Here is a 138693-nt window from a genome sequence, read left to right as displayed (position 1 = left end):
TGGATCTGGGCTTGGAAAACTTAACATGGCACTGTGGAATCCTATTGAGTATCCAAAGAACCTGAAACCCATTCCGCAATCCCCTTGTTTGCAAGGCTCCCTAGTTTTGTCTTAACTCCCGAGCAAGAAATGTTGCAGACCCCGTCCGGCAGAGTCTGCCTGTTGTGGAATGCACAGGCGACAGCAATCCTGTGTGGGAAAAAGGAACAGACATGACTACTCTCTCAAGGGGAGAGTGCCTATGGTGCCTCGGCCACTCCCTCAAGAGGGGAGCGCCCTGACCCTTGCCAAGACAGGCTTTCATTGTTTTCCTGGGGTTTTACACCATAGAAAGATTATCTATCACATAGAACATTATTGTCTACATTCTAGGTACAATCAAGGAAATAAAAATAGCATGCAGAGGAGGATGGCAATGGGCTGATTAGCTCTGTCCTTGGAAGAGTTCACACAGGCTATGGAAGTTACCTTGAGAATAAACAATATACATTTGTTGCTTTAGACCAGGGTGAGGGAGTTTTAGCAAGAGCAAGCCATAAGAGTCTGTAAGTATTTTCTAAGCCTGATTCCCACGGTAGAACTCGGTTTGAAGATCTGGCTCCTGCCTACCACTTTGCATCTGTAGGCTTTCCATACAGAGCTGAGTCACATTTGCCAGGCCAAGACAAACTGTTCCCCTACAATGCCCCCTTCTTTTTTCTTTTTTTGTTTTTGTTTAAGGCTGTTGTGGTGATGCATCCCACAAGCCTTGCTACCTCCTGGTCTCTTTTGCGACCCTGGGCAAATAATTTGTAAATGTATCGTAATATAGAAAACATCATTAAAATCAGTAAACAACCAGCAGCTCCAGTGACCCACAATCTTAGGATGAGTCCATCAAACCAGTGTTTTGGGTTTAAGGGGCCAAGATTATCACTAAGGGTCTGAAGATCTCCTGTTTAGTTAAGCATTGAATGTCCTGCAACTGTTTGTGTAACTCCAGTTGCAACTTATTGATTTGTCCTTTTAAATTAGCAGAGAAAGCTCCTCTTAGGTGAAGTTGTATATCATTCCAGGAATATTGGCTGGAGGTCCATCATAGTGGGGTGACACATAGTTTGGAGAAACCAGGATCACAGGTCAGCTGCTGACGGATGACCAGCGCATCCTGGCGCTCACCCATCCAGTTGAGTGCTGATTCGACTGCAGAAAGTCGAGTCAGGATTTCTTGATCAATCTGGGCCTGTTGAAGCATTTCTAAAGTGGCATTGCTTAAGAGAACATCAACAGTATAAGCAGTTTGAACTGACTCAATGAGGGCCGCGGCTGCCGTGGCTGCAGTAGTCTGTGACAACTATACCAGAGACAATAGATGGAATCAAAGTGCCAACAAACTGTCGGACTCTTAACGAGCAGTAGTCTGTGACAACTATACCAGAGACAATAGATGGAATCAAAGTGCCAACAAACTGTCGGACTCTTAACGAGTCCAGCGCAGTGTGAAGCGCTATTATGCCATGGGGATCTTCCTATTCTCTGGTAACATTAACTGGCACCCGTATCTGAGTTTTTCTTCTAACTATATAAACTGTAGTGAGACTTAACTGACTACTACTGAGGTGAGTAAGACAGCTGGCATATCTGGAGCCTGCCGGAATAGGCAAAGAATACATTTTTGCTGATTTATTATAAGAGACTTGAGTTGTTCCTGCAATTGTCAAAAACAAGTAAGGGTGAGAGGTACAAACTGGACCCAATCTTGTTTCAGAGGGTCAATTTGATAAAAACACATCTTTGGATACCTTTTGGGTCACATACAATTGTTATATACAGATGGATTCTAGTAATAAAAGGCAAGCCCATTTTCCAAGAATTGTAATGTCAAGGGCTAGCGTGGTTGGGAGGAACAATTCTGATTATAGGTGCCCCAGTACCGGGCCCTTCCCACCATATATTACTATATGGAATTTCAGGCAGAGCTGAAACTATTGTTGTGCCAAGTTTAGCCAGTACCTTCCAATTAGCTCCCCAGTTCTCTACTAAAAAAGGACTCTTGGGGAGAAATGCAATAGTAGCATTCGGTCCTCTGCACAAAGACCAACAGATTGAGTTTCTGTGGCTTATGTCCAAAGTACAAGATGGAATCAGAGAGGGATTGAGTATGATAAATCCTCTCCTGGGCATGCAGGCCAATTATAAGCACTATGGAAAACTGATAGTAATTACTGTAGTGCTCTTTGCTTGCAGCATAAAGTTGCCCCTTTAAAGGAAAACACAAAGTGTCAATAAGAACAGAAAAAGAAACTAGTAAGTACTTAGCAACATAAACTGCCTTTTTTTGGCACCGGAATCCGGTGCTTGTTTCCTTCTAGTTGGCCAGTGTCAGCTGGGCCACCCGGTCTGCTAGCTGATCGGTTTTCATCTCCAGGTAGCAGAGCTTGCTGTCTGTTTTGTTATAAAGCTTCACCCAAATGACTGAAGGCTTCAAGCCAATGGGCTTGTATATTTGTAGCAGATTCTCCTGCTAAAGCAGATGCATGTAGGGCATCAGAGTAAGTACCAATAGAAATGTGAATATATTTAAATTTTCCAAAGGGAGTATACTGAGTGACATCTGTTTGCCAAATCATTTGAGAGCTTAGTCCTCGAAGGTTAACTTCTATGGGTGGAGATGTCTTAGTAAGGCCTTGAAGGTCAGGGTGTTGTTTAATATTTTGCTTAGCTTGAGAATGATAAAGACACAGTCTTTTAACTCTTTCTATGACTTTTTCTATTTAGCTTTGGGGGTCGGAATGTTTGCCTTCCTGGAAGGACTCCTTTAAGCTCTTCACCTTTGGCTTTCTGGTTTGCAATAGGTAGGGAGCAATTGCCTGAAAAATAGGCTCAGTTTTAAAAGTGCCATTTTCTTTCTTTCTTTTTCTTTTACTTGGAAAGACAGGCCCTCTGCTGTTTTTGCAAGCTGCAATGAGTTAGAGCAGCAAGTTAACTGTCTTGTTCTTTTTAGGACTTTGTAGTTCTTCGGCTTAGAGTTGGCAAGGAAAATGAGGAGTATGAGGGGAGTTCTGCTCAAATATGCTATAGATAAAAGTGGTTATGTGCCAAGGGCCTTCTGTGACTTGATTGAAAGCTAATCACCAAATTAAATTATTGTGACTGGAAGTCCCTATGAGGCCCCTACACGTTTTCTTCCAAGAGAATAGCCAGTTCTTCCGCAAGGAAACAATCAGTGTTTACAGGGACTGAGTTAAAAAATGGTACTTTGTTTTCTGGGGAGAAGGGCTAGTTCCCCCAAGAAGACAGTACACCTATATCTCAGTTTTACAATAAAGGGTCACAGCTCTGGCATAAACAAGGAGGATTCTTAACATTTCTTGAACACATCACACCTCCTATCCCACGTATAGTATACTTTAGATTGACAAATTTATGAACACATTCATAACTTTTAGGAACAGTTTTTCTCTAGTGGCAAATGCATTTACTCTTTTCCCCTCTTTGGTGATTACTGCATTCTTGCAATGTGCTCCAAAGTGAGCTGTCTCATTATCTAGTGCACTTGAAGATTTTTTTAGGGAGGTTGAAGAAGAGGGAGGGAAGATATTAAGCTCAGCATAGCTTGTTTCCAGGACTGAAAGCAGTCCCTGGGTCTTCAGGAAGAGGATTCAGAATGGTTAAAAGACACATTTCCTCATTGTTTTTCTTTCCTGCATTTTTTACTCTCTGAGGGAAGTGAGATCTTTTTCTTTCTTTATTAATCAATTTAAAGTCTTTCTGAGTAGAATCTTTATGATGTAACAATATTAGAAATCTCATTCTATCTATTACAATGTTTTGAGACTGAGATGTTACTTTTAAAAACAGAAACAAAAAAATAAAATTCAGACAAACCAGTATTTTCAAATTAATCCTCTAAAGGAGGCAGTGAGACACTAGTCTTTATCTCACACCACCTGGTGCTGTTTCAACTTCTGCCCAACAAGTTTTCCTAAATAATTAAGTCTAAAGATCCCTTATCAGGGAGATATTTAGCAGCTTTAAAAAACTGCCAAATTAGCATAAAACATTGCTCTTCTTCTTTAGAGAGCCTATACTTGTTGTTAAATAGTTTCCATATTTACTTTCTTTTTCTGTCATTTCAGATTCCGCAGCCTGTATTAAACCCTAGCTAATTAGCTATTGGGGAGTATAGTGTGGTGGGTCAGAAATGTACTGTTGGTGAAAACCGTCAGGGAGGGCTGCCTGGTATCCAGGGTACCCTAACCCTGCTTATGTGTTTCAGGTTTTTCGCACTTGTCTAAGACTGCGAGGGAGGGCTCGAAGCGCCAGGTGACCAACCTTTATATCACACTCCCTGATGGAGCCCAAATTTAAATTATTGTGACTGGAAGTCCCTATGAGGTCCCTACACGTCACAGGGATTGACCCCAGACACCTCCGCAAGGCCCCTACTCACGTAGGAACACTTGAGATCTCAAGCCAGAGGGAGGATTTTGCCTCGTGTCTCCCATGCCACAGCACTCATAAACAACCTCTTAACTAACTCTGAGTTCTCAGAGCAATCTTCGGAGTCCGGTTGAAACCAAAACACTCATCTACTATCTGCTTTTCTATTTACAGGCAGGCGGAGGGAAAAGGCAGACTCAAAAGGGCTGCAGAAGAAGCTTTTAAAGAAAGAACATGCAGAGACTCTTGTAAAAAGCTCGTTGAAAGGAAAGTCCATTGCTCTCTCTCCCAAGCCTAAAACCTGAGTGGGGATTGTGCTGCGGGGATGGGCTTGTGAGTGTTTTTGACAGTGGACCTCTCATTGCGTGGGCTTTTGCTTGCAGTTGGCAGGAAACCTAGTGTTCTGTCCTGGCCCATGTCCAACTTATCCTGTCACAGATGTCTTTGTTGTGACCAGCACCCTTGTGGCTCTTAAATGCTTGACCTGTGCCCACAGGGTGTGGCAATTGCCAGAGACAGAGAGAGAGAGAGAGAGAGAGCAAGGCTTCTTCTTACTAAAGAAAATGCAGTTGCAGAGAGAGCGACCTTGGAATAGGAAAAAATACCCCTTTCCTAAAATACAACACACCCTATGCCCTCCGAAAAGCACTCGGGGTCGTCTGCCCTTACCTGGGTTTTTGTGCTCCTTGCCCTGATAGCCTTGGCTCATGGCCTTCGAGTCCCTGTTCCAGAGTGCCAATATTGCAGACCCCGTCCAGCAGAGTCTGCCTGTTGTGGAATGCACAGGCGACAGCAATCCTGTGTGGGAAAAAGGGAACAGACATGACTACTCTCTCAAGGGGAGAGTGCCTATGGTGCCTCAGCCACTCCCTCAAGAGGAGAGAGCACCGACCCTTGCCAAGACAGGCTTTCGTTGTTTTCCTGGGGTCTTACATCATAGAAAGATTCTCTATCACATAGAACATTATAGTCTACATCCTAGGTACTATCAAGGAAATAAAAATAGCATGCAGAGGGGGCTGGCAATGGGCTGATTAGCTCTGTCCTTGGAAGAGTTCACACAGGCTATGGAAGTTACCTTGAGAATAAACAATATACATTTGTGTCTGTAGACCAGAGTGAGAAAGTTTTGGCAAGACCAAGCCATAACATATGTCAGTAGTTTTTAGGACTGATTCCCACGGTATAAATTGGTGGTAGGAACTGGCTCTTACATAGCAAAGGCTCCCTACTTGTTACTTAACTCCCAGGCTAGGAAAGCTCCTTGCCAGTCAGATCGTGGAGTGCAAAATTTAACACAACACTGAAGAACCTATTAAGGTTGTTCCTGGAAGAACAATATGACGAACCTGCAAATCATTTCACCAACACCTCCCCCACAAGGCTGCCTTGAATTCTCTTACGTCCCAAGTGAGAAATTATGCTCCAGAGGTGAAACTGGGCTTGGAAAACTAGACTTGGCCCAGTTATCCAAGTCCAGTTCTTATTTTCTTGACTTTGAAAAGTTAACAGGGAACTTGAGAAGATGATATTCCATCCAAAAAAAGATTGCAACTTTTTCCACAACTTCCCGCAAGGGTCTCTACATTTTACTCAAGTTTGAGGCTAAAAAGCATCCGTTTGAGGTGGGCCACAGGTTGGAAAACTTTACACAGCACTGGAGAAACCTCTCTACCATCCGAAGACACTGAAACTCATTTCCCAAACATATTCTCAGAATTGCCGCCAACTTTTGTCCTACCTCCCAAGAAATAAATTTTTCTACTTAGGTGGTTCTGGGGCTGGAAACCTGTAATAGTTTTCTAAGCATAGATTTCCAATACTAGTTTTATTTTTCTACACTTGGAAAATTGAACAGGTGTGGACAACCTCACAAACCTCCAATGCATTCCACATACACCTTCCCCGAGGGCTCTCTAATATGTACTAAACTCCAAGACTAGGAAAGCTTCTTTCGAGGTGGATTTCGACTTAGAAAAGGTGACAGAATATTGCAGAACCATACTTACCTCCCAAGAACCTTAACCCATTCTACAACCACTCCTCTGCTAGGCTGCCTAGTTTCCTACTAAGTCTCAAGGTAGCAATTCTTCTTCTTTGGTGGATCTGGGCTTTAGAAATGAGAACAGGGAACTTGTTCCACATTTCTGAGCCTAACTTTCTCATCTCAGTTTTGGTTTTCTAGACTTGGAAGAGTTAACAGGGCACTGGAGAACCCAAGGAACCCTGAGAATATGGGGGTACCCATTCCATGAACAGCTTCTCACCAGGCTCTCTTGTTTCTTCTTAACTCCCAGGCAAGGAATACTTCTTCCGAGGTGGGTTTCAGCTTGAAAAAATGTGACAAAGCACTACAGAATCGTATTTCCCCACAGAAGATGCTGAAACCCATTCCACAAGCAACTTCTCCACAAGGCTGCCTAGTTTTGTCTTAACTCACAAGCGAGAAATACCTCCTCTTAGGTGGATCTGGGCTTCGGAAACTGGGCTTGAAAAACTCTTCCAGATTCCTAAGCGTATTTTCCCAAGCCCAGTTTTGTTATTCTAGACTTGGAAAATTAATCACGGCAATGGAGAAGCCTATCGACTACCCCACAAACCTCCAACGCATTCCACATACAACTTCTACTAGGACTCTCTAATATTTCCTTAACTCAAAGACACAGAAGGCTTCTTTTGAGGTGGTTTTGGCTTGCAAAAGGTGACAGAACACTGTAAAAGTCTATTTACCTCACAAGAACCTGAATCCATTCTACAACCACTCCTCTGCCAGGCTGCCTAGTTACCTACTAAGTCTCAACCTAGAAAGTCTCCTTCTTTGGTGGATCTGGGCTTGGAAACCTATTCCACAAGTACTCCTCGGCAAGGATGCCTAGTTTTCTACTAAGTCTCAAGCTGGAAATGCTTCTTCTTCGGTGGAAAAATTGAAACTAGAGAGGCTCCAAACTGTTCCACTTTTCCAAGCCCAGTTCTCCAAACCCACTTTTTATTTTCTCGACTTGGAAAAGCTAACAGGAACCTGGAGATGCCCATTTTTGGCCCGAGAATACTGCAACTGTTTTCACAAAGAACTTCCCGCAAGGCCCTCTAGTTTTTAATGAACTTTGAGGCTAAAAGGCTCCGGTTGAGGTGGATCTCAGGTTGCAAAAGTTACACAGCACTGGAGAAACATCACTGCCATCCGAAGTCCCAGAAATCCATTCCCCAAACACCTTCTCCAAAAGGCTGCCTACTTTTCTCCTACCTCCCAAGCGATACTTTTTTCTTCTTCAGTGGATCTGGGGTTGGAAAACTGTTCCAGTTTCCTAAGCGTAGTTTCCCAAGCCCAGTTTTGTTATTCCACACTTGGAAAATTAAACTGGCCATGGAGAAACCTATTGACTAACCGACAAACCTCCAACGCATTCCACATATACCTTATCCCAAGGCTCTCTACTTTTTTCTTAACTCCAAGACTATGAATCCTTTCGAGGTGGATTTCGGCTTAGAAAATGGGACCGAACACTGCAGAAGCCTATTTACCTCTCAAGAACCTGAGCCCATTCTACAACCACTCCTCAGCAGGGCTGCCTAGTTTTCTACTAAGGCTCAAGCTAGAAATTCTTCTTCTTCGATGGATCTGAGCTGAAAAAATTAGACTAGGAAAATTGTTCCACTTTTTCAGGCCTAGGTTTCCAATCCCACTTTTATTATTCTAGTCTTGGAAAATTGAAAAGTGCAATGGAGAAACCTGTTGAGTACCCGAAAAACCTACAACGCCTTCCATATACTCCTTCTCCCAGGGCTCTCTACTTTTTACTTAACTCCAAGACTAGGACGGCTTCGTTCGACGTGGATTTCGGCTTAGAAAAGGTGATAGAACACTGCGGAAGTCTATGTAGCTCACCAGAACCTCAACTTATTATACAACCACTCCTCCACAGGTTGCCTAATTTTCTACTAAGTTTCAAGCTAGAAATTATTCTTCTTCGGTGGATTTCGGCTTAAAAAGTGAGACTAGCAAATTTGTTTTAGATTTCAAAGCCTAGTTTTCCTTTCCCAGTTTTGTTTTCCCAGACTTGGAAGAGGTAACAGGGCACTGCAGAACCCTAGGTACCCTCAGAATACAGTGCAACCCATTCCACAAATGTCTTATTGCAAGGCTCTCTAATTTCTTCTTAACTCCCAGGCTAGCAATGTTTCTTGCGAGGTGGATTTAGGCTTGGAAAATGTGACAAAGGACTGCAGAAACCTGTTTACCCACAGAAGATCCTGAAACCCATTCCCCCACCACCTTCACTGCAAGGCTGCCAAGTTTTGTCTTAACTCTCAAGTGAGAAATACCTCTCATTAGATGGATCTCGGTATGGAAAAACTGTTCCAATTTTCCAAGCCCAGCTTTTGAAGCCCACTTTTTATTTTCTTGAGTTGGAAAAGTTAACAGGGTACTGGAGAATCCCACTTTCCATCTGAGAAAACTGCAACTTTTGTCACAAACAACTTCCCGCAAGGCCCTCTAGTTTTTAATGAACTTTGAGGCTAAAAAGTCTCCGTTTCAGCTGGATGTCCGGTTGCAGAACTTACACTGCACTGGAGAAACGCGACTACCATCCGAAGACCCAGAAACTCATTCCCCAAAAACCTTCTCTAAAAGGCTGCCTACATTTCTCCTACCTCCCAAGGGACAATTTTGTTCTCTTAGGGGGATCTCGGCCTAAAAAACTGTTCCAGTTTCCTAAGTGAGGTTTCCCAAGCCCCGTTTTGTTATTCTAGTCTTGGAAAATTGAACAGTGCAATGGAGAGACGTATTGACTACCCGAAAAACCTCCAACGCATTCCACATTCACCTTCTCCCCGGGCTCTCTACTTTTTACTTAATTCCAAGACTAGGAAGGCTTCTTTTGAGGTGGATTTCGGCTTAGAAAAGGTCACAGAACACTGCAGAAGCCTATTTATCTCACAAGAACCTGAACCCATTCTACAACCACTCCTCCGCAAGGCTGTCTAGTTTTCTACTAAGTCTCAAGCTAGAAATTCTTCTTCTTCGGTGGATCTGGGCTTAAAAAATTGGACTAGGAAAATTGTTCCACTTTTCCAAGCCTAGTTTTCTGATCCCACCTTTTTCTTTTCTAGACTTGGAAGAGTTAACAGGGCACTGAATAACCCTAGGTACCCTCAGAATACGGTGCCACCCATTCCACAAACACCTTTTCGCATGGATATCTAGTTTCTACTTTACTCCCAGGCTACGAATGCTTCTTCTGAGGTCAATTTCGACTTGAAAAATGTGACAAAGCCCTCACTAAACCTGGTTACCCGCAGAAGAACCTGAAACTCATTCCACAACCACCTTCTCCGCAAGGCTGCCTGGTTTTCTCTTAACTCTCAAGCGAGAAATTCTTCTTGGTGGATCTGGGCTTGGAAAAGGGGGTTTGACAAACTGGAACAGTGTTCCAAGCCCCGTTTACTAAGTGCAATTTTCCTTTCCTTGGCAGGAAAAATTAACAGGGCACTGTAGAAGCTTACTTACCATCCAGAAAAAACTCCCACTTTTTTCAAAAACCACTTCCTGCAAGGCTCTAGTTTTTACTGAACTTCGAGACTAGAGTCTCCATTTGAGTTGGAAATCTGTTTGGAAAACTTGGACAACACTGGAGAAACCTCTTTACCATCCAATGACGGTGAAACCCATTCCACAAACACTTCTCCAAAAGGCTGCCTACTTTTCTCTTAACTTCCAAGCGAGAAATTTTTCTTCTTATGTTCATCTGGACCTGGAAAACCATTCCAGGATTCTAAGCATCGTTTTCCACGCCCCGTTTTGATATTCTAAACCTGGAAGAGTCAACAGGGCAATGGAGAAGCCTATTCACTATCAAAGAAACCTGCAACGCATTCCACAAACACCTTCTTCCCGGGCTCTCTAGTTCTGACTTAGCTCTAAGACTAGGAAGGCTTCTTCCCAGGTGGATTTCTACTTCAACAATGTGACAAAACACTGTAGCACTTCATTTACCTCCGAGAAACCTGAAACCACTTCCTCAACCACCTTCTCGGCAAGGCTGCCTACTTTTCTCTTAACGCCCAAGCGAGAAATTTTTCTTCTTAGGTGCATCTGAGCTTGGAAAATGGTTAAAAATTCAAGCGTCATGTTCCAAGCCCAGTTTTGTAATTCTAGACTTGGCAATTTGAACAGGCCAATGGAGAAGCCTATTTATTATCCAAAAAACTTGCAACGCATTCCACAGACAAATTCTCCCAGGGCTCTCTAGTTCTAACTTAACTCCAAGACTAGGAAGGCTTCTTCCAAGGTAGATTTCAGCTTTGAAAATGTGACAAAACACTGGAGAACCCATTTTACCTCCAAAAAACTTGAACCCCATTCTACAACCACCTTCTCGGCAAGGCTGCCTACTTTTCTCTTAATGCCCTACCTAGAAATGCTTCTTCTTCGGAGGATCTGGCCTTGGAAAACTAGACTTGGAAAATTGTTCTAGTTTTCCAAGCCTAGTTTTTCAAGCCCAGTTTTTGTTTTTCTAGACTTGGAAAATGTAACAGAGCACTGGAGAAGCCTAGTTACCCTCAGAAAACTGTGCGACCCATTCCACAAACACCTTCTCGCATGGATATCTAGTTTCTACTTTACTCCCAGGCTACGAATGCTTCTTTCGAGGTCAAGTTCGGCTTGAAAATGTGACAAAGCCCTCACTAAACCTGGTTGCCCACAGAAGAACCTGAAACTCATTCCACAACCAGCTTCTCCGCAAGGCTGCCTGGTTTTCCCTTAACTCTCAAGCGAGAAACTCTTCTTCTTCAGTGGATCTGGCCTTGGAAATCGGGGTTTGACAAACTGGAACAGTTTTCCAAGCCGCGTTTTCCAAGGCGAGTTTTTCTTTCCTCGACAGGAAAAATTAACAGGGCACCGGAGAAGCCTACTTACCATCCAGAAAAAAAAAAAAAACTCCCACTTTTTTCAAAAACCACTTCCCGCAAGGCTCTAGTTTTTACTGAACTTCGAGACTAGGGGCTCCGTTTGAGTTGGCTCTCTGATTGGAAAACTTGGACAACACTGGAAAAACCTCTTTACCATCCGTTGACCCTGAAACCCACTCCACAAACACCTTCTTGGCAAGACTGCCTAATTTTCCATTAACGCCCAAGCGAGAAATTTTCTACATCGGTGCATCTGGGCTTGGAAAACCATTCCAGGATTCTAAGCATCATTTTCCAAGCCCAGCTTTGTTATTCTAGACTTGGAAAAGTTACTAGGGCAATGGAGAAGCCTATTTACTATCCAAAAAACCTGCAACACATTTAATACTCAACTACTCCCAGCTCTCTCTCTCTCTCATTTTTACTTACCTCCAAGACTAGGAAGGCTTCTTCTGAGGTGGATTTCAGCTTCGAAAATGTGACAAAACACTGTAGAATCTGATTTACCTCCGAAGAACCTGAAACGCATTCCACAACCACCTTCACGGCAAGGCTGCCTGGTCTTCTCTTAACTCTCAGCAAGAAATTCTTCTTCTTAGGTGGATCTGGGCTTGGAAAAGTGGACTTGAAAAACTGGAATAGTTTTTTAAGCCCAGTGTTTATTTTCTTGACTTGAAAAAGTAAACAGGGCACTTGAAAAGCCTATTTACCATCCGCAAAACTGCCACTTTTTCCACAAAGCATTTCCCGCAAAGCTCTCTAGTTTTTACTGAACTTCTAGGCTAAAAAGACTCCCTTGGAGGTGGATCTCCGGTTAGAAAACTTTACACAGCGCTGGAGAAACATCGTTACCATCCGCAGACGCTGAAACACATTCCACAAACACCTTCTCGGCCAGGCTGCCTACATTTCTCTGAACGCCCAAGCGAGAAATTTTTCTTCTTAGGTGCATCTGGGCTTGGAAAATGGTTCCAGGATTCAATCTCATTCTCCAAGCCCTGTTTTGTTATTCTAGACTTGGAAAAGCTAACAGGGCAATGGAGAAGCTTATATACTATCCAAAAAACCTGCAACGCATTCCACAAACACCTTCTCCCAGGTTCTCTAGTTCTGACTTAACTCCAAGACTAGGAAGGCTTCTTCTGAGGTGGATTTTGGATTTGAAAATTTGATAAAACACTGGAGAACACTATTTACTTCTGCAAAACCTGAAACCCATTCCACAACCACCTTCTCAGCAAGGCTGCCTGGTATTCTCTTACTATCAAGCGAGAAATTCTTCTTCTTAGGTGGATCTGGGCTTGGAAAACTGGGTTTCCAAAATTGTTTTCCAAGCTGAATTTTCCATGCCCAGTGTTTATTTTCTCAACTTGGAAAAGTTAACAGGGTACTGGAGAAGCCTATTTACCATCCGGAAAAAAAATGTCACTTTTTCCACAAATCACTTCTCGCAAGGCTCTAATTTTTATTGAATTTCGAGGTTAAATAGGCTCCATTTGAGATGGATCTCTGGCTGGAAATCTTTGCACAGCACTGAAGAAATCTCTTTATCATCCGAAGACCCTTTAACCCATTCAACAAACACCTTCCCGGGAAGACTGCCTACATTTCTCTGAACGCTCAAGCGAGAAATTTTTCTTCTTAGGTGCACCTGGGCTTGGAAAATCGTTCCAGGATTCAAAGTGTCATTTTCCAAGCCCCGTTTTGATATTCTAAACTTGGAAAAGTCAACAGGGCAATGGAGAAGCCTATTTACTATCCAAAAAACTTGCAACGCATTCCACAAACGCCTTCTCTCAGGGCTCTCTAGTTCTGACTTTACTCCAAGACTAGGAAGGCTTCCTCCGTGGTTGATTTCAGCTTCAAAAATGTGACAAAACACTGTAGCACCTCATTTACCTCCAAAAAACCTGAAACCCATTCCATAACCAACTTGGAACAAAAAATGGCCCAAATGAAAGAACAGATTAAAGCCCTAGAAAACACACAACTAAGCAACAAAGAGATAGACAACCCATCAGATGTACAGTTCAAAACACTGGTAATCAGCATGCTCACAGAATTGGTTGAATTTGGTCACAAATTAGATGCAAAAATGAAGGCTGTGAAAAGTGAAAAAAAAGGAAAATGAAACCAACCGTGGCAGGAAGGAAACTGTGAATCAAATCAAAGGTTTGGACCAGAAGGAAGAAATAAACATTAAACCAGAACAGAATGAAGAAACAAGAACTTAAAAACATGAGGAGAGGCTTAGGAACCTCCAGAACATATTTAAACATTCCAACATCCGAATCATAGGGGTGCCAGAAGGAGAAGAGTAAAACCGAGAAATTGAAAACTTATTTGAAAACAGAATGGAGAACTTCCCCAATCTGGCAAAGGAAACAGACTTTCAGGAAGTCCAGGAAGCTCAGAGAGTCCCAAAGAAGTTAGACTCAAGGAGGAACACACCAAGGCACACTGTAACTACATTAGCCAAGATTAAAGATAAAAAGAAAATCTTAAAAGCAGTAAGAGAAAAGGAGAGATACTTACAAAGGAGTGCTCATAAGACTGCCAGCTGAGGTCTCAAAAGAAACCTTATGGGCAAGAAGGGGCTGGAAAGAAGTATTCAAAATCATAAAAGGCAAGGAAGGACCTACATCCAAGATTACTCTATCCAGTAAAGCTATCATTTAGAATGGAAGGGCAGAAAAAGTGCTGTCCAGATAAGATCAAGTTCAAGGAGTTCATCCTCACTAAGCCCTTATTATATGAAATGTTAAAGGTACTTATCTAAGAAAAAGATGGTAAAATATATGAACAGTAAAATGACAACATATACACAGTTAATAACAACCACACCTAAAACAAAAGCAGAAACAATTAGAACAGTAACAGAATCACAGAAATGGAGGTCACATGGAGGGTTATTAAAGGGGGAGTGGGAGGGGAGAGAGGGAGAAAAAGTAGAGAGAATAAATAGCATAAATAATAGGTCAAAAATAGACGGGGGAGGGTAAGAATAGTATGAGAAATGTAGAAGCCATATATAAGCCATGAACATGAACTAAAGGCGAGGAAGGCAGGTGGGAGGGAGTATGCAGATTGGAGGGGAATAAAAAGGGAAAATGGGAGAACTGTAATAGCATAATCAATAAAGTATACTTTTTAAAATAGTAAAAACATTGATAAAACATCAAAATTGACTTCTCTGACCACAATAGTATGAAACTAACGTCACTATCACGAGGTGGAAAACCGAAACATTCACAAAAACATAAAAATTAAAGAACACATTCTTTTGTGTGTTCCAAACAGCCAATGGGCCAAGGAAGAAGTCAAAAGGATAATTTTTACAAAAATGGAAGCAAAAAATATAACAGAACGTCCAACAGCATATGGGATGCAGCAGAAGCAATTCCAAGGAAGGTTATAACAATAAAAGCCTACATAAAAGAAGAAAAAGTCCTGGCTGGTGTGGCTCAGTGGGTTGGGCACTGGACTGCAAACCAAAGGGTTGCTGGTTTAATTCCCAGTCAGGGCACCTGACTGAGTTGTGGGCCAGGTCCCCAGTATGGGTGCTTAAGAGGCAACCACACACTGATCTTTCTCTTCCTCTATTTCTCCCTTCCTTCCCTTTTCTAAAAATAAATAAATATTTTTTAAAAAACTATAAAAAAGAGCCCTGGCTGGTGTAGCTCAGTGGATTGAGCACGGGCCTGCGAACCAGATGATCGCGGTTCGATTCCCAGTCAGGGCACATGCCTGGGTTGCAGGCCAGTTTCCCGCAGGGGCCAGTTCCCTGCAGGGGATGCACGAGAAGCAACCATACATTGATGTTTCCTTCCTCTCTCCTTCCCTTCCCCTCTAAAGATAAATAAATTAAAAAAAGAAAAGAAAAGAAATAGAAGAAAGACCTCTATATAAATTTGTTTATATGAGGTCTTATATTTATATAAAGATCTCATATAAACAAACAAAACAGGAACAAGGAACAAACTAACCCCAAAGTTAGCAGAAGAAGGAAAAACAGATGAGAAAGACAGTATAAAAGATGAAAAAAATAAGAGTCCTTTGAAAAGATAAACAAAATGTACAAAACTTTAGCTCGACCAATTTTTTAAAAACAGAAAAGACCCAAATAGGTGAATTCATAAATGAAAGAGGAGATGTTACAACTGATTTCACAAAAATACAGAGGATTATAAGAAACAACTATGAACAACCATGGGCCAACATATGGATAAACCAGAAGAAATGGATAAAATTCCTAGAAACATGCAACCTACCAAGATATAATCATAAAGAAACAAAAAACCTAAACAGATCATAAGGAGGAAGGAGATCAAAGCAGGAATCAAAAATCTCCCAACATAGCAAAACCCACACCACATGGTTTCACAAGTGAATTCTACAAAATATTTGATGAAATAGTAATACCTATCCTTTACAAACTCTTTCAAAAATTGAAGAGGAAGGGAACTTCCGCCAAGATGGAGGCATAGGTGGAAACACTGTGCCTTCTCCCACAACCAAGTTTGAATAAAACAGAAGTTTGGAGAAACAAAGACACAACCAAAGGACAGAAAATTGAATTATACGGAAGTCCGACTACATCTAACCGTTCAACGGGGACGGTAAGAGGGGCGGAGCCAGCAGTGAGCAGGGTCGAGCAGGACAGGGCCCCCGACCCAGGCGCGCAGGCAGACGAGAACCAGTTGGGGTGCGGGGCAGACCGCGGGCGCATATTCGCGCACAGTGAGACGGACCTCGAAGGCCCCAGGGGGGCGAGGGCTGACGGCGGTGGCACACTCGCGAGCAGTGGGACGAAACGAGTGGGCCAAGTGACGGCACCGGTGAGGGCCGTGGCGGCAGGCGGCAGACAGGACATCATAGTCCCTCTTTGACCCCGCCCCCACATACAGCGTCACAACCCAGCGACTTAGTTGCCCTGCAATACCGGTGAGAGCCATTGTCCCTCTTTGACCCCGCCCCCACATACAATGTCACAACCCAGCAACTTAGTTGCCCTTCGGCACTGGTGAGGGCCGTGGCGGCAGGCGGCAGACGGAACGCCAGAGTCCGTCTTTGACCCCGCCCCCACATACAGCGTCACAACCCAGCGACTTAGTTGCCCTGTTCTAGTGAACACTTTAGGGCTCTGATCCTGCTATGGAACAGGCACGAACAGCCCAAAAGATGTCGCAAGAAGAACTCAAAGTCCCAGAGCCAATAACTCTAAGCGACCGAGAAATTGCCAGCCTCTCAGAAGCACAATTCAGGACACTATTTATCAGGATGCTCACAGAACTGGTAGATTATAGTCACAAATTAGAGGAACAAAGTCACAAATTAGAGGAATATATGAAGGCTAAACTAATTGAAATGAAGGGAGATGCACAGGAAACCAATAGTGATGGAAAGGAAACGGGGACTCAAATCAATGGAATGGACCAGAAGGAAGAACAAAACATCCCACCAGAAAGGAATGAAGAAATGAGAATTCAAAAAAATGAGGAGAGGCTTAGGAACCTCCAGGACATCTTTAAACGTTCCAACATCCGAATTATAGGGGTACCAGAAGGGGGAAAGAAACAGCCACGAGTGGAAAACATATTTGAACAAATAATAAAGGAGAACTTCCCCAGTCTGGCAAAGGAAATAGACTTCCAGGAAATCCAGGAAGCTCAGAGAGTGCCAAAGAAGTTGGACCCAAGAAGGAACACACCAAGGCACATCATAATTACATTAGCCAAGACCAAAATGAAGGAGAGAATCCTAGAAGCATCAAGGGATAAGGGGACAGTCACCTACAAAGGAGTACCCATCAGACTGTCAGCGGATTTCTCAAAAGAGACCTTACAGGCAAGAAGGGGCTGGAAAGAAGTATTCCAAGTCATGAAATCCAAAGACCTACAGCCAAGATTGCTTTATCCAGCAGAGCTTTCATTTAGAATGGAAGGACAGATAAAGCGCTTCTCAGATAAGGTCAAGTTCAAGGAGTTCATCATCACCAAGCCCTTATTATATGAAATGCTAAAGGGACTTATATAAGAAAAAGAAGATGAAAAATATGAACAGTGAAAGGACAGCAAACTCACAGTTACTAACACCCACACCTAAAACAAAAGCAAACCAAGAGGACAGCTAGTTCAGGAGTGGAACCATAGAAATGAAGAACACATGGAGGGTTAGCAACAGGGGAGTGGGAGGGGGAGAAGTGGGGAGAAGGTACAGAAAATAGCATAGACGGTAGGTAGAAAATAGATAGGGGGAGGGCGAGAATAGTAGGGGAAATACAGAATCTAAAGAACTTGAGACATGTGGTCATAAACTAAGGGGGGGGGGGAATGGTGGGGGAGGGGGTGTGCCGGGTGGAGGGGAATGAAGGGGGGGGAATAGAACAACTGTAATGGTATAATCAATAAAATATATTTTTTAAAAAAAGAAAGTAAGTTCCAGGAAAAGGCACAATCGCCTCTAGACTTTGTTCCTCCCATGTACCTGATTCTAATTTAGGTTATACTTATTCATCCTCGATACAGTGAAGTGGGCAGAGTAGTACATTCCTGAGCTGGCAGATTCCTAGTAAAGTGGCTGTCACCTGTGATCCAAAGGCCCCAAGCACCAAAGATGAAAAAACTTGCCAGAGTTGAGGTATCTACTGCCTCTCCAAAGAGACATGCTCTTCCTTAAGACTGAAAACTAAATCAGGACATGCATTCATGATATAGCTCATCTTTATTATTTCACAACTCAGCATACTGTCACACATATTCTCAAGAATTTGTGATATAAAGGGTTACACAAGGTACAAAACTTTTAATAGTCACAGCCGGTGCTCTTACAAATGGCTTAATCTTGAAGGTAAGTTGATACTTTCAAAACCCACAAGACACAAACCCTATCCCTCAAGCATCTATGGAGTGGTTAATAATGGAGTCATCTGGCCCTTAAGCTGCTGGGAGAACAAACCACAGTTCTCATCTCACACATCGTCCCCAGCAGGCAGCACTCACCCTTATCTGCTCACAGCTGAGTAGGGCATCACCCACCCACAACCTGGGACAGAGAGGCAGCCTGAAGTGCGAAGGCGTCACAAGAACGAGGCTGGATGGCTGGCACCAAAACTGCCCCAGCTGCCGGCCCCCAGACAAGGGGCACCGGAGCCCCTAGAGCGGTAGCCATGACCATGTGAGTCCACTGAGTGTTACCCTGATGCCAAACCCTCGGAAGGAGAGGGAGAGAAAAGTGAAAAGGAGTTTTCAATACCCTTTGCTACAGGAAATCTAGAATTATACTCAGAATCGTAAAACTTTGCTAGGTGGGCTAACCTTGGCAGTTTTACTGTGCTTCTGAGTTTTGTTTCACTCTGTTCACTCCATGTGATGACTTCACAGTACAGTGTGTTCAAACCTCACATGGTCGTCCTCCCACCCTCAAGGACAACAATGAGGGGGTGACTGGGTCCCTGTGCACTCAGCATTGAAAAGGAGACAGCGCAAGGGACAGCCACCTTGTGAGGAAAGGGCAGATCAAGGGGCCAGCAGACCCGGCAGGCAGTGGGCCACCCAAGGAGCCCAGGTCCTCCTCCCGCCTCACGCTCCCATACCTGGAGGCCCTGGTTCCTGTGTTACTATGTGTGTTCTGGCCACAGGTTGGCCTTGGCCTTGGCCTTGGTCCTGGTGTCTGTCCTGACTCCAATCTACCTACACAAATAGGAGGAGTCTGGTAACTGGATTCAGACTGAATATCAGCCTCACCTCTGAAGCCTTCCCCTTCCTTACTTCTTGCTCCTTTATAATCCCTGCTGCCTGACCCAGCCTGACAGTGCATTTACCTATGGAGAGCTGATGCTCAGCACCCCCTAACCTCAGGAACCTTCTTCCCACCCAGCAGTCCTCCCTTCTCCCACCCTCACCCCCCACCCTCAGTGGGCCACTAACTAGGAGACCCCAGGCATTTCACCCTGCTATGACCACCCTATCTTTTAAATTCTTTACAGCCCTATGGAAAACTTATATCCCAAGCACCCTTGGCATTTTTTTTACTGATGCTCCCCATGTACAAGAATATCCATGCCCTTTTTTATGGTTACATATTAGTTCACTGGCCATTTTCAAAAGGACTGCTACTTGGTCTTCCCTGGCCTGGCCAGTTTCATTGTTATTAAAAGCACAAACTTTACTCCACACTTTCTCATTATCCCCTTCACAGCTCTGTCATCTGTGTTGGCACAGTAATAGTTAATGTCCTCAGTTCCCAGGTCTTCCTTCCAGGTGAAAAGCACAATCATGCGTTTCCTGACATCCTTTCCAAAGTGGGACTCCAGCATCTTCACCACCTCTTTGTCCTCGTGAATGACCCTTCCCAGCTGGAGCACCAGGACCAGAACAGTATTCCCTCCACTGATAGGCCCATAGCGGCGGTCCAGCTCCAGCTGCAATGGATCACAGGACATCAGGCAGAGCCCAGGAGTGTCCACCACCATGATGGCCCGCTCAGCCCCTATCTTCTTGGCCTCCTGGAATGTCTTGGTAATTGGCTGGGCTTGGAGCCGAGAGAGGAAGACAGACCGCCCGAGGATGGTGTTCCCTGTGGCACTCTTCCCGGTCCCGCTCGGCCCCACCAGGATGATGGTCAGGGCACCTGTCAGGGGTAAGCAGGAGAGAGCCATGACCTCAAGTGGATCCAGGTACCCCCTTCAAAGCCCTGCCACACATTGCTGCTGAGGACACTCGGGAGCATCAGGGCCACCTCCCACCTGGCAGGACCAGCCCCAAGCATGGGGATGGCTTCTTCCAAACACACGCAAACTAGAAGCAGGACCTGGACCATAGTCCCTGTCCAGTGCTCACCCACAGACATGCTACTGCTCCTCTCTCTCCATCTGCTGTTTTCTAGTAGCTTCCTTGACTCCCTGGCACCCTGTGCGTTCATTGTTAGTCTTCACCAATTCACATGGGTCTAGACTACTCACCTCACCTCTATCTTCTGTTCCTGCTGTGACCATGTGCCCCCACTGCCAACTAATGCTAACTATAGCACAGTCTCCAGGGTGGAGTTGAGACATTACTTCACAGCATTACTTTTTGTGAAAAGGCAATGACTTGTGCCCCGTGCCAGATAGAGTGTGCTGAAAGCCATGTCTCACTACATCCACTTTCAACTCCATTGGCCTTTCATTGGCATCCAAAGGCACCTCGTGGTTATAGTGACAGTGCCCGCTGGCACTGTCCCATGTGCTGTGAAAAGGTGGACAATAAGTTTCCCCACAGGTGGCGTCACAGGGGCCATACTATGTGTGTCCTGGTGGCATCTCTCTGCCTTTGCCTGGAGAGCCCACATGACATTCTCTAAAGAGCATAGAACCTGCTTCCTGACGTGGCTTACCTTCCTCTGCGAAGCTGCAGGGCTGATCTCCGTTCTGCCACGCCATGCACACCAGCCTCTTCAGGAGCTCGTCCACCTGGCTCCGCTCCTCCTCTTCTGTGGCCCAGCGGTGGAAAACACTGGATTGGCCTCCACACTTCTGAATGAGCTCACGGAAGTCTGCGTTGCTGTTCAGAAACGTCTCTACTCCCTGGCCCCCTAGGTCTTCTTTCCTGGTGAGGAGAATGGCCATGTACTTAGTAACTTCATCTGCAAAGTTGCTTTGGAGGGTGTCCAGCAGCTTTTTGCTTCTCTCCACAAAGGAGCCCATCGGGGTCACCAGCAGGAAGGTGTGGGGGCCCTCCGGGGTTTGTTTCTGAAGATCTGACATCAGGTCCTTTGAATAGGACAATTCTGGACCATCAATGATCGTAATGTTCTTCTTCCTCCACATTCTGCTCTCGGACTTAAACTTTGTTGTTACCGGGAGGTCACTGAACTTGGTCTCAAAGACGTGCCTCCCTACCAGGCTGTTTCCGACTGTACTTTTCCCGGCACCACACCTCCCAATGAGCAGGACCTTTAGTTCTGTCGGCCTGGAGTTCATCTCAGACCCCGCGGCCAGCGGCAGCTGCTCCCCTGGCCTGTAGGATGAAAGAACAGATTCCGAGTCTCCTCTTGCAGCTGAGCACAGAGATGGGGACCGTGTGGTGGTTTCTTTTCTCTGTCAGTGTTTATAGAGAACAGTGTCAGTTCTGGGACCCAGCACAACCCTCATCCTGGTCAGAGACTGCCCGCCCACATGAAATCCACGGAAGGGGCTGTGAACAGATTCACAGCTACGTCAAGGGCTTGAAATGGCCTAGAAAGATGAAAATGTGAAACTTGGCCTCCACTGGCCTTGGTCCTTACCGTTCCTCTCATTTTGTAACCAAAAGTAAGTCCTGGTGGGCTGAAGCAGGATGAGGGAGAATGTGCGTTTACAATGACCCTGATTGGTGAACTCATAAAATCAGAGAATACAACTTAGAACTTAAAGGAAAATAGCGACTTACAGATACACAACTCAGCTGGATCTCCAGAACATACTAAGTAAAAGCCATCAGATGCAAAACCACATGCTATATGAACACACTCTATGAAGTTCAAGAACAGACCAGATTACTTGATGCTGGTAAGAATCTGGAGAGGTCATGGAAATATTCCATGTCTCTACTAGGGGTGTCCAACCTGTGGCCCACAGGCCACATGGGGCCCAGGGTAGCTATGAAAGCAGCCCATCACAACACCATAAACTTACTCAAAACATTTTTGTGATTTTGTGTAGCAATATATTTAATGTGTGGTCCAAGACAACTCTTCTTCTTCCAGTGTGGCCCAGAGGTGCTAAAAGGTTGGACATCTTCTAGATGGTGGTTGCAGATGTGCAGATGTGTACGAAGTCTCTGAGTTGTGTGCTTAAGATTTGTGCATTTTTGGACTTCCGCCAAGATGGAGGCATAGGTGGAAACACTGTGCCTTCTCCCACAACCAAGTTTGAATATAACAAAGGTTTAGTAAACAAAGACACAGCCAAAAAACAGAAAATTGGAACGCGCAGGCCCCGGTGACGGTGGCAGCTGTGGCGGCAGCGGTGGGAGGCGGCAGACGGACTGCCATTGCTCCTTGTTGACCCCGCCCCCCCGCGTACAGCGTCACAACCCAGCGACAGAGTTGCCCTGCTCTGGTGAATACCTAGGGCTCCGCTCCTGATACGTAACAGGCACGAACAGTCCAAAAGATGGCTCAAGAAGTTATCACTCAAGAGCCGATAACTCTAAACGACCAAGAAATAGCCAGCCTCTCAGATGCACAGTTCAAACAATGGTGATCAGGATGCTCACAGAACTGGTTGATTATAGTCACAAATTAGAGGAACATATGAAGGCTAAACTAATTGAAATGAAGGGAGATGCACAGGAAACCAATAGTGATGGAAAGGAAACTGGGACTCAAATCAATGGAATGGACCAGAAGGAAGAATGAAACATCCAACCAGAAAAGAATGAAGAAACGAGAATTCAAAAAAATGAGGAGAAGCTTAGGAACCTCCAGGACATCTTTAAACATTCCAACATCCGAATTATAGGGGTATCAGAAGGGGAAAAGAAACAGCCACGAGTGGAAAACTTATTTGAACAAATAATAAAGGAGAACTTCCCCAGTCTGGCAAAGGAAATAGACTTCCAGGAAATCCAGGAAGCTCAGAGAGTCCCAAAGAAGTTGGACCCAAGAAGGAACACACCAAGGCACATCATAATTACATTAGCCAAGACTAAAATGAAGGAGAGAATCCTAGAAGCAGCAAGAGATAAGGGAACATTCACCTACAAAGGAGTTCCCATCAGACTGTCAGCGGATTTCTCAAAAGAGACCTTACAGGCAAGAAGGGGCTGGAAAGAAGTATTCCAAGTCATGAAATCCAAAGACCTACAGCCAAGATTGCTTTATCCAGCAGAGCTTTCATTTAGAATGGAAGGACAGATAAAGCGCTTCTCAGATAAGGTCAAGTTCAAGGAGTTCATCATCACCAAGCCCTTATTATATGAAATGCTAAAGGGACTTATATAAGAAAAAGAAGATGAAAAATATGAACAGTGAAAGGACAGCAAACTCACAGTTACTAACACCCACACCTAAAACAAAAGCAAACCAAGAGGACAGCTAGTTCAGGAGTGGAACCATAGAAATGAAGAACACATGGAGGGTTAGAAACAGGGGGGTGGGAGGGGGAGAAGGGGGGAGAAGGTACAGAAAATAGCATAGACGGTAGGTAGAAAATAGATAGGGGGAGGGCGAGAATAGTAGGGGAAATACAGAATCTAAAGAACTTGACACATGTGGTCATAAACTAAGGGGGGGGGGAATGGTGGGGGAGGGGGTGTGCCGGGTGGAGGGGAATGAAGGGGGGGGAATAGAACAACTGTAATGGTATAATCAATAAAATATATATATTAAAATTTTTTTAAAAACATTTGTGCATTTTACTCTATGTAAATTCTACCTCAACAAATTTCAGTAAAAACCTGCACCTCAAAACTGTCTCTCCATACGTGACCTGTTCCCACCACTTCTCCTGTGACCCAAGGTTAATGCCAAAACTACACACTGAGCAAATGGCAGAGTCAGCAACTTCAGGGATAGTCACTGGTTCTGTGTCACCCAGAGCACCATGTGGACTGGCCCTCCAGACCTTGTTTGCATGGCAAGTCTGGGAGGGGAGTGAATGTGGCATTTAAAGAAAGCAGCTGAACTCTGGCTGATGTGGTTTAGTGGATTGAACACCAGTCTGTGAATCAAAGGGTCACCGGTTTGATTCCCAGTCAGAGCACATGCCTGGGTTGTGGACCAGGTGTCCAGCAAGGGACACACCAGAGGCAACCTCACACTGATGTTTCTCTCCCTCTTTCTCCCTCCCTTCCCCTCTCTCTAAAAATAAATAAAACCTTCAAAATAATACAGATATGAGCTTAACATTTTTTAAGGGTCATCTTACTATGCGGACTGTCTGCCTTCTGCAACGTGCCTTCTTTCACGCAGTCCTAGAAAATAAAGAGGACAGGTGATGAACGCAGATCTCAAATCTTCTCTTAGGTGTACATCAATTCCAGTTCAAGCATAAGCTCTCTAGAGGCGAGAGCTTGCATTCCTTGGTTATGAATACAGTTTTCACTCACGTTTTTCAGTCACAGAAACCAGGGGTGTCCAAACTTTTCGTGTCTCTGGGCCACACTGAAGAAGAGTTGTCTTGAGCCACACATTAAATACACAAACACTAATGAACACTGATGAACAAAAACAGGTCTGCACATAGTTTTCATGAGATCCGTCACCACAGATAAGCATAAAGTCCTCACATAATAACCCTGATTATGCAGCAGCCCTTTCGATAATTTTTTTAAATCACTGAGCAAGTCCCAAGTTTGTGATCACTATTATAGAAAGTGTGCATATCTAAGCAATGGAATGTCATTGATTTTTTAAAATATTTTTTATTATCAAAGTACAAGAAAAGAGGACAACCTAAAACTAGTGGGATGTTTGACACTGTACTTGAGAAACTAGTGCATCAGAATCTGGTTTGATAAAATGGTTGCAATTCTCAATAAGCTCTCAGGGTGCTCATCAGATATTTTGGTTCTAATTTTACAATTGCTGTGTTTCATTCTTGAAAATAGTTTCTCACAAACGTACATGCTGCCAAATAGCGATGACATGAGTAAGGCATGGTGGGGCGCACACGCGCACAAGTAGCACAAGCTAATGTACATTTATTTTATGTGACATTTGTGACACATAATCACAAGAAAATCTCACAATGTTTTAAATAAATGTACAATTTTGTGTTGGGCCACACTCACAGCCATCCTGGGCCACATGCAGCCCTTGGGCCCCGGATTGGACACCCTTGCCATAAACTTTCACTCTGGCTATTGTACGTAGAATGGATAGCGGTGTAAGAATGAATGAGGGGAAAGTTGTCAGCAGATTATTGGTAAACCAGTATAGGCGAGAGAAGAGGCTGGCTGAGACCAGGTGGTGTCCGTGGGCATGGAGTCAAGCAGGTGGGTTCCAGGTGCATGATCATGCAGACATGAGGATTTCTCGGACAGCAGGTGCTGGCTGGGGGGGAGGGGGGGTTATAGCCACCTCCCAGGTTTGGGTTCAAAGAGTGTGGTGAACAGCACATCCATTCACGGAGTTGAGAGAAAAACAGAAGTCTCACTGATTTAAGAGGGAAAACTAGCCCTGGCTAGTGTGGCTCAGTGAATTGAGCACTGGCCTGAGAACCAAAAGATTGCTGGTTTGATTCCTGGTCAGGGCACATGCCTGGGTTGTGGGCCAGGTCCCCAGCTGGGTGCATGCAAAAAGCAACCTGTCAATATTTCTCTCACATATTGATGTTTCCCTTCTTCCCTTCCTGTAGCTCTAAAACTAAATAAGACTTTAAAAAACAAGAGGGGGAAACCAGAAGTTTGGACACATGAAGTCTGAGGTCCTATATCAGAGCCCAGTGTAGATGTTAAGTAGCCATTGGATAAAGGACTCAGAACTCAGAGGAGAGACTGGACTAGAGCTACTAATTCAGAAACTGTTGGCAATAGATGGAGCTCAAAGCTGCTCAATGTAGCATCACCAGAGGACAGACTAGAACTAACCCAGGCAGATGTCAACTTTTAGAGCTCGTTACAGGAGGATGTGGCTACCTCCAGAGTGGCCAGAAGAGGACAGGGGGCAGGGAGGCTGAGGGGACAAGAAGAAGACAGTCCTATTGAAGCCAGGGGTATCTAATGAGCCATTAGTATCCAGAAATATGAGAGGTAAAGTCCAACAAGGATGCCGATGTATCCATTAATTTACCAATAAATGATCTGTCCAAAGGCTAATATTGCAAGTGACCTACTGTCTGGCACCTCATCATTGTAGATTATGGATAAACAACTAACCCTTTAAATAAAACCTGTGAAACTGTACCCTTGTCTGGGACTAGCTCCTTCCCACTGGCTCTAACGACAGGGAGACCCTGGGAGACCTTAACGGGAATTCTCACCTGGAATCCGCAGCCTTCGTTTCTGCAATTCACGCGATAGGGACCTCTGTTCGCCTCCACCAAACGCTTGACCATGTGGACGAGCTCCATCACCTGGAGGGCCCGCTCGGCCTCCCCCACCTTGTTGAAAGCGCAGTATCGGCTTCCATGGATTTCAACCAACTCTCAGACGGGGCTGTTTCGTCAAAGTAATCCTCCATGGACACATTCCCCAGATCCTCCTTCCTAGTGAAGATGGTAATGGTGTGCCTCCTGGCTTCCTCTCCAAACACCTTCCTGATGCCCTCAATGGCCTGTCTGTCTTCCTCCACACAGTGGCCCATGGGGATCACCAGAAGCAGGGCATGGAGCTTGGGGGCCGAGAGCTCCAGGCAGCATTTCATGTTTCGTTGCTTGTCTTCTGCACAAGCTGTGGAGGAGAACAGGTCAGGGGTGTCAATGACCACCACCTTCTCCCCCATCACGTCCCCACTCTCTCTCTGGCACGTTTCTGTTGTTGCATCCACCAACCTCGAGAACAAATGTCAGAGACTTTCAGGGTTTCAAAGATGTTACTTTATTGGCCAAGTTTAACCTGCGCAGGGGCAAACTCTCAGAGTGTCCAGAGACACAGTGCCCACAAGGGCTGCAAACGAGAGTCACGCCTAGCACTTACAGCTAAGTCCTTATATAGAGGCAAGCAAGCAAGCATTGCACAGAAGCAGATGTGGCGGTTAGCTGTTGGCTTACAGAGCCCGTGCGCGGGAACAGGGTGGGGTCTGACTCAACTGAGAGGAAAATTTTGAAACTAAACAGATGGCAATCAACTTACAGGATGTTTGCTAGGGACGCAGGCTCCTTGGGGCTGAGACTATTTTTCTTGTTCCCAACATTCCCCCATTTTCTTTGGGGGTATGTCAAACCCTTGACTCTTCATCACTCAGAAGGATGGTATAAGGTCGGGAGAGTACCATTAACTTGACTACTTCTACCCTCTCTTTGATAAAAGCAAGAACTCTATTTAGGATGATAGGCCCTACGGTGATCGCTAATAGGAGCAGTAAGAGGGGTCCAGCAATAGCAGATATAAGGGTAGTTAACCAAGGTGATGTTTTGAACATGGAGGCATATCAACTAGAACTTTCCTCCTCTTTATCTCTATCTTTTAATCTTTTGGTGAGTGTCTTGATATTTTCTCTAATTACTCCAGAGTGGTTAGCATAAAAACAACATTCCTCCCCTAATGCAGCACATAACCCACCTTGCTGGAGGAAGAGGAGATCTAATCCTCTCCTATTTTGTAATGCTACTTCAGCAAGGGAGTCTACTTGGCGCTCTAAATATATTACCTGATCTTGGAGGAGAGGGATATCTGAGGTGCTGTGCCTCTCATTGGCTGCGGGGCAGAAGCAGGTTACAGAAGGGGAATGCGGAAGTTAGACTCTCCTACAGGGCGTTCTTAGGCTAGCAGAAAACGGGCTTTTTTCTATCATTTCTCTATCTCTGTGGGTGCTTAGACAGCTCTTTCATCTGTCTCAGCATCCAATAATGGGACTCTCTGCTCTTGTTGCTGGAGCATGAGAATGCAGCTAGTGATCATCCATACTAGTGCTCCTTCTAATTGGCTGACTACTGTTCTGATGGCCCAGGGTCCTACGGTAATGACTAGGATGAGGGTGATCAGGGGTCCTAGGATGGGGGCTAGGAAGGACAGAAGAGTGTCCTGCCACCAGGAGGATGCTCCTGTCCCGGCCCTGGGCCATAGTCTGTTTTTAACAAAATAGCAACACTCTTCTCCTAGGAATATACAGGTTCCCCCTGTTCTTCGATTCAGAGCATTAATGAGGGTTTTTCCTCATCATTTTTCTCCTCCTGTGATTAACTATTAGGAGGGGTTCTGAGATTCCTTTCTCCTTCTGGAATCATATAAAGGACAATGGACGAAGGTCTCATCTTCTTATAACTACTTCAGGCTGGACATGGACGTCGTCCTACCTACCCTTGGGTCAGGGGTACCCTGAAAGAGGAGGAGGTGGGTGCAGCACAGAGGGAGTCCTTCCTGCAAGGGGAAGGACCTTACAGGGTCCTGGTCAGTTGACTATCACCAGGAATTTGTAGGGTTGGTGTCCAAAGGCTGGCATTACTGGACCGTTGGCCTTCTGGTCAGGTCATATTCTGGAGGTGACAGATTAGGCAGGTCATAGGCATATGGCCTATGTAAACAGAAAGAGACACAGGTTAATTCACAATAATTCCCAAACCAGTTGCTGTGCCTGTGAGACTGTCTTTTGGGATGACATTCCATTGCAAGGTCCTTCCTGAAATGACATTTAACAGTGGCAATTTGACAGGTCCTGTAAATTGTACATCTTTGGTGACATCACAAACCTGGTTTCAGCTCTTAAATGAAAATAAGACAGTTTTAAGACAGTTAGCTGAGCCATTCTCATATCCAATACTGAGCATAGTAATTTTCCTAGAACTGTAATTTTTCTCCTTAAGATCACCCTCACTGTTATTACAGGGACTACTTTGGGTCCCACTTTTGATTTTGACTGTTCATTTGCATAAACACACCAAGAGCAGCCTGGATCACTTTTGATCCTTAAGTCCACTTTGCTGGAACTCACACAGGGAACCTTCAGATTAACTTCTCAATCTGCCCCTCAGGGCACAGAAGCAGAGCCACACATCCGCCATCTGGCTTTGCCTGTACCAGTCATTTCACTCAAATCCTTGAGCCTCCATTGTGCCTATAGGTTCCTTTTAGCCATCTTTCAGGAAGGCAACCTTCGTTCCTTCCCCGGAAAGACTGGCACAAACCGCACAACCAACCAATGTACCAGGCTTTTCTCGTGGGCTTTTGCTAGCTTCACAGGTCAATCCCAGTTCCTCTGAGCTCTCTGGTAACGACCAGAACCCATACATGCCTCCTTCAGGTGTGACATTCCAGTCAAAGTCCTGGTTAGCAAAACCACTATTAATGACTGGTCTTATTGGTTTTATGCAAAGAAACCTTACATCATTATTCATTCCTTCAGAATGCCAGATTCTGGAGGGATCAGGTAGGGAGAAAAACACAAAGCTTGAAGGAAAATCTTTCTCCTAATACCCATCGAGATGCATCTCCATGCTTTATACCTTCTATTACTAACACCACATAATTTCTTTCCAAAATCTTCATAGTTCCATTTATTTTTATAACTTCCCACAGACTTTCTGCAATATTCACAAACCTTCTATAGCCATTTTACCTATCCAGATTTATCTATAATTCTCTTTTAATCCCTGTTCCTTTCCCACACTGGGAAGGACTATACTTAAACTCAGTATCTGGCAGCTAAAAGTCCCTAGATTCGCAGGGACATTTTTCACTTTTCTGAAGCTTAGACCTTGCAAACACCCTATAATCAGATGGTCAGCCATGGACCTCAGTTCATGACCTTCAAAACTAGAGCCATTCCTATCAGAACCAGTTACACAGAGAATCTGACTGCTACAGGGTCCACACAGCAGCAGCACACAGCTGCAAATCTATCCAGAAGCAAGAAAGCAGGGCTACTGATAGGGTAATGTTCTTTTGTTCTTACTTCTTAGTTACTTAGTTGTTTACCCCTCCTTATCTTAGTGGCTCAGCAAACGGACGAGTCCCTCTGACTTGTCTGGGCTTGTCTAAACAGGTCTCCTGCTACATCTCCCCCCTTTATCTATTCTGAGGATGGGAGGAGGTCTCCTGAAGACTTAGGGGCATTCCTAATTCTAAGTAGTTCCAGCAGCAGCAAATCTATCCAAGGTCATCCAGTCTCCTTCTCAGTGAATGATTTTAGATCTCTGATCAGGGCCTCTCCGAGGGGAGTGGCAGAGTTTCTAAAGCACTGTGACAGTCTGGTCTGGGTCTAAGCCAGCTAGGCTGAGGACTGTAGGCGCCTGTAACCCTGGTCTTTGTTGCCTGTCAGTGGGCTTTTTCTCTTCCCTTTCAGATATGGATACAGAACAAAATCCAAAACACAGAGTTCCGAAACAACACACAGGCATTCTCTTGCACCACTGCGTCCACTGGTGCCTCGCAAAAACATGTTCCTTCTGGCCCAGTCTCATGGCAGAGACATGCTGCTTTGCCTCAGGCTGAAGCACTGGTCAGCCCCAATTGACCCCTCTTGGGTCCCAGGTGGCAAAGGCATTCTCCCCAACTGGCTACAGGTGACCTTTCCCAGGTCTTACAATACAGGGTTTCTGATCAGAAACAGAACCACATGTGAGAAACTTGCTCTTTTCCCATGAAACCAGAAAACAAGTAGTTGAAGTTTCCTTTACTCCAGGTTTAAAACTTTCACATCCTTTATACATATTTCTACTTATCTAGATTTATCTATCATTTTTTTTATTCTTGGTTCCTCTGCTTAGGCAATCTGGTGGTTCCCTGGTCCCGGGAGGTGTCTGGTTTCCTGAAGGACCCACTGCTGGGCCACTCTGCTGCGACATTGTCTAATTGTTTAGACAGGTAGGCTACTGGCCTTTTCCAGGGCTCGTAGTCTTGGGTTTGCAGGCTGGCTGAGAGCCTGGTGGCCCCTTGTACTAAGACCTCCTTCCCGGTGGGGGGTCCAACTGGGACGGTGACTACTGAGTGTTCCGCTCTGGTGTCTACCATAAAGTCAATGTCCTGGCCCCCGACTTTTACTCTGACTATGGGCTTCTGGGGACCAAGCACAATGGAGCCCGGTCCTCCTCAGTCTTGCCTGAATCCAGCAAGGGCTAATACATTGGGGGCTGGCGCCAGTGGGACTGCCTGACTGTTAGATGGCTCCTCCTGCTGCTTACAGGCTGGACAATCTCGCTTCTAATGTCCTCATTCTTTGCAGTAAGCACACTGATCTTTGTCTATTCGTCACCCTTGGCCCTTTTGTGGCCCCCCTTTTCCTTTGGGAGGAGACTTCTGGGCGGCAATCAGGATCATGGCAACCTCCTTTGCCCTGCCTACCTCTGGGTCATCCCTATTTACATAAACTTTCTGGGCTATCTCCAATAGCTTGCTCCTATTCTCTCCCTCAAATCCTCTATCTTCTGAAGCTTCTTTCTAATATCTGAGGCTGCCTGAGTTACAAAGGCTATGTTTACTAATCTTCTATTTTCCTCTGCCTCGGGGTCGAGGGGTGTATATACCCTATATGCTTCCATAAGCCTTTCTAGAAACGCTGCTGGGGATTCTTCTCTGCCTTGGATGACTTCACTGACCTTACTAAAGTTGGTAGGTTTTCTCGCAGCTGCCTTGAGCCCCCTCAACAGACCCCAGCAATACTGGAGGATCGCGTCCCTTCTCCTAGTAGTATTAAGGTCCCAGGCCGGGGTCTGAGAAGGGAGAATGTCTTCTACCTCCCTCCTCCCCCAATACTGCCTTTGTGGCTTCCCATATTATCCTATCTCTCTCATCAGAAGTGAAGAGAGTTTGCAGAATCTGTTGACAGTCATCCCAGGTGGGCTGGTGAGTTCTGAATATGGTTTCGAAGAGGGAGATTAGCCTTTGGGGTTTCTCAGAGAATGGGGGATTCTGATGTTTCCAATTATATGTCACTGGTGGAAAAGGGCACATAAACTAGACGGGGGGGCGCCCGCGGAGGAGCATCTGGTGCCGGCGGCCCCTCCCGGAGAGGCAAAATGGTGGCACCTCCCGCCCGCAGCAAAATTCCCTCCCCGTAAAGTTCGCCTCCCCGGGTGTGTGACGGGCTCACACTGCAAACAAAGTGGAGAAGTCAAAAGTGCCCTCTGTGTGCCACCCTACATTAAAGGTGGGCCACTCGAATTGGCTCAAGGTTCATAGGAACTCAGGGTCTGGTGACGGCCCGCCATAGTCTAGGGCCCATCGCTGGAAATCAGGAAAGTTCTTTAAGAGACAGTCAAGTGGGGAACCAGGCACCGATTCCTGTTGTCCCATCTCGAGAAGACTGGGGATTTCGAAGGAAAGGAAACAGACCACACAGACAAACAACCAAACAAATAACACAGTTCCACAAACACACGGACGATCAGACGTGCCTGGCATACAAACTGAAACTAAACTCAGCGCAGCGCAGTGCGGGGGAAGGAAAACCTAACATGACCGGTCACAATCCGAATTACCAAAACCAAATTTCAGAGGGCGGCGTTCCACCTACTACCTCAGGGGTTATTTGCTCCGGAGCACCAAAACCAAAAGAGGATCCTCACCAAATACTTACTCAGCTCGAGCTGCCCGTTCGGTCTCCAAACCGAAACTCCGCCAAGGGAGATCTCGCTGGGGCCTCTAAATGTCGCATCCACCAACCGAGAGAACAAATGTCAGAGACTTTCAGGGTTTCAAAGATGTTACTTTATTGGCCAAGTTTAACCTGCGCAGGGGCAAACTCTCAGAGTGTCCAGAGACACAGTGCCCACAAGGGCTGCAAACGAGAGTCGCGCCCAGCGCTTACAGCTAAGTCCTTATATAGAGGCAAGCAAGCAAGCATTGCACAGAAGCAGATGTGGCGGTTAGCTGTTGGCTTACAGAGCCCGTGCGCGGGAACAGGGTGGGGTCTGACTCAACTGAGAGGAAAATTTTGAAACTAAACAGATGGCAATCAACTTACAGGATGTTTGCTAGGGACGCAGGCTCCTTGGGGCTGAGACCATTTTTCTTGTTCCCAACACTGTCACCATCCGTGCACTGAATTTGGACGTGAACACATCTTTGCCCAGAATGGTGTTTCCTGTGGCGCTTTTCCCTGCGTCCTTCTTCCCCAGGAGGAGAAGCCTCAGTTCCCCTGGGGAGTAGCCCTGCTCCTGCTCAGAAGCTTCCTCTGGACACAGATTCCTGTTGCACCTGTGGGAACAAAGGGCAGCACGTCAGGGTTCAACTGACAAGCAGGGTGAAGAGAGGAACTGCAAGAAAGTGTGCACACTCTCTTTTATTTTTAACCCTCCCATAAGGACTTTTTTCATTACCTTTTTAATTGTTTTTTTTTTTGAGAGAGAGAGGAGAGAGAGAAAAACATCAGTGTGAAAGAGAAACATCAACTAGTTGCCTCCCATATGCACCCTTGACCAGGGATTGAACCCACAACCTAGGCATGTGCCCTGACCTGGAATCAAACCCACAACCTTTCAGTTTGTAGGACAACGCTCCAACCAACCAAGCCATGCTGGCCAGGGCAAAGTGCATTCTCTTTTTGACTCAAGTTTTTCCCCCAAGTATTTAGGCTACTGAAGTCCTAGACTCAGACTCGACTGGAACAGGAAACGCTGTTTGCCAGGGTTGTGCTCATTTGTGAAATAAGCCCATACTGGTCGCATGTCACTGTGGACCTCACTAAACCAACAACCCCCTCCTCCACTCACCTTACCCCCACTTACATGCTGGGAGAAACCTAGACACACTCCGTGACAGAATAATACCCCCGCCCCCAAACACCAGGTGTCCATGTGCAAATCCCGGAACCTGTGACATCATCACCTTTAGTAATAAAAGGGACTTTGCCAATGTGATTGGGCTCTTCTGATGGACAGAGAATCTCAGATCAGCCAGCTGGGCTCCACATAAGTGCATCATGAGAGGCCTTAAAGAGGGAGGCAGAGAAGTCGGAGTGAGAGAAAGGAGCATGAGGGCAGAGCTCGGCGGGGGGAGGGGGGGGTCGGACAGGGAGAGATTTGAAAAGGCCACCCTGCCAGCTTTGGTGATGGAGGCAGACTCTACAAGCTGGAAAAGCCAAGGACACAGGTTCCCCCAAGGAGCCCCCGGAAGGATCACGGTCCTGTTCCACAACTTGGTGTTAGGAATTCTGACCCCCAGCACTGTACAGTAATAAATTTGGGGAGGGTTTTCATGACTGAGTTGCAGCAATGTGCTACAGCAGTACCAGGAAATGCATATGCTCTACCTCCCAGCCAACCTTCCAAACAGGAGTGTCCATGTGACCCACATCTAGTCAGTGACAGTTGAGGGGACATTTCCTTGGGCCTTCTAGAAATACTATTGTGCTGTTGATGCCAGGGACTGACTTCAGCAAGAGCTCCAGTTATCATGCTTCCCCCCTTTCTTTTTGCTTGGAATTTAAATGTGATGTCTGGAATTGCGGATGCCATCGTGGGGCAATGAGATAACAAATAAGATAACAAAAAGTCAGGTGTGAGCCATTCCAACCAAAGGAGGTCAGAGTAGAAGATAACAGAATCCCCAATGACATCACTGAGCCACCTCTTTGTTAAAGAAACACCTACTATTCTTACAATTTAAGCTGTTGCTATTGCCAAATGTGAGTCACCAAATTAGCAATATTGCCAGCAGCTGGGTTCCAGTGAGCACTGCAGAATCCCAGACCTCTCCCAGCCCTGCTGAGTCAGCATCAGTAACTCAACAACTTCCAGGTGGTTCCCATGAACAGCAAGTTTTAGAGTCTAAAGAGTCCAATTTCCCAGCACCGTCCCACTGAGCAGTCCCTCTGTCAGAGGCCAAGCACCCACATGTCCCTGAGTCTGTCCCCAGCTTCTCTGTTGTGCCCACTGGACTCTTGATCTCTTCCTGAGCCACAGTGTTTTCATCACTGAAACCAATGCCACTTCATCAGAATGACCTGATCGAGCGGGTGCCAACCCCTTTCTGTTGTTCGAAATTCTCTCCCTAGTCTTGGCTTTCTAATCTCCTAGAGGACTTTTAACATCAGTTGTCACTTATTTGGAGGAAACTCTGATGAAATTTTGAATGCCATTGATTGAATTCGTACTTAGTTTGAGAAGAACTGGCATCTTCACAGTGTTGCTGCTCCCTTCATTCTCCTTGTTGATCAGTTTTCAATACATTCTAATCCCAGCTGTCACTTCTTCTTGGCCCATAAATTAAGAGAAGTGATGCTCAAATTTAAAAATGTATGGGGAGACTGGCTACCATTGATTTCCAATATTACTGAGCTATGGGCAGAGAATATCTGTGTAAAATATGTATTTGTCATTGGCTGAGATTTACTTGTTGGCCCGTTAAAGTTTTTGTAAATGTTTCGTGTGGGCTTGAAGAGAATGCATAGCATGTAATTGTGGGTGCTTTTCCCAGTTGGAGACCCCACCTTGTGCCTGCCACCCTAGCTCCAGATCCCCAGAATGTCAGCCTGCCCTTCCCTGAACCCCTCTCCCCCTGCCCACCTGGAACATTCCTTTCCACTCTTCACCACACCACTTAAAAGTCACCTCCATGCCAAGCCTTTCCTGATTTTTCCAGATTGAATTGATCATCCGCTCTTTTTGAACTTTGGTCTCCCTGCTTCCAACCTTCTCCCAGAGTCTCAAACAAAGGACAGATGATAGCACTCATCAGTCCAAAGTCCCCAAGGGCTTTCCGAGTTTTGTAGTGGTTCAAGACCCCACCAATCCAGGCCCTGGATGCCTCCCCGACCTCCTCCTCTGCCCCTTCTCCACCTCAATTTATTACATCAGCCTCCCTGCTGTTCCCCAAACATGCAACCTTGGGGCTTCGTGCTGGCTATTCATCTGAACTCGGACATTCTTACCCCCCCCCGGGCTTGTGTGAGGCAGGTTCACCTGCGATAGGTTCCTACTGTATCACTCTGGTGGCACGGAAGGCCTTCAGTCACCTCTATTGAAGAGCACCCTGAACCCCAGCACCCACCGGCACACCCCATCCCCAGCACCCACTGCCCTCACCTTTCACATCATGTGCTAACTTGCCTCTCCTTTTTGTGCAACCCCACGTGTAGAAGGTAAGTTCCATGAAAATGGAGACTCACCTGTTTTGTTCAGCCCCGTGCCTACCACATAAAGAAAGCACCCGACCACCACTTGCTTGGGTCTGAGCACATACTATTTGACTTGAAGAACAAAGAAATGCAGCTGAAGAAAGTGAGGGATGAGAAAGGCCCTTTTCTGTGTCGTTGGTTGATAGCTCATACCTTTTAGAGAACAGTGGCTTGTAAAGAATGTGATTGTCTAACCACTACGCAATCTGCCTGAAACTAATAGGAAAATAATACTGCACAAAAACTGCAATGGAAATAAAAAGAATAATATATTAAGAAAGGCTAAAAAAATTATTCTAAGTAGTCCAAAGGAGGGCACATGCCCAGTTGGACTACTTGTGTTTAGTAAAGGCAAACACAAAATGCAACCACTTCACTTCATTAGTCTTGCTGAGAACACTTGTGTGCGGTAGAAGAAGAAGGGTGTGTTAAAAAGGGACCCAATGTCACTGTCAAACAACCTGAGTGTGCCTCAGCCTATCCCCTCCGATTTTAAGATACGATGATTCGAGTGTAAAGGCTTCATGGCCCCAAACAAGAAGTCACCAAACTATAGGCAATGGCCTGCCACAGGGAGGAACCTCACTGGAAGGATGGAGACAGAAGAGGCTGGAGGCCAGAGTGCTGACCCTCCTTCAAGAAGCCCCACCAGGAAGGACCCGCACCAGGCAGGAGTGAGGACACATTCACCAGGGCCAGAGACTCTTCTCTAATTTTCTTTTTAAAAATGTTAATTCTCACCTGAGGATATGTTTATTATTATTATTATTATTATTATTATTATTGATTTTAGAGAGAGGAAAGAAGAGAGAAACATCAATGTGATTGAGAAACATTCATCATCACCCTCCGCACAAGCCACGACCAGCATCAAACCCACAACGTAGCTCTGTGCCCTGACTGGGGACTGAACCTGCAACTTTTTGATGCAAGGGACGATGCTCCAACCAAGCCAGCCACCTTGCCTGGGATCTTCCCTGGTAAATTCTGGACCTCTCCTACATGACTCAAGACACACAGCCCAAAAATCACACCTCAGAACCGTGACTCCAGGAGGAAGAGACTTCTTTGTAGCCTAAGTCCAATCACTGTTGGGGGTCTTCTAAGAGCATCTTTTTGCCCTGACATTGCCATATAAAGACACCCTTACCCGAACTCCCTAATGTCCTTCATTTCCAGCATAACGCTGTTTCTATTGGGTATCCTTTACTGTCTGCTTTCTAATTTACTCTCAACTGCCCTTCATATAAAACTCCATAAGAATAAGACCTTGCCTATCTTGCTCTGTGTCCCTAGACCCTGATACAGTGTGTGTCATATACTACAGGGTAGGGCAAAAGTTGGTTTACAGTTGTGCAAGTGGTAAATAATATAATAGTCAATAATGATACAAGAATAAACTCTGGATAACAAGCAGACCTCCAGCCAAAATGCAAACATAAGTAGACACACTGTGCCTCCTCACACAACCAAAAGGACAAAAATAACCCAAAAACACAAAACTTCCAGAAAATTGAACTGTATGGAATTCCAACAACCAAGGAGTTAAAGAAGAAATGTTCATCCAGACAGGTAGGAGAGGTGGAGATGGGCAGCCGGGTGGAGAGGACTCACCTCGAGGAAGCAGCTGGCAGACCGGACTTCCTACATTTGTGCATAGATAAACTGGGAGGAAAAACTGGTGAGTGAGACAGACCACTCAACCCTGGCTTCCAGGGTGGGGAGATAAAGCCTCAAAGCCTCTGACTGAAAAAAACTTGTGGGGGTTGTAGCAGCAGAAGAAACTCCCAGCCTCACAGGAGAGTTCCTTGAAGAGACCCACAGAGTCCTAGAATGTACACAAACTACCCACCTGAGAATCAGCACCAGAAGGGCCCAATTTGCTTGTTGGTAGTCAGGGAAGTGACTGAAAAGTGACAGAGAGACCAGCAAGTGGCATTGTTCCCTCTTGGACCACTCCCCCACATATGGCGCCATAATGCAGCAACCTAGCTTGCCCGGCCCTAGCGAATACCTAAGGCTCCACTCCTTACTACCTAACAGGTATACAGAGGAAAAAAAGTATATGGCCCAAATGAAAAAACAGATCAAAGCTTTAGGAAAAATACAACTAAGTGATGAAGAGATAGCCAACCTCTCAGATGCACATAGTTAAAAACACTGTTAATCAGAATGCTCACAGAAATGGTTGAGTATGGTCACAAAATAGAGGAAAGAGTGAAGGCTATGAAAAATGAAATAAAGAAAAATGCACAGGGAACCAACAGTGAAGGGAAGGAAACCGGGACTCAAATCAACAGTTTGGAACAGAAGGAAGAAATAAACATTCAACCAGAACAGAATGAAGAAACAAGAATTCAAAAAAATGAGGGGAGTCTTAGGAACCTCCAAGACAACTTTAAACGTTCCAATATCCGAATCATAGGGGTGCAGGAAGGAAAAGAGGAAGACCAAGAAATTGAAAACTTATTTGAAAACAGAATGAATGAGAACTTCCCCAATCTAGCAAAGGAAATACTTTCAGGAAGTCCGGGAAGCTCAGAGAGTCCCAAAGAAGTTGGACCCAAAAAGGAACACACTAAGGCATATCATAATTACATTAGCCAAGATTAAAATGAAGGAGAGAATCCTAGAAGCAGCAAGAGAAAAGGAGACAGTTACCTATAAAGGAGCTCCCATAAGACTATCAGCTGATTTCTCAAAAGAAACCTTACGGGCAAGAAGGGGCTGGAAAGAAGTATTCCAAGTCATGAAAGGCAAGGATCTACATCCAAGAGTACTCTATCCAGCAAAGCTTTCATTTAGAATGGAAGGGCAGATAAAGTGCTTCTAAAGGAGTTCATCATCACCAAGCCCTTATAATATGAAATGTTTAAGGGACTCATCTAAGAAAAAGAAAAAGATCAAAACTATAAACGGTAAAATGACAACAAACTCACAACTATCAACAAACGAACCTAAAAAAAAAATGAACTAAGCAAACAACTAGAACAGGAACAGAATCACGGAAATGGAGATCATGTGGAGGGTTATCTGCAGGGAGGGTGGTGGGGAGATTGGGGGAAAAGGTACAGGGAATAAAAAGTATATTTGGTAAGTACAAAATAGGAGAAGTTAAAAATAATGTGGGAAATGGAGAAGCCAAAGAACTTATATGTGTGAACCATGGACATGAACTACAGTGGGGGAATGCTGGTGGGAGAGAGTTGCAGGGCAGAGGAGAATAAAGGAGAGAAAAAAATGGGACAACTGTAATAGCTTAATCAACAAAATATATTTTTAAAAAAGAAGAAACTCTGTTTCGCATGCGCACAACTGTTAATTTGCTTTTGCTGCATCCACTCCATAAACTAGGCAAGATGAGGTGCGCTGAGTGGGGTGTGAGGAAGGCAAAAGAAAGAGTCTGCCCTGGCTAGCGTAGCTCAGTGGATTGAGCGCGGGCCTGCAAACCAGATGATCGCGGTTCGATTCCCAGTCAGGGCACATGCCTGGGTTGCAGGCCAGTTCCCAGCAGGAGCCAGTTCCCAGCAGTGGACGCATGAGGAGCAACCATACATTAATATTTCTCTCCCTTTCTCCTTCCCTTCCCTTCTAAAGAAAGATAAATAAAATCTTTTTAAAAATTAAAAACACTAGTGGGCAAAGGAACAGAGACTTCCTGCAGGTGTGGAGAACAAAGGACTTGCTTTCCCAAGTAAGCGCCATTGTTTACATGCTCCCCATCAGAGTGTGACTAAAGGACATCCGCCCCACCCTTTCCAGCAGAAGATGCCATATGGAATCAAGATTCTCTCTCTCCCCGCTCTCACTCCCCGCCTGTCCCTCTGTCTCTCATGTGTACATTGCCCAACTCATACCATTTCCTCCCAGGCATATAGAAAACCCTTTTAAGGACAAAAGGAAACCCCAATTCTCCCCTCTCTCCCTGTCTCCTTTACCAGCCCAGTTCCCTGCGATCACCCCAGACCACTCCGGAAACTCCAGCAGAGCTCCGGAGAGGAAGAGAAAGCAAGCTCCCTCTTAAGCTCTAGTTACGACTCTCAACAGCCTCCACCTTCTTCTCAGGCCGCAGCCCTTGCAAAGCAGGGGGCGGGGGGCGGGGGCGCCAGGATTCCTCCCACCTCTGCAGTTCACAGGCACGGAAAAGGTGGTCACGGGAGCTTCCAGAGCTCGGCCTGGGGAGTCCTGGGTCAGGCATCGGGAAGAAGTGAAAGTGTGTGTGTGGGCAAGAGCCCAAGCGGCTTAAATGTAGGTGAGATCAGAAATATTATTTCTGGCTAACCTCGACCACTTTCAGGGTTCAGGTATGGGAGTCTGAGTGAGCAAAGGTTCAAGAATATTCAAAAACTGAATGTGGGAACTCAGAGTTCAAACTGCCACCTTCGTGGGGAGGGGAGAAGGCATGCTCGGGGCGGGGCGGGACGCAGCACCGGCGGCTGCTGGTGGCGCAGCCCCTAAGTCAGGGGATCCCTGAGGTGGGGACCCCATTCACTTTCCCTCTCCTACCCCTCCCACCAGGTCTTCACCCTAGTCTTGAGGGGAGCAATCCTCCCAGAATCTCCCCCACCCCAGGAAGGTGGGAGCCTCTGCCCCCACTCCCCACCCCGTGGGGCTGGGGCAACGATTGCTGAACAAGAAGGAACCATTTCTGAGGTCCTGAGAGCGCACCCTCCAGGCGGCTCCTGTCCCCTCTCTGGGTCTGGGGCCCACCGGGTGTCGGCACATCTCTGCTCCAACATACCTTGCTCCTGTCCGCTGGCCTGTCACAGTCTCAAAACCTCCACGCTGGGGTGGCTCCTTTCTCGCTGGTTGAAGCAGCTGCAGAGTGCGCTCCCGCGGGCAGAACCTTAAGCAGTGGGGGGGTGTGGCCAGGAAAGGGGGGCGGCGCCAGGAAAGCGGGGCGGGGCCAGCCCTGCGGGCGCGGAATCTTTCTGATTACCAGCGTTTCCGAGAAGGAGGAAGTTTCTATACGGGGGTTCCACCGAAACAGGAAACAGTTGCAACCCACGGGAAGCTCAGATTTAGTACCAGGCCACAGGGAACAATGTCAGGGGCGGCGGGATTAGGGAAGGCACACACCTCCCAGGGCGCCGGCCCCCTTGGGCGTTCTCAAAACAGCATGGCCCCTTGTGCAACGACAGCATGGACGGGTGGGGGACAAACGGGAGGGTCCCTGGAGATTGGCCATCGTGCCCCGGGCACCACGGGCTGTCTGGGGGGCTTCCTGCTGCTAGGAACAGAAACGATGGCACCTTTAGGGGCTTCAGTGAAGACGTTGTTCCCACCAGCAGCTCCCTGGCCTCTGTCCACCCTGAAAACAGCCTTGGCAGTGTCAGTAACAATTCCTCACCTCCTCTTCCAGGAAGCCTTCCCTAACTAAGACCACCGGCCTGAGGAACCCTCAGACTAATGCTGCTGCTTCCCAGGCCAAGAATTCTTTTCCTGGGCTAGTAAAGCACTTGAAATGCTGACATGTCCATGCTTTCAACTAGCTGATCCAACCAAAGTTCCTTGGTGAGAAGCCATAGCTTCCCAAAGCCTCCCAAGACAGAAAGAAGTGGAACACGAAGCACGATCTTTTCACATTGTATTTCGTTGTGGTAAAAACAACGCAAGACAAAGGAGGACAGGCCTGGCTGGTGTAGCTCAGTGGGTTGAGCACTGGCCTGCAAACCACACGATCGCGGTTTGATTCCCAGTCAGGCCACATGCCTGGGTTGCAGGCCAGTTCCTATCAGGGGACTCACAAGAAGCAACCATACATTGATATTTCTCTCCTTCTCTCCTTCCCTTCCTCTCTAAAGACCAATAAATAAAATCTTAAAAAAAAAAAAAAAGACAGGGGGCGGACAGGGTTGGAAATATAAGACAGAAACCTGTACTTGAACAAAAATTAAATTAAAAAATTATATTAAAAATAAAAATATATAGCTCAGTGGATTGAGCATGGGCCTGCGAACCAGAGGATCGCGGTTCAATTCCCAGTCAGGGCACATGCCTGGGTTGCAGGCTGGTTCCCTGCAGGTCAGTTCCCAGCAGGGGACGCATGAAAGGCAACCATACATTGATGTTTCTCTCCCTCTCTCCTCCCCCTTTAAAAGATAAATAAATAAAATCTTAAAAAATTAAAAAAGTAATAAATAAATAAATAAATAAAAGAGAAAAAAGTAAAAAAAAAAAGACAAAGGAGGACAAAGAATATTAAATGGACCATCATAGCCATTTTAGGTGTGCGGTCCAGCGGCCTGAAGCTGCAAGACTCATCCTCACTGGGAAACTCAAATTCCCCTCCTCTCCCCTCTCCCCCCTCCCTCAACCCAGGGAACCCCCTTCCTGCTTCCGTTCCTAAGACTTCGGTGACTTTAGATACTTCATACTGGGGGGAAATCAGACCGGGTGTGCCCTATGGAGATTGTCTTTTTTTTCCTTAATGTCATGGCTTTGGGGTTCATCCATGAGAGAAGACTTGTAAATGGGGTGCAGGGAGACTGGCCATTCCATGAACTTGACCTCACACTTGCACACCAGGCTTGGTCTTTAAAATGCAGGAGGTGCTGAGCTGTCTGAGACATGGTCCAGGAAGGAGGGGCAGACTTTCAGCAGCTGCACTGTCCCCAGGGAGCACCTTCTCCTGGCCTGGTCTTGTCCAAAAGCTGAAGGAATGGTGCCAGTGCCCACCAGGGGCTTCAGGCTACAGGCTACCCCTTGGAGGGACACTGACAAGGCCTCTCCCGTCCCCCACCCCATCTACCCCATTCTTAAGAAGGTCCCCAAGGCTCCCACCCTGGGGCATTAGGTCCACTCGCATTGACTTCCTTCAGTGAAAGGTAAGACCTCGGCCGTGGTGGCTCACCCCAGCTGTGTCACTCCCAGAAACAGAGTCAGTTCTGGGGCAGAGCCACAGGCCTAGCCAGCTAGCGTGTCCTCAAAATAGACAACAGAGTAAACTGAGTTAAGAAAAAGCGCACTTCACCTGAGGACATTTTTTCATTGCTTTTAGAAATTGAGGAAGAGAGAGAGAAACATCAATGTGAGAGACACGTAGGCGCCCGACCACCGGGAATTGAATCCACAACCTTTGTTCACGGGACAACACTTCAACCAACGGAGACACACCAGACAGGGCTTGCACTTGTTCTTAAATAAAATAGGAAGTTTTGTGGAGCACGCTGGATAAAACCAAAGCTTCAATGAACTCTGCGATGATTTGGCAGGTTTTCTGTCTGCTGCGCTGACCGTTTTTACTAAATGATCCTCCTGCACACAGATTTTGGGAGAATTGATGTGCCTGCCGTGAAGGCTGCCTGGGGTTCCGGCCGGACCTGATCTGGGGAAGGATGGAGTCTGCCTGCCCTCTAGTGGCCATATAGCTAATAACAATGTCAGGGCAGGGAGCGCTCGCTCCGCAGGGACACCCCTCCTCCCACCCCCTCCCAGACCCTGGGCAGAGGGAGAGTGGCTGTGCTTCCAGGCGTCGAATCAGCCTGGAAGACGCAGGTGTTGCCAGCTACGTGGAGGCTGCCGGGCGCCGCCCCGGACGATTCACACCACCAATCCCCGCAAGCCCTGCGAGACGGAGAAACAACGGAGTGGAGACAGTCTCCGAAACAGAAACAAATCCGTGAACTGCCGGGGACTGTGGCAGGTCCCACAATGGCGGGGATGAGAAGGGGGAAGACCTCCCCCACCCGTCCCCCGCGCCGACCCCCGCCCCGGGAGCCGTTTCTGCCCGAGGGCTGAGAGGGCGTAAGGGAAGTTCTCGGGTGCAGGACCCATGGCAGAGGGAGAAAGGCAAATGCCTGGGCATCTGGGGTGATGAGAGCAGCTTGGCTGGGGATGGGGGGTGGGGGGTGGGGGGTACAGAGTTGGGCTGGAGGTAGGAGGACCAGGTCCAGGCTACTGCAAGAGTCTAAGCCAGAAACTCAGTCGTGGACTACTATAGCGACAGTGACCATGGATGGCGGGGGAAAAAAGAACCGATCTGTGATCTACTTAGGGGAGGGAAACAATCGTTTTTAAAAGACAAACTCAGTGCTGCTGTGACAATGGTTCAGGCTGCCACGTTGAAGGGCGTGCAAGTCACAGCTAGACATTGCTTTCAGAAAAGCAATGCTATTACATGTTTTACTTCAAAGACAAAAAAATGTGTTTACCACACTTTGGACAGATGGCAGTAAAGTGTCCTGTAAGTAAATGTGTGTATTTTGACAGTTTTCTGGTAGAATTAAATGTCTCATTCAAACAGAGTCCTTCTTTGTTACAATAATTAGTGTTAACAAACAATAGGTTTCTTTTAAAACTTTTGCCCATGCTGGATAGTTCACTTGGTTAGAATGTCGTCCTAATATGCCAAGATTGCAGGTTCGATCCCCAGCCAGGGCACTTACAAGAATCAACCAATGAATGCATCAGGACTATTGATGATATTCCAATTAGAACAAGTACAGACAGTAAAGAACACTGCTGTAGGTTAGAGTTTTCAAAAAGTTTATGTACAATACATAGCAAACAGAACAATGAATTCTGTAAACGTGTAGAAACAGTTGGCCCAGATTCATGTCAAACCTGCTGCCCCCAGCAGCACCAAAGAGATACACTCTCCATTCTTGTCCCCCATGGGGATAAGGAGAATTCCGGGGGGGGGGCGGGGAAATGCAGTAGGTACTGAATGGGACATTCTGAGAAATGAAAGCTCAGGTAGTGCTCCTGGGGAGAGTGGAAGTGAAGACGCAGGCCTTGATATGAGCAGACAAGTCAGCAGTTATTTCGGAGACAAGCAAGAAGATTGGGCAGAAGGAGACAAAATCCCTCCTCCTGGGCCAGCGCTCACTGAAGTTAGTGCTGCTCAGCCCAACATTGCCAGTTTCAGGAGGGCCTTTTTCAGCAGTTACCATTGGTCTTGTGTGCCTGACTTCGCCCTTCCAGGGGCTGGGAGAGATAAGAGGGTCCATCGATGTCTGCTGCCAGCCTCATTCCACACTGCGCAGCACCCGGTGTTGGGCGAGCCAACCTCGGAAGCTGTCTAGAGGTGGCTACATGCCCTGTGTCAGTGGCCCGTAGCTGGAGACGAGGGATAGGTAATAAATGAGGGGAAAGAAAGTGTGGGTTTCCTGTCTGGTTTTCCATCGGCTTCATTCCACTCTTCAGCTTGATAATCTTAGCTGGGCTCCAAATCTCTCCCCAGATGTGTGAGGTCTGAATTTGAGCGCTCTGATAGGTAACTAAACTCTTTTTGATGTGTGTCTCCACTGATTAGCTTCATCATTGTTTTCCTGAAAGGAGGTGTTATAAACTGAATGTTTATGTCCCTCTAAAATCCAACTGCAGGATGTTGGGATTTAGAGACAGGCCTATTGGAGCTAATTAGGTCCTGAGGATGGAGCCCTCATAATGGGATTAGTGGCCTTATAAGAAGAAGACAGAGCCCTGGCTAGTGTGGCTCAGTGGATTGAGCACAGGCCTGCGAACCAAAAGGTTGCCAGCTCGATTCCGAGTCAGGGCACATGCCTGGGTTGTAGACTGAGAGGCAAACCATCAATGTTTCTCTCATGCATTGATGTTCCTCTACCTATCTTTCTTTCTCCCTTCTGCTCTCTCTAAAAATAAGTAAATAAAATCTTAAAAAGAAGACAGAAATTACACTCTCTCTCTCTCTCATATCAGGACACGGGAAGGCTGTTGTCTGCCAGCCAGGAAAAAAACTGTGAGAAAATAATTTTGTGTTATTTAAGCCACTGGGTCTATGGTACTTTGTTACAGCAGCCCAAGAAGACTAGGAAAGAGCAGGGTGAGGAAGAAAAACAATGAATGTATAAATAAGTGGAACAGCAAGTCAATGTCTCTCTCTCTCTCTCTCTCTTCCCTTCCTTCCTCTCTCTCTAAAATAAATAAAAATAAAATTAAAACTTTTAACTAAAGAAGAGGCACCATTTTCTGATTCGCATGAAAGCTAGTGGTCACCCTTGCTGATTGGCTGTGGCATCGTCTGGGGTCACAGCACTTTCTCACGGCTCTCGAAGACAGGACAGCGACAGGCTGGTGCGTTCGGCTTGGGGACACTGAGTCTGAGATATGCAGACAGGGCAGGCAGAGAAGCCTAAAACATCATGACTCAGTCCTGTTTCCCATAAGTTACTCATGCCAATCCTCCCACTGAAAACAACCAAAGGTCAGACAGAATAAAAATATGTTTAAGTCTTCTCAAAAATATCCAAAAACTGTCCTGGCCAGTGTGGCTCAGTTGGTTGAAGTGTCATCCTGTAACTGAAGGGTTGAGGGTTCGATTCCTGGTCAGAGCACATACCTAGGTTGCAGGCTCGGTCCCCAGCATACATTCCTTGGTCTGGGCGCCTACAGAAGGCAACCAATTGATGCGTCTCTCTCTCCCTTCATCTCACTCTAAAAGCAATGAAATTATGTCCTTGGGTGAAGATTTTTTAAAAGTATCCAAGAACAATAAGGCAATAAGGAACCACCAGACCAAAGCAAGAGCATGTCACCATCTTGGAAAAGGAGAACCCTTGCTTTGTGGCCTCCTTGGGAGAGGAGAATGGAAACTGAAGTCCAGGGGACGAGTCAGACAGAACAAAGGGGTCCTCAGAGCCAATGTGCACCAGAGGGCGCCACTGTCCCATTGGCATTTATTACAGAAAGTCTGGAGTCTCTCGATAGGCATCCCATTTTGGTTCTTTTTTAACAGAATGAATTTGACATATAACACGGTATAAATTTAAGATATACAACATGTCGCTTTGATACACTTTTTTAATTTTTTATTTGATTTCTTTTTTTTTAGAGAGTTAAAGTGGGAGAGACACACACATTGATTTGTTGCTCCGTGTATTCACACATTCATTGGTTGATTCTTGCATGTGCCCTGAATAGAGATCGAACCTGCAAACTTGGCGTATGGGGACAACATTCTAACCATCTGACCTACCCAACCAGGGCTGATACATTTATATATTGTATGACTGCCAAGACTCACCAGCAATATCAGCCATGTTGGGAAAATGGACTCTGTCCAAGGGACGCCATGAAAGGACAGTGACTAGTCACACCAACATCTCGGGGACTCCACATGTCAGAGAAAAGACAGAAGCACACACTCCTGGCTGATGTAGCTCAGTGGATTGAGCACTGGTCTGCAAACCAAAGAGTCAACGGTGTGATTCCCAATCAGAGCACATGCCTGGGTTGTGGGCCAAGGCCCAGTAGGGGGCACTCAAGAGGCAACTACACACTGATATTTCTCTCCCTCTCTCCCTTCCTTCCCGTCTCTCTAAAAATAAATACATAAAATTTTTAAAAAAGAAAAAATTTGGTTCCAGCTCCCAGGGCCTGTGCTTCAGAGCAGAGGCAGCCACAGCTGTCTGAAGGAGCAGGGCTGGTCATAGGGCTGGGTGGGAGCCAAGGAGGGAGATGCTGTCCAGGGTGTCTGGCTGCACACAGCAGCTGATGCACATCTCCCCAACCCACCTGGTCTCTGCTTGTCACCACCCAGAGGTGACAGCCACCTCCAATCTGCTAGTCTACGTACCTGAAAGCCCTTGGGTAACCAGCACCAGCCAGAACCGCCAAGGAGAAGACTCTAGGCATGATCTCTTGTATTTGCAAGACACTTAGACTAATGTAGCTCATTGGATTGAGCACTGGCCTACAAAGCAAAGGGTCACTAGTTCAATTCCCAATCAGGGCACATGCCTGGGTTGCCAGGTGTGCAGTAGGAGGTATGTGAGAGGCAACCACACATCGATGTTTCTCTCTCTCTTTCTCCCTCCCTTCCCCTCGCTCTAAAAATAAATAAAATATTTTTTAAAGATGCTTTGAGGGTGTAATCCTCAGACATATCCTCACCCTGCCTGAGGTCAGGGTTCCTAGAAGCAGAGCTTGAGAAGAGGACGTTGTTTCAGAGGACCAAGAATGTCATCAGGAGGTGCTCTCTGCAGGAGAGCACCAGGTGGTGAGAAAGGAGCCAGGTGGGTCATCTGGTCCCTGGGGAGCTCTGCGCTGGCCCCTGTGCCACGGTGGGGTGAGCTGGGGTCGCCCCTCGGGCCGGGCAAGGTGAACCAATAGCAGCCGACACTCAGCTTGGGAAAGGCACCAACAGCCTCCGCAGCGGCACCCTCCCACTCAGCACTATTACCGTGAGAAAGGTGAGCTTGGTAGTGCTTCATGGGGGGTCACAGGAGGGTGGCGAGGGAATTGGGGGTAGAGGAGCCACTCCAGGGGAGCCGCCTGCATTTTCACCGAGGATGGGCCCTTTTCTGGATCTCTCTCTCCTGCTCTCGGCTCAGTGGGGAGAACAAATTCAAATAAAGCCAGGCTGATGGTTTGTGCTGTGATCCCCAGGGTGGGCGGAGTGACCGAGGTCGGGACCCCGGACCGGTGGAGACACCATCTTGTCTCTACACACACCACCCTCCACCCCAGGCCTGCCAGGTTTCATTCTCCCCGATTTGGGCAGGAGGGTCAGAAAGGGAGGTGGACCAGTGCCCTTGGGCAGAGTGCCCACCCACGCGGGCTGCCTGGGGCTCTTTTTGAAATGCTGTAGCCGCCCGCCCTGGTGTCAGGGCTGCACTGGGGCATCGATAACAAGTCCCCAAGAGGGCGGCGCTGCTGGTCAGTCAGGAGCAGGGCCGTTGGTCTCCCACCCGGCTTCCTCTCACCTCCTGAGGCCTCTGTTTTGCCCCTGGTGAACTGTCCCTTCCCCACTCTGGATCCACGGACTCCAGGAGGAGCTGACCCCATGGCAGTGGCATGGACCAAGGCCTGGCCATTCACAGCACTGCAGTCCTCCTGGCCTGGCACAGCCACCAGTCTGGTCCTAGGCATGGACCAGTCCAGACCAACTGGAGCAGGCCCTGCAATTGTTCAGCCAGCAAGGGGAGGGACGGAGCCCAGGCAGGCAGGGGCTGAGCTGCTGCCCACTTCTTCCTGCCCCGAGACCTGGGAGGCAGCCTCCAGGAGGAAGAACTGAGCTGAAGAAAAGCTGCGTCCCGGGTATCACCATCAGGTCGCTGCCCTTCTCAGTGACATGAGCCCCCAGTTCGCCTTCTTGGCTGGCTGGTTTCAGCAGAGTCAGGCTCCTGCCTGATTCGCCCCCAACAACACGAAGGCCCTGTCTTCGAGGTACGCCCCTCCTTGACGGATAGACACAATTAAGGCAGCCCCAAGTCTGGGTCAAAGAGCCAGGCACAGAAGGAAGGTTCTGGAAGGAGCCTCCGCCAGGATCAGGCCTAGCCCATGCGCCACCAACAGGAGGGAGTCCCTTGCCCCAGCCCCTGCTCCCTGGCGGCGGGCCTGACACAATTGCGCCGTCCAGTGCCTTCTGCCACCGGAGCCCCGTGGGAGGTGAAAGGAGTGGTTAGCTCAGCGCCAGGGGCACCGCAGGCAGCAGGACACTAGTGACACTGCTGTGCTTACAGCTCCGTGGGGTAGGCAGAGCGGGACTGTTTTCTGTGTCACGGTTGGGGAGATTAAAGTCGAGACAGCTATGGCCACGGCCTCCTGGGGCAGACAGGCCTCTAGCCGGAACCCCTCCACCGCCCACCTCTCAGGTGCCCATGGGGACCATCTCGGCCTCACTGTGGACTCAGCAAGTGGCTGGCACTACTTCCAGGGGACCCCACCCCGTATCCACACCGAAGTCATTAGGCCAGGGGAGTGGGGAGGTGGGGCGCTGAGCTTATCCATTGCAGGTCCTTTTGAGCTAGGCTTCCTACAGCCCTTCCACACCATGTGACTTTGAATGAGACCCCTCAAGCAATGATGGAGGTAGCTGGAGGCCACCATCCTGCTCCAGCTGAGCCCTGAATGACCACTCCTCACACCAATTGATGTCAGCAGAACATTTATTCCATTCGGTCATCGCATTGGGTGTCAGTGACCAACGGGAATGTCCAGCCTGGATGACCGTTGAAGCGCAGTCTTGCGCAGCCTTAGGGGGCAGTCCCTCCTGTCCCACTGCCCCAGCTATGAATGGGACCTTTGGCCTCCTATGGCCATTATTGCCCCAGGGTGGGGAAGCCCACAGCCCAATGAAACGCCCCCCACTGCGAACTCACATGCCCTCTCCCCTCTCGCACCTCCCATGGCGGGACCCCTACGGCCTCCAGCACTTGGCCCATGAGCCAGTCACCAAGTACATGCCTAGTGGTGAGCCCAGCCCTGCGCTAGACCCTGCCGGGGTTCAAGAAAAAATGCCGTGCCCCTTGCCCTCAGAAAGCCCAGTGTTGATTTAAGACACCCTCACGCAGGCGCGCGCACACACGCACAGGAAGCTGGAGTGTAAGGCTGCATGCAGTCCCCAAGGGGGCGCTGGTGAGTTAACACAGACACTGCAGAGCTGGCAGGGGATGTGGGCTGCGAGTCCGGGGAAGTGGAGAAGAGGGCGGGCGTGGTGGGCGGTGGGCGGGAGAAGTACATTTCAAAGCGATCCCAAGGAAGCCAGAGGCAGGAAGGGGGGCGCACAGGTACAAGCTGGGGGAGGGGAGGGATGAACAAACTGACAATCTGCAGGGGTCAGTCTGTGTGGTTCCCTCCACGTTGGAGCACGTAGAAACTTCAGGAGCCAGGAATGCCCGCTGTCTCTGATCTCCCCAGAGCAGGTTGTCACCCGAGGACAAGGCACATGGCAGACAGGCCTCCCGACGACCCTGACCACACCCAGCCCGGCCCTGAGACCCGCCCCCGCCACCTAAACCCAAGGCCTACGTGACCCCCACAACTCAAAGCCATGGGCTTTGATCTCAATGCTGTGACGAAAGGCCTCTCCCCTAAATGCAACCAGCTTTGCGAAGTCTGGCTGTCGCCAAAAACCCACCCAGCCCTGGTGGGTCACACCTCTTCTGATAGGCAGTTCATACTAGGGAGGCCAGGAAGCTAGCTCCAGGCCAACTGCTCAGGCACCATGACCGAGGAGTCTGGCCTGTGCTGGTGGACACCGGGGACACACAGAAGCCCCTCGGGCAGCCTCTCTCCCTGCCTGCCTGGAGCTGGCTGGCACCAGGGGCAAGACTGTGTCTCCCTCCCCAGCCTTCCCCGCCATGCTTGGCTGAGGCTGAACACCTGGGCATGGCCCCCAGACGTAGGATTCCTTCTCCCTGGGGCTGACTCGGCCCAAACTGCTGCTTCACCCAGCGTCCACACAAGGTCCAGCTTTCTCCTGGTGAGCCAGAGCCCAGGGCTGCACCAGGAGGCCTGCAGCCTGGTCCACAGAGCCAGCAACCCTGAACAGGGAAGAGCAAGGCCAGGCCAGGGTGCCTCTAGCAACATCTGGGGAGGGATGGAGGCTCCACAACCCTGAGGCCCTATTCCTTAGATCTGGAAGAATAGAGTCACTAAGAGGGTCCCCTCCTCAGAGTTCTTTATTCCCAAACAAGGGAAAGAGGACCAGCGGGGGAGGGAAGAATGCTACTGTATGGTGGTCCCTTTGGGTCAGGTAAGGACAGGGTGGCAGGTTGGGGCCTGGGGCTGTGGTGCCAGCCTGGAGTCCAGGAGCTCCTGGTGTTGCTGGTAGGTTCTTGCATCTCTGTGAGCATGTGTGTTTTCCTGGGGAGCAGGTCCATAACCTTTGTCAGCTCCTCGAAGGGCTCCACGCCCCCAGGGGTGGGAAGAACCTCTGCTGAAAGGCTAGTGGAGGCTGCTCCTGTGGTTCACACTGGGAAGGCTGTGCCTCCAGAGCCCGGTCTGCTAGCAGTGCACTGTGTGCTGTCAGGCCGGCCACCTCCCAGCTCTGGAGGGCCAGGCAGGGGTGGAGGAGCCAGCTCTCCACATAGGCGTGGTCCCTGCTGCCACACGAAAGTGGTCTGTGGCCAGACAGCCAGGCAGCCAGGGCAAGCTCTTCCCTGGACTGGACTCCCGTCCTTCCCAGGGGGTCAGTCTGTCTTCCCACCAGGGAACAGAACCTGCCCCCAATTCTGGACTCCACCAGTCCCGTTTGCTGTCACTGCGGAGCACCTCCCAAGGTAGGTCTTCTTAGGGTGCGTGTCCTCATGCTGGGGTGCAGGCCCCCAAGGTCCCCACTCCTGGTGCCTGTGCCCAGATGTGCCTTGCACACTGCCCAGAGGTCCTGCCCACTCCACATCTGTTCACGGAGACAGAGGCCAGGGTCAGGTCCAGGGCCATGACCCAGCCCTGCCTGGCCACCCCTCTGGGGCCAGGAAAGGGTAGTCAGGTGGGCCACCTGTACCGGTCCTCGGGCACCAGGATTACTAATCCATCTAACAGATGAGGTGACTTCACTTCAGGGCACTTTGGTGACTGACAGGCCCCGGATGTCCCTGTTCCCAGTATAATCTCTCAATCTCTGCTACTAAGCAGTGGAGCACGTTGCCACAGCCACCTAGAGGTGGCAGGCAGAGGGTCCCAGAGCAAAGCCCTGAGGGAGGCCAGAGGGCAGGGCAGGACCAGGCCTACCGCACTGAGCACAGCACCGGGCCTGGGATCGGATTCTGTGAGCAAAGATCCTCTCCCAGCCCCGGCGTCCTTCCTCCCCACCCACCACTGAGGGTGCCATGTCCCCTTCAGGGTGGCCACTCCACCCAGGGATGCCCCTGCCCAAGCTCCCCACGCGGTCCCCGGTCACATCCCTGCATGCTCACTCTCTGTTCCCCATCAGTGAGAGCCTCCCTAAGGGAGGTGGGGTGGAGACGAGGGTCTGGGGGTTCAGAAGCCAAAATAGGACCTGAGCTTGCACCGCAGTCCCACTAAGTGCATTGGGGCCAGTTGGGATGAGCCTCAGTTTCCTCATCCTTCGAATGGCTGAAGAGGCCCATGTCTCAGAGCGCCACAGCGGGCTCAGAGGCCCCAGGGAAGCCTGGCTGTGCCCATTCTCACGGCACGCCCTTGGTCCAGCCTCCTAGGTGAGGAAGGCCTTGGGCTCTGACCCTTGAGCTCCTGCTCATCCCACTGCGGCCCAGCCTCGAAGAGCCTCCAGTTCTTGAACTGGCTGCCTGAGGTTGCTGCGCCCTTTTTAGTGTCTCCTCGCCCTGGCCACAGAGTCCTTTGCAGGGCAGATGTGATCCTCTGCTATCAGAGGTGGGATAGCACCCCTGCTCTCCCTGGGGCCCCTCTCTCCATCCCCAGGACCTAGTTCAAACTAATAAATGGCCTTAGGTGACACCAGTGACTACCCCCCACCCCTGCACTTTATAGTCTGTCCCCTATGATGGCCCTCATGCCCCTGGGTGAGCACCAGGTGTGGCACCTTCGGGGACAAGGCTTGTGTCTGCGCCCGCCTCCGGAGAGCCCAGCCCAGCACCACACAATGCCTGGCACACAGCGGTGTTCAAAACTGGCTCTGGACCAGCCACACCCCCCTCTCTGATCTAGTAACGGTGATTACAACCCTCACCACACCCCTCAGGCTTAGCCCCCACTTACAGATGAGCAGACTGAGACATGAAGTGAAATGACTTCCCACGGGCGCCAGATGGTACGTTCTGAAGCTGGGAGACCTGGGCCTGGGCGCTGGGGAGAGTGGCCACCTCCACCTGGCTTTCCTCCTCCCTGACAGCTCTGCGAAGGAAAGTGTAGTAAGTAGCTGGTCACAGAGACCTACATCAGACCAGCGAGCCCCCACCCCCACCCGCCTCCCTCCCAACAAGACTGGCAGCGGCTTTGACTTGGGTCTCACCTGCTCTTTCCAGGCCTGGCCATCCTGAGGAGGAAAACCAGCGCAGGGGCCCAGAGCAGCCCTGTGCAGCCAGCCCCAGCATCCGTGGGGAGGAGCAAAAGAAAGCCATGGAGCAGGGTGGCCCACTCCTCCAAGACCCCCAGCCAGCCTTCCCCATCTCCCGGGATCCCATCCAGAGGGGGGACCGCAGCCCAGTGCCACCTCCAGGGCTCAAGGATGCGGCTCGGGGTCGGGAAACAGCCGGCCCCAGGCCAGGCGCGCATCATAGCACGCGGCCTAAATGGGCGGCCGCCGGGCCCTCGGGCCCGTGGCCGTGGCTTCGCTGGTGGGTCTTGAGCGAGCCCTCGCGCGCGAAGCTCTTGCCGCAGCGGGCGCAGAAGTAGGGCCGCCGCTCCCCGAAGACGCCGGGGCGGCGCGGGTGCGGGGCCGGCATGCGCGCGTGGGTGCGCTGGTGGTTGAGCAGGAAGCGCGGCTCGCGGAAGCAGCGGCCACACTGCGCGCACTGGTGCGGCTTCTCGCCGCTGTGGATGCGCTGGTGCGTGAGCAGGTTCTGCTTGAGGCTGAAGCAGCGCCCGCACTCGGGGCACGGGAAGGGGCGCTCTCCCGTGTGAGTGCGCTGATGCACCTCGAGGTTGTGCTTGACGCTGAAGGCCTTGCCGCACTCGGGGCACACGAAGGAGGCCGCGCGGCCTGCCCCGGCGTGCGCCTTCTGGTGCCGCACCAGGCTGGGCTGCTGCGAGAAGGTCTGGCCACACAGCGGGCAGCGGTGGGACTGCTCCTCCGCGGGGTGGTGGATGACCAGGCCTCGCTCGTCCCCTAGACCTTCTTCCCCGTCCCCCGTAGGGGACCCGCCCCCTGAGGACGCCAGCTCGGTCATGGGCACTCCCAGCTGCAATCACCAGGCCCTGGGGAGACAGAAGCAGAGAGGGGAGTCAGGCGGGACCCCAGCCTCAGGTCAGAGACTCCTCTGTCCTCGCACTGCTTCCAACATCCGCCCCTTCACAGTCTTGTTCAGACCAGCGTTCCTCTCCTAGATGCCCTTCTTTCTCCTCTACCCCTCCATCACATCCTGCCCCTCCTTCAGGCCCTTCTGGAGTGCCACCTCCTCCTGGAAGCCTTCCATGACCCCACGTGGCCCTATCCTGTGCCCCTCACTGGTCACACTGCATTTGTGTCAGGCCACCTTGTCTTCTTGCCTGTGAGCTCCTCAAGGACAGAGCTGCCTCCGCCTTCATCCCCAGCACCGCGCACCGTGCCAGTGGTACAGGCATTGCACAAATGCTGATGGGTAATATCCAGGGGCTCCTCGAATTACAAGTTACCCTGCACCTGGGCACATCTCATCTCTCCACCCCGCTTCTCAAGGAGCAGGCAGGGAGGTGCACCCCAACCTGTAGGGAAGGGTAGCGAATGATTTAAAGATTTTTTTTTTTTTTGCAAAGCTCAAAGGAAGAAACAAAACAAACGCCCTTGAACCTGAAAGTAGCCTCAGTTAAATACTCAAGGCAGCAGCTCTTTGTTTAGCAAAATGAGGCCTGGGAGAGGCCCTTTGCAAGTCATGAAACAAGAGTGTGAGCTGGGGAGCATGGGGGTGGGGGCCGTCTCAGCTCCACTCCTCTCCAGGTCCCCACAGCAAGGCCTGGCCCAGGCTGAGCTGCGCTCAGTACGAAACAAGCACCCCCCAAGGAGTGCAGCTCTGTCCATCCACACTGGTTCTCCTAATGGTTCTCCACCCCACAGCCACTGTGTGGCTCTTGAATTGTTTCCCACTGTCCTTGCAACAGTCCTGAGGAAGGGGCAGGGCTCACCCAACCCCAGTTTATGGATGAGATGGGGAAACTGAAGCTCAGTGAAGTCAACTGACTTGCCCAAGGTGAGGCAGGACTAAGCCCTCATTGCTTGATTCACAGTCGAAAGCTCATCTCAGTGCCCTAGCTGGCTGCTCACCAAAGACACTCCCCTCAAAATAGACAACAAGACCACAGCCATCATCCCAGCCACGGCAGAGCCATCGATACCCAAAGGGCCACTGCTCCCATAGGGCACCGTCTGCTGCCACCACCCCCGTGCCCCCAAATACCCTGAGCTCCTGCTCCTCCTGCAGAGCACTGAGGGGGGCTCCATCAAGAGGGCGGGAGCTGGCCACTCCCCAGCCCTCCCCCACTCCAGCGGGGAAGCTGGCCGGCCCTTCCCCTGGACCTGCGTGCAGCCTCTGCACACTTGCAGATCCCACTGCTTACTGCGGCCCCAGTCCCTCTGCAGAGGGGGCCTCCGAGACGCACCCTCTGCCCCACCCCCGCACCCTCGGGCCTGGGTGGAGCCCCCTGCAGAGGGGCACAGTACTACTTGCAGTAAACCCACCCTCCCCACAAGTGTTTCCCCAAGCGGCTGCACTGACATATGCAAAGGCAGATCATCACAGAACCCTTGGCCAATCTCAGCCTGGCCTTGTCACTGGGCAGCCTTCCCTCTCTCCCCAGTCACAGCCCTAACCAAGACCCGGCCCGCCGAGAGGGTCCAAGGCCGCGCCCCCACCCCCACCCCCAAGTTTCTCCATCCTGTCCCACACTCACAGCCCAGGCTGCACCCCTGTTCCTCCGGTCTCCACCAGTGACTCTTTCCTCTAGAGTCTGTGCTGCCCAACGCAAATACGGTAACTCGCCCGCAGCGACTCCCGCGCCCCTTCTCCCTCGCCCCCATAAAGACGGCCAGCCTCCCACACCGCTGTTCTTATCAAACAGCTGTGTGAATCAGAAGAGCTGACCCCACCCACCCGACCCCGCTTTCCCCGCGCACAACCGTGCCAACTCCTGAGGCCTGAGTGACCCCAGAGGAATATGGTAAACTCTGCGTCGCAACCCCACCCCTCTGAAAACACGCAGGCCTCCCACCCTGCTGCCGCAACCCACCCCACCCCTCTGCAAGCCCCGGCTCCCTTAGGAAATGAATGCAACCCGCCCCCACCCCCCGCACCTCCCACTCCCACAGCGCTCCGGGGGAATCACGCAACCCTGGAAAAATACGTAATTAAATCGCAGCGCTCCCCACTCCCGGAAAGGGCCTGCGCAGCTCCCAGCAAATACGGTAGCGCGCCCGCAGTGACCCGCCCCCAAGGGTCCGGCACTGGCCTAGATAAATACGGTAACCTCCCGCCGCGGCCCCAGCCCCGCCGGCCCGGGACTCACGTGGCGCCGCCTCCCGAGCCCTCCACTCCGCCGCCGCACCGCAGTCGCCCCAGTCGCTGCAGCCGCACAGCAGCCCCGTGAGGCTGGGAGGTCTAACTCGCCCACAGCCCGGCTGGCAGAGAAAGGAGGGCTTCGAGCCCTGCGCCCGCCGCCCAGGAGAGGGAGCCAGGTCGGGGCTGGTTCCGGGAATGTCACCCCAAGTTCCCCAGCCCCCGTGCCCCAGCCATTCCCATCTCAGGATTCCTAAGGCCCCAGTTCAGCAGGCAGCACCTCGTCCTGAGGCGGAGCTCCCCTAGATGGGCCCACCAACTGCCCCAGCGCCTAGGAAAGGAGTCTGGAGGTTGGAAATAGAAGCCTTCCCTTGCAGGAGAGTGAAGGGGGTGAAGACAGCCTTTGGGGCACGGGCGGGGGTGGGGGGGGGTGGGGGGCGGGTAGCCGGCAGCTTTGCCAAAGCCTACCACCTGTGTGCCAGGTCGAAAGAAATCACACCCTATTGTCCCCTCCTCCTCAAAAGTGGGCCCAGGGATAACTCATACAAGACCCGGCCTAACACCCAGGGGTGGCAGCTGGTGTGGGTAGGGCCCAGCTGAATTCCGGTTCCCAACTGTCGTTAAGTGGGGCGCCTTACCTATACACCCCTTGTCTTTTTTACAAAGCCCTTCCCGGGCTGTTCTCCCGTGGGAGCTTCCCAACACCGTGTGCCGTCTAGGTTATACAGGTGTTATTTTCCCATTTCATAGATGGGAAAATAAAACCAAACGAAGGCACCGAATGGCTTCCCCACGGCCGGGACCCAGCTGCCTGAGTGGCAGAAAGCCCAGCCAGGAAGTCAGGCCCACCCCCTGCCCCAGCAAACTGTCCCCAACCACAATGGTACTGAGACCCCAAAACAGAAACCTGGTGTGACACCCGAGATCGGAAGTGATGATCTTGTCCCAAGTGAGAAAATGCCTCAGGATCTGCATGTCGTGATAAAGAAACGGAGCCCCGATAGGGAAGAGATGGTTTAAAGCCAAAGGCGCTAGAGGGACTAGCCTTCTGCTCCGTGGCCCCTCCGTAGCTGCCAGGTCCGGGAGCAGTTGGGGTTCCGAGGGGCCCAGGCAGTTGAGATTCCGCAGGGCAGGGTTCCCAACAGCAGACGGGGATGTGGCTGTCCAGGGGACATTCTCCCAACCTCACGAGGTCCCCACCACCACCCCTGAGAGCCTGAGAGCTGAAAGTCAGGGTCAACCGGGCAGAAAACCACACCCTACTCCCCATCCCAGACCAGAAGGTCAGCATTCACAGGTTGCCCCATGGACTGCCTCTCCCAGAAGGTCCACCCTGGTCACCCTCAGCCTCTTGAAGACTGGAGCCCCCTGTCCACACTGCTCCAGAGGCCCCTGACTGAGGCATGTGGGATTTCATGAGTCAGATGCCCCAAGGAGACTAGAATTTCAAATAGAGGCAACAGAGGGAATTCCAGGAGCCCAAGAACTGAGTCCAGCAGGAGGGATGGTGCCCAGGGCCAAGGGTAGAGTTTCCATGACATCGACAGCACGACCCCTAACCACAGGTGACACCCCACAGCCACCCTGTGCCCGGGTGCTGGAGCTCTGCTCACGGGACAGCCAGCCTCCCAGCTCCAGGTCGTGTTGGAAGACCTGTCATCGGCTAGAGTGGCCAGCAGTCATCTCTGCTGCAGGCTAAATGGGGACACTTATAAATGACCAGGTGTTCAAAAGCAAAATCAATAATATACCTGAGAATGTCGCCCATATTTTTAGGAGCATTTTCTAGATGAGCTGTGCCAAAATAGAAAGGAAAGGCACACAGCTGGGCGGGGGCAGGGCAGGCTGACAAGCCCACCTGAAACTCATCCCCACCCCAGTGGGAAAGCCAGGCGCGGCCAAGGGCTCCAGGAGGCCTCCCTTCTCTGCCCCAGTGTTTCCACTCCGTGTCTGTGGGTCATACACAGGCCCTTCTCCTGTGCATTGCTGAGCACAATAGAATGGCCACGTGGGAACGTGGTGGAAACGCACCCATGCTTCTTCCTACAGGCAGGGCCAGTGGCCAGGGTGGCGGTCACCACTGCTCCGAAAGGTTTGTGGACCAGCAGGACTGGGGATCCCTAACAAAGGCCTGAGCTGCTCATCACCACAGGGCCCAGAGAACAGATGGCCCGAAGACCCCTGGTGGGCAGAGGGACCCTGCACTGTATCCCCCCGCCCCAAATGTGGGGGCGTACCAGAGGAACAGCCACCACCCTGAGTGCCCCACCGGACAGCCACTCCCAGCTGCCCGGATTGGACCTGATCACTAACATCCCTCTCCTTGTGCCAACTTGAGATTGGGATCCAGTGCACTTTTGTTTTCCCACCAGGCTGTGAGCTTCAAAGAGCATGGGCTGTGTTTTCAGCATCTCTGGATCCCAAATGCCCAGCATATCTAGACCCTCGGTCCACGTCTGCTGAGTGAGCATACGCACACACGTCTGCAAGTGACCCCAAGAGCTGCGGCAGCAGGCCAGGGTGCTGATGCGTGGAAGGAATGAGGAGCAGCGGGCAGAACTGCACCCCAGACATAGCGTCAGGCTGGAAAACCTGCAGAGACCCAGGGACAGGTGTGGGGCCCCGAGTGTGAGGTCGCATCAGCTCCGAAGTTCTCTTTCCTCCCAACTAAAACCCCAGACATGACCTATGGCATCAGTTCAGCCCAGCCTTTCAGCTTGCAGCAGACCTACTGACCCCTAGGGGTGGGGAATGGTGTGTCCCCTCCAGGGACTGAGTCTGTTTGGGGAACCCCTTTCCTATTCTGTCCACAGTACAACTCCCACTTCTGCCAATGCTGTGCAGGCAGCAATGGTGACAATGATGTCATCACCATAATGACAACAGCCACCACGTATTGAGTTCCTGCTCTGTGCCAGGCGCTGTAGGACGCACTTTAAGTAGGTTACTTGCCTGAGTCTCACAGCTTCAATGACAAAGCCAGAATCCAGCCCCAGAACTACCTGACTTCATCCACCATTCCCACTGACAAAAGAAAGCTCTTTCTACATTTGGGGGAGGGGGAGCGAGGGGGCAGGGAGAGACGACCTTTCTGCTACTTCTCAGCAGGAGCGAAATTCCTAGGCCTATACTGTCCAATCGCCATATGAGGCTGTTTTGAATTTAAATTAATTCAGCACAAATAAAATTTAAAATTCAGTTCTTCAGCTAATTAGCCACTTTTAAAATAATTGTTTATTGTTTTTAGAAAGAGAGAGAGAAACGTCAATGTGTTGTTCCACTTATTTATTTATTCACTGCTTTGTTCTTGTATGTGCCCTGACCAGAGATGACGCCCGGCACACATATTGGACAGCACACAGAAGACACTTCCGTGGTGGCAGAAAGTTCTGCTGGACCAGCGGGTCTAGCACCTCCCCCTGCGACCTGAGTGACCTAGGAGACACCTTTCTCTCTCACCCCAGGGCACAAGCTACCGGACACCATCCGTTCCCCTCTCTGCTGCTCGATGGTCCATGACCAGTGGTATGGGAGAGCACACTATTTTCAGCCCCAGTGCCGCTCCTCATGACAGAAGGTCAAGGATGTTTCCTGACCAAACCCGACTACTTAAGAAAGATAAAGTCTCAGCGGCATCCCTCACTCAGCGCAGGCAGGCACTCAAGGCCAAGTCCCTACTGGTCCCACTCCCTCCAGGTTCAGGGTTCCCTGTGGTGCTGGGCAGCATCCCCTCGCCTGGGCCTCTAAGCCCTCTCTCTCTGGGGCTGGGTGGTGGCGAACCAATCCCTCCCAAGGGGGCTGACTTGAAGTTCACGGTGTTTGCTAGAGCACAGCCATTTCCCCGAGGACCTAAGTCATTTGTTCGGCTCCCAGCCTGCCCTTAACACTGAACACAAGGCTCCCCGGTAGACCCGCACCTACCCGGCCACAGACAGGATATAGGTCCTTCAGATTTTTATGTCTTTACTCATGACAGCATCTGTTCCCCTCGGCCACCTCTAATCTCAGCGTGCTCCTGAGCATTTTGAATTATGAACCACCAGGATAGGTCTGAACTTCTTGTCTTTGATTTAACAATGTGCCTCTTCCTGAATATTCTGTGACCTAGTTTCATTATTTTAAAGTGAAAGGCAATGGAAATGGAAGTTGACGAGGCCAGGGCTCCCTTGGAAGAGCCTGTGATCGGGATAGTAGATGAGGCAGAGGCTAACAGGAGGCTAGGACCCGCCAGTCCACTGGCAACATGGCCTGGTGAACGAGTGCCGCCATCCCCATCCCCCTCTCCTGTATCACTGCCACTGAGCTCGCTGCCCTGCAGGGGGGCTAAAGGAGATGAACATGCCAGCCTCGCCGAGAGGGCCAGGACCGGGCCCACTTGTTCAGGACCTGACCGTACTGGTTATTCCAAGGCGTGTGTGTATTCAAGCAATTTTTGGTGAGGGTCTGCGAGCTCCTGCCGGGAAGAGATGGAATTGCAGGCCACCAAAATCCATATTTTGAAGCCCTGCCCCCTAACGTGATGGCCATTTGGCGGTGGGGCCTTGGCGAGGCAGTTAGGTATGCATGAAGCTGTGAGTGTGGGCTGCTCCCGATGAGCTCAGCGTCGCTGTAAGGAGGAGAGAGACCAGAGCACTGTGGCCCGGAGCTCTCTCCCGCACCCCACCTCCATGTAAGGACACAGAAAAGGTGGTCATTTTCAAGGCAGAACAAGCCCTCACCAGGACCCAAATCTGCCGGCACCTTGTCTGCGACTTCCCAGCCTCCAGACCGTGTGATTTGAGTCAGCCGCCCCGGCCGACTGTCCCAGCCGACTACTCCAGGGGCTCACTCTTCACAGCGTCCCAGAAGTCCGACAGTGCCTGTCACACACCAGGCTTGGTTTGTGGTTCAGTGCCATGTCACGTGGCAGTGAACCACAAACCAAGCCTGGTGTGTGACAGGCACTGTCGGACTTGCTCCCCTAACCTGGTCAGTGGGGGCATGCACCTCAGTAATGCTTCATCCTGATGGATGTGGCTGTGTCCTCACTGTGACCCAAAGCACCATTTGCAAAAGGATCGGTCACCTGGGGTCAGGGAATGGCCATTCTCGACTCTGCTTAGAGGGAAAGGCTGCAATTAGGCCTCATTAACCCTGAGTCCTACCAGCAGGCCTGTTTGACATGACATGATGGCTGAATGCAGGCCACAAACGGAAGATGACACCAGCTATGGCACAGAAACTCCCCAGCCTGTTTCTGCAGGATCCGCCTGCCCAGCCCCTCAGGCACCCGACTCCACGGGCTCCAGTGTTTCTGCGGGTCCATTCTTGCAGACTGTGGCTCTCTAGAGGCATGGTACTCCAGGATGCCTTCCTGGAGGAGGTGGGCTCGTTCAAGTCAGCAAAGCAGCAGCAAATGACTCTTGAGCCTTTGCCAAGGTTAAAGTAGGTTTTTTTTACAATAATTTTTTCTTAAGATTTTATTTATTTATGTATCTTTAGAGGGGAATGAGAGAGGGAGAGAAACATCAATGTATGGTTGCCTTTCGTGCGTCCCCTGCTGGGAGTTGGCCTGCAGGGAACCAGCCTGCAACCCAGGCATGTGCCTTGACTAGGAACTGAACCACGATCCTCTAGGTTCACAGGCCTGTGCTCAATCCACTGAGCTACACCAGCCAGGGCTAGGTTAAAGCAGGTTTTGATGAGGCCCTTGGCCTCTCTGAGCAGCTGAGCAGCGGAGGTGGTAGGGGGAGGGGCCAGGCAGGCATGGCAGAGAGGGAGGAGCTTCTAGAGCCCGTGAGGGTCAGAGAGGGGGCCTAGGAAAACCTTTCTGATTTAGCTTCCGGCTGGTCCTGAGAGCTGACCTCTCTGATGGGCACACCCTCCCCAGCTATAAGGTGTCGCACACATGGTGTGTGTGTGACCCAAGACATGACCACAAGTCGGAGCCCTAGCTGAATGCTAATCTCTTACCAGTGCCATACTACCCAGGCTCGCCTAATTATCGTCTCCACGCATCTTTCTGTGATGCTGCAGTTGGAGCTCCCGCCGGCTGAAAGGGGCTGCACAGACCCTGGACAGGGCGGGCAGAGCCAGGGTGAACGCAGCCGCTCCTGGAGGAGGCTCGTCTCTGGAGTCACAGCCCCTCCCACCCGCTGCCCCAAAAGCCCGAGGCAGGCAGACACAGTTCATCCTCCCACAGAATCTTCGAGGTACTCCCCTTTTACTCCCACCCACCCAACCCTGGCACCCCAACTCCCACCCTTCTCTACAGTTCCCTCCCCTCCTGAGGGAAGACGCTGCAGCCCTGGGTTCTTCTGTCAGCACCAGGGCTCCAGCCGCCCCTGCTTTGGAAATGCCTGAGGAGCGACAGGTGGAGGGGTGTGTGGGAAGTGATCACACTGCAGGAAGAAGGGAAAAAGCACTAGGCACGGGAGCTGCTGAGTTCCCGGCCAACACTCCCGATTCTGGTCCTGGGCAAACGGACCCCTCAGAGCCCTGCCAGACCAGGAGTTCAGGAAAGGAAGCATAAAAAAAGACAAGGAGACCACACAAGACCATCCATCCTTCATTTTTCCCTCTGCAACACAGCCACTGATGCCAGCCAGCCATCTGGCATGCCCCAGCCCACAGGGCGGAACTGCACACCAGCTCTTCCCAGCTGCAGGCCCCTCCCCAGGCCACCGAACCTCAGCTGAGACCACCCACTTTGTGGCCCAGACCCTGACCATCACACACACTAGTCCAAGGGATACGGCCACAGCACAGCGGGGCACTCAGGGTTGAGAACCAGAGAACCACTCACTCCTGCCAAAGCTCTGTGCTGAATGGCCAGGCACTGCCGAGGCACTGGGGGCACACCTGCCCCTACCCAGCCACAGCTGCCAGCTTTGACCCTTGTATCACAAGTCTGTTGAGGTTCCAGCACCAGGACGGCCCCCGAGCCATGCCAAGTATGACAGGCTGGTGTTAGAGCTGGCAGTTCAGACCCCGGGCGGTGTCACACGGGGAAGCCTCTCCCAGAGTCCCCAGCAGGCCTGCACCCAGGGCCCAGGGGCTGGGGTCCCACCTAGGAGGTGTCAAGCTGGCCCTCCACCCACATCAGGCTCCAGGGTGAGGGATGTCTGATCTCAACGCTCCCTTGGCCTACCGGACCTTTTGCAGACCCCCTTTGGGATGCTTCTGGAATTCTGCTATCAGGCCCTCGGAGCCTTTCCATAGGGTCACACTCCCTGGGGTTGTGAAAGCCACCATTCTGGCCACTCCCCACTGGTACCCCTGCTCACACCCCTCGCGGGTCCCCTTGGGTCCAGGTGCACTAAAGCTCCTCCTCTTTGACGCTGGGAGTGGGTGCCAGGGTCCCTCGGTGCACGCGCTGGTGCTTGAGCAGGTGCTGCTTCTGGCTGAAGCCTCGGCCACAGGCAGCACATAGGTAGGGCCGCTCGCCTGTATGATTGCGCCGGTGCCGCGTCAGGTTGGGCTTCTGGCTGAAGCAGCGGCCGCACTCTGGGCACGGGTAGGGCCGCTCGCCCGTGTGGATGCGCTGGTGGATGGTGAGTGCTGACCACCATGAAAAGCTCTTGCCACACTCGCTGCAGATGAATGGGCGCTGCTCCCCGGTCCCGGGCGGGTCTGCCCGCATGCCGCCCCACCGCACGTCCCCGGATCCCCGGGCCGCTGGAGCGCTGCACGGTGGTGTCGATCGGCCTGGGACAACCTGGGTCTGTGGCTCGTCACCCAGCACCGTAGGCCCAGGGTACAGCATCCGGGCAGTGGTGGTACCCTCGTGCACACGCTGGTGGGCCCGCAGCGCCGCGCGGCTGGAGCAGGTCTGGCCGCAGCTGGGGCAGCGAGCAGCCTGGGCGCCGGGCAGATGCGTGCGCTGGTGCTTGAGCAGGTGTTGCTTCTGGCGGAAGCTGCGGCCACAGTGCAGGCAGGGGTGCGGCCGCTCGCCCGTGTGGTTGCGAAGGTGCCGCGTCAGGTTGGGCTTCTGACTGAAGCGGCGGCCGCACTCGGGGCACGGGTAGGGCCGCTCGCCGGTGTGGATGCGCCGGTGGATGTTCAGCGACGACCACCACGTGAAGCTCTTACCACATTCGCTGCAGATGAACTGGCGCTGCTCGCCCTGCCCGGCAGCCCGGGTGGCTGCGGGGACGTCGGTCTGGGGCCTCACCTGGCGCCACCAGCCCTGGCAGAGCCCCAGCCACGCCCACTCTGGACGCCCCCTTGGCGTCCCGGGGTGCAGGCAACAGCCTCGGTGGGCCGCAGCGCCCTGGAGCAGCTCGGAGAGCCTAGCGCGGGCGCCCTGGCGGTCCCGGGCATGAGTGCGCTGGTGGATGCGGAGGCCCACCTGGTGGCGGAAGCAGCGCTCGCACTCCGGGCACGAGTAGGTGGTGGGCCGGGAGTGGGTCTTCTGGTGCTTGAGCAGGTGCTGCTTCTGGCTGAAGCGCCGAGCGCACTCTGGGCAGCAGAAGGGCCGCTGGCCCAAGTGCTGCTGCTGGTGGCGCGCCAGGTTGGGCTTCTGGCTGAAGCTCTTGCCACACTTGCCGCATGGGTACGGCTTCTCCCCGGTGTGCGTGCGCCGGTGGATCTTCAGGGATGACCACCAGCTGAACCTCTTCCCACAGTCCAGACACACGAAGTGACCCTCGCCAGCAGAAAAAGCAGGGCTCAGGGGGCCGGGGGCTGCCCCTGGAATGCGGGCAGCCAACCCCACGTCCTGCTCAGTGGCAGGGGTCCACCTGGGACCCCCAGTCTCCTCCTGTCCCACCAAGGACCGGGTCTTCCCCATGGTCTGGCATGGCCGGAGGCCCAGGGGCCGCTGGAAAATGTTCTCCTTATCCTTCTTGGAAGGCGCGGCCGGTGGCGCCAGGGTCTGCAGCAGCCTCTCCTGCTTCTCTTGCTTGATCTTCACCACCAGCCCTCCTGCTGCCAGACAAAGGGAGAGAGGACAGGGAGTCAGTCACTGCTCACAGAGGTGGGGGGAATGACTCACCAGGACGGCAGAGCACAGCAGAAAATAAGCCTAGGGAGGAGAGGAAGTGGGTGGGAAGGAGGGAGAGTAGGACAGGGGCAGGCTGGGGTCTGGAGGGCAGAAGTAGGAAAGCGCAGGCAAGGGAAGCGAAGCCAAGCTGCTGCCAGGGACAGCCGGTTGGCCCTGCTCTGCCTGAGGCCCGGTGCGGTCTTTCCACCCGAGAGCAGGACATGGCCACGTTCAAACGTCTTGTGCTTTTTCTGAGGACCCTCCACACTAAAGTGAGCCTATGCCCAGTTCCTCCGTGGCTGGGTGGCCCAGGCCCACATCCATGCTGGGCCCTCCCCGGGGCGGCGGCTACAGCACGCGAGCACCTCGCCTGCTTGGTCCCTGGAAGTTTGGTGACCTCACTTTTCTTCAACAAAACCAAGAATGAGAAAGTCGGCCGGAAAGGTCTCATGACCCTGAACAGGTGCCGCCTCATGCTTGTACTAAACCTAGTCCCCTTACTCCCTGGCACCCTGCACGCAGGCTGCTCCGGTCTGCAGGGGCGCTCTGTCCACTGGCTCATGGACATCGGCCTGATGGGACAGGTCTGCTGCAGACACGAAATACACACTAAGTGAGTCCTTTTATACCAAGTTCAACAGCTGGCAGAACTCATGGACAGGGCAGGTGCCAGGGTCGTGGGCCCTTCCAGAGGGCACTGTGATTGGAAGGGGGTGGTGGGGGGACTTCCGGGTTCTGGCAACGGTCCCTTTCTCGATCTGGGCCGGTTACAGGGGCCTGTTCATGTCATAAGGGTTTACAGGGCTCGCCACCTATGTGCTCCACATCCGAAAAAGTTTATATTCAATAAAAAGTAGGTAAAATGAAACAGTTGTGGACAAAGAGAGAGAAGCTCTAAACAACAGGTTCCAATACTGAAATGACAAGAAAATAAGCCCAAGGGAGTAGGAGGAAGGAACTAAGAAAGAAGACAGCAGAGATCAGAAAATAGGAATAAAGGACTCTGAAAATCCTAAAACATTGTCATATCAATTTGAAAAATCTACACAAAGTAGATGGTGTTGAGAATATCAATGAACAAAACTGACTCCAGCATAGGTAGCAAACAAGTCTATATAAACTGAAGAAACTGAAGAGGAGGCTGAAGTTCTCCCTTGCAAATGGGCAACAGGCTGCTCAACTGTATGAACAGCTTCCACGACAGCCCAGGGGCGGGACTGTCCCCAGCTTACATAAACCGTGACCATGACGAGGAGGGCAGGACGGGAGGGGGCCTACAAGCTAGCAGGATCCAGTGCCCCAATGAGACAAGGTGGAGTAGGCGGGAAATTACAAGGTTATCGCTCTTTGAAAGTGGACACAAAGAACGAACACAAATCATCAGCCAAGCAGGTCCAGCAGCGTCCAAAGAACAGCGTGCCGTGACCTTGCCGGCATCTTCCCCGGGAAGCAGAGTTGGCTCCATGTAACTCAGGACATTAGGTGTCAAAAGGTGGAAAAGCTTGTGCTACCTCGACAGGTGCAAAAAAGTCATACAGCAAACTTCAACGGCACCTCTGGAGGGAGAGGAGGAAGACGAGGAGGGAGGAGGGAGGCAGGCTCTCCACAGACCAGGCACACACGGAACTGCTCTCGGGCTGACAATGACGCTGTTCTAGAAACTGCGGCAATGTCATGACCGAAGGCAGAGCTTACACACCCATTCGAGTCGGGAACAAGAGAGAAGGCCACCGCCACTCTTTGGCACGGCCCTTGAGGGACCAGCCGAAGTGTAAGGGGAAAAAGAAAAATGGATGAATGTTAGGGAGGAAAACGATCATTGGCTGATCGTGATTCACCTAGAATGTGCACGGAAATCTATGGACAACGTGTCAGAAATAAGAGTTTTGGCAGGACAGTCAGATACAAAAACATGTAATCAATCATAAATTTTTAAAAATGGCAGTGAAGCTATAAAATAACTGGGAATGGCTTTATTGGAGGGATTAAGAGCATGTCAGTGAAAAGACAGATATTTCTAGGTGACAAGAAGCCCTTCACTCCAAAACCATGTCTAAACTCTGTGATCCTAAATAAATCATAAAATTTACAATCTGCCTAAGTCACCCAGAAAATTCTAAAAATGAGAAAGGGAGATTGTGGCTTGTACAACATTAAAAGCTACAATGTTAGCACCACACATCTATCAGAATGCCTGAACTCCGAAACCCGGTCCCCACCGCATGCTGGCGAGGACGGGACACAGGGACTCGCACTGACGGCTGGCGGGCACGTGAAATGGGGCGGCCCCTTTGGAACCAACAGGTCACGGTTTCTCACAAAACTAAACACACTCTAACTGCATGACCCAGTGTCGTCATGTTCCTTAGTATCTACCCCAAAGTAGTTTAAAATTTATGTCCACACAAAGAAACTGCAGATGGCTATTCATAGCAGCTTTATTTTAGTTGTTCAAACTTAGAAGAGCCCTGGCTGGTGTAGCTCAGTGGATTGAGTGTGGGCTGCGAACCAAAGGGTCACTGGTTTGATTCCCAGTCAGGGCACATGCCTGGGTTGCGGGCCAGCTCCCCAGTGGGGGGCGTGTGAGAGGCAACCACACATTGATGTTTCTCTCCCTCTCTTTCTCCCTCACTTCCCCTCTCTCTAGAAATAAATAAATAAAACCTTTAAAAAAAAACTTAAAAGAAACCAAGATATCCCTCAGCAGGTGAGTGGATAAATAAACTATAGTACAGCCCTGACCAGTGTGGCTCAGTGGGTTGGAGTGTCATCCCACAAAGTGCAACGTCGCCGGTTCGATTCCCATTCAGGGCACATGCCTGGTCCCTGGTAGGTGCTGTGTACAGAGGCAACAGATTGAAGTTTCTCTCACATCAATGTTTCTCTCCCTCTCTTTCTCCCTCCTTTCCCCTCTCTCTAAAAATAAATAAATCTTGACAAGGGAATATTTACTCAGCACTAAAATGAAATGAACTATCAAAGCCATGAAAAGTCATGGAGGAAACGTCAATGCATTTCACCAGGTGAAAGAAGCTGACCTGGAAAGCCCACGTCCTGTGTGACTCCAACTACGTGACACCTGGGGAAGGTGGCCCAACGTGGCTGGGCTGTGTGAGGAGGCCCTGGAGCCTGGAGACCGTGTGTGTGGGCCCCGTTAGGTGCGTGGGTAGGGACTTTCACGGGACACCTTCCCTTGGAATCAGGCCTGAGCTGCCTGCAGCGGGACCAGGAAACAAAGGCACTGCCTGCCCCTGCATTGTCAGAGAGAGCATCGCTTTAAAGCCATTCTACACAGTACGGATAAAAAAGCAAAGTTTTAAATAGGGAGCCATTGCTCACCGAGGCCCAAGTGTCTAGGATGATAAAAAAAAAGTTCTGCACAGGCCGTGGTGATGATGGCACAACAGTGTGAATGAGCCTAATGCTGCTAAACTGTACCCTTAATGGGGGTTTAAATGGTACATGTCATGCCCTGTGCTTCACCACAATTTATAAAAAATGTAACATTAACAAAAAAGGGAAAAGGTGCTTAATAGAGGTAAGCTCTCAGAGATCTCAAAACTGTGACCATCCAGAAAGAGCCATGCCCAGGCCCGGCCAGTGGGTAGCAGGAGATGCAGCTGCAGCCCCAGGGTGTCCCAGCCCCTAGGTGCCTCCCTTGGTGCCTCCAGGGTCCAGGCTGGTGTCTGCCACCCTCCCCTGAGACCAGCAGGCAGCCTGGAAGTGCTACAGAGGGGAGAGGGGCCCTGGCAGACTCGCCTCTCACCTACGAATTAGGGTTTCGCTCGTGAGTTTGCCTGGGACAAAGGCTCCTTCTGCTACAACGGCTGGAACTGGCTGTCCCGGGTTTTACTGTAATTATGGTAACATCAGCATCTCTCTCTCTCTCTCTCTCACACACACACACACACACACACTCTCTCTCAGCAGTCACAGCGACAGCCTGCGGGCCATGGGTGAGGGACAGACAGACTGGAAGCCCACACAGCACGCCGCCCCTCTGAGCCGGCTGCCTCGCTTCCTCTTCGCCCTGGCCCCCATGTTGGTCTCCATCTCAGATCCGAGGCAGTGATGACTGTAGAGGGAGGGGCTCTGGGGCACATGGGCAATGACTCCCCGGGAGAAGAGGGGACGTAAAGGGACCTGATGAAGTCGCTGTGCCAAGTGCTGGGAGGCAGGGATCCCAAGGAAGGACCCTGCGCCCTCTCCTAGGCCGGCACCGCTCTGCAGCTGGCTCCGCCACCCAGGGTGACAGGGCAGCCACACCCACTGGGCTGTGACAGAGGCAGTGCCAGAGGGCTGCTCCTCCTCAGATGCAGTGACCGCAGGGGACGCCTCCCACTCGCAGCAGCACCCGCCTGAGAGAACCAGACCTGAGACGGCTGTGCTTCCTCGAGACAGGCTCTAAGTGGACCCACGGGTCCTGGCCGTGACCCCTGTGTGGCCCCCGGGCCCCTGGCTTGTTCTAACCCCTGTCCAGCCCAAAGTGCTGGCTCAGTGTTTGGCCAGCACAACCACCATGAACGACTTAGCAAACACTTCGCTTTCCACCTCAGGGTGCGTGCGCACACGTGTGTGCGTGTGAATGTGTGTGTTCCCTTGCTGCCCTTTGCCGTTTTCCTAGCTCCCACCACCTGTCTTTGCCCTGTTCTTCCACATGACCCTTCAGGGTCCTGCTAGTCAGCACACTCTCAGCTACTGGTGAGGGCAGCGACTCACGCTGGGCTTCGGAGGCACACAGAAGGCAGGCCTGGGGAGGGGCTGCGGGGGCTCGTGTCCTTCCAGCTGCTCTCACCTGCACTGGCACCGGCCAGGCCGCTCTCCATCCCAGAGGCCCCTCGGCATCAGCACGGCACCCCAGCTCCGTCTGCAGGTTAGATGGGGACAAAGGAAACAGTTTTGGCCTGTGGGGCGGGGACAGAAAGGCCTCCTGGCCCTCCCAGAGCCTGTTCCTCCTCTGTCAAGAGCTTCCACACCTGCGACCTCCACTGAAACGTGCAGGAATTTTTACATCTAGCACATGCCTGCTAGGCAGGTCCAACGGCCTGATCCCCACTTTCCAAAGAGGAACCTGAGGTCACACAGACCCTCGGGCAGGTCCTGTCGGAGGCTTAGTGGTGAGTCGAGGCAAGGTCCCGGGACTCTGGCTCCCAGAGCCCAGCCAGGCTCTGAGCACCTGCAGGCCAGGACATGGGGGGCGCTGCGCAGGAGAAACTCCAAGGAGTCAGTGGTCTCACAGGCCTGCGGACACCCAGAAGGCAGGACTGTCCCTACAAAGCCACGCCCCCCCAAGTCCCTGTCTGTGTCAAGGCTCCAACGCCCGCCCCCCCCAAGAGAGCTCTCCACACAAGCCCAGGGAGCTGCAAGCCTGCAGGGCTCACCATGTTCCTTAGCGCTCACGCTGCCAGCCCAGCCTTGATAGGCTCACTGCCTGCCTGGAGCAGGACCAGGGACAGGCCGTGCAGCTGGGGCGCCTGGACTCTGCACTGGCTGCCCCTCTGCCTGGGGTGTCCTGCCCCAGATCTCTGCAGGGGACCTCGTCAAGGGGCCCCTGCAACTCATCAAGTCAGTCCCCCTTGACCCACTCTGTCTTCCAAAAGGTGTTAGCACCTAAAAATCGCCTCAGGTGGCAGAAAGGCTTTAATTCTGAGTGAGCAATTCACAAGGAACGACCAGGGCAGCCCCTCCCACATCGTCGCATCACACATGGGCTCACAAGGGCTCATGGTCTAAGACAGAAGTGGACACTGAAGGAAGGGGACCCTCATGTGTCCCCGAGGAAGAACTAAGAATGAGAGGGCAGGGGTCAGGGGACAGGAATGGGGGGCAGACGGGCCACATCCTGGGGGCCCCCTCCACCTGTGTGCTCAGGTGGGACGTCTGGAAAACAGGCCAGCCAGTGTCCTGCACACAAACCCAAAGACAGCCAAACCCAGGGAAGTCCCTCCTCGCAGATGCACCTTTCCAGGCCAGCCAGGCCACCAGCTACACCCACCCGGAGCCGTGCCTTTCCCATCTTTCACATCTGCCACCCGCCAGCCTCACCCCACCTGGTGCACCACTCGGCTGAACTGAGATGCCCAGGGACCCAGCCAGCAGGCCGCCCAGCACTGCACCCCAGCCAGGGTACAGGAGGCCACAGGGGCCGATCTGCCACCCCCCGTATTGCCCAGACTGAGCCTCTGAAGGCCGCCTGACCCTACTCGCCAATGACCTTTCCCTGCCCACCCTGCAAGCTCCATGCAGAGCAGGTCTTAGGACAGGGCCCTGGTCACCACCCTCTTCGCAGCCCCTGGCCCCCGGCCAACCCTCCCCACTCAGGGTCAGAGTGCCCTGGGGATGAGAGCCCCCTGGCCCAGAAGGCTGTCGCTGAGGCAGCTGTTGTGACGACTGCCAGACCACACAAAGCAGGGACTGTGGCCCATGGCAGGTGGGGAGGTCTGGGGCAGGGGAAAGAGACAAAGGGGCTTTGGTCTTAGCAGAAACTCGGGGGCGGGAAGGGGGTGGAGAGCAGCTGGGCTGAGGAGAAAGGCCACAGTGCGGGGCCGAGTCCAGGTCTCCCTCCCAAGCCTGGCCCCTGGACCTTCTCCACCGCCTTGCACATCTCTCTTCCCAGACTCAGGCCCCAGGTGGGGAAGAAGTGGATGGCACCTCACACGTCCTTTGTCACCTAAGCAGCGGGGACTGGCCACATGCCCTCCACCAGGAGCTGACACTTTGAGGGGCGGCATCTCCCTGCACCCCAGCCAAAGGCCCAGCTCCCAGGCCCTGCTCTCGGCCATGAGATGTCCCGCCCCCCGCAGGGCTGCCCCAGGTGTCCACCATCCACCACTGCTCACTTGTACCAACAACGCTGCCCCCCACCCAGGGAAACCATGAGCAGGAGAAAATCTTCCCCAGGGACCCCTCCCCATCTCACCGACCCCACTCCGGCCCTCGGTCGCCTGCCCCATCGGGGCTGCCATGCTTCACTACCTTTTTCTCAACCACAGCTCTCTCAACCACTGACCGGTGTATGCCACCTGGGCAAGGTGCCTCGCCCACCCTCCCCCGCCCTATCTGCCGCGTGCTCAGATCCAGCTGGCCCACCCTCTGCCCCGTCTCCTTGGTGGTGCCGGCTTCCCTGTCAGCAGGCCCACTTCTCCTCTCTGTCCTGATCCACCAGGTGAACTCACAGGTCAGACCCCAGACTGCGGCCCAGACCTGCATGGGCCACCTGAGGGGTGTCTCAGAGGCTCCCCAGCTGTGGGGGTTCTGTTCTCCTACCTCACTCACTGAGGGGAGGGGGACACTCCCCTGACACCTGGATGTTGGCCTGCCCAGACCCCAACAGGGTCAGGCGGGGCCACCAGTGCAGAGCGGCGGCTGTGCAACAAGCAGGCAGCAAGCATCGCCCACCTTGCCCCTCACAGCCCTCTCGGTGAAGAGCCCGGCTGTTTGCTCAGGGAGCCGGGACCAAACGGGACTCCCGGCCCCCCACTTTCAGGAGTCTGGCTTCTACACTCACAAGTGGTTATTTGAACTGATACAAGTAAAACTAAAAATTCAGACTCTTGATCACACTGGTCACATTTCAGGTGCTCAACAGCCACAGGGGGCTAAAGCTACATGTCCACCATCACCAAGTTCCGCTGGGCAGCCTCATGCCAGCCCGTAAGCTCCACGGAGGCAGGCCTTGCCCTGCCTGGTCCCTGTTATGCCACAAGTGCTTGGTTTAGACTGAATAAGTGAGTGAATGAATGAATGAATGAATGAAACAACTAAAGACCCGAAGAGGGGCTTCCCCGGCCCCAAGCTTCCTCACCAACAATAAACACCTGGGGAAGAGCTAAGGCTGACTGATCTTCACCAGGGAGTCCGACTTCAGCTCCCGCCAGTGGATGCTGCCTCTAAAACACAATCGCAGGCACAAGGGGAGAAACACTGGAGACACAACCTCACACACGAACACACCCACAGGCGTGCACCTCTAACAGCTACTGCAGCAAAGTGAACCGGCGCCAGAGACGCACAAGCCCAGAGACCCCACAGGAGAGCACTGCACCACTGTGTGCATGCAGGACCAGAAGTGGATCCGCCCACAGAGCCTCGGGGGCAGTGAGCCCACCCTGCCCCACAGCACCTTGGCGGACACAGAAACGTACACCCAGACTGACAAAGTGCCCCCAGGTGGCCTTGACCATCCCAACCAGCCCACTGCTCCAGGAAACACACTCAGGGAGGTGGGAGGTGGGAATGGCAATGAGGTGCCCACAGTGAGCCAGGAAGCTGCCGGCAGAGGTCACAGGTAGTGTGATGGGGACAGTCACCTGCTGGCTCACTTGAGCTAGGACCACGGGGGTGGCATGAGGCCAGTGCTGGGGTAAAGCCGGGGCGGGGGCAGAAAGCCCTACCAGCCCAGGGCACAAGAGACCCTCCCCAGGCCAGGCCCGCAGGGGTCCAGCCTCGGGGGCAACAGCAGGCCCTCCCCAGAACCCTGCCGTGAACCTGAGCCCCCGCAGGGCGGGCTGCTCAGCCCAGTCTCCCCTTGGAGGTCGAGCTCAAGTTCCAGAGTTCCAGCCCACCTATCCTAGGCAAGTCACGCCACCTCCAGGCCTCGGTTCTGGATGGAGAGGCTGACAGAAAATACCTGCTCCACAAGTTGATGCGAGCATGCAGGGAGAGCAGCCTGTGCAAACACTACCCTTTCTGAACCCCATAATCTGTGTCTCTTCCCTCCCATCATCATGGCCTGAGAACAGGCCACACCCACACCTTCTAGGTCTCCAAACACCCCCACTGCCGCTCACTCTCCCTAAACCACAATTCTTCAAGCAGCATCAAGATCTTCGGAGGCCCAGCACCCACAGAGTAACCCTGAACCCTGCCACCGAGGTGGGCTGGCCTTGCAGGAGGACGAGGTTGAGGACACAGCTTTCACGGATGGCAAACCTGCGGAGCTGGGAAGGAGCTGCTCCTGCCAGGCAGCTCATCGCCCCCAGCCCTGTGCTGGTGTGGTGGGAGCGGGGGGGGGGGGGGGGGGGGGGGGGGNTGGTGGGAGGGGGGGGGGGGGGGGCTCCTCTGGACCCATGGGGTTGCTCGACCAAGTGGAGACGCTGTGGCAAGGAGAACGGTGCCAGACAGGGTGGCTGGACTAGAAGCCTTAGAAGTTTCTGATGGCCAGAGGCTCAAAGGCTCAGCTCAGAGGAGTCACCACGGACGTAGGTGGGGGGAGGGGACCAGTGTAACCTAGTCTCCCAGGCCCATTCCACAGCCCTCAGGCCTCCCTCCAACCCCCGCACGACCAGTCCTACACAGGCCCACCAGCATGTGGCCTGTTGCCTAGCTGGCCTCTGGACAATCGGCTCCCTCTCCAGCCATCAGTCTTCTGTCCCTGGCCCCAGAGACCTCACACCTTCCTGTCATCTAGAGTTTAGGACCAAGAAGGCCGTGCAAATCAGCTGCCAAGTGACTTTAAAAGATTCTGGGAAGTCAGGGCAACTGCTGCCTGGGTCACGCTCACCAACAAACAAGCAGGCCCAGCAGTCCTGCCAGGACAGGTGAGCGTCAGCCCCACACCTAAAGGCCAGCCTCCATCCCACACCCAGCATTGGTCCACAACTGCCACAGGGTTGCCGGGCCCTGGGGTCCTGCCCAACCTTCCTCTCTGCTCCTCAAGATCAACTCCCTCCTCTCCACCCTCCTCGCTCTCAGAAAGGGCCCAGATGGGGTGGCGGTGCCGAGAGCTCAGAATGAGGTTTGCTTCTGGCAAGCCATGTGACCCAGGGCCAGCTGCTTTCCTACCCTGGGCCTCAGTTTCCCCATCTGCAAATGCAAAGAATGCTTGTTCCAGTGTACAGAAGTGACATCAAATGGGAGGAACAGTCTGAAAAGACTCAGAAATGGTAGCAAGGTGCGAAATGAATTCTTTCTCGGCTGTAGCCACTTCCCTCCCCACTCCCCACCTTGTAGGAACCTCGGTTTGCATCTACCTGCCTGCCCAGGGAACCAGGTCCACCGGCAGCCAGGTCATCCTCCTGGAGGTCCCTGATTGGACCGCAGGCCCATCGCCGTGGCACCTCCTTCCAGGACTTCTGCCTCCACCTGCTTTACATGCAAACCTTTTCTGGTACTGACCCACCCCCACCTCCCTGCCCCCGCGGCACCCCTACACCCACAGCGCCCCCACCCCACTCTTTGTCCCCTTCCATCTCCCTTTAGAAGAGAGAGCAGCCCCTACATTCCTGCACCCCAAGTCCAGGCCTCAGGAGCCTGCTGGGGCCTAGGACCCCCACTACCTGATCCGGAGGCCGGGGACAAAACCAACTGCTCCCAACACCGAGCTGGTGTCGCATTTTGATCTACAAATACTTTCCTAGTCTTTGCTGCATTCAAAGGAGCTTGGGAATAGGAGGAAGTGCTTCCTCCTTGTCAGATGAGGAAAGCTGCCCCGAGGTGACATTCTCTGCCTCAAAGCATTCTCTGCCTCAAAGAGTTGGACGTCAGGTCTCCTCCTTCTGCTCACCCTGAGCCTGCTCTTCCCTTCAGGCCCCTCCGCCCCAGGAAACCTGGGATTCCTCAGCTTAACCCTTTCCAGGGCAGGTGCGTGAGCCAAATCACCTCCACCGTGCTCTGCACTTGGCCCTGGACCTCCCTTGCCTCCTCAGAGGGGACAATGGGTCTTCATCAGCCCGTCACCTTCTCCACCCTAGCGTGCAAACCCCACAATGCAGAGGTCACTAAGTCACACCAGAGCTATTTTCAATACCTCCAGACCTCCTACTGCCCCTGCCTCAGGCCAGGCCTCCCACTTCTCTCCTGCACACTCTGACCCTTATAAGGCTTACCTTGCCCCTCCAACCAAAACTCAAAGCAATTTTCCTAAAACCACAACTTGGACATGTTTCTATTTCACTCAAAATACTTCATTCAGTGGGTCCTCAACACTTTCAAGATCAGCTAGAACTTTCTTCTCAAGACCATTTAGAGTCTGGGCTCTGCTCACCTCTCCTCACTGTACCCCAAACTGCCCCACTGTCCCACTCTGCGGCTTTCTGACCTTGCCATGCGGTGACACACCTGTGTGCAGCTCTGCAATAGTCCTGTCCAACCTGGATCAGGGATCATTGCGACAGGAAACTCTTTGGGTGTGTCTGGCTTGGTGAGGGGCCCATCTCTGGTTGACCTGTGCACCCACCACCTGGCACCACACGGCACAGTAGCAATTTGTCTGTCTCCACAATAAGACTATAAACATCTTAACACAGGAAGTGTTTCTCTCTCCCCAACACCCAGCACAAGGCTCCGTGTACTATAAACCATGGCTGACCATTTTCATAAAGGAACATTCAAATAAAAGAAACGTAAGTCTAAAACAGATTACAGAATCGCAGCACCTTAGAGTTGAAAGGAGACTGATACCCTCCGATGTCTTCATTTACCGATGAACGCAGGGGTCCAGAGAGAACTGCCTGGATGTGTCCTGTCCCTCTGTCCCCAACCCCACCCTCTGGGGCTTTGACCACACCCAACACAGGCTCTGGCTGACCAAGACCCAACTCCAGGCTAACTACAGGCTCCGTCCCAAAGGGCTGCAGCATGCTTCATCTCTATGTCCTCCACCTTTACCAGGAAGAAGCCCCCAGCTCCTACCCTACCCCAATGGCAATCTTGGCTCCTGTACCCATTTTCCTGGAATGGAGGTTTCAAGCAGAGCCCTACAAGAACGCTTCCAATTTCTGTGGTACTTCCCTCTCATTGTTCTCACCCCCATCCTTATCCACACTCATTTGCTGATTTATTAGGCGCCCATGTGTCACTCTGCTGCGAGCCCTGGGATTCCTACCCTCCAGAAGCTCGGTCTTCCTGGGAGACCGTCGGGACACTGCCCCGGCTTACCACCTGGTTCCTCCCGCTCTCACCGGCACCCTCCTGCTCTCAAGCCCTGGCCTGCAGCCCCTCCCACGCACAACCCGGGCCCTTGTCCCCACGGGCTGTGTGGGGGTGGAGAAAGTTCGGGCCGGAGCACAGGGGACTCAGGGGACCCCGAGGCCACCTCCAGCCCGGGACTGGGTGGAGGCAGCGCGGGAGGAGCGGCTGGGCAGCAGCCCCACAGCACGGTCCGTCCCTCCGCACGCCCCTCCCCGCCCGGATTCAGAGGGACTCGGAGGGAGGGGACGGGATAAATACCTTTGACTTTGAGGCTAAGGTTAACGGGAACTGCCACCGGGGGAGACTTGGGCACTGGGCTCCTGGGCCCCGCCAGACGCGGGCAGGAGGGACAGGCGCACGCTTCTGATTGGCTGGAGGGCCTGGCCATCCCCAGGGCCACCCCACCGCCTGATTGGCCGCGCCGCTCAGATGACCAGCAGGGCCCTACCGAAGAAGCCCTCGGGGCGGCCCCTTTGTTCTCAGAGCCAATAGCTGGGGTAGGCGGGCTGACCTCGCCTCCCGCGGGGCCTCGCGAGGCCCAGCGTGCTGGTAATGCTTTGGCCGGTGGGCGTGAGCCCCGGGTCCTGGCCTTCGAGGTTAGGAGGGGCGGGAAGGAGCCCAGGCACACCTCCGCTCGGGGATGGGCGGGGTGGGGGCTGTCAGGGGGAGGGGGGTGTTCGGTCCTCAGCAGACCCGTGCTGTGCAATCCTTCCAGCCCGTCTCACGCTTGCTGGTGCCAGGATTGGGAGTAGAAGCAGGAACCCCCTCTGATGCTCACTCGAGTGTGCATGTGACGAGATGGTGGTGTTCGGCACTAGGGCACACTAGGTGTTCAAGTGAGACGTGCGTGTTTCGTGTGACAGGAGAGAAATCGCCCTCTGTCCCCGCGCGACCCTGCACGTCGTGAGCGTGTGACAAGTGATCCCAGGGTCTCCCCGAGATTCAGACATCATTCAACCCAACCCTTGGCTTCTCGCGAGGGAAAACAGCGACCTGGCTGGAGGTTGAGTTCCTATATAGTGAGTCACTGCTGATTTAGAGACATGGTCCAGGTGGCCAAGGAGGGTCTTTTCTTCCCAGAAACCTTCAGGAAGAATTTTCTCTTCTACTTGACCCCGATTGGAGGGAAGTGTTCCTTTGTGTCAACAAAATTCCTCACACTACCACCTCAAAGGGAGCCAGCTATGTCAACTCCCACTGGCAGGATGCTCTCTGCAGCTGCTTAGAAACCGCCTTTGGGACAGGAGGTTGATACAAACAGAAGCTGAGCTCTCTTAGACTGCCCACAAACCTTACTGTTCAGCCGGTGGAGCCTATCCTAATTAATGTCTGCAGCTGCCTAGGCAGTATTTGCCAGGGGCCCAGCTGCTGTTTAGCCCCTTCGCACAAAAGAAATGGGTGACCGAGATTCCAGCGGTTTGACCACACACTGTGCGCACTTCTGACAAAAGTTCCTTGCTCTCTCTGGGCTTTGACTTGTTCATCTGCAAGAGTTGCGTACCCAGCTTACTGGATTTCAGTGGGACACTAATTGGCTCTCTTGTCTATGAAGCTTTTGTAAAAGCACCCTTCACGGAAGCCAGGCACCCCTAAGCCATCAGCTCTTTAAGGTCTCACTCATCTCGTTATTTTTCTAGAGCACCTAGCTGAAGTTGGTGGGTTGGTGTTCTAGTCCCAGATTTGCCACTGGCTTCAAATGGGAAAGTCACTGTCACTCTCTGGACCTGTTCCTCTACGGAGTGAAAGGCTTCCTCCAGATTGCCATTTCACGACCAAGGTTGTCTCAAGGGTAGGAAGAATGAAGCCTCGCTGGGATCCTATTTCCATAAAGTAAAAAAGGGGGAGGCTATGTATGTATATCTGCAAATGCACAGAAAACATTTCTGGAAGGACACCACCCTCCAATTCCCTACACGGAGTAAAGAGAAACATATGCAGGGGGGAGTGGGAAAAATGAAGGACTTCCACATTAAAAAATACATCTAAGCCCTGACCGGTGTGGCTCAGTTGGGCATCATTCAACAAGGCGAAGGGTCGCCAGTTGGGGCACATGCCTCGGTTGTGGGTTTGGTTCCCCGTCAGGGAGTTTATGAGAGGCAACTGATCGATGTTTCTCTCTCACATCAATGGTTCTCTTTCTCCCTCTCTTCCCCCCTCTCAAAAAAAAAAGTATATCTTCTTTTTATCCTCACCCAAGGATATGTTTGTACTGATTTTAGAGAGGAAGGGAGAGAGAAAAACGTCAACATGAGAGAGAAACATTGATGGGCTTCATCCTGCACACACTCCAACGGGGCATCAAACTCATAACTTAGATATGTGCCCTGACCAGAGATGGAACCTGCAACCTTTTGGTGTACAGGACGATGCTCCAACCAACTGAGCAACCCGGCCAGGGCGGCCTACAGGGTTTAATGTTGACAACATTACTTAATACTTCTGCAATCATAGAAAAAAATAAAACAAAGCCCAGGGCTCTTCAGAACCCAGGCGTAGCTCCTATCAGCAGGGCGCTGACCCATGGGACCCCAGCAGTTCCTCCTTCAAGTCTGCTGGCAGCAGGAGCTGTGCTGAGCCAGGCCTGGGCCCCCCTATGTCCCCTGCAGGACTTGGAAACCATGAGCTATTTCGCTCTTCTGCACCTTTCTCTGACCCTCCACCCTCTCCCCACCATCTCTACCCCAAAGCATCAGGCAGCCTAGCACCACAGGACACTCCACACCTGCCTTCCCCACACACCTGGCACATCCTTCAAAGGTGGTTTTTCAAACAGGACTGGGGTCAGATTCCCTCTCCATCACCCTGTGATCCAATGCCCACCCCCAATAGTAACCCTAGATGCCTGAGGACCTGTCTCCTGCTCCCTGACCATCACCCCAACACCTACCTACTTTCCTAATGCCCCCCAGCCCCCATAAAGCAGTGCCCCCTTCTCCTGGAGCCCCCAGATGGCTCCTGTAGACGTTTAGGCAAAACTTTCTTGATACAGGCCCCCGGGCTCTGAATGCGAATGTGCTGCCAACTGCTCAGGCTTTTATGTGGCCCATGACCCCATGAGCCAATGTGAAGCTTTGAACCTACCTGCTTCCTTCCTGCACACTTGAAGCCCCCTCGCACCCCCATCCCTCTCATTCTACTCATTATTTATGTAGTCACCTATGTCCACCCCAGACTTAGGCCTCCCAAGGGGAAGGATTGAGACATATCTTTGCAATCCCCCAGTTTCCACTCCAGCATTAAAAGCCAGGAGGCGCTGAATACTTATCTTCACCAAGAACAGCAGGGCACTCCACGGCCATGGTCAGAAAGCACAGGTTCCAGGAGTCAGACCAACCTCAGGAAATTACCAGTCACGTGATCTGGAGCCAATCCGTTCACCTGTAAGAGTGGCTACTGCACAAGGGTCATGCAAGATAATTCAGGAAAATTTCCTTGCAAGGCGCCACTAGTTTGTGGCTTATTTTCGTGCACCGGACCATGCCAGGTATGGGTGACCTCTTCAGAAATTACTCCAACTGGCAGGAAAAGGGCCTATGGATACCTGTCAAAAATAGGCCCCCATCAGTATGAGACAACAGTGCCCCAAGTGTCCAGTCAGAGGCGTGGGGACTGCACAGCAGCCCAGCCAGGCAGGCACTGCAGGACAGAATCAGATCAGAACTCCTCCGGCCCCCTGCCTGACAGCGCAGAAGGCTGAAGCCCTGGAGAACATGCCCCACTTGCTGGTCGTGCCCAGACTCCCCTGGGGAAGGGCTGGAAGCAGGGACACAGGGGCTCCAGTCAGGGCATTTGGCCTGCTACCAAGTCCCCCCGCCCTGCACAGCACCCCCCTCCTCGGAGGGGACCATACTGCTCCTCCCTCCCAGCACTGCAGCTCTCTGGGAGAAAGGAACACGTCTCAGCCACCAGCTCTAAAACCAAATCTTTATTCTCTAGTTTGAAAAGAAGGATAAGTGGTGGTTCTGTTTAGTCCCAGAAAACAGAACAAGGCCCAACAGGTAGAAATTATAGGAAAGCAGATTTCATTCATTATAAGGAAGAACCTCTAACAATTAGAATTGTCCTACAATAGAATGAGGGCCTCAGGAGGTGGGGACTCCCTGTCACCTACCCCTCCCTTCCCAGCAGCTGACCCCTGTCCTCAGTGGGCAGTCCCGCCGACACGTGGGGTCTGGGAGGTGTGAAGGAGGGTTGGGGTGTTCAGACGAAGGCCTAGATGGGACTGCTGATGGCCAGGCGATTGCTCTAAGTGCAGGCAGGGAGTGGATGAAGCAAGTCTAATGGGTGGGAAACCCCGCTCCCTGGGGCTGATCTCCAGGGACCAAGGGGAAGCCACACGGCAGACAAATGTCTCTGGGTCTGGGCACCAGTGCAGGGGCCAGGCTGGGCAGCTTGGAGCAGCTCGGTTGCACCCCCAGGGCTACTCAACTCAGCCAGCAGGTTGCCCCAGGTGTCCCCACTGGCCCGCTTTGCCTCCTGAGCGCTCTTCACTAAGGACTGTACCACACCTACTTCCAAAACTGAGCTGAAGGAGCTAGCTCACACTGAACAGACAGGGGCATTAAGGCGTTACCACCAGAGAGGGGTCATCTGTCCACGGGTGACCCCTCTCGCGGAGGACACACACGAAGGGGTGGTGCAGGTGCTATTGCTACTTCTCCAGGGCAGGGGACAGTGAGGACAGAACCTCAGCCACCACCAGCTGGAGGCTGGGTCCCCGCACTCCACAGCGGTTCCCCCACAGGGGCTGCTCCCTCCCCGCCCGGGGCCCCACTGCCCTGCTCCCACTGAACGACGCCCCTGCTCTCAGACATCATGCTTCTTCTGATGGGCCAGGAGCTTCTCCTCGTCGTCAAAGGTCTGGCCACAGATGGCACAACAGAAGGCGCCATCCCGGATGTGGCTCTTGCGGTGGGTGATGAGGTTGGACTTCTGGCTGAAGCTCCTGTCACAGTCAGGACAGGCGTAGGGGCGCTCCCCCGTGTGGATGCGCCGGTGGGACACCAGGTTGGACTTCTGGCTGAAAGCTTTGCCGCAGTCGGGGCAGACATAGGGCTTCTCACCGGTGTGGATGCGCCGGTGGGCGGCTAGGTAGGGCTTGTGGCGGAAAGCCTTGCCACAGTCCGGGCAGACGAAGGGCCGCTCGGGCGCATGGTCACGCCGGTGGGCTGCCAGGTGGCTGCCCTGGGAGAAGCGGCGCCCACACTCCTCACAGGCAAAGGGCCGCTCCCCTGAGTGGACCCGTGAGTGGGCCACCAGGTGGGTCTTCTTGGCGAAGTTCTTCCCACACTCGGGGCAGGCGAAGGGCCGCTCCCCCGTGTGCTGCCGCTGGTGGGCCCGCAGGAAGCGCTCCAGCCGGAAGCTCCTGCCACAGTCCTCGCAGCTGTAGAGAGAGGCGGGGACACCCCCCTGGTTCTGGGGGGCCTCTGGCAGGGGCTCAGTGGAAGGCTCCTGCGCAGGTCTCAGTGGAGCTTCTTGGGTGGGCTCTGCCAAGGGCTCTGGGGGCCCCACTGAAAGCGGGGGGCTCCCCGAGCCAGGGGCCCCCTGGGCAGACCCCTCTGATCGCTTGTGGATCTTGCTGTGAGACAGGAGGTTGGGTTTGTGGCGGAAACGGCGCCCGCACTCGGTGCACGGGTAGGGCTTCTCGCCAGTGTGGATGCGCCGGTGTGAGGTCAGGTAGGGCTTGTTGGTGAAGCGCTTCCCGCACTCGGGGCACTGGTGGGGCCGCTCACCCGTGTGCACACGGCGGTGGGCAATCAGGTTGGGTTTGTGCCGAAAACGCTTGCCACAGCAGGCACACTGGAAGGGCCGGTCCACAGCATCACCACCAGGCCGGGGCGCAGTCACTGCTGGTCGGCCCCTGGGCCGAGGCCCAAGGGCCTTGGCTGCTGCCTCTTCCAGGGCCTCTGCCACATGGACCCGCTTGTGCGAAACTAGCTGGTCCCACTGGGCAAAGCTCCGGCCGCAGTTGCCACATATGAAGGGCCGGGCCTCAGGGGCAGGGGGGTGGCACCGCCGCACATGCACTCGCAGCTGCTTTCGTCGCCAGAAGCGTCTCTCACACTCGGGGCAAGCAATTGGCCGCTTGGCAGCCGAGTGGGCCCGCAGATGCAGAACGAGGGGCACCCAGCCCCGGAAGCTCTGCCCACAGAGGTGGCAGGCGAAGCCCAGGTCTGGGGTGGCAGCGGCATGCACCTGGCAGTGCAGGGCCAAGAAGGGGGCGTGTCGGAAGCGACGGCTGCATTCTGGGCAGGCCAGAGGCAGCCGGGCCTGGCAGTGCCGGGCATGAAGCCAGAGGGCCACCCAGCCCGGGAAGTGCCTCTGACAGTGGGCACAGCGATGGACCCGACCTGGAGCTTGGCTGCCTGGCTGGGCCACTGAGGTGCCTTGTAACCTCAGGCCGTGGGGCTCCTTCTCCAGGGTCTGGGGCGACTCCTGGGAGGGCCCAGAAAGGAGCTGGGGCTGGGCTGGGCCCACGGCCAGGGGGCCCCGGCAGCGACGTTCCAGCATCGGTCCTTCCTCTGCTGTGGGTGGAAAAGCACAGTCACGCTAGAGGCCCACTTGCCCTGCCCCGGTCCTCCCACCACCCCTGGCCTGAGGGCACTTGCCCCTCTGGGCTCCTAGAGCCTGGGCTACTCTTCTATACTAGCTCAGCCTTGGGAGCCAAGACATACTTTTCAAGTGCATTTGCCATGAGTCTTACTGACCGTGACACTCCCTGGAATCCCCCCACCCACAGCCGCCCTGCATCTGGAGTGGAGCGAGCATTCCGGTGCTGATTGCATAAACATTCCTGCCTCACCAGAAAACACATCATGTCTCCCCATGGAGCTTCCTGCTTTTCCCAAGTGCGGCCCTGCTGCCCTCCCCTGCCTCTACTGTTTCCTGTCCCCGCACCTGAGTCAGAGCAAACTGTGCGGCTGGGTGAGCAAACGTTAGCCTGATTGACAGATAAAGCCACCACGAGGCATAAAAGGTGATGGGACTTGCGGTGGGTGGAGGGGCGCGGCACAGTAAACCAACAGCAGAACCAGGACTAAGGAACTGTTCTTCTCAACTCCTGGGCCAGTGTTCCTTCCCCTTTAACACCTGGGTTTGCCGGGCTCTCAGAGAAACTTCTACAGCCTTCCATTCCTATTATCTTCCCTCTGGCACTAGCTGTAGCATGGGGGAGGCCCTTCTGGCCTCCCTATCTCTTTCTGCCTCTCAGGATAGAAGCCGGGAGAGCGGGTGAGAACAGCCCCGCTGGGAACAGGAGAGGAGCTGGCTGCTCCTCCCAGAACAAGGCCAGGCCACTGCCTGTCCAGACTGTGCCCACATTCTGCCTGCCTGCCCCTCCTCTCCACACACACACACACACACACACACACACACGATTAGGACATCGCTGGAAGGAAAGTTCTCCTGAATCCAAGGAACACGCACAGCTGCTGCCCTTGGGGCCCAAGGCTTTGGGGCTACCTCCCTCAGGGTGGAGAGATTATTGGGGCAAGAGGGGGGGTGGAGGGAAGGGATTATGTCTCTGTCCCCTGCCTGGTCCTGCCCCAACCCTGCCCGGGGCTGGCCCACATTCTGCAACTCCAAAGCCCCAGGGAGCCCAGATTCCTGCCAGGGAGCTTCCTAAACCCAGTAATGTGGGGCAGGGGCGTGGGTTAGACTCCTAAGGGACCCTCACTCCCTTCTCGAAAGCTCCAGGCACATCTTCCTAAGTTCCCTAGAGTCTGAACTCCTCCAAGGCGCACAGACATGACTCATTCCCAACAGCCAGACTGAGCGTGGGGAAGGCTCCAGGATTTGAGAATGGGATCCTTCCCCCAAGGCGCCTGCCTGCCTTCCCCCAAAGGGAGGCCTGAGCGCTGAGGCTGTGGGAACCCAACAAAGAAGGTCAGACTCTACCCTGGAGACCGTGGAACTGGAGACGAGGCTTTTTCCAGCTCCTGCTGGGGACGCTCCTGGGGATACTTCTGCGGCTGTAGCGCCTGCTCCGGCCCAAGCTCTGGTAGCCCCCGGATGTCAGAGAAAACTGCAGGAGTAGCGACACCCCTACCCCCATGGCAGAGCTCAGGCCTCCGGCGGCAGAGAGGCCAGCCTTACCTGCGGGGAGGGGAGAGAAAACCCGCGTGAGGCTGTGCGGTCCTCCAGGGCAGTCATCTTTGTGTTCTCACCAGCTGCAACCCCCTCCCCCAACCCAGCCCCATACCCGGCCGGCAAAGTGACCTTAATGGACAGTACGTTAACAAATAAATGCGTCCCCTGCAGCAAGAAAGCACCCATCTGCGTTTGGGGGTCACTTCCTCCACTGGTAAGGTCACAGCACAAATTCTCCATGCTGGTGGCCAAAGGCCGGACTATGGCAGCAACTCTGGAATCCCTGCTGGCTCCCCTCCCCCCACCCTCCTCCCCAAGGGAATTCCAGGCCCGTTTCCCAGAGGGCTGCGCAGGCGAAGAAGTGTGACCAGGTCTGGGTCTGAAGCCCCTTGCGTCCTGGATGACGAAGGGCCGTGGAGACCCCCCCTCAACACCCTTTGTATTCGCGCCCCCACCCCCGTCCCCGTTGGCGGACGCACTGCTCCGCGCTCCCAGATGGGCCCTTTTAGGTCCGGGTGCAGAGCGCACCTCGCGGAGCCTGTGCGCAGGTGCGCCGGCTCACCCCCCCACTTCGGTCGGCATGTGCCCCCCACACAGTGAGCACACGGTCACGCGCCCGGCAGGTAGGGCTGCCCCTGCCACAGGCCCGCGTGGAACCCCGCGCCCTCCCGGAACGAACCTCTCCGGCGGGGTGCGCGGAGGCGCTTTGCGCGTCCATGAGGCCGCAAAGCCGGTGCCGGCAGCCGCGCTCCCCGCCCCACCACGGCGACAGCAGCAGGTTCGAGTTCACCACTGCCAGGCCCGTGCCCAGCCCCCCGCCGGTTCCCAGCGCCACGTGACTACAGGAGCTGCCGAGGGTCAGTCGCGGGCTCCGGCCCGCAGCCACGGCCGGAGGGCGGGGTAGGCCGGGCAATGGAACCGGCGGAGCGGTGTCCCTCGCCACCACTAAAGCCCCCTTGCGGGCCGGGCTGGGGGGAACCACCGAGAGCCCGACTCTGTTACCTTGGTGACCACAGCCTGGCTCTTCCGGGACAGGCTTGGCTCAAGTTTCCTGACCCTTTGTCCCAATGGAGGACGCGCGTCCCTGGGCGACCGAATAGCCAGGCTTGTCACTCGGCCAGACCCGGCCTCTTGGGCTCTCTAAAAGCTCCAGGCTCGCCCGAGCCTTCAGAGAGGACACTGCTGCCCCCGGGCCACCCTGGACTGCGCTCCCCATTCCCCCACCACCTTGACCTTGGTGGTGCCAAGGAATCACAGTGCCTGGGGGATCAAAGCCCCGCGTCGTCCGGGGGGAGGCACGTCTGCCTCGAGTCTGGCTTCTGGTTTGTTCAAAAGTGGAGGGAGAAAGGCCCCATTGCATGAACTTTGAAAAGGGAATGCCCTCCATTCCAGAAATTAGCCAAGAGTGTAGTTCTGGTGTCTGTGGCCAGGGGGTGTTGGGACGGTTCTTGCTGGGGCCATTTCGCTTGAAAACGCTCCGCAGCCGGTTGGCCAGTGCGGAGGCAGGTGGGAGCCTGCGCAGGTGACTCACCCGTTAGCAGGTGGCCCTTGGTTTTCCAAACGGAACACTTTCTGGGCTTCCAGGAGAGTGCAGTTTCATGTGCTTTTATGCTTTCCAGCAAAGGCCATTTTTTAGTTACACAAATATTTTAGAAACACTTTCAAAATCTATTCCATCAGTAGGAAATAGAATATAAAATCTGTCATCCTCTTTCCTCCTAGAGTGAATTACATTTAGCATTTTGGTAAATGTACTTCGACGTTTCTTCTGCGCGTATCTGTGTGCAGTGGACGTAAACGGGATGTAATACCTCGCAAAGTAGTATTCTGCCCTTTTCACTTACCACTACTGTGAACTTTCCCCCATTTTTTAGGTATCCTTTTATAACGTGATTCTTAGCAGCATAAATGTACAAATAAATTACTCACATGTTTCTTTTTTTCTGTATCATTATAACGTCACCTTTCCTGTCTATAGAAACCCTCTATGAAGACGCCCACATATTTTCTAGCCGCAGCCTGTTATCTGCAAGAGGGAAAACTCCATCCACCTCTTGCAGATTGACTGTCCCAGACCCTACTCATCCATCCAGCAAATATTTAATTGGTGTCCGCCATCTGCCGCTGTGCCAGGTGCTGGCTGATGACGAGCCATGCAGAAATGGTCCCTGCTGTTTTCCAGAATGCCTTACCCCCCCCACCCCAGTTTCGCAATAGCAATATCCCTTCAGCTAGTGTTTAGGATGAAATTAAACCAAACGCTTGTTGGCAAATTTCCGAGTGGACGGCTGTTGAAAAGCTGGAGAAGACTGCGGGGCAGAGAAAGGAAAACTCTTCACCCTCATGGAACTTACTCGAATGTGAACTCCTGCTGCAGACAGCATCCTGAAGATGGGGCCGGAAACTCACTGACCTTCTTCCAAGTGCTTGTGGGCTGTGCCGGAAGGAGGCAGAAAGCACAGGCCACGCTCGAAGCAGTGGAGGCCACGTCTGCTGGAAGGGACTCACACTGGCACAGTCACTTCCATCCCAGGAACCCTCTCAGCACGGGGACCTGGGGAGACAGTAGCCAAGGTCCACCCCGAGAGAGGCCCTGACTGCCCGAGGCTAGCATCTCAGGTGAGAGCAGTCTTGCTAGGTCATGTGGAAACTCTTCAGGAAAAGATCAGCTGCTCCTGCTGCTGCAGTTCTAAAAATATCCTTAAAGGCACAACACATGCATGGTGCCTGGCAAGGACAGATGCTGTAACAGCAGCCCCAGCCTGGGATCAGATGTCACCCCTAACTCTGCAGCCCTGGACACTTGGCTGCTGCATATCTAGTCCCCAGAGTTCGCTTTTCTAAAAGAAAAAGGACAGAACAGGTCAGAAGGAAACCGGGGAGAGATTTCAGATTTCCTGTGCGGGGCGGGCGCCATGGCTTGGGAGCACCAGGGCTGTGAAGTCCTCCTGCTCAGCACTTCTCACCTCTCCCGACAGCCACCGCTCCCCAGCCGGCCCAGCCAGGCCCGTAGCCGCCATGGAGCCCAGGCTCTGGAGCCAGACTGACCTCGCCCGTGGCCCTAGCTCTGTGCCATCCGGGGTCCTGCTGGACTCTCAGACCCAGCCACAGCGGCTCCTGCCGTTCTGTGTGCCTAGGCTGCTCTTCCTCTAGAGCTTTTCAGAGTCGATCATTCCCCCTATTCAGATTGGAGACTAGGCATCCTCTCTTCAGAGCCTGCTTCCCAATGGACCTCTCTGTACGCACCCCCCCTCGCCCGTACACTCACCTACTCATTCCCATGGCTGCTGTGACTAATGTCCACACGCTTGGTCACGGAAGACAACACACATGTGTTCCCTTGCAGTTCGGAGGTCAGGTGTCCAGAATCAGGGTCACTGGGCCCACTCACTCTGGAGTCTCGATGGGGATGGCATGCCTGCCTTTTCCATCTCCTAGAGCTGAGTTCAAGGGTGACTTGTCACCCCTCCCCGCCTTCAAAGCCTGCCTTGTAGCGTTCTCTCGTCCCTGGTCGCACTGCCTTCTGTCTCTGCTGTAGTCAGATCTCCCGCTGCCTCCCTCTTACTGGGGTGCGTGTGATTACACCCAGGGCCGCCCTGGGAATCCAGGACAGTCATAAGGGCAAATACAAAGGAAACCTAAGAAAGACAAGTCTTCACTCTCCCCCGTGTCAAAGGGGAGGCACCTCCCCCACAGCCACCACCCTATCCTCAGGAAACCCGTCGCTGTGAATTTTTCTCCGTCCCTGTGAGATGCATGTACAAAGAAGCCTCTTGCCAGCTTCACAACCCAGAACGGTCTGGGAGCTGTCTCTTTGGACAGAAACAGCAAGGGGGACAGGGCCCTGGCCCCCAGTCCCCAATGGGGATAGAGCCCCACCTGGGGGCACATCTGGCCCCAAGCCGCAAACCTGCCTCCTGCCATAAAGATATGATGAGTGTGTTTTTCCTCTGGCTGAAGGCAATTCACAAGCACAGGTGGCTCCCCGACTGCCAGGTGGCTTCAGGACAAACTCCACGAGGCATGTGGTCCAGGCCCCTGGCCCAAGCACTAGGGACAGTCTCTCTCGAGCACATGCGTGTGACGGTTGCACCTGCAGGGCCGTGTAACAGGTGAGCTTTGTTTCTGCCTCTGCTGCTCTGGGCGGATTGCCTGTCCTTTGCGTCTCCTTCTGGTGTGAGGCTCACTCAGTAACGATACTGTCCCCTTTCCCTCCTACCTTTGGAGGAGGCTTTCCACGGTTGGCAGGAGATTTTGTTTTTTTAGCTCTATCTCCCCAGCATAATCTCGCCACCCCAAAATTCTTAGCTGAGCCACATCTGTAGTCCGTTTGCCATATAACTTAACATTCACAGGTTCTTCACAGCACTTAGCACCTACTTAAAGTTATTTAGGTATTTATTCACTTAGATGTTTTTTGTCTAGTTACCTACCATGAAGTAAGTCACACGAAGGCAGGGATTTGTCTTGTCTTTATTTTATTTATTTATTTATTTTTAGAGAGGAGCGGGAGAGAGGGAGAGAACTATCAATGTGTGGTTGCCTCTCGCACACCCCCCACTGGGGACCTCGCCCACAACCCAGGCATGTGCCCTAACTGGGAATCGAACCAGCGACCCTTTGGTTTGCAGGCTGGCACTCAGTCCACTGAGCCACACCAGCCGGGGCTGTCCTGTCTTTTTAATCACCACATAGCCAGCCCCTAGAATGGCGTTGGGCCCATAGTAGGTATTCAGTAAGTGTTTGTGGACCAAACGAATGAGGAAATGTAAGCACTCAACCCCCTGGTTAAGCGAATCCGATTAGACCACACTGAGCCGCTTAACTTCAAACTCTCGCCTTGGCTACTGCCTCTTGAGCAAGTGTTGGGAGCCCAACAGAACTTTTAGTGAAAAAAAAAACAAAACACTTTTCCTTAGAGAAAAATTCAAATAAAAATGAGTGAAGTCAAGAACAAGCAACTCAAAACTTGCGTCTGCAACACTCTCATCGAAGGAGGCAGTGCCCTAAACGTCTCCTCTTGCCTGGAACATGATTCCCAAATAACTGGAGCGCAGGACCCTTTAGGGAACCCATGGCCCCTCGGGGGCAGGAGGGCGCCCCTCTCCCTGGCCACCATGTGCACCTCCCTGTGGTGATTTGATCAGAGGACCAGACGTTGCCAGAAAACGCTGGAATAAATCATCTTAGTGTCTCAGCCAGCAAACGAAGAACTTGACTTTACCCAGAAAGCTGCACTGGTACCCTTTCAAGGTTAAATCCTGTCTATCGTTAACATGCTGTGTGTTTTCTACTCCAGACTGGGATCAGATGGTATCTTCTTCAACTTAATTCAAAAGACGATTCTGGCTCTGGCTGGTGTAGCTCAGTGGATTGAGCGCGGGCCTGCGAAACAAGGGATCGTGGTTCGATTCCCAGTCAGGGCACATGCCTGGGCTGCAGGCCAGTTCCCAGCAGGGGACTTACTAGAGGTAACCATACATTGATATTTCTCTCCCTCTCTCCTTCCCTTCCCCTCTAAAGATAAATAAATTTTTAAAAAAGAGACGGATCTGGACACCAGTGTGTGTCCTCTGAAAAGCCGAGTGTGACTTGGGAACACAAGGACACTCTGGACAGGATCTCTGCGGTCTTCATAGCCTGACAGGAACAGGCGTGTTTCTGAGTGTTTTGTTCCCTGTGAGCACGTGCATTACTATTTGCGAAAGCCATCTGTGCTTGCTCACCACCAACCAAAACACTGCCTATCCCCTTGGCTCGGTCCTAGCCCGACTCTTTGCTAGTACAACCACTTGGTGACTTAGAGGAATCAGGATGTAAACCTGACTTCAGCTCAATGCCTTCCAATAGGTTTTTTCTCTCTCTTTTTTTAAAGATTTTATTTATTTATCTTTAGAGGGGAAAGGAAGGAGAGAAGGAAAGAGATATCAATGTATGGTTGCTTCTTGTGAGTCGCCTACTGGGAACTGGCCTGCAACCCAGGCATGTGCCCTGACTGGGAATCGAACTGCGATTGTCTGGTTCGCAGGCCTGCGCTCAATCCACTGAGCTACACCACCCAGGATTATTTCCCATTACCATGTAGTCCCCTTATACTCCCCACCCACTGGCGATCACCACCCTGTTATGTCCATGAGTCCTTTTTCTTTTTTGCTCAATCTCTCCACCCCTGAGCCTCCCCCAACCCCGCCCCAACTAGCTGTCATCTGTTCTCCATTTATGAGTCTGTCTCTCTGACAGGTTCTGAGAACAAACCTGGGCCACAGTTCGATTTGGCACCTTCCGAGTTGGCCAGTGAAGTCTATGTTCTCAGAACTGGTTTGCCTTCACCGTCTTAATACAGAATTCCTTCCTGCCAGGGTTGAAAGTTCATTGGGGGATGTTATTAAAAATTACAACAAGATAGCATGTTGACTACATAGTCACAGTCTATTAAATTACTACACTCAGTAATATATTAATACTAAATAAAAATAACTTTTTAAAAAACTTGAAAAGTACTTTATTTCATAGTATCTAAAGTACCCTCAGTGCTGCCCTAGCCAGTGTGGATCAGTTGGTTAGCATCATCCTGTAAACCAAAGGTCGTGGGTTCGATTCCCAGTCAGGGCACATGCCCAGTCAGAGGCTGCGGGTTCAATCCCTGGTCATGGCGTTACATGGCGTTGCATACGTGACGCATGCAAGAGGCAACTTCTCCCCCTGGCTGAGATATCTTCATTATCTGAGCCCGCGCTGGTTTTCGGTTCCAACTAACGTGCACCTGGGATGTAAAACTGTGGCAACAGATTGACATGATCCGTGGGTCAGATGGAGTTAAAGGAAGTTCTTAGGATTAAACCAGGAATCAAAAAGTCATCACGGGCAACCACAAGTATGTAAGAAAAATAATTCCACAGTCTTGTAATTGGGAGCAGGTAAAAGAAAAGGGAACTCTAAGTTTCAAGGACCTTACTTCTGCTGTCTTCATCTAGTGGTAGGTCCTTGAGGGAGGTTTAATCAGGTCTACCAGAGACTTTCAGCTTGGGTATTTGCCTCCTGGTCACTTTGATTTGGGAAAATATTTTACTCACAGAAGTAAAATGCACTTAAGAAGTATGCATGTTTCTTTGATTTGCTGAATTTCCTTGAAAGAGTAGTTACAAGGTTTTTTAAAGATTTTATTGATTTATTTTTAGAGGGGAAGGGAGAGAGAAAGAATGAAACATCAATGTGTGGTTGCCTCTCATGCACCTTCTACTGGGGACCTGGCCCAAAACCCAGGCATGTGCTCTGACTGGGAATTGAACCCATGACTCTTTGGTTCACAGTCCAGCGCTCAACCCACTGAGCCACGGCTAATTACAGGTTTTAAAATGTTAGTGGTATGCTGTCATTAAGGTGCATCTGCTATCCCAGTTTCAGTTCCTGCCACACTAAAACATTAAAAATGGAATCCAGATTTCTTCACTTTTTTGAAGATAAATGATAAAATTTGTATGTTCATTCTCTCAATAAGGCCATGTTGTTGGGGCTTAGTGTTAGTCACTTTAACCTTGTTCTTTTGCTCACAAAGCACCTGATTATTGTGTCACATGGACAAAGACCTGGCTTTTCAAATAGTCGGGTTGAGGGCAGAGCTCCAGGCATTGGGAAAGATTGTGTGTGTGTGTGTGTGTAAGTTTGCCAGGGCTGCCATGACAAAGGAGCACACACGGGGTGACTTCAACAACAGGGATTTATTCTCTGATGGTTCTGGAAACCTGAATTCCGAGTTGAAGGTGTCAGTGGGGTTGGCTCTCTGAGGCCGCTCTCTTTGGCTTGCTGTGGGTGGAGTTCTCCCTGTGACTGCTCAGGGCCCTCCCTCTGTGTCCAGATCCTGTCTTACAAGGCCACCAGTCATACTGGGTTGGGACCCATCCCTAGGACCTCATTTTCCCTTAATCGCCTCTTTTAAATCCATAGCTCCAAACACAGTCACATTCAGAGGTACTGGGGGTTAGGCTTCATCATACGAAGCCTTCTTTTTCAGTGACTCACGGATTCTGGTGAAACCCAGGTGAATACCCTCCTGTGTTTATCATGTTGTAACCGTGCTCAAAGTAAACGTGATGTGCTAATCAGGCGGCAGTTACAGAACAGGCTGCACTCATAGACTCATCCCAGATTCCTGCATTAAAAGTTTCCTTACGAGTGTTTTACAGACACCAGTGGTCGCCATTGCTGCTTCACCAAGGAACGGCCCTGACCACAAGAAGTCAGGCAGGTGTCACCGACGGGTGTCAGCACAGCAGAGGCACTGCCCACGCGTCCTGTTCCCAGATGCCAGCAGAGACACTGCGGAGGGAGCCGTGAAACTGCACAGTGACACTCGCAGATGACATCGAAACCACCCTGAGCAGGGCCAAGAAACTGCGTCACCAGAAATTCCGTGGCTCCCCTCTTTCCGCAGTTCCCTATACAAACTAGCCCGGATGCGGAAAGGGGCTCCCAGAGGAGAGCGCACCATCTCCCAGGGGGTCTGCACCTGAGTAAACCACCTCCCTTCACATCAGCACCTGCCTCTCGGGCACTGGCTTTCGAACGGGCAGGCAGCTGGACCTGCATTCGGTTACAATGTGGTTATCCCTACCTCCTTCCAAAACTCCATTAAAATGACAGTGAACAGAATGAGAGGCTTTCGATGCACAAGGAGAAAGAAGACGGGAGAGAAGACAATAGAGGATGAGACACATGACGTGTTTTACAAGACGGTGGGAGAGGCACCTCGGTAACTGCAAAGGGCTCCCCCCTCCCCGGAGCGGGCTGATCTGCAGGGCAAGAGGCTCACCCTCTGAGCCGTGAGGAGGCCCTGGCCCGGAAGGCACCATCTGCCCTGGAGACAGGGATGAGGCTGGGGCATTGGAGGAACCTCCCAGGCCTCCGCCGTGCTGGAGATCAGCGAGGCTTTGCCTGGTGGAAGGGCGATAACTCAAATGAAGGCAGGAGGGGACGGTCACATCCTCAAGCTAATATGGCTCTCAGCTTCTGACCCCACTTGGCACCCAGACAACAAGCAGCCACCTTCCACATATTTTCCGCATTTCCTCCTCACGATGACCCCGCAGGTAGGGTTTGGGATCCCACGCTGCAGACAAGGAAGCAGGAGTTTGGGGGGATGAAGTCAAAAGAGATCCTCTATGTCCCGTCACTAGGACAGGGCCTGGGAGCAGAGAGATGGTCACCCTGGTCACTGGCACACAGAGTCCTAGAGCTGCTCCAGAATTGCTCAGACGTGCGGGTGCTGAACCAACATCGGGTCAATTTCCCAGACTCCCCCTGGGCCCTGGGAACACCCCCGCACCATCCTGCCAGGCTCCTGACACCCCATGAGAGACCCCTGACTCTGTTGCCACTAAGGGTGGGACACACGGGCTCAGGACTGGCCTTGTGAGCAGGTGATAGAGGTTTAGGGCACCGGAGTCATCTCAGAGGATGCTGCCTCTCCATCTGAGTGTGGTCTCGGAACAGGGGAGGCGGAAGAGGGAAGGAATGACTCCTCTGGGTCTCATCTGGTTTGAGGATGTCTGTGTTTCTGGGAAGAATGTCTGGAAATGAGTGTGTCTTGGAGACTGGTCACCCCAAGGGGCCTAAGGAAGGGGAGGCCCTACCTGGAGGTAGGGTGGGGGCAGGGCAGTCTCACACCAGGAGGAGAAGACAGAAGAGGCCTGGCCAAGACCTCCCAGAGCCTCACCTCACTTCTTCCCAGGACCTCTGGACACCCTGCTCCCCCACCCTGTCTGGACCAGCAGCCAGGGTCAGGGTTAGGGTCGGGCGTTGGCGGGAGAGTGGGACCGGAAGGAGAGGCCCCGGGGGGCGGGGGGGGGGGCTGCTGCCGGGAGGCGGGTCCTAACAGGGTGGGGAGGAGCCTGGGGCGGCCCTGGGCGCTGGAGGGAGCCCAGGAGGTGGGGGTGGGAGGAGATGGGGCCAACCAAAGGCGGGAGAGCAGCGAGGGGGCCCGGGACCAGGAAGAGGCTGACAGCCTGGCAAAGTCGCTGCGGGAAGTTAGGAGAGACCCCGAGGCACCAGAGAGGTGAGGAGGAACAGCAGGCTCCAGGCAGCTGGAGAAAGGGCAGCCTGGGGGGTGGTGTGGAGAGGAGAGGGGCAGGCAGAGGGAGCCAGTCCAAGGGCCAAACTGGGCAACTTATTCAGGAGCCCTCACTTCACACAACACTCCACTGTGTGGGGGGGCCAGAAAAAATAGCAAGGGAAGGAGGGTCTGCCCAAAGAGGCTAGCCAAGGGTGCAGCACAGGGGAGACCCCCTTTTTTCTGGCTTAGGCATAGGGCCCATGGCAACAGGCGGTCCCAGCACAGGGAGGGTTAAGCATCCTCCTTGGTCCCCACCCTGCTCTGGCCCCTCCAAGTGTTTACATCCTTCCAGAAATATTCAGCCTCCTTTCTACACCCCAGTCTCTCCCCTGCAGTTATGGGGCTGGAGGGGGAGAGCCGGGGGAGGGGTGAGGACTACAGTAGACCTGGGAGCCAGTAGACCCTGGACAGAGAGCAGAAGCCGGAGAGGGTCTCTAGGGGCAACAGTGCAGTGGGGTGGGACAACGGGCCAGTGAAGGTGGAGAGGGCAGGAGGAAGGGGGCGACAGGAGTGCTTCCCTGGCTGCTGGCCAGGGACAAAAGCCGACTCAGCATCTGCCCAGGACAGGGCCAAACCTGGGCTGAGCTGGGCCTGCCCCCCCAACAGTGGGAGGAGAATGGAGAGAAGGGGAGGGTGAAGGACAGGGAATACCAGGGGGATTTCCGAAAAGGGCCATATCCTGTCCCTCCACCTCTGTCCAGAGCTCTGCTAGGCATGGCCCCCAAGTACAGAGCCAGGGAGTGGGCAGCTGGTGTGAGGAGCTGAAGGTCACATGCAGGCTTTGCAGGACCAGGTGACTGAGGTATAAGTCATGTGGCGACTGCTGACCCTGCTGGCCCTGGGGCTGGGCACCGTGGGCTTGGGCAGGGCAGAGCTCTCAGCTGCCCAGCAGCAGGGCCTGCAGGTGGCCCTGGAGGAATTCCACAAGCACCCACGAGTGCAATGGGCCTTCCAGAAGACCAGTGTGGACAACGCCACTGACACGGTGAGCAGTTGGACCTGTGGAAGGGAGGGGGTCAGGGCTGCACCCCCAAAGGCCAGCTCATTCCTGGGGAGCAGGTGCAAGAGTGCTTGGGCTCTGTGCACACGAAGCCCTCGGGAGAAAGGCCACCACCGCAGCCACCAACGCAGTCGTGCTATTTCACTGTGGGGAGGAGGGACAGGTCACCTCCAAGAATTGCTCTGCCCACCCAACTGGCTCTGGCCTTCCTCTGTCTGTCTGTCTTGTCTGTTGGCAGCCCTACCCAGCGGGGACCTTCGTGAGGCTGGAATTTAAGCTCCAGCAGACGGGCTGCTGGAAGAAGGACTGGAAGAAGCCTGGGTGCAAAGTCAAGCCCACCGGGGTGAGCAGAGACAAATGGCTATGCATGCCTGAGATGGGGCACTTGCCCGGGTGGTTATGTGTAGCTGGGTTTCGTTGGAGACCTCCCCTCCCTGGAGCCTGCAGTGGTGACAGTGTGGCTGGCCTGAGCCTGGCAGGGCAAGAGGAAGAGGTGGGCTACTGTGACAGAGTCCACCTTCGTTTGCGTTCCTCCCCTGGGGAGTCAGGGCACTAGCGGAGCCCCTGGTGTGGTGGGGTGGGGCTGGCCTCAGGCCTGGTGAATTCCACTTCTGTGAGTCTTCAAGTGGAGACAGCCCAACCTGGACTGATCCCTAACAGGGTTTGACTGTAGTCTGATGTCCTGGGGGCGACCCTGACCACAGGGGAGATGCTGGACTGGGGGGCAGGCCACAGGGCTTTAGCCCTGGCTCTGTGCAGCCCCAGCTCTGTGGTTTCTCAGGCTCTCCGAAGGCCTCAGTTCCCAGCAGCTGTTCAAGGGGCGGGGGGTATACCCGTGGCTTTCCAGACTTCTGCGCCCAATCCTTGTGCTCAAAGCCAACCTTAAAAGAAAATGCAAATAAATGCACTAGCAGACAGCACGGTGGGTCTGGGGGAAGTTGGGGGGACCCCCATCTGAGGCGGCTTCCTTCCCGCATGCTCCCGTGCACACTCACTCACTCGCTAAAGTTTTGAAAACTGTAGCATAGTTTCACTAATTCCCCAGTCCCAGGCGGGCTGCGCCTGAAACCAGCTGGCGGGCAGGACCCTCACCCCTTTGCTCTAGGGCCTGCTGGGGACAGGACCCATTGCAGGCAGCCTGCAGTCCCTAGCCTCCACCCTCCTGAGGCCACAGGCCTCCCCTCACCCCTTTCTTCTCCTGGCCCCCTGCCCCTCTCCCCAGAGGAAGCGGACATGCCTGGCGTGCGTCAAGCTGGACCGTGAGTTTAAAGTCCTGGGCCGGATGGTCCACTGCCCCATGGAGATGCAGGTTCAACGGGTGAGAGTGGGCAGAGGATGCCGGGGAGAGGTTGGGGAAGGGGCCTGTGGGGGAGGTGAGAGGCAGAAACCCAGACGGAGGAGTGGGTGGGACAAGGAGCGGAGGGTAAAGAAGGGGTGAGAAAAGTGAGGAGAGGGGAAGTGGGGGAGCAGGGGCTGGGACGGTGGCCCACTCGGGGCTGAGCAGGCTGGTGCTGGCAGGAGTCAAAGGAGCACCAGGAGGCCCAGTGCAGCAGGGTGGAGCAGATCGGCGAGGACTCCCACAGCTTCTACTTCCCGGGGCAGTTTGCCTTCCTCAAGGCCTCTCCCCCCCGCTGAGGCCCTGACCGGTAGGTGGCTAGGAGGGCAGGAAGACAGTGGCTTGGGGACAGCCCTGGGTGGGGTCTGGGAGGAGGACAAGGCTGGTGCTGAACTGCCAGAGGAGTGAGGGCAGGGACTTGGGAGCCCGGGAGAGAGTTGGGACCAGAACCAAAACAGCCTCCCTCACACCCAGATCTTGTCTTTGTCCTTTCCTCTAGCACTTCATCCGGCTTTCTGGACAGCGGTGGGAGGTAGCCAGTGAAAGCCAGCCCTCCCTGCCTGTGCCCTGGGAGGGTGATCCCGACCCCCAAGCTAATAAACTGCTCTCAGAGCCCTGTTCTCTCCTCCCCTCTGCTGACTGGTGGGGCCACGAGGGAGGCAAGGCTGGGGAACTCCTGCAGGAGAAAGCAAAGCTCTGGGAAAGCAGGACACCCAGGATGTGGACAGGGGGCCTTGCGTGTGCTCCCCTTCCTGCAGGAGAGACGAGAGGTGGTAGGGACCCCGTCTTGCTTTCAGAGCTCATGCCCATATGAAATGACAGACCATGATGCAAATTAAGACAGAAATCTTTACTAGGTATTTGCGGGAGTGAGTGGCCAAGGAAGGCTCCAGGGAGATACGGGCCTGATGGCCGAGGCAGAGGGTTGTCTGGGTAGACAGGCAGGCTGGAAGTGGGGGAATGCCAGCTTTCACTCTCTGTGCACTGCTCACGTCCTGCTCTGGGACCACTGGGATGGGAGGCAGGCCCCCCCTGCTTCTGCCACCTTTAACCCAAGGAAGAAGCAGCTTTCTTCCACTAAGTCTTAGGCCCGAGCGGCCAGGAGTGGCAGACGAAAGCCTGGGGCCTCGTGGCCAGGCCCACGGCCCAGGGGGAAGGACAGCTTCACACGGTGCCACCGCCCAAGGAGGGCCCCCGAGCCTGCCCGAGGCATGGGGGAGGAACGTCCCTGGAGAACACAGCAGAACTGTCTTGAGGTAGGAGTGGGAGGGAGGGGGTCTGCCCTTTGGGGAAGGGGTAACTGAATGGCCCAGCTGCAGGGGACAGTGACCACATGATGGAACTGTGAAGATTAAGTGCAGAGGCAGGAGGGGAGATGCAGGCAGCTAGGCCACACTGAGCTGGCCCCATGGCCATACGCCAGGCCATCCCAGGCCATGGGGCACATTCAGAAGACAAAGGACGAGGCCGAGCCCGCAGAACTGAGTGCCCGCTCGGCCCGAACCAGGCTGTCCTCAGCCTGGCGGTCCAGGCTGTGGCACTCCTGCAGGGTGTCCTGGAACTGCCGGCAGGCCTCCTCCAGGATGGAGCTGCCAAGGGGCAGCTGGGGCTCCCAGTACCCTGGCCGCACCCAGGGCTGGGCCTCGGTGGTGCTGGGGCCTGGGCTGGAGCTGGGCCACAAGGGACCATCCAGATCCCGGCACAGCTGGTAGAATTCACTGCCGCGCCCGGTCACACGTTCACCGTCGATGACCTTCAGGCCAGGCAGCAACTCTCGGACCACGGCTGGGTAGGAGGGACTGGCACAAAGCGGGTTGCTGAGCCGGGCCAAAGGGTCCCGGAGCCGAAGGGACTCAAGGCCCCGCAGCCCGGTCAGACACTGCAGCTGGCCCGGGGTGGCCAGCAGGTTGCCAGAGGCATTGAGGCTCTGCAGGTTCTCACAGGCAGCCAGCGGCTCCAGCCCTGTCAGCTGGTTGTTGGCGACATTGAGGACGGCCAACTGGCTCAGGGAGGCCAGGGGGCCCAGCTGGGTGAGTGCGTTGCCCGACAGGTCCAGCCACTCGAGACCCAGGCACTCACCCAGGCAGCCCAGGTCCACCAGCCCCAGGCCTCGCAGCCTCAGCAGCAGGATGGACTCCAGGGCAAACTCCCCCGAGCGCGACTTGAGCAGCTGGGGTGTGACGCGCAGCCGTTCGCCCTCTCCTGGCTTCTCACCCTGAGGCTCCATGAGGTGAAGGCGGTCCAGGCGGCCTGGGCCTCGACAATCTGTCACAGGGACACGGGCACCACTGGGGTTGGCTGACTGTGCAACCCAAAAAAGGCACTTGCAGCCCTGACTGCGCCGGTGCCAGTGCCTGTTTCCACCGCCCCTGCTCAAGGGCCAGCAGGTCCCTAAGGAGAGACAGTTAAACAGTAAGCAGGCCCCTCCTACACACCTCTGGGACCCTGAAGCAGGTGACAGTGCAAAGTGCTACCCAGCCCCTACCACCAGGGCCAGAAAGCCCCGTGGCCCAGCAAGACCTGAGGACCCCAGGCCCAGCTGCTGGAGCACAACAGACCCCCTGAGGGAGGTACACTGGGCCCAGCCCCCACCCAAGGACCCACCTCACTCAGCTGGTGCCCTGCTGGTCAGCATTTGGGCCCATTGTACCCAATTCCTCCCTTTCCAAACCTGCCCTGGGGCAAAAACCCATACGTCTATTTTTTCCATAACCACTCATGAACTCTCCTCATTAGTTCTGAGGGTTTTTTTTTTACCCATTTAAATATATTTCTGAGTAGGTAACAAGTTCCCACCACCCCCACTCCTACCAAGAGCCTCGCATAAGTAGCAGCCACAAATGGGGACACCTGGGCCTGGCTTCACTCCCTCAAAAATGTTGATACAATTCAAAAAATGTTGCAGTAAAATTCAAAATGGTTCCCAGATCATGCGGGCCAATTTGTAGCCTCTGGTCCTTCAGAGGACCAGCCTTCGGTCCCTCACAGGTGAGGACAGGGCAGCCTGGGGCTGAGAGGCCACGCCACTGGCCAACTCTCGGTCCCCAGGCCACTGCTCTCCACAGCCCGCTCCCCCAACCCCTGCCCGTCCAACTAGCTCTCTCCTCTGCTGTCAACAGAACAGCATCCACCACTGTTCCAGCTGCAAACATGACATCATTTCCAGAGAAAGCAAGGGGGCTGGAGAGGTGGGGCCACCCTCAGGGAAGGGCTCCAGAAAGGCAAGGGAGGGCCTTTCAAGTCACCAGTGGCTGTGGGACCACAGGAGCCCAGATGTCAGCGCAGGACAAGCAGGAGGAAGGTGGCCTGGGGGAGGGACACTGCCACCCTAAAGGGGGCAAGGTTTCAGAAGAAAGGAAAAACCAGAAGGGACCTCTGCTCCAAGTGGCAGCTTCCCAATTCTGCAGGCTCTGGTCAGGCCCAGCAGGGTGACGCCTGCAAAGAACTATGGGACCATTCACTCCTACTCCTGTGGACAAAACCTGGGACTCCAGAGTGTCCCAGTCTGTGTTTCTGTGATCAAGGCCACTTTTATTTCTCCCTCTCCAAGGAGACCAGGCCCAGAGCTCCTCCCACACCCCTTGCCAGGGAGCTAGGGAGCCTCCAAACAGAGCTGACACCCCCATCTCTGAGGAGGTCCCTTCATTTCTCTCTAGCCCCTCCTCTGGCCTGCAACACTTCAGCAAGTTCTCATTTTGACCTCATTTCTTTCCAAAAGGGACAGAAGGCATCTACTAAGAAGTCTGGTTCATTCACTGAGAAGGGGACCTGCTGGGGTTGGTGAGCAGGGAGTGAGGCTGCCACCGTACATCTGGTGAAAACTGCTCTGGCCCCGAGGGTGGGATTTCAGGGGCACCAGACACCTGGCAAAAAGGCACTAGCTACTAGCATGACAAGGACCCCACTGCAAGTGTGGAGTGAGGCAAAGGGGGAGGGCCTAGCACAACATGCAGGGACCTGTGCACGTGACGGGAAGCAGGGGCTCCCATCTCAAATGCGTGGGACAACCTGGGGGGAACGAAGACCTCCAGTTTAAGGTGACCATGTGGCATCAGGCCTAGGAGACAGTGATGCTCTCAGCTGAAAGGATCTAGGCATGACCTGCAGAGGTGCCTGGTGCGAGTGTGTGGCACAGCAGGCCAGGCTTCTGGGGGACAAAGACCTCTTTCCTTACTCGTAGGCCTCCCTGCAGGAACATGCAGATCCTCCCAGACATGGCCTATTTGAGTGGCGCACAGTGGAGAGGTCAAGGGTAGAAATCAAAAGCGACCTTAGTGAGGCAGAACGAAGATAAGGCTGAGCAGCCATAGGGAGGGGAAACCGGGACTTTCAAGATCAAGACTGCATTTCAAAGCTAAGGCCACAGCAGCCCACAAGGGTGACTGCTCAGATGGACATGCTGGCTGCAAAGGGGGGAAGGATTGAGGGGAGTGGGCAGAGCAAGGCAGAAAGGAGAGAATTGTGTGCTCCCGACCTTAAAGCTGGGAGGAAAGCTGTTTGCAGGAGAGGGAGCAGTGGACCAGAAAGACCAGGCTGAGGCCAGAAATCGGGGCTTCCAAACTCCCGGGTCCTTTGCCCTCCGACAGTCACATGAACAATGACCTCTGCCATTCCAGTCCCACCTTACCGCAAACCTGCACTCCTCGCCTGGGCCCACCCGCCCATGCAAGCCCACCTGCTGTAAAGCACAGGCCGGCAGCAGGCTCTACAAGAGGGGGCAAAGGCCCATCTCACCCACAGGTCAACATTTCTCTGAATAACAGGAGTCACCCTAGTCCTGTTGTGCAAATGAGCCAGGAGGCTCTAGGCCCAGCGTGTAAGTCTGCACCAAGGGCTTGGTCACACGGATGAGACAATGGCTAGGACACCCTTGACACTCAGCGCTGGGGGAGGCCCACCTGCCTGTGCAGTCAGCGTTTGCTGTGTCAGTCTATCTACGTGGGAACTGGGCCAGAAAATGATACCCAGGAGTTAGCCAGGACAGGGCTCAGCACAGGGGAGAAATGGTTCGCCCCCCAGTGGACAGTCGCCTGGCCATGTCAGTCGACTGGGGACCTTTCTTATGCCCCATGTCCTCCAGCTCCCAGTCTAGAGTAAGGGTCCTCAATCCTGGGCTACTGACACTGGGGGCCGGATAAGCCTTTGTTGTGGGGACCACCTTGTGCATCACAAGGGGTTGGGCAACATCCATTTCTACCCACAAGCTGTGACAACCAGCAAGTCACCAGACAATGCTATATGTCCCCTAGGGACAAGAATGGCCCCCCACTGAAAACCACTGCTATCCCCACACGTTGGGCTGCTATGCTTCTTTTATTTGTTGAAAGTAATATTTTTTCCTTTTTATTTTGTGGTTTATTTACACCAATTTTAAGTTGTGGTTTTTTGTTAAAGATTTTATTAATTTTGAGAGAGAGGGGGAGGGAGGGAGAAAGAGAGGGAGAGAAACATCGATGTGTGAGAGATACTTCAATCAGTTGCCTCATAAGCCCTGTCCTGGGGACCCAGCCCACAACCCAGGCATGTGCCCGGACTGGGAATCGAACCGTAGACCTTTCCGTCTGCAGGTTGGAACTCAATCCACTGAGCTACACCAGCCAGGGCTCGGCTGCTACACTTCTGTCTCAGCCTCTTTCACCCCCAGCCCGGCTCCCACCCCACTGTCCCTCCATTCCAGCCTCCCCCTCTCCGAGAACACCACAGTTCACTGACGCCAAACAGCACAGGACAGCACATCTCTGTAGAACAGCCTAGGGTAACTTTAACACACATCACATTCCTGCCCACCACCTGACCCACTGAATCACAACTTGGGAGAACTTAGGGTCTTAAGACACTCTCAGATGGTTCTCATTAAAGGCTGAGCCACACATACATTTAAGGAACAGAGGGAGGCAGAGGTCAAGAGCTGGGTCCAAGGCCATGCCCTGACCTTACTACCCAAATGCCCTTGATTTAGTCAGTATTGTGAGGAGTACGGCCACAGTCCCAGTGGCTCACCCAGACAAACCTTGCCTCTGATAGCAGAGAAGCCTGTGAGCACATGCCCCCAGCAGCTGGTGGGGAGGACATGGGGCCTAAGCATTTGGGGGGCCAGACTCTAATTCGAGTCATGTTACTGCAAGCATTCAATGTGATCTTTACAAAGCTTTAAGAAGACGCAGTTACTACACTATTAAAATGAGAACACGGCCCTGGTCAGGTGGCTCAGTTGCTTGGAGTGTTGTCCCATATACCAGAAGGCTATGGGTTCAATTTCCAGTCAGAGCACATACCTACGTTGCAGGTTCTATTCCAAGTTGGGGCATGTAAAGGAGGCAACTTATCAAGGTTTCTCTCTAAGGTCGATGTTTCTCTCCTTCTCTGTCCCCCTTTCCCTTCCTCTCTCTAAAAGCAGTAAAAACATATCCTAAAGTGAGAATTAAAAAAGAAAAGAAAATTCAGCACACTAACTAGTTCAGCAGGTACAATCTCAAGATAAAAGAAGTGTGTCAACATATTAACAGAGGCTGAATAAAGGATTAAGATTAGTTATTCCTGCTTCCTGACATTCTCTTTAACTTCCAAATGTCCTGTAGTGAATCAGTCTATTGACACATGACAACCCCCTATAGGGGACGTGGCAGGGACAAGTCTCTAGGTTCAGCCCAACAGCCACAGTGCAAGCCAGACCTTGAGTGCCTCACCCGGCCTCCACCTCCTCGCCCTCTCAGAACCGCCTATCGCTGCGGCCAAGCAACCTCGGGAGAGCCAGATTCAGGTCCTGTGGGTGCAACAGGCCTTCTCCCACCCGAAGTCACCAGCCCTGGACCCTGTGTGTTCTGTGCTACAGGAACTCCGGCGATCAGTGACTAGTCAGTCTGAGACACAACCTTTTCCACTTCCAGACAGGGGATCTGCCCTTTGAAAGCAGCCGGAGAGAAGGGGCGGTGTAGGCACTGCAAATGGAATGCATACTCAGCCACTGAGAGCCTGGGGAGTGTGGGAGCTCCTTCCAAGACTGCTATTGCTATGGGAAGGAAGGCACCCTGGGCCTCGAGCAGTCTGGAAACAAACTAGAGGTAAGAACAGGCTGGAGACTCAGTATCTCGGTGTCGCTCTCCCTGGCTAGCTGAGCAGTCCTATCAACTGAGAGTTCTCCAGCCACTCCGGGATCTCTCTGGGATCCACAGAGAACCACAGACCCTAAGAAGACTAATGTGCACCTGTGTGCATGTGCAGACCCTTCCTCTCGAAATGACTCCTCTAGCTTAGGGTTTCTCTCTTTCCACAGTGAAAATTTCAGAAAGGGCTTTCACAGCTCACCCAAGTTCTCAGTGGCTGAGTATGCATCCCACTGAGTATGAGTACATGTGCCGACAGCCATGCCTCCTCTTGTCCCCATCCCAGGAGAAAGCAGACCTCTAAGGGCATGAATACCCTGATGCACATGGACAGGCTGCATGTAGAGCCCTTAGTACCCACCACCATTTCAAAAGAACATCCCGCTTATAAAACTGTATAGTACAACTCACAGTCACTTATGAGCAAAACAAACCTTTTCTATGCACATAGTGCTAGAGATAAATTAAGCAGCCCTGGCCAGGCAGCTCAGTTTTTAAGAGCATTGTCCCATTACACCAAGGTTACAGGTTCAGTGCCCAGTTAGAACACATCCAAGAAGCAACCAATGAATGCATGAATAAGTAGAGCAACAAATCAATGTTTCTCTAAAACCAATTAAAAATAAATTCAAAAATACTTTTAAAAAATAAATTAAGCAATGGGTAGATGGAAAATGCTACCTCCCTAAAAAAAACAAGGCAAACTGTAAGAGTTGAGAAACTGTCCCCATTCTTCCCAAAAAGGTCTAAGATTCTGGCCCCCTCCTGTCTGGTACCCCCGGTGCAACACTCTGCTCTCTCCTTTCACCTATGGCAAAGTCCCTCCAGGAAGACTGTGAGGGCATCAGACCCTAGGGCCAGGCTCCCTAGTCCGCTCCCTATCTCCCCGGCCCTGTCTCCACCCGGGAGTGTGAGGCGAGAGGGGATGTAGTTGGGGAAATTTTCCAGGTTGGTCTTCGAGAAGAGGAGATGCTCAACTGTTGCCACCAGGAGAGGGGAGCTGTTCTCCACGATGGTGGGGCTACCCAGGGAGGCCAAGACACTCCCAGAAGAGGCACTGGTAGCAGGACAGGACAGATAGATGGTGGCCAGTCTTGCCAGCGCTGGCCAGACTTTCCGCCTCTTCTCCCAGTATGCCAGGAGGTCCTCCTGGGCACCTACTGGCTTGTTCTCACGCAGGTACTTCCTGACGCTGACTGTGGCCAGGTGGTTCTCAGTGGAGAGCGAGGCTCCCCTCCTCTGGGACGCCAGCAGCCCTACACTCTCCAGCTGCTCCAGCAAGCTCTTCTCCCTCTGGCCTAGCCACGAACACCCAGGGCTGCTGCTTCTCTGCACCGGGTCCTTGTAGCCCCTCCCCTTTGCCCTGGGGCCCTTGGCTATTCTGCCACTCTGGGTGGTGTCCACACTCATAGCCTTGGGGCTCTGCAGGAAGGGTGAGGGAGGCAAGGAGTATTCGGACACCATTATCTCCTTCACCTTGTAAACGAGAATTTGCATCCAGTGGTCAATGTCCGCCCCCACAGGCAGGATGGCCTCGATCTGGCCCTTGAAGCGGGGGTCCAGCAGAGTTGCGAGCACAAACTCCTTGTGATGGAAAAGCTCACTGAGCTGGCCATCTGTGGAGAGTTGCAGGGCCAAGCCCCTGGCCAGCCGGACGGCTGCACCTGTCTCCCCGCCTCCCTGCCCCTCAAAGTGAGCAGGAACCTGCTCTAGGAAGATGTGCAGGTAGCGCAGCTGCAGCAGCACCTGGCTTAAAGAAGCCTGTGGTGAGCTTGCCTCCTGGACCACCATCTGGAAGGGCCGAAGGAGCACGATCAGGCTGTTTGTCAGGTTCCAAAACATGGCTAACAGGCCCACCCCAGCCTTCCCCAGCTGGTGCTTCTCGTCATATTCCCTCAGCAGCTCCTGCTGCTCCACCAGCCACTCCATCAGGTGGTAGGCAGACACCCAGTGGTCTGAGAGCTCCCAGAAGGGCTGATGGGTTGGGAGGCCACACTGCTGCTGCAGCTGGGTGAGGAACCACCGAGCCTCCGCAGAGCCTTGGAAATGGCTGCAGATGGCCCTGGCTGTGCTCAGAATGATCTGGACACTGTAATGGTGACACAGAAAGTTTCTCACTACAGAGTTGAGGCAGTGGGCAAAGCAAGGGATGTGGGTGTAGCCCTCCATCATCACTGCAGGCTCCAGGCTAAGGCAGCCGCTCGATCCAGAAAGCCTGCTTGCAGAGAGCCATGGCCCAGCCACAGTCTGACCTGCTCCCGCAGCTCCCGCTGCCTGTCCTCTGCGGTGCTCTCCAGGGGCAGGCCTCGGACCCAGAGCACTGCGTGCTTCCTTATGCGCCCTGATACTACCTGCCACCTACCATGCTGTATCACCCCCCAATGGGCAGTGACAGCCACGTAGTCCTTGTGACCACCTCCTGGGCCACCATGCACATGGTGAGGTGGACACGACTGCCCTCAGCCTGCTGCATCTCCTGCCGTACCTGCTTGCCCATCACCTCGTGGAGCAAAGGCAAGGCTTCATCAGAAAAGGCAACTGGAGACGGCAGACAGTAGTCAGGGTCAACCTGGGCCATAAACCTTCTGAAGGGTGGGGACGAAAGGAAGGAGAGTGGCAATGCCAAACTGCAGAGTAACTCCGCAATGCTCCGGTTCCAGGCCTGGGAGTGGTGTTGCTGGGAGCACAGGGGCCCTCTTGATCCCTCATGACAGCCACAGGGGAAGCAGTGGGTTCTTCTTTCATGGGAGCTATTACTGGTGGTGGAGCCAGTAATAGCTGCTCATCTCTTCCCGGGGCCAACTGCCTGTCATTATCTTCTGATGGTGAGCCACATGGGCAGTGTCCTGAAGATGAGATGCCCTCCTGGACAAGGCTGGGGGCACCTGCGAGCAGGCGCTTATGCATCCCCACTGCCCCTGCCCCACCTGAGCTGGCTGTAACTGGCCTTCTTTCCCTCTCCAGCCCATGCTTGATGCTGGTGTGACACAGTGCAGGTGACATGGCACATGTTCTCACAGCCAGTGGTAAAGAACCATCTGACATCCAGTGTGAGCTTCTGAGCAGTAGTGTCCTGAGGGGCTGGGGAACACCCTCGAGAAGCCCAGCCCTTGGTCTCTTTTACAGTTCTGACCAGCTTCTTCATGCCGGGTGGCTTCTGGGAGCTCAGCGGGGATGATTTCTCCCCCACACGAGGAAGCAAATGCCTCTTCTTCCACCTCTTGAGGCATCGCATCTCTCTGTCCAGACAGGCTATGAGGATGTCAGCTTGCCTTGTCTCCTCCCCTCGGTAGGCTGGCCCACCTCTGACCTGTCCAGACTGGTTGCCTGCACCAGCACTGGGGTGGGAGGGGCCAGGCCAGAGCTGAGCACCGGGTCTCTTAACTTCTTTCCTGCTGGCTGCCTCACCCCTCTCCGTCCACATGCCTTCTGCTTGGACACCTTCTTCTCAGGCTGCACAGTGTGCTCCTGCCCAAGCATAGACTTCAGGACATGGTTTAGAGTCTCCCTTTGGCTTATTCTGCCCCAGGCTGGCCTGGCTCTTTGCATAGTAGGCAGCTGAGAAAAAACCAGGCTTCCACAGGGAGCAGGCTCTTCTCTTCCTGCCACAGATGCGTACGCCCAGGGCACCGTCCTCATTCCCCTCCAGGAAAAGCTAATCAGCTGAGGGGATGAAGAACCCCTGGGGAGAAGGCGGGGTCTCTTCCTTTGAGGCAGCAGATCCCTCTCATTCCCCTTTTGGGAGCCAGAGCGTGTGATTTTCCTGTGGTCACTGCTGGCCTTCTCTGCTATGTCTACACACTTAACTTTGACCTCAGTCTCTGACAGGTCTCCTGGGCACCCCTGCCATGTCTACAAGTACTGGTAGCTCTGGTGTTGAAGCTGGAGCCAGGAGAAGTCACTGTGGCAGCTGGACTCTGGGGTCTGGTCATGGGGGAGACAGATCCTGAGGGTGCATGTCTCTTGGGGAGCTTTTTGATTTTTTCTACTTCCAACATGCTTGGGAACTTGGGGCAATGAGAAGATAGGCCCAGGCTGCAAAGCAAGATAAAAAAAATGGCTCTCAGCTGCCCTACTTGACTTTGGGGTACACTGAGGAGAAAGGCGAGGCCCAGAGGAGAGAGAAGACAGTAGAGGACAAAAGGAGCAGATACTTTATATGAAACTGTCCAAAGACAAAACTCTCAAGACCTCCTTGACGAGGTCTGCCATCCAACCCCCAGACCCAAAGGAGCAGCCCTCAGCAGAAATCCCTAAAGCCCTGCACACATTTGCGCTTTCTGTGTCCATCTTCTTTGCCAAATTGACTGGTGTTTCTCTTTTTCCTCTCAATGTTTATTGAGAACCTACTGCACACTTGGCAATTCTTCTGAGTGGTGGATAAAGTATACAGCAGGCAAGGCCCATGCATGCATGCAGCTTCCAGGCTGGTAGGGGGGACAGCCGTGAATTACATGTCACTCAGACGGGTAGAACCAGAGCAGCGGTGAAGGTATGAAAGAGCAGGCACACGGCTGGGAGACCCCAGGGAGGGGACTGACCTCACCAAGGAGTCAGGCAGGTTGACTCTGGAAGACCTGCAGGCACTGGACACTATAAGCACAAGCCAGGAGGGGGGCAGAGCCTGCCGGCCTGCATCCACACCTGGTTCTACCTGGCACACCGTGGGGCACCAGGAACAGGTCGCAGAGCTCAGCGTTCAGAAGTGATGCAGCCTGAGGCTTCCTGGGTCAGAGGCCTGGCTCAGACCCTTAGACTTTCCTTCTCTAGAAGTTAGCCTCAGGAGAGAATACACGATGGGGTAGCTCCTACTGCCAGTGACTCCAGCCCCCCAGTGTCCCTTCATTCTCTCTCACAGAAGCTCCTGAAGGGCTGGTTATACTTTTTCATCCCCCATTCCCCTCAAAACCCTCTCTTCTCTGGCTCTGGCTCCCAACACTTCCAGTCACTGCTCTTACCAAGCCCCCCAGAGACCCCAACGGAGTTCTGGGCCACACCTGAAGCACCTGCCCACGGCCTCCGTTTGGAAGGCTGTTTCCCTGTGGCCCTGGGAACATTTTCTTGGTTTTCCTTTCACTTGCACCTCCTCTCCGCCTGTCCCTTAATGACATTCCCTGGGGTTCCTTCGTAATGTCTCCTCTTGTTCTACACCATCTCCCAGGACAACTGCACCTTCTCCACAAGTGGAACTGAGCTCACACCCCACTGACTGCCTGGCCTCTCTCTGGCTCCCTGTTCTTCCTACAGCCAACTCAAATGGACATCTGTTCGCCCAGATGCTCAGACCCCTAACCCAGGCATAATCCTTAATTCATTCAGTTCCCTGGACATTAGGTCAAATTCAGGACTCTCACAAAAAGAGACGTAAGGAAGTAAGAGAAGTACATAGAAGCAAATGAAAGGGTCCAGTTACCCCAGATGTGTTTCCTTAGGAATCAGAAGGTTTCAAGTAAGAGGACTTAGGAATCCCACCAGACTTCAGGAAGGGAGTGAGTGGTCTCCCTCTCTTCAGACCAGAACGAGATGTTGGCTAAACAAGACTGTAAATTTAAACCAGTATGCCTGGACGCTGAATGACATGAAATGTCAAGAAGAACCACCAGGGATGGCAGGACTGCCCCTGCAGGTGAAAAGCCCTCTGAGGAGGCTCACGTGAGACTCTGCCCAGGGAGGAGTGTGGGCAGCACAATACTGACGGGCTCCTTCCAGTGGACGGTCCTCGGAAGGACCAAGCAGCAATGACCTCATACTCATCTTTTGAGAACTCAGTCAGGCCCTGGCACTCAGTACAGGGTCTGAATAAAGATGGAAACAAAACACAGGACACTGTCCCGGTCCCAGAACAACTGCTCTATGATATCAGAACCAGAAGGGACTCACCTCAGTCCTTACTTTAGAAGCGAAGAAACAGAACCCCAGAGTGGTGACGTGATAGTCAGTGGCAAAGCGGAAGACCAGGTCTACAGTGGCAAAGCCGGCACCAGGTCTACAGAAGCAGCCTGTAGGAGTCCTTGCTACCAAGATAGAACCAAGTACCGAAGCCAGGCCTGCACAACCTGCCCTCACTGATAATGAAAAGGGAAGAAGGGGAAGAAACTGGGTGTTAGGGCTGCGGCCTGGGTCACACCAATCCTGTTCTGTTCCCCCACTAGCTGTGTCCCCTCAGTGTGTCTGTATTCTGCAGATACTCTTCATCTACTTGACCAGTTAAGAAACATTCATCAAGCACCTGCCATGAGTCAGCACTATGCCCTAGGGATGCAGATGGAGAGTAACTGCCTGGCCAGCGTGCAGAGGTCAGGATGAGAAGACACCCTGGCAATAGGCTTATGGCACTGGAGCAGGGCAGGCAGTGGGAGGCGCCGTGGACGCCAGGCCTCAGGTTGACCTCGAGGCCAATTGTGTCCGACAGTGGAGTTTGGTTTCTGTCTCATAAGGGGTCACTTACCTGAGGCCACTGCTCTGGGGTCCTTAAAGATTGCCGACAGACTGCCCAGGTGGGTCTGGCACCTTGTAGGGTCACTGGCTCTGGCAGTGATTGCCCTTCTCTCCCAGTGAAGCACATCAGGATGGCCACAAGGCTGATGCTGTGGAATGGAAAGCAGTGTTGACTTTCAGTGAATATAAAATACAAAATGGAGCCGTGGCTGGGCAGCCCAGTTGGTCGGGGCACTGTCCCTTGCACTAAAAGGATGCAGGTCTGATCCTCCATCAGAGCACACAGCTGGGCTGCAGGTTTGATCCATGGTCAGGGTGTGTGTAGGAGGTAACCTATCATTGCTCCTCCTCACATTGATCTTTATTTCTCCTTGCCTTTCCCTTTTTCTAAAAGTCAATAAACATCTTCAGGTGAAGATTATATATATATACACACACACACACACACACACACACACACACAGGTAAAATTTAAAAGAGGTCATCCACAAATTCCCATACTTTGTTATTAAGAAGTTACTGTGATATTTCTCAAAACAGATAACAAATGCACATCTGAGAACAACTATAAGACGGAGACTCACAGGCTGCACACGAGCAGCCATCAGAAGGGTGCTGCATGGGTGCAGCTGGCGGGCTGGACCCTGAGAAACAAGCAGGAAGTGAGGAGGCCAGAGCAGGTAATGGCACAGGGACGGGAGGGGCAGTTTGAAGAGTTATTCAGGAGGCAGGTTCTGTTTGGGTTGAGTTGTGGAGGACGAGGTAGGGACAGAGAGGGATACCCTAGTGATCCCCCTTCCTAATGGAGTTCAGTTTTACAGATGTTGACTTTAAGGTTGTTGTGCAACAAATCTTCAGATGTGACAGACACATGGGTCAGGGGATAGAGGTCCGAGCCAAAGACACAGACCCACGTAAAAGTGTCCTTAGAAACTGAGGAGAAATGCCAGAGGCCACCCCTCCAGCCACCCCTGGAGGGTGGCTGCCCAGGCAACACCAACACTGAGGGGAGGGTGGGGGATGAGCTGACTTCAAAGACGGCTGACAAGCAAAGGAGGGGGACAGAAAACATGAAGTGATGTTAGGAAAGACAAGAGATTTTTCCAGAAAGAATAGGCAGGGTAAAAGTTCACTTCAGTGGATGAAGAAAGTGAAGCCCAAGGCTGTGCCATGAAAAGTGGGAGAGGCAGGTACTGGCAATGTTGGGACAGGTGGGAAGGGAGGGTGGGGCTTTGGGATGGGAGGGAAAAGGCTCAGCTGTGTCTCTGAACAGAGAAACTGCAAGGTGGGAAGAGAGGAGACAGGAAGAACAATAGGAGCTTCCCCAGGGAAGCCATCCAGGGCACCGGTGGTGGGTGGGTTCACCCTGGAGGCAAGAGACTACTTCTTATGGCAGAGCAAAGATGGAGAGCCGGCCTAGGTGGCAGCAAGTCCTTGAGTGTGGATAGGAGAAGGCACTGAGGTGGTGTAGGCTCAGGAGCCTAGATCCCCAAGGGGAAGCCATGTTCTCGAGGAAGCAGCGACCGGCGGGCAAGTCTGGAATTGGCGGAGTGTAGAGGGAGGCTCCACCCATTAGAGACTCTCCTGACCACGCTTACGGGGCCTGTTCCCACTCGCGTGGCCAGAAGGAAAGGGGCCGCTTTTCCTTTCCTATTGTGCCTGCTGCACCCCTGCGCCTTGTGCATAGCTCGGCCCACCGTGGGCATCTGGTAAATATGCTAGAACTTTCCCTGAGCTTTGACCCTGCCCAGTCTCACGGGCCCCCTCCCGTCAGCTCCTGCACTGGGGGAGAGGCGGGTGTCTACCCCCCCCCCCAACCCCAGGGGATTTCAACGCATTTACTGGGTCCTAGAGTCCTCGGCCTCTCATCCCCCAGCCGCTCACCTGTGAGGCGATGGCCAGGCGGTGAGCAAAAGGATGGGAGGTGGGTATGGAAGGCGGACTAGAGCAAGCTACTGTGTATTTTGCGGGTCTGTCCCACATGCGAATTTGCCTACGTGCAAATCCTTAGAAAGTTGTTTCAAAAATAATCGTGCATCATTCGATCTCACATTATGCAAAGCTGACATACAACAAGATCCGTTTTAAACTACACACCAGCCACACCGGCCGGAAGTAGCATCCTCTGAGCGGATGAAGTCCAGAGCCGGTCTAGGCGGGCCTAAGGCCACCATCTGTGACCGTTGCTCTAGTGAGCTTCGGGCTCCTCGACGACGCAAGAGGGACAACAGCACCCACCTCACTGGCCTGTTAAGGACTGAGTTAGTGATATATAATAACGGAGTAAGTGACAGGTACGGGCCGTTGTCCTGTACCTCTCAACCGGCATGTTTTAGTCACCGGAAATGGGGGGCAGCCTCGGAGGGGGCCGCCCGGTGGGCGGGACAGGTCTGGGCAGGCTGCCTCCGCCCCTTTGGCCGCCTCACCGTCGTTCAGTGAAGTGGGACCACGGCGCCCAGCCCCCGCCTTACCTCGGGCCAGGGGTTCGGGACGTGGCCAGCTGCCCGCTGAGACCGGGCTCGTGAAGCTGTGGAGTCGAGCGCAGCCCCCCGATGCTGACCGCGCCGCCGCGGCCCGCAAGGAGGACCGGCCGCCCGCGCCCACCCACCCCTGGACCGTGGAAGAAGCCACCGGAATCGCCCGGCACTGCTCGAGGGGGCTTCAGCTTCCGGGGCACGCTAGGGGCTACTTCCGGGAGTGACCGACCCCCGCCCGCCCCCCAGTACCTTCGCCAGCGGAGGGTCCTTTTTCCGGCCGACAGCTAATACCGAATGCGCAAGTGCGAGCGGCTGCGGCCGGAAGTGATGGGGCCGCATCGCCTCCTCGCGGGAGGTTGTGACCCGCTCTCACCGTTACCTGAATTTCTAAGGAGACGTTTCATTGTCAACTCATTTATACCCTTTGAGTTTTACTTCACAGGAATGTACAACTCTACCCAAACTGCAATTTCAAAAATTTCCCATGTTTACTGTACCCTGAGAACTTGAGAACCAGCATATCTATTATAGTGCCCAGCTCTCCTCCCCAAAGCTTAGTGTTTTTTACTATACATGATGGTAGGAACGTTGCCGGGGTCCAGCCTGGGCAGGGTTCAAGGTCCCCAAAGAATGGATAGTGCAGGCGACCAATGATGAGCCAGACACCCAACCGGATGCCGGAGAACAGCCAGCCTCAGGGTCAGACCGAACTCATAGAGTTTGATTTAGGCTTTATTTTATAGAGATTGTTATATAACATTAAAGGACCAGGTGGGTGGTGTGATCAGTTAAGCAGAAAAAACCAATACAGAGGTAACCAGGAAAAGTATAAGAATTTCCATAGTTTCAGTTATGTTAAACAAAAGTTGTTTTGACCAGGAGAGCCATTACTCAGACAATTTGAAATAGTTCTATGTACAGAGTTTGAATGTCTTATTGTTTATTAAAGTTCTTAGAATTTGACATGGGGCAAAAGGATATGCTAGACCGAGCAGAGGTTAAGAAATTCATTACACGGCCTTTGTGATGTCTAACTTAGCTCTCTCTCTTTCTGTCTAAAATGTTTTTTTATGTAATATGGACTCTGACTCCTTGGTAATTGTTTCTACGTGCTTAGTTTGTAGTAGCTAACCAGTTTCTCCTATTTCTTTGCCTGTCTGATTCTAATTAATATATATTCCTGCCCAAGATAGAGGAGGGGCTGTTACTCCATCAACTTTTAGATATTCAGGGGAGACTTTGTTCTCTGGCCAAGAAATCATTTTGTACAACTTCACTGGAATTCTGCGGATCATTGGACCTGAAATGCAGGCGTCTAAAAATCCCACCACCTATTAATCTCAACAACAAACATGCAGGGAGAGACAGACAGGGAATCCAGCCACAGTTGCCGCTGCTGTGCAGATGCATCTCATCCGTCCCGACGGTGTCAAGGGACGGCTATTGGTCAGCTCCCGACAGAATGTCCGACACCAAACAGGAATACAGATACATAAATTGGCCCCCAGTGTCTTCCATGGCACTTATTTCCCAGGTCCTGTTGCAAATATCAAAGCACTCAGGGTGGTCATCTTTCTCTTTAGCAAGCTGGACAGGTGTGGTGTCTGTGTTGGGGATGAGAAAAGCCAAAGGGCGCCAAGATCCTGGTAGGACAAAATGGGGCATGCAGCTGAAGAGTTAATCTGTAAAAGGAATGTGATTAATAGCAGGCATTTATTGGCAAGCCAGGCAACTGCGTCCATTCTCTTAGCTCATATTCACAACATCTGTAAGGCCTGCATCATTATTATTATTTTATTTTATTTTATACCAACTCGGCAATAAAACTGAAGATCAGACAGATTAGGTAACTTTCACTCAACTGCTAATTGAACTGAAACTTGAACCCAGGCAGCCCAGTTCTCAAGTCTGCACTCCCAACCTGGCAGCTGAGCTGAGCTGCTCTGATGAGGGGAATGATCAGGGAGAGAGACAAAAAAGACAAATATGACCTGGGCAGAAAGCAGAAACAGAAATACGTTTGCCGAATCAATGGCTGTGGACCAAGACCACAGCTGTTGCTCCTGATATCGCAATGGATCAAGGTTGCAGCCTCTTCAGTGGCCCTTTGGGGCCAAACACCCACCTGTTGCCCGAGGCAGAGAACATACAGGTAGAGAGATCCACCCTCTACCCTGGCTGGTGTGGTTCAGTGGATTGAGTGCCGGCCCGCAAACCAAAGGTTCACTGGTTCGATCCCCAGGTGGGGCACATGCCTGGGTTGCAGGCCAGGTACCTAATAGGGGGCGTGTGAGAGGCAACCATACATTGATGTTTCTCTTCCTCCCTTGCTCACTCCTTTCCCTTCTCTAAAATAAAAAATAAATCTTTAAAAAGAGAAAAAAAACCAACACCTTCTTGCCCACTCCTCATGCCTGCCAGGTCTTTGCCTGAGGGGTGTGAGTGCAGAAGGCTGACCTTTTCAGTAGGAAAAAACTTTGCGGCCATCATGACCCTTGATCCTGACTGAGGGTAGGCAGGGAACTGAGGGGGGTTGGGGGTGGTTCTGTGGATTTCTGAGAATATCCATCCCAACCATATCCACCGCCCCCATATCCGCCGTCCCCTTTCAGGGAAGATACCTAGAGAGTAAGCTCAGGGTTCTACCCGGCTAGGTGTGATACCAGCGCTCCCTCCCTCACCTGGCAGTCAGCAATCCCCTAAACCTGGGGTTCTTCCATCTCCCCAGGGCGTGGTCCAGGTCAGAAGCTCCAGGCCGGCTGGGAAAGGCACACAGGGCACCTGGCACGCAGGATATCAGCTTTCATCAGGGTTTCCCAGCCTCTTTTGCAGGGGCTCTGGGTTGATAAACCGATTAAGTTTTTAGCAATCGAGGGGTCAAATCTAGAGCAGTGGTTCCCCATATTGGGGGGACCTGGCCCACCAGGGAACAATTTTCAATGGCCAGAGACCTAAATGGTTGTCACAGCTGGGAGCAGGGAGAAGGGTTCCATGTGCACCAGGTGGGTGAGCTCAGGGTGCTGCTAAATATCCTGCAATGCTCAGGACAGCGCCCCTGCCCCCCACCCCACGAAGAATTATCCAGCCCTGACTGTCAGTAGTGCTGAGGCTGGGAAACCCTGTCTGAGGGGTTTCAAACAGCACAGGAACCCTCGGGAGACATGTTTAAATGCAAAACCTCGAGTCCAGACCGTGACATTCTAGTCCACAGGGTCTGGAGTGGGTGCCAGGAATCTGCATTTTCCAGCAGCCCAGGTAATTCTAGTACAGGTGGGCCATACCCCACCCTGAGAAATGCCACTGTCTGACCCCAGAAAGGCTGGTCCCTGGGCAGGGTGGGCCTAACAACACCCTGACCCCGGGGTGCTTAGGCTCAACCTGAGATTCTTGCTCCACCCACCGAGGAGATTCTGTCATCGACCTGGTCCCAGCATTCAGTTGGCTTGTTTTGTTCTGAGTGAGTCTCATGCAGGTTTGTTCATTTGCAGCGTGGGCTGTGAGCATAGACTTTGGTCATCTGCCCTCGCTTTTCTGGTGTCACGAGTCAAGCACAACTGTGGGGGGTTGTCAACTGAATTCCTGGAAACCCCGAGGTTTATAAACAAAGGCCGTTTCCAGCACACAGAGGTCATTATCAAAGTGACAGTAACCACCCACACCGATTTCACCCCCCTCCACAGCCCCACTGTTATCAATAACCCTATTTCTGATCCAAAATTCATCAAGGGGCCTTGGTCAGGGGCTTCAGAAGAAGGGCTATGCCGTGTCATAATCTGTACGTATGTATCCCTTGCCATTGAGAATTTGGGCTGGCCGGCGTCCCTGTTACAGATGGAGACTTGCCAGATCTATCAGGACGCTGAGGTGGGAAAGGTCAGAGAAGGCTGTTGGGAAGCCTGGCATCAGAGCACCCAGCTGGCAAGATGCCTGGCTCTCTGCCCTTTGGCTTCTGCGGGCAGTGCCTGGCACCTTCCTGCTAACTGCTCAGTAAGCAGCAGCCGTGGCTGCTGTTGTTACATATCCTCGAAGGAAATTTCATCCAGGCTGTAGAACTGTCCCTGCTCCTGGTGAACAGCCACGCTCTAAGGTCACTAAGGCCCTGGGACCTGTAATATGCTTCCCTGGTGGCAAGAACTGGTCTCTGGAGGTTTCCATTCTGCGTGCAGGTGCTGCCCTCTGTTGGCCACCCTGTGTGTGCGCAGCTTAGCTTCCAGGGTCCATCCCTCCTCCAGGCCTCCTCTCCCATCGCCATACTGGTCACCTTAGCTCCTAGGCAGACCTTGAATGTGCACACTCATCCCCACCATCTGTCACCTGGGGCCCTATCACCAGGCTCCTGTATATTATACACCATGCAGCGATCAACTTAGAAATCAAATTAAGGCATGTCCCTTTCTCAGGCTTGCAAACCTTTTCGTGGCTTCACATCGCCCTTTGGGTGGACCCAAGCTCCTTGTCAGGCCCTCAGCAGTCCGGTCCCTCCTCTGTGCATCTCCCCACCCCAAACTTCATGTGGTTGGCTCCTTCCTGGTCTTGAAGTGCCGGTCCCTTCTGCTCGCTGTCCCCTGCCCCAAGCAGGCCATGAACCCTCGACAAGTCTAGGTGCAGACCAGGCAGACTCGGGCCCTCGGGTATTTGGGAATGAGGCAGGCTATGCTACAGAGAGGTTGGGGACCTGCTTTATTGCCCAGCCCAGGAGCTGTTCACTCTGTAATTGGGAACAGGTGAACGGTGGTCAAAGTTCCACCTGAGCCAGTCCTCCGCCTCTTCTTCCTCCTGGTCTGGTAGAATCCTGGATGGCCGCCCTTTCCTTTCGGTCTCAGGAAAATGTGGGTCCATGTCCATGTCCCAGAGCTGCAGCTCTGAGCAGCTGCCAGTCCCCCGTCCACGTCCCCAGCCTCTGCACTGAGGACATGGGAATCAGGTGGGCAAGGAGAGGTGGCCAGCAAACTTGGCCTCAGCCAGGAGTCTGCCACCGAGCAGTGATTTCCTGCCACTGCAGAATCGCTAGATATGGATCGGGTTTCCTGTACAAGCCCACACAACACCCCCACTCCAGCAGGGCCACGGAGGTCAGGACAGGCAGGAAGTCCAAAAGGGAGATGGTGGGATGTCAAGGGGAAGCCCCGGCCTGACCTCTGAGCAACAGGCCAGACTAAGAAATCCAGGTGAGACGCCTCGCCCTCTAGCACCCCGGCCCCAAAACAGCGCCCACTAAATGGGAGGAAGGCCAATCAAATAAATAGTCAATAAATAGGTGAGATTGGGATCTTCCTCCAGGGAGGCCGAGTGGGAGAGAGGGGACCCCAACTAGCTCTGGGACCAAGGGCAAGCATCTGAGACCTCAGCCTCTGCTCTCCTGAGAGGCCAGGGCATGGGCTGGGGGTCCCGGGACCCCTCTGGCCTGCTGCCAGCACAGCCAGCCGGGTGCGGCCTCAAGGAGCCCACAGAGCTGCCCAAACCTTGCCCACACCTGTCTCCCTTCACTCTCCCCAGCTCAGACGACCTATATGCTGCTGTGAGGGGCCTGGAAACCTGCCCTCACTGCAGCCTCACGGAGTCCAGACCATGCGTGGGAGCTGCCTGGCGGGGGGGGGGGGGCGGCGGGGCGCAGCAGCAGGTACGGGAAGAAAGGACAGGATAGTCTGAGGAGGTATGACGTTCTGAGAAGGCCAGTGACTGTACAACTATAAAGGACACTAAATATACAAGTGTCTATCTGGACCCACATGAGTATGTTTCTTAGTGTGAATGTTTTCCTATTACTTCAACATTTTCAGAAAATTAAATTCCAGAGGCCTTTGCCACACCCAGAAGGAGCTCTGCCCTCCACTTGCCAGGTGAGGAGGCCCTGGAGGCAGAGGGGCTTCCTGCCACAGAACAGAAAACGGCAGAGCTGGCGACTGCTCCCCGACTCCCACCCAGGGCTTCCGCTCGTCCCAGCAGCCTTCTCAGAGGGACACAGATCCTTCCCTGGACAGATCTCCCCTTGTCAACTCCTGGCCAGGTCCCACGTGGGAAGGGGCTGTGGGAGTGTGAGGATGGGATCTCTCTGCTCCAGCCAAACGCAGCTCAAGCCGGACTGGCTGGGCACAGGGGCACCTGCAGGAGCCAGGCAGGCTCTGGGGAGGGAGCACAGACGGGCCAGGACACAGCTGTGGGGCTGGGGGCAAAGGGGTCTTCAGGGACGGTCGAGCAGAGGTCATCCGGAGAGCTGGGGCACCTGAAAAGCACATCACAGGAAAGGGTCGTCTCCTCGCCATGGAGACGCCCTCGGAGGTTGGTGGAGACCCCCCTCTCCACTAACCTCTGCCCCAGCCCCCCTCCGCCATTCCTCATCAAAGTCACCGCCTCCACACTCCTGGGCCCAGCCCTTCCTCTCTCAGGACAGGCTCTGCACCGCCACACCCTCTGGGCCCTTTGGGGATGCTCCTGGAGGCCTTGGTTTGCCGTCCATCCTGGTGCCAAGCACAGGGCTAGACAGGCAGGCAGTGGGTGCTCAGCAGCTTGGGGGTGGGGTATTTTTTTTTTCTGAATAAATGAACACCTGAATCCAAATGCAAACTCTTACCACAGCCCTGCCTGTTCCCTGCCTCCTTGCCAGGCCCCTGCCCCACACCTGGCCCTGGCCCTGGCTCCGGTCTAAGCAGCCCCCCTCCCCACCCCGTACCTGGGCTGAAGCGGCGGCGGTCACTCCCAGAGGAAGCGCACATACCAGATGGTCTCGTTCTTCAGCTGTGGCCCGAACAGGGGGTTCAGCTGGGCCAGGATGGCGATGAGCCAGCTGCCAAGGACAGCACAGTGAGGGTGAGCCCACACACAGCAGGAACCTACCAGGCGTGACTCATGTGAGGTGTGTGGCCACGTGACCAACCTCACTGCCTTCCACCAGCCAGCAGGTGGGCTGAGTCTGGGGTTTGCGGGTTTTGGTTTAGGGGAGGTCTGACTGGGTGTTCTGTAGGTCCGTGAGATCCCTGAACGTAGGCTGGACCCTGGGATGAGAGAAAAGGGGAGACAGCCCTTTGGAAGTGACCCACAGCTGGAGCCCATGGGAAGTGACCCACAGCTGGGCCCTGGTCTGGGCCACCCCAGTCTCCATCTGGGAGCAGGACAGCGCTGGTTTGAGACAGACACGTCAGAATCACCCCCTTTCAGGAGCAAGATGAAGAACTACCCCAGTAGGAAGATCTGATGACCAGAATGCCCCACTTCCACACTGGCTAGGGACAGACAGGGCCGTCCCTCAGGCCAGTGAGGTCTCCGGGGACCACCGGCAGGCTGCACACGTCGGGGGGGGGGGGCGGTGTCAGGCCCCATCATCATGACTTTGTCTGCCCACAGAGCAGACCCCCAGTACCCTGGCGGGGCACGGCTTTGCATGCTGCCGATGCTGGTACCACCTGTGCCTGGTGTGGTCTGGCAGCAGGGGTCCAGCTCCCCAGCTCCCCTGCCTCCGAATCCCCAGAGCAGCCAGTTCCTGGGCCTGACGCCCAGGACACCACCCGAAACCGCTGCCTGCTGATCACCGGCCTTAACCCATGTTTATGTTCTGTAATTAAAACTTCTAGGTGTGGCATTTGCTTAAGTCGCCCCACCTTTCTGCCTGTGTGCCTCTGATCTGCGACCCAGGTTCCCTTCCCAGACGCTGAGCTGGTGTTTGTCATTACCCGCACCCTGCTCTGTCTCCCCGCTGGTCCCAGACACCATCCCCTGTCCCATCCGGTCTCTGGGCCCTCCAACCACAGCCCTTCTCAGCCCCTCCCTGGGAGAGACGAGGACGTCTGTCGAGCCCTGAAAGACCAAGACACAGCACAGAGAAAGGGCTCTGAAGATGCTCTGTCCAGGGAGAATTCTGAGAGTCATCATTGTTTTTAACACGTTTTTTTTTGTTGTTGTTAATAGGAGGTAGAACTATTGCACATTATAGAAAGTAAAATTGGAATCGACTAATAGGAATAAATAGCTCCTGATCCAATTAGGTAAAACCCGTATTAACTACGTAACAGGCACCAAATCTGAAATCAGTCATGGATTTTTTAAATGTGGGTATTAACCTACGTATTTGAAAAATTTGGCAGCCCTGAGAATTATTCCAGTTACTTTCAAAAGACTGTTACTTTTTAAAATATCGGCATTTTGCCCTGGCTGGTATGGCTCAGTGGAATGAGCACTGGCCTGCCAACCCAAAGGCCGCTGGTTCAATTCCCAGTCAGGGGACATGCATGGGTCACGGGTCCCCTCTCACACATTGGTGTTTCTCTCCCTTTCTTTCTCCCTCACTTCTCCTCTCTCTAACTAAGATCTTCTTTTAAAAAATCAGTATTCCATCATGTTTCCTCTCCTATCTTGATTGTTCTGAATTCAGAACACCCACCGACACCAAAGTTAACCCATAAAAATGGTACCTGAGACCCAGGAAGATGCAAAGCCAGACAAGCCTCACTTGGGCTCAAATGATCAGGAGGGAGGCCTCCCTAACACCAGAACGAGGACCTGCTCCTCGGTTTGGCAGGCAGGATGATTCCCAGCTGGAGCGATGAAACACAGGACTGGGGGTGGACGGAGGGGTGGGCTGCCTTCCTCTGTAAAGGGGGAGGGGCTATCCCGAATGGCAGTTTTAGAAAGGAGACCATCTAGACGCTGAGGACCTGGAAATGGATTCCCTTGCCTTGTCCAGGTTCTCAATCCCTCAGAACGCTCTGCGATGTCCCCAGGGTCCTGTTTCAAGTTTAAAGACTGCCCGTCTGGTGGCTCTCACTGGCGTGCGTGATAAACACGGATTCCCAAGTGCACGGTGATTTGGCGGGTGGAGGGCACAGCCCTCAAAGATGTAGCTCAGTCCCTGCAGGCAATTCTGATGCCAAGTTGGGCGTGAAAAGCACTGAGCCAGCCGTACTCACTCATTTCACAGAGGAGCAAGCGGCAGCCTGTGGACCACACACATCTCGTCCAGGGACCCCTCTACAACCACAGCCTGGAGTTGCTGACTTCCAGCCCACCACTGTCTGCCACTCCAAGCCACCTCCTCTCTTGTGTTTTACAGACTCAGCCTTTCAGGCACTGAACTTGTCAGGACAGGGATAGGGGCAAGGGCAGGGCAAGGGAGCGGAGGGAGGAAGGGAGGAGGAGACAGGCACTGGCTGATTTTGAGCTGGGAGAGAGGTACTTACAAGAGGTAGCAGCACACAGCAGTGGCTACCAGCATGGTGATGATCACCCTGCAATGAGAGAGGGTGTCAGGTCATGGTCACGGATAGAACCAGCGCCCTCAGGAGGCCAGGCAGGGACTGTAGAAGGAGCTCACAGGGCCGGCCCCTTTCCCCCTTGGCCTTTCCAGCGCCATCCGAGCACAGGAAGTCGAGTTGTCCTCGGATGGAAAATAAAAATGCTCAGTGTCACCTCATGGGGAGGCCGACCTTGACCACATCCAAGTCACACTATGATCCACTCCCCCCATCTCCTTCCTCTCTCACCCACTGGGTCTCCATCTAAGGCAACCACATGGGGAAAAGACACAGAAATGCATTTGCAGCAGCCCACCAAGGAGGGGGTCTCTGGAATTCAAAATCCACTGGGCAAGAGGAAGGAACACGGAGGCCCAGGAGGCAGGGCAAGAAGCAGGAGGCTGTGAGCCATTTCTGAGGCAGAGTGAGTGGCTGGAAAGAGCACAGGGACTGGCTACCTTGTGTCCACTCAGGCCACTGGAGACAGACGCTTACAGTGCAGCAAGGGAGACTTCAGTTAGACAGAAGGAAGAACTCACCAAAGTTTGCAGGAGAGCTGAGACACTAACATGGTTTACAAGGTGAAGCCGGGGTCCTGGGCCCTGCAGATCTTGAAGGGCTCCAGCGGCAACATGCACGTGTGCATAAGGCCTGCAGCCGGAGCTAAACGGAACCCAAACCAGGCCCTAGGACTTCTGACCCACTGCACTTGAAGACTGCGCTGGAGAAATTAGCACCTGATCCACTCTTTCAACATTACCGAGCACGGTGGGTCCGTCCTGTGCCGGGCACTGGGGTCTATAACAAACCCCTCTGGGACCTGGAGGAACTTGCAAACAAGGGGAAGCAGTACTTTACAACTAGGGATAAGGCGAAGCACAAACTGGTCGAGGGTGCAGCAGGCGTAGAAATCTGCTCCGGGACCGCCACAGGCCAGTGACACCGCCTAGAACACGACCCAACACCTAAGACGAGTCCCGCGCCGTTAAGAGTTTTATATGCATTATTTCGAGTAATCCTCGAAGCAGCCTGAAAGGCGGCCATCATCATCCTTTTCCTCCCCGTTTTAACTGTGAAGAAAGGGAGGCTGGACCGGGGATCACATTCGCTCTAGGTCACAGCTGGTGCGGTGTGAACCAATTGCACCGAGTGGCTAGCCACAGCCGTGATTGGCCGGAGGGGGTGACCCTGGACCGTTGCCCGCATCGGTCAGCTCTCGGCCTTTCTAAAGAAGGCCTCCCTGCCTTTGGCCCCCACAGCCGGCCAGTTTCCCGCCGAACAGGAGGAGGAGCGGGCGCTGCGCATCTCTTGCGCTGCGCCCGGGAGGAGTCCGCAGGGAGACTGGGCCTGCGCGCGCGTCCCTTACCCGCGGTTGGGTCCTTTCGGCACGAACCAGGGCCCGGCGATGCCGATGAGGCCCCAGAACGTGGTGAAGATGATGACCGGGAGGGCAAAGGAGTGCGCCGTCATGGCGGGGCGCGGGACGCCCAGACCTGGGTGCAGGACCAGAGGCAGATGCTCGGGGACGCGCGGGTCCTGGCCGGGCAGTGGGCGCCGAGCATGCGCAGCAGATCGGGGCCGCCCAGGGGAGCGCGCTCCGCCGCCCGATCGGCGCAGGCGCGCGCGCGTCCTCAGGGGCGAGGTACAAGGGCGAGGGGCAAGAGCCAGGGTCTAAGGACTAGACGTAGTTAGCTTTTGTTAGCTGCTCCAGTTTCCTAGTTTGGGCTAAAATAATTTACAGGACAGAGGCATGTGTCGAAATAAAACCTGCTTTATTCAAATAGCAAAATGCTGAGCGTCAGTCGTGGTTTTATAAACTGATTTGCACATCTTTAAAACCAGAAGCGGAGAGGACATCCTGGGCCACCCCTCGCCTCTTCCCGAATGTCCTTGGCTGACAGACACCTGGAGAAGGCACCTGAACAATCTTTACACTGTCCTGCTAAACAGGCAGGCCAGGAGCTCAACCTGGGCTGGAGAGAGAAGCAATAGTTCTGGAGTGTCCTAGCTCTCTAACTTGCCCGGTGGTGTTGGGGGTGGGCTGAGATCCCTCACTCCTCCTGCCTGGCCTCTATGGCTGTCACCAACGTGCTGCTCCCAATGCGGGTTGCTCCGAAGGTCAGTCATGGGGCATGCTGGGTGGGGGGAATACCAGGACTGGGAACATGGAGGTGCCCTGAAGATTACAGGTAGGGAAGGAGGGTGGAGGCTTAGCCAGGCCTCTGGGCAAAGGCAGAGCGCTTGCTCCTATTCCTCATGCCCTTCCACTTGTTTTCTTGTAAAGCAAAAAGAGGAAGCCCCTCCAATGAGGGGTCAGCCAGGCGCTCCAGTCTGAACCCCGGCTGCTCTCCTGAAGTGAAACAATGTGGGGGTGCTGGATAACAAGCCTCCTGGAGTGGCCTGAAGGCACTCACCGCATTTCAGCCCTGGGTCCTGCACAAAACATCAGTTTTCCTCTTTGTGGTGAGCTAATACAGGGGAGCCAGAGCACGTGGGTAGTGTGTGATAAACAGTATTTCCCAGGGGCCCAGCCTTCTCACAAGCTGGCATCGGAGGCTCGCTCAGAGCACAGATGTGGCAAGGCAGGGATGTGCCCCTACCTGGCCTCCACCCCAGCACCTGGAGCTGCATCAGGACGTGTGTGCATGGGAACCCCCTGCCCCAGCAAAGCCCGCAGGACTAGACTCAGGCTGCATCTCCCAGCAGGAGCTGGAAGCAATGCAGATTCCACAGCGGAGGCCCCCACATCTGCCTCCCCCACACCCACCACCTTCTTTTTCCATTGGGAGCAAGTCAAACTGTGCTTGTTCCCGTTGCCTAGAACTTGGCTGTCTCCTATCAGCGAAAACACCCGACTGTAGAAGCAGCCCTGGTGCAAAACGGAGGTGATGAATGTGACCCCCCCCTTTCCAGAAATAATCAGTGGCTTCCTCATTATTATATCCGGAAGTCCATCTGGCTCCCTAGGAGCTGTTGGCTAATCCCTGTGGGTTGTTCAGCCAGCTGCCTCCTCTCTACCCACACAGCGCCCTAGGGTCATGTGACACCAGCTGCTCAAAAGCTCAGTTAACCACCTTGGCCAAGGACGCTATTGGACAAAGCAGTGGTTTAATCCTCTTCTGAGGCACCACACTGAAATGAGGTTAAACATTCATCGGTGCTTGTGGGCCTCCGAAAGAAGGGAGGCGCAGAAGTATGAGCAGTAAGTACTGACCAGCCAACAGGTTACTGCCAGAGATATGCAAAGTAACTAACTCTCATAGACCAGAGGTGCCAAACACCAGTGGAGGAGGGCAGCAGGGAGTAGAGGCCCACAGGCCTGTGGGTCACATGGTCCCTCAGAGCCAGTATCACCCACATCGCTCCTCCCAGCAGCGGGACCACAGGTCATGTTTACTTTGTAGGTTGTTTCATCTGGAAAATGCATCACTGTAGCTTGTGGAGGGGAAGGTGTAGGGAAGAGAAGCTTACACAAGGAATAACTTCTCTAACTCCGCGTCCTTCCTGATCTTTCCAAGGAAAACCAGCAGCGTCACAATAACCTCATTGTCCTTTTCTCTCTTTTGTCTGTGGGGCAAACCCTCCAGGCTTGTCCAAGTGGCTTAAGTGAAAATCGAAGGAGAGCTCCGGAAGAAAGAGGTCCTTCCACGTGTGCTGGTACCTCCAGCCTGTCACTCAACAAAAATCACAGATCACAAATGTTAAAGGAACAACAGAATGCTTTTTTAAAGGCAGGACTCAGCGCTTGAAAACGTTTGTTCAGGGTGTTCCCTCCTGTGCCAAAAAAGAAACAATCCTCAAGACCTGGAAGCAACCAAAAAATAAAAAATAGAAAAACCCAGCCAGAAAGATCTATTCCCAAGAGGCTGCCGCGGTTTCGGGGTCAAGGGCCTACAACCTCTCTGGTCTTTGCTGTCATTGCCTCGGAGCTCTAGCAACCCTGTCGAATCAACTGAACCCTACCTTCAAGCACTTTTCCCACCTTTTCTTCCAACTCTTAGCCTCCTGCCCAAAGCCTGAAGCACGCGTGTGGAATACGATTCCGAGGAATGCTCAGACACTCCAAGAAAGAGATACAAGCTACACACAGAAGGTGGTGAGAAATATTCCAGACGCCTTCTCTTCTTCTTTTCAGCCCTTTCTTGGGAAGGGGGATCTAGGCAGATCCGAGCCCCAAGGCTGCCTCTCAGTGATCCCTACCCCTTGGTTCCCACTGGCGTCTTAACCAGCCTCAAAGTCTTAGAACAAACTGGGCCAAAGTTGTGGGAAAACAAGACATTTTTCCATCACTGCCCTAGGTCACCCACCCCAACATCCGAGAGGCCGCTTGGCAGGGGTGGTCTGGCCAGAGGAAACGGAGGGGACCCTGGAGGCTGCGCGGAGCTCTAGGAGGCCGTGTCCGCGGATCCCTGCGCTGTCCGCCCAGAGGCATCCGCCCCGGTGCGGAGGAAGAGGCGGCGGGCTGGCCAGCGGGTGAGTAAAGCCCTGCAAGGCTGCCTTAACTGCAGGGACTCCGTGCTTCCCGCCTGCCTCGCCGGAGCCCAGGTCAGGAATCTACCGGAGGGGCGTGGGCGGCCCCAGCACTGTTCCAGGCCAACCTCCCCCGACTCCTTGGGCTCCATGACCCCGCTTTCGGTGGCCTGTGCTGACCCTGCCACTGGCTCCAAGCCGCCCCCTCCCCTGGCGGGCCGTCCTAAAGAAACCGCCGCCACGACCACTTGGGTGACCGGGACCCCAAGAGGGAGGGCTCCCCGGCGGGGATGGAGTGCGCGCCTCTCCCACATCTGGGGGCATTAGCTTTCTAGGATCCCGGGGACTGGTGCAGCTCTTTACCGCAGCCGCTTAGCCCGAGGCGCCGCGGCATCACTGGAAGCGTAGTCGGGATTCGGTCTGCAGCTCTCAGCGCTGCTATTGGCTCCCGCAATGCGGGGTCCTGATTGGACGCGGAACCGCTCACTCTCTGCTCTTCCCGCCTTCCTGGAGCGTGGTGGTTACTAGGTAACGTCCGGGGGACGTTCTCCCAAACCCTGCAGTAAGAGCAAAAGCGCTCTGGATGGGCTACGAGATTTCCCGTTCCTGCGCCCGTTTCCTTTGCATTTTTAGGGCCGATGTCAACCTTGAAGTTTCCAGGCTTTATTCAATCAAGGAGGGCAATACTTTTTCTTACATTCATTCAAAAACCGTCATCGGTTGCCTACCGTGTGCCAGGTTTGGGAGTACATAGTTGAATGACAAAAAACCTCATTGTCTATTGGGGAAACAGGCCAAAAACAGACAATTACAAAATAAAGAGACGAATGCAATGAAAAAGGTAAGCTTTGACACCTTAGAGTGTGGTGGTGGGGAGCTGTAGTGTGGTTAATCAAGAATGCCTGAGGAAATGGTGCCTGCTGGGAATGAAAACGTGGTAGGAACTAGCCAAGTAGAAGAGGTGCTATGGACGGATTTGTCTGCTTCCCCATTGATATGTTAAAGCCCTAACCCCAATGGGATGGTATGTAGATGTAGGCCTCATGGGAACTCATTAAATGTAAACAGGTCGTGAGGGTGGGGCTATAATGATGGGATTAGTGCCTTCGAAGAAGACACAGAGAGTGCACTCTTTGTCACGTGACAAAATAGTGAGAAGACAGCTGTCTGTGAGCCAGGAACAGAGTCCTTACTAGACCCTGACAATGATGGCACCTTGTTCTCAAACTTCCAGCCTCCATAACTATAAGACGATTAGTTTTTGCTGTTTATAGCCACCTGGCCTTGGTGCGTTGTTCTGCGAGCTCCAGCCAGCGAAGACAGGAGAGGAGGAAAGCTGTGGCTAGGAAGGCCAACTGGGCATCAGAAACAGCCCGAGCAAAGCCCGAGAGGCGAGCGCGTGGTGCGTGCGTGACCGGCGTGTAGGGCAGGAAGTTACGGGAGGTGACGCTGAGGAGACGGATACACCGGGCTGGATGTGGAAGGCATTCTGGCTACATTAGGAGCTTTAAGTGAGTTTCAAGCTGGTGATTGGTGTAGGCAAATCTGCACTTTAGTTGCGTCAGTCGTATTGCCGAATAGAAGGGGAATTTAGAGAGAAGAGTAGAAGAGCGAAGACCAAACTCTATAAATACATACTTGTTCCACTTTCTTCTCTCCTGTTCTTTAAAATTATATAAAGTAATAATTAAAACAATGTATCATTTCGTTGTTTATACGTGCATGTAATGTGTATAACAATAGTACAAATGATGTGCACTATCATGCAGAAATCTTAAGTGTGCAACTCGGTGTATTTTAACACGTGCACCATGTAGCCAACACACGGATAAGATCCAGTAATTTCCAGGACTCCAGAAAGTTCCGCTGAGGCCCTCTCAGCATGCACACTTACAGGTAAAACTACAGCAAGTGAAGAAGCCATTAGTGTAAAGGTCCCAATAAAATGAACTTTAGGAAGGGGTGTTGTTGGCCGGGATGTGGGAGGGTGGGGTGAGAAAGTATTCTATCTCTAGACCTGGATGGTGGTCACCCAGATTTTTAAAATAATTATTCATTAAATTGTACATTTATGTTTTATGCAATTGTAGGTGTGTGTGTTTTAAGTCACAATTCAAAGTTGTAAGTAAAAATAAAACATAGTTTTTAAAAATTGTATTAACATGTATGGCCATACTGATTGTTAAATATTTGGGTTATCACCCCCGTGTGGGTCCCAAGTAACCATTTTCCTTTACATAACCCTGCCCGCACTAACAGTGTCTGGCAGCGGAGACCTGCAGAATTCGTATTCAGCCCGTCAGAGGAGGAAAAGCGGTCCCCAGGAGACAGCCCAGAGCGCAGACCTGCCCTTCCTCCCTCCCCTCACCCCCATGCAGACTCAGTCTCCGGCTTGCCGACAATGTTACTTTCTTTGGGAAATGCTGGGTCCGGGCATGGAGTGGATGGGTGGGCAGGGGAACGCGGGTCACTGTGGTTGAGCCTGATGATCACGTGCGGGTTGGGGCCGCCTCATCCAGGGGAGCCATCAGTGCCCCGAGAAATTACCCCCTGGATGTTAAATGAGAGGGAGATGTGTCACCAGAAGAGGCACAGTGCTCAAGCCGGGAAGGGGAGGGGCTGGAGAGGGGGCAGCTGGAATAAGCTGGCGGAAGAGGAAGCACTTCCACCAGGGAAAAGCACGGAGCAAAAGCGAGCTCTCGCCTGCGCTCCAGCCAGGTGGCATCGGTGTCAACAGCCTTCCATTGTTTGTCCTCTGCCATTCCGCATGGCCTCGGGTTGTCATATAGCAGGTACTTAGCAAGAATCGGGCACTGCCAGGCCCTTCACACGCTGGCCTCACCAAGTCCTCCGAGCCCGTGAGGTCTGGGAGGCTCAGCAAGGAGGGAAAGAGATGAGCTGGGATTTGAGCCAGGTACCACTGACTCCTGACACCCAAGCTTACACACGACGGGTGAAGAAATCGACAAGGATGCTGAAAGGGGCATGAGTGTATCGGGAGAAATCAAGGAACAAAAATCCCGCGAGGGATAGTGCGGGGTACCCCTACCTGGCTCGGAATGAGGCGCCTCTCCCCAACCCCCGCCCGGCTTGCCCAGTACTAGTCAGGGCCAGATCACAGATGGCCCCGCCCACCTGCCCAGGCTCCGCCCTGGCCAAGAGCCCCAGCCAGACCCACCCTGGCAGGCACTGCACCCGCAGCACCACCAGCTCCGTGCGGCCTGTGGGACAGTGCAGGTTCAGGACGCGCACAGGGTTCTCGGGGTCCAGGCGGTAGCTACAGCAGTCGCACTGGCTCTGCAGGTACGGCTCCCAGCGACAGGGGGTGGCTAAGCTGGAGCAGCCTTCGTTTTCCCCCTTGGCTTTTCCACTCAAGAGAGGCTGGGGCTCAGGCAGGGCCCGGCCAATACCCCTCACCAAGCAGGGCAGGGTGGGCCTGCAGGAGGGCTGTATCACCACAAAGCCCACCCCCTCCAAGAAGCCCCCTCTTGCACTCCAGCCTCCACCTGTCTGAGCATCCAACCAATTACAAGAATGCGTGTAAGGTGCCCATCACTAAATCCAGGCAGAAGGAGGGGACCCAAACAGCCTCTACTGCAAAGGGGCTCACAGTCTAGCTGGACGACAGACCAATAATATGTGAAAGCCCCGACAAACAAAGCTCCGACTGCACTTCTGATCTGAAGTTCAAAGTGAGTTCTCACTCCTAAGCAGACCCCGCCTGCTCTATGATGACAGAGAAACGCTATACAAGTCCCACTGATTTACTTGTATGTATAATTCTACTTTAACTTTATCTTGACATTAGATAATGCATTCATAATTGGCCAAGTTTAAAAACTACAAGATTTTCTAAGAACTATAAAAGAGCCCTGGCTGGTGTGGCTCCATTGGTTGGAGCATCATCTTGTAAACCGAAAGGTGGTGGGTTCAATTCCCGGTCAAGGTACATGCCTGTGTTGCAAGTTCTGTCCCTGGCTGGGACTCTTGCAAGGGCCAACCACATGCAAGAGGCAATTATGTGCAAGAGGCAATAGATTGATGTTTCTCTCCCTCTCTCTCCTTCCCTTCCTCTTTGAGCATGTCCTCAGTTGAGGATTAAAAAAAAACCTATGAAAGAGTCAGTTTTTAAAAAATCTCCCTTTGACTTCTACCCAACCATCATTCATTTTTCCTCCAGAGAAAAAAAAATGTCTTTACTGTCTTTCCTCAGTCTATGTTTTAAAAATTCCAAAACTGGTTTCCAGGAGGCACAGCGATTGGCCAGAGCCGCAGGAGAGAGGCTCAGGGTTGAGCGCCGGCAGGAAGGCGCCTTTGCCTTCCCGGAACAGATGGCTCAGGTGGACCAAGGCTCCATTCTGTCTGGGCCCTGGCAGGACAGAGCTGGAGCCACACGCAGGTCTCCAGGCTGAGGGCCAGGGGATTCGGGGTGGGCACAGGGCCCCTGACAAGGTCCTTGCCAGGAGCAGCGCAGGGCGTTCTGGGTCAAAGAGAGCCTGAGGAGTGTGGAGCTCCATCCATCTTCCCAGAGGTGCTTAAAATGTCTGGGAGGAGGCTCTATGCGCAAAGACCACCCCTCAGCGCTGTCACTCTCTGGGGTCAGGACCTACTTAGCCCCTCTGTGCCCTTCTTCAGTGGGGTCCTGGCTCGCTTGCTTTGAGGGGCCCAGTGGGCAGACAGCGTGCTGGGAACCTCATGGGGCCAAAGCAGGAGAGGCGGGAGGGAACTCCTTGGAGGGGCGGAGGCGCATAGCAGGCTCCAGAGCCCCACTCTGGCCAGGTCTCCAGGCCAAGCAGCAGGTGTAGGCCAGACCTTGGTGAAGACTTGCCCTGGTTCTGATCCCCTGTCTCCCCAGGAGATCAACCATGTCCCCTGTGTCCCCTGGGCTTTGCTGGGTCCTGTGCTTGGGGGCCAGGTGTGAATGGACTCCCCTGGGTTTGCAGAGCAGCCCCCTTGCTGATCTCAGGCAGGACATTGGTGCTGGAAGTGCCCACTGCAGTGCCCACTGCAGTAGCTCACTTCCACCTGGTTCAGGTAGCAGGGGCCCTTGGTGAGGTTCTGGAGCTCAGTGAGGTGCCAGCAGGAAGCTGACTGCTCCTCTGGGGGGTGGGGCAGACAGAAAAGGGCACTGGGACTCTGTGTGACAGGTGAGTGTGGATCCGAGGGGGGCATGTCGGGATGGGGGCCCAGCACTATAGTGCCACACTGGGGTCCTCGCTCTGCTAATTCCCCAGGTGGCCAGGGTGGGGGAGGTGGGCCTCCCGAGGCAGGCACTGGAGAAATTTGGGAGAGGGGAACAGGCAGAAGAGCAGCAGGCAGCACCCCAGTTTCCTCCATATCCAAAGTATCCCGGCGGCACGTGGGACAGCAGCTCCCTGGCTCCTGCACGGTCACCTCGCCCTGCAGGAGGAGAGGCCCTAGTCCACTCAGGAGCTTGGCCCTGCGCCCGACACTGCCTGAGTGAGCCCTGAGACCAGCCCCTGGGGACAGAGCCAGGGAGGAGCCTGGAGGGCCACTCTGAGAGGGTAGGCAGGCTAAAGCTACAAGTGGGTACCTGGGCACAGGTGAGAAGGGGGCAGTGCCAGGTGCAGATGCTCCTCCCACTGAGGCAGGAGGTTGCACTCCTGCCACTGCTCTGTGTCCTGGGCCTGGCAGGGCGCCCCGCTGGGACCCTCCTGGCAGCTCCAATGGCGCTCCCTGGTGTCCCCACTACGGGGAGCCGAGCAGCGGCTCCAGTCTGACCACAGCCCAAGGACTGGACACTCACAGTGCGGGCACACCAGGGACCCGTTGACACAGGTACTGTGGACAGGGGTGTGCAGAAAGGGCTCTGCAGCGGAGTCTCGGTGAACAGAGCCTTCAGTCCCCAGCAACGCCCACCACCCTGACGTTCCTGCCTGGAGCACCCATCCCCCACACGCTCCCTGGCGGGCAGCATACCAGGTCTTGTAGTCCAGCTGCACCACCTCGGTGGGGGCCGGCACCCAGGAGGCATTGGGGCTGGGCAGGCCGCAGCGGCAGGCGGAGATGGGCATGCAGTGCCCGCCCTGTACTAGTTGGCCAGGGGGACAATGGCAGCCTGGGGGAGGGGAGGACAAGCAGGACTTGGTGCTTTGGTGGCGTCCATGGTGGATCCCTGTGGCTGCCAGATGGAGTCCAAAGCCTCAGGTTGGCACCAGGCACCCTTCCTCCAGCAGCCCCACGTGGTCTGGCCTCCACACTATCTCCCGTCATTGCACTAGCCTCAGCCTATCTTGACCCAGGTCACTCTGGCCAGGACCCCCCGCTGTTTGCAAAAGTGACCTTTGCTGCAGCAGTCCACTGCCCCCAGGTCACATGTTCTTGGGGGGTGGGGCAGGATGGAGGAAAGCAGCCCTGGGCTCCCTCAGAGTTCCCAGGCTGGGCTATGGGCATTGCCTGCCCACCTGGGTGGCATGGCCCCTGCAGACACTGCACAGTCCCAGAGGTTGGCACAGCTTCGAGGACACTGGTTGGCACAGTAGGGAGTGGACATGGTGTTCCAGGCCTCACAGCTCTCCCCTGAGGACCAGAAGGTAGGATGTGCTGGGTGCCCGAGGACAGCACCCTGCCTCCCAGGGGCTGAAGCAGCATCCCCTTCAGAGGCCATCTCGCATCCCCTCCTCCAGAGGCTGTGACGTCAGGGGTTAACTGGGCAGGGCCCCGGGTTGCAGCTCTCCATTTGAGCCCACGGTCCCCAGCAGCCTCCCCCAGGGGGGTCTGCTGTCTCTCTCCAGTGCAGCTGGAACCCCACCACCACAGGGCACCTCGCAGGAGCTCCAGGGCCCCCACGGGCTCCACTGGCACCGGTCTGGGAAGATAAAGTGGAAGTCAGTGCCCAGGGCCCACCCCCTCTGCCTCCTGCTCCCACCCAAAGACCTTGGGCTCCCACCCTGTAGCCAGCCAGGGCGGGGAGAGTGGCAGGTCAGCTCACTGTCCCGCCACCTAAACGAACATGGCCCAGCCTTGCCCGGCCAGACCACTCCCCATTACCAAGGCAGGCTCCGGTCCGGGCAGAGGCGCTGCTGGCTGAGCAGCTAGGGGCAGAGGTCTAGGTCCCCCGCCCGCGGCCTGCCCGTCTCAGGGTCCAGAGGTGGTGGCAGTACTGCTCCGAGGCCAGCAGGGGTGCCGAGGTTGGGGAGAGGCTGGCTGGGCCCGGGGGCCACCGCTCCTCTAGGACAGCCCTGGAGGCAGGGCCCAGGACACTGAGGGGCAGGCAGGGCCCACAGGGCGACCACTCGGACCAGCCACTCAGAGGCAGAAGACCTCAGACCGGCACCTTAACAGTGACCTTCCCCAAACTCAGAGACCCCCGTGCAGAGGGAGGGAGAAGCTCGGGTTATGATCAGGAAGGCTGAGGGAGGGATGTGGGGGCAGGGTAGGGTGACCCACCACACTGGCTTGTTTGGGACAGTCCCAGTCCTATCACTGAGAGTCCCAGGTCCCAGAAACACCCCCGGTCCCCGGAAAAGGGGGACAGTAGGTCTCGCTGGCCTGGAGTTACCTTGGCAGCCCTGGCTGGTGCCCTGCAGCTCCCGGAGCTGGCATTCCCTGTGGGAGGGAGCGGTCAGGTGGGGGCTCTGGGAGGCAGGGCCCAGCCCAATGCAGCGGGTGGGGCAGGGGGCTCCAGTCGGGGTGACCTGAGCTCTGGGCGCATTGGGAGCTAAATGAAGCAGGGCTGAGCCCCTGAGGCTGAGCTTGGCCTTCTCAGCTGGGTGCCTGGCCCCTTCCCTAAGCCTCTCCCTCTGACGCTGCCTCCCCTGCCCCGTTGCTCACCACTCTTTGCAGCCCAGCTGTAGGTGGTCCCCAGGGGCCAAGGTCACCCTGGTGCCTTCTCCTGTGATGTGCTGGCCGCTGCACTGCTCTAGGGGGATGCAGCCCCCAGCCTGCTCCAGCAGTCCCTGTGAGAAAGGAGACACAAGGACTGTGTGACCATCACCTATGCATCCTATGCCAGCACTGTGCCCGGCCCACATCGCTGAGCGAGGATGAGCAAAGGGCCATGGCCGGTGTGAACCGCTGTGATGAGGCACAAGTGAGGAAGGTCTGAAGCAGAGAGGTCACTGTGAGCAGCGTGGAGGGGAGGGGGAATGGGATTGTGGACCAAGGGCCTCCTTCTGGGGAGTCTCCACAGCCTCCCCCCTCACCTCAGGGCAGCCAGGCTGGCAGGGCAGCAGGTCCTGGCAGAGGTCACGGCTCGTGTGCCTGGCACAGAGCCCAGCGCAGGACGAGCCAAAGGCCTGGAACTCAAAGGGAGGCACGCAGCCATCCTCTGACGGGGGAGGAAGGAGGCAGACACGCAGCTGGGGGACAGCACAGACACACCCTCCACCCCCCAAACCTGTCGAGCTCCTTGGAGTCACCAGGTAAGAGTGCAACACTGTCCTCTGCTGCGTGCAAGACAGGCTACTCCCATCCAGCCGCCCTTCAACCCTGTGGCTGCCTCCAGGGAAGGGGCCAGGTGGTGAGAGAGATCAGAAACTGCATGGAGGGTGGGACTGTGGGGCGTTAGGGGCCTGGCAGGTGCTCCGGGGACTGGCAAATGAAGGACAGAGGGGCAGCAATGGAGGCAGCTATAATGGAGGCAGACCCGCCGCAAGTGGACCAAGCCACAGCTGGGCCTGTGGAGGTCAAGTCCCGGGGAAGAAGTGGGGAGGAGCAGCTCTGATGAGAGAGTAGCTGAGGGTGTGGCAGGGGTCATCTCGGGCACTGAAGTCAGAGCAAGCGCTCTGAGGTCCTGGGGACTCGAAGGTGTGTCCCATGGGGAGCTGAAGTCCCAGTGGGGCCCCTGGGAAGCCCTGCAGGGCTCAGCTCCCTGGATTCTCGCTCCTGGGGGCCTCACCAGAGCAGTTGCTGATGAGGCACAGCCGGAAGTGGCCATCCAGTCGTGTGCAGGGGGCACCTGCCCCAGTCCCTCCAGACGCTGGGCTCTGGTGGCGGTGGCGTTGCTGCACCAGCACCTGGCATGACCATCGCACCCAGCGGCTCCAGCTGCTCCACACGCAGTCCTCTAGGGTCCAAGGTGGGGTGTCGCTGGGACTCTCTGGGCTCCCCTGGCCTCTCTCCCACCTACTCCCATCTCATCCAAGCCAACACCCTGTGCAGGGAAGGGCTCAGGGACTCCAAGAATTCAGAAAGGTCCTGGCTGGGTTTCCTGCCACTCGACTGCAAGGGTCTCATCTCAAAGGGCTTTAAAGGAAGAACTGGCAACAAGAGGGAGGGAACTCAGCAGTAAATTAGGGAGGAACAGATACAGATGCACTTCAGGGGGATGCTCTGGGGTTTGGGGAAACGTATACTATTCCCTGAACCTTCCCAGGTAGGGAAACGGGGCAGGCTCACCTCCTGGGCACACTCACCCACGCAGGGCCCCAAGTAGCAAGCATGGGTGTCCGGGCACAGGAAGGTGGGTGGGGTCGGCCTCGGCCAGTGGGCAGGGGCAGGCCCCGGAGCTGGAGACCAGGCCTGGACCACAGCTTTGGGAGCAGGGCCCCCACGGGCCCCAGGAGCAGGTCTCCAACGGCTCCCCACAAGGCTTCTGTCCACAGCGCTGGGTCTGGGTGTCGGGACCCAGGAATGAGGGCCCCCCATGGGGAGTGGCTGAAGCCTCGCAGACCCAGGTGCGAACTTGGTTCCCACCTCCACAGGAGACAGGACAGCTAGACCAGGGGTACCACAGCGTCCAGGCCCTGGGCACTGAGGAACACAGGGGAGATTAGAGGGACTGAGGGGAGCAAAGGCCCAGGGCCTGGTCAGGCGGGGACTTCATAGCACAGGGTGGTGGGAGCTGAGATGGGAGAGAGACACAGGACACAGAGCAAACAAGAGGCTGGCAGGGTGGGGTGGGGAGAGGTGGGGACCCAATGAAAGTCCAGACCTGCACACTCGGTGTGGTCACAGAGCATGCCGCCTGGGGTGCAGGAGCTGAGGGAGGAGTCAGACTCTGGTACGCTCCTGCCATCCAGTAGGCCGGCACCGGCCACCCTGCCCCTGCCCCTGCCTCTGGGCTTACCACTGCTGGCACTTGCCCTGCCACCAGCTGTCCCCAGGGTGCAGGCACAGGGGCTGAGAGGAGTGCTGGCTCTGGGAATGCTCCTCCCAATACTCGGGCGCCCACGAGCTGGATGTAGAGGACCTGGGTGGGGCCAGGGCAGAGGAGTTGAGACATGGCCCAGGGTGGGCACAAAGGTGGCTAAGGTCAGGCAAGGATGACCAGGGATAGAAGCTGGGGCCCATGGCACTGTGTGGGTGCAAAACCATGGATGGGGGGCGGGGTGAAGGAACACTGTGCCAGAGAAGGGGCAGGGGACCCGCGGTGGGGAGAGGGGACACTAGCCAGCCTGGCCCCGTACCGGAAGTGGCTCTGCTGCCCCCAGGCCCTCAGGAATGAATGCTGCGACTCCAGACACAGTGGGTGGGCAGTGGGCAGGGCTGAGCCTCGCAGGAGAGCTGTCCAGCCCGGCATGTGCAGTTGCCACAGGTGTCCTGGTGCTGGGTCCCTGGGGCCCAGCTATGGCCCTGGGCGTCCGTGAACTGGCAGCGCCCGACTGGCACGCAGCTGCCATCCTGCTCCAGCGAGACAGTGGGAGGCGGCCCTCCAGAGCTGCACGGGCACCCCGGGCCCGCCACCTCCCTGCCGAGCTGCCTTGCCGTACCCTCCGTGCAGTGGCAGCCCAGCTGGCAGGCCTGGTCCTCCTGACACACGAGCCCCTCCTGCAGGTCCGAGCAGTGATGGGG

General features: G+C 53.4%; 8 protein-coding genes and 1 long non-coding RNA gene across 28 annotated transcripts; 2 read left to right on the top strand and 7 right to left on the bottom strand.

The window, feature by feature from the left end:
• Positions 1-19237: 19237 nt before the first annotated feature.
• GIMAP8 (GTPase, IMAP family member 8) lies at positions 19238-47012 on the bottom strand. Its single transcript, XM_037035587.1, is given in 10 exon segments — positions 19238-19507; positions 19510-19965; positions 20710-21372; positions 24224-24269; positions 26279-26460; positions 26463-26772; positions 32921-33089; positions 40751-40921; positions 41089-41239; positions 46997-47012. Coding segments are annotated over 10 exon segments (2337 nt in total). The 3' UTR covers positions 19238-19334.
• A 4342-nt stretch (positions 47013-51354) lies between these two features.
• Positions 51355-56422, bottom strand: LOC118979494 (zinc finger and SCAN domain-containing protein 2). The gene is made up of 4 exons (XM_037035564.1): positions 56221-56422; positions 53648-54552; positions 53395-53529; positions 51355-52096 (listed from the first exon to the last, which is right to left on the bottom strand). The coding sequence occupies exon 2, from the start codon at positions 54522-54524 to the stop codon at positions 53910-53912; it is 615 nt and encodes a 204-aa protein (XP_036891459.1). The 5' UTR covers positions 54525-54552; positions 56221-56422; the 3' UTR covers positions 51355-52096; positions 53395-53529; positions 53648-53909.
• A 6933-nt stretch (positions 56423-63355) lies between these two features.
• ZNF775 (zinc finger protein 775) lies at positions 63356-78060 on the bottom strand. Of its 6 annotated transcripts, none has more exons than XM_037035558.1 (3): positions 77953-78060; positions 70580-70651; positions 63356-65729 (listed from the first exon to the last, which is right to left on the bottom strand). In XM_037035558.1, exons 2-3 carry the CDS (start codon positions 70608-70610, stop codon positions 64120-64122), a joined length of 1641 nt encoding a protein of 546 aa, XP_036891453.1. In that variant the 5' UTR covers positions 70611-70651; positions 77953-78060; the 3' UTR covers positions 63356-64119. The 6 variants fall into 6 exon arrangements, with proteins under 6 accessions (XP_036891453.1, XP_036891456.1, XP_036891455.1 ...); XM_037035561.1 differs by having other exon boundaries at positions 63356-65726; XM_037035560.1 differs by lacking the exon at positions 77953-78060 and adding an exon at positions 77160-77876.
• Positions 78061-81247: 3187 nt separating this feature from the next.
• Positions 81248-103325, top strand: LOC118979500 (uncharacterized). The gene is made up of 3 exons (XR_005064925.1): positions 81248-81258; positions 92410-92416; positions 103246-103325. It is a non-coding gene; the product is annotated as an uncharacterized LOC118979500 (long non-coding RNA).
• Positions 81600-88668, bottom strand: REPIN1 (replication initiator 1). Of its 11 annotated transcripts, none has more exons than XM_037035574.1 (3): positions 88137-88668; positions 85591-85717; positions 81600-84218 (listed from the first exon to the last, which is right to left on the bottom strand). In XM_037035574.1, the coding sequence occupies exons 1-3, from the start codon at positions 88164-88166 to the stop codon at positions 82501-82503; spliced, it is 1875 nt and encodes a 624-aa protein (XP_036891469.1). In that variant the 5' UTR covers positions 88167-88668; the 3' UTR covers positions 81600-82500. The 11 variants fall into 11 exon arrangements, with proteins under 11 accessions (XP_036891469.1, XP_036891465.1, XP_036891467.1 ...); XM_037035570.1 differs by having other exon boundaries at positions 85591-85788; positions 88137-88663; XM_037035572.1 differs by lacking the exon at positions 88137-88668 and adding an exon at positions 87714-88091 and having other exon boundaries at positions 85591-85788.
• On the top strand, positions 95729-98851 carry RARRES2 (retinoic acid receptor responder 2). Of its 2 annotated transcripts, XM_037035584.1 has the most exons (6): positions 95729-95833; positions 96678-96875; positions 97129-97233; positions 98113-98208; positions 98409-98536; positions 98726-98851. In XM_037035584.1, exons 2-5 carry the CDS (start codon positions 96702-96704, stop codon positions 98523-98525), a joined length of 492 nt encoding a protein of 163 aa, XP_036891479.1. In that variant the 5' UTR covers positions 95729-95833; positions 96678-96701; the 3' UTR covers positions 98526-98536; positions 98726-98851. The 2 variants fall into 2 exon arrangements, with proteins under 2 accessions (XP_036891479.1, XP_036891477.1); XM_037035582.1 differs by lacking the exon at positions 95729-95833 and having other exon boundaries at positions 96514-96875.
• LRRC61 (leucine rich repeat containing 61) lies at positions 99056-111860 on the bottom strand. 2 transcript variants are annotated; one of them, XM_037035580.1, is made up of 2 exons: positions 111778-111860; positions 99056-100617 (listed from the first exon to the last, which is right to left on the bottom strand). In XM_037035580.1, exon 2 carries the CDS (start codon positions 100451-100453, stop codon positions 99674-99676), a length of 780 nt encoding a protein of 259 aa, XP_036891475.1. In that variant the 5' UTR covers positions 100454-100617; positions 111778-111860; the 3' UTR covers positions 99056-99673. The 2 variants fall into 2 exon arrangements, with proteins under 2 accessions (XP_036891475.1, XP_036891476.1); XM_037035581.1 differs by having other exon boundaries at positions 99056-100491; positions 111778-111851.
• Positions 105974-111866, bottom strand: ZBED10 (Putative protein ZBED10P). 3 transcript variants are annotated; one of them, XM_037035578.1, is made up of 2 exons: positions 111778-111866; positions 105974-109364 (listed from the first exon to the last, which is right to left on the bottom strand). In XM_037035578.1, the coding sequence occupies exon 2, from the start codon at positions 107499-107501 to the stop codon at positions 106134-106136; it is 1368 nt and encodes a 455-aa protein (XP_036891473.1). In that variant the 5' UTR covers positions 107502-109364; positions 111778-111866; the 3' UTR covers positions 105974-106133. The 3 variants fall into 3 exon arrangements, with proteins under 3 accessions (XP_036891473.1, XP_036891472.1, XP_036891474.1); XM_037035577.1 differs by lacking the exon at positions 111778-111866 and adding an exon at positions 111210-111299; XM_037035579.1 differs by lacking the exon at positions 111778-111866 and adding an exon at positions 111210-111299 and having other exon boundaries at positions 105974-109253.
• A 7040-nt stretch (positions 111867-118906) lies between these two features.
• ATP6V0E2 (ATPase H+ transporting V0 subunit e2) lies at positions 118907-125047 on the bottom strand. The gene is made up of 4 exons (XM_037035557.1): positions 124835-125047; positions 123415-123462; positions 120915-121028; positions 118907-120467 (listed from the first exon to the last, which is right to left on the bottom strand). Exons 1-3 carry the CDS (start codon positions 124936-124938, stop codon positions 120935-120937), a joined length of 246 nt encoding a protein of 81 aa, XP_036891452.1. The 5' UTR covers positions 124939-125047; the 3' UTR covers positions 118907-120467; positions 120915-120934.
• Positions 125048-138693: the final 13646 nt, after the last annotated feature.

This window comes from Sturnira hondurensis, unplaced genomic scaffold, assembly GCF_014824575.4.
Source record: "Sturnira hondurensis isolate 20B ecotype Veracruz unplaced genomic scaffold, ASM1482457v3 Scaffold0022464, whole genome shotgun sequence".
NCBI lineage: Eukaryota > Metazoa > Chordata > Mammalia > Chiroptera > Phyllostomidae > Sturnira > Sturnira hondurensis.
This window is presented reverse-complemented; position numbering and strand designations above follow the sequence as displayed.

Coding starts and splice junctions, on each gene's coding strand:
- LOC118979494 (XM_037035564.1), bottom strand. CDS start 54,524: ATGACCGAGCTGGCGTCCTCAGGGGGCGGGTCCCCTACGGGGGACGGG.
- ZNF775 (XM_037035558.1), bottom strand. CDS start 70,610: ATGGAGAGCGGCCTGGCCGGTGCCAGTGCAG. Junction 65,730..70,579: donor CCTGGCCGGTGCCAGTGCAG/GTGAGAGCAGCT, acceptor TTTGTCTGGCAG/CAGGAGGGCTGGTGGTGAAG.
- REPIN1 (XM_037035565.1), bottom strand. CDS start 87,169: ATGGAGGGCATTCCCTTTTCAAAGTTCATGCAATGGGGCCTTTCTCCC. Junction 85,789..87,015: donor GATTCCTTGGCACCACCAAG/GTCAAGGTGGTG, acceptor CCCTCCCCGCAG/GTAAGGCTGGCCTCTCTGCC. Junction 84,219..85,590: donor CCAGTTCCACGGTCTCCAGG/GTAGAGTCTGAC, acceptor TTCCACCCACAG/CAGAGGAAGGACCGATGCTG.
- RARRES2 (XM_037035584.1), top strand. CDS start 96,702: ATGTGGCGACTGCTGACCCTGCTGGCCCTGGGGCTGGGCACCGTGGGC. Junction 97,234..98,112: donor GCAAAGTCAAGCCCACCGGG/GTGAGCAGAGAC, acceptor CCCTCTCCCCAG/AGGAAGCGGACATGCCTGGC. Junction 98,209..98,408: donor TGGAGATGCAGGTTCAACGG/GTGAGAGTGGGC, acceptor TGGTGCTGGCAG/GAGTCAAAGGAGCACCAGGA.
- LRRC61 (XM_037035580.1), bottom strand. CDS start 100,453: ATGGAGCCTCAGGGTGAGAAGCCAGGAGAGGGCGAACGGCTGCGCGTC.
- ZBED10 (XM_037035578.1), bottom strand. CDS start 107,501: ATGATGGAGGGCTACACCCACATCCCTTGCTTTGCCCACTGCCTCAAC.
- ATP6V0E2 (XM_037035557.1), bottom strand. CDS start 124,938: ATGACGGCGCACTCCTTTGCCCTCCCGGTCATCATCTTCACCACGTTC. Junction 123,463..124,834: donor CCGAAAGGACCCAACCGCGG/GTAAGGGACGCG, acceptor CTCTCATTGCAG/GGTGATCATCACCATGCTGG. Junction 121,029..123,414: donor GCTGTGTGCTGCTACCTCTT/GTAAGTACCTCT, acceptor TGTCCTTGGCAG/CTGGCTCATCGCCATCCTGG.